Source organism: Cydia strobilella, chromosome 8, assembly GCF_947568885.1.
Source record: "Cydia strobilella chromosome 8, ilCydStro3.1, whole genome shotgun sequence".
In the NCBI taxonomy this organism is placed as follows: Eukaryota; Metazoa; Arthropoda; class Insecta; order Lepidoptera; family Tortricidae; genus Cydia; species Cydia strobilella.
This window is the reverse complement of record NC_086048.1, coordinates 10,690,326-10,834,504: the sequence shown is the minus strand read 5'-3', so window position 1 is coordinate 10,834,504 and position 144,179 is coordinate 10,690,326. Positions and strand designations below refer to the sequence as shown.

At 37.9% G+C, this 144,179-nt stretch overlaps 5 protein-coding genes and 1 non-coding gene across 7 annotated transcripts in view; 2 read left to right on the top strand and 4 right to left on the bottom strand.

Annotated features, from left to right (window-relative positions):
- Positions 1-3,872, bottom strand: part of LOC134743397 (RYamide receptor-like) — a 14,267-nt gene extending 10,395 nt beyond the window's left edge. The window contains exons 1-3 of the mRNA XM_063676786.1: positions 3,156-3,872; positions 2,461-2,659; positions 1,417-1,485 (exon numbers count right to left, since the gene is read on the bottom strand). Of these exons, the coding sequence (XP_063532856.1) occupies positions 1,417-1,485; positions 2,461-2,659; positions 3,156-3,805 (918 nt within the window). The 5' untranslated portion in view covers positions 3,806-3,872. The remainder of the gene's footprint in view (positions 1-1,416; positions 1,486-2,460; positions 2,660-3,155) is intronic.
- Positions 3,873-32,922: 29,050 nt separating this feature from the next.
- On the top strand, positions 32,923-32,995 carry Trnas-cga (transfer RNA serine (anticodon CGA)). The gene has a single exon. It is a non-coding gene; the product is annotated as a tRNA-Ser (tRNA).
- Positions 32,996-35,847: 2,852 nt separating this feature from the next.
- Positions 35,848-61,811, top strand: LOC134743608 (aldehyde dehydrogenase 1A1-like). The gene is made up of 11 exons (XM_063677171.1): positions 35,848-35,939; positions 39,681-39,785; positions 48,518-48,785; positions 49,075-49,191; positions 51,588-51,775; positions 52,108-52,210; positions 53,926-54,110; positions 54,713-54,877; positions 55,088-55,245; positions 56,977-57,051; positions 61,669-61,811. The coding sequence occupies exons 1-11, from the start codon at positions 35,913-35,915 to the stop codon at positions 61,736-61,738; spliced, it is 1,461 nt and encodes a 486-aa protein (XP_063533241.1). The 5' UTR covers positions 35,848-35,912; the 3' UTR covers positions 61,739-61,811.
- Positions 61,812-65,468: 3,657 nt separating this feature from the next.
- On the bottom strand, positions 65,469-77,761 carry LOC134743607 (aldehyde dehydrogenase 1A1-like). Of its 2 annotated transcripts, XM_063677169.1 has the most exons (11): positions 77,654-77,761; positions 74,347-74,451; positions 72,693-72,960; positions 71,700-71,816; positions 71,139-71,326; positions 70,570-70,672; positions 69,795-69,979; positions 68,227-68,391; positions 67,390-67,547; positions 66,636-66,710; positions 65,470-65,606 (listed from the first exon to the last, which is right to left on the bottom strand). In XM_063677169.1, exons 1-11 carry the CDS (start codon positions 77,741-77,743, stop codon positions 65,537-65,539), a joined length of 1,524 nt encoding a protein of 507 aa, XP_063533239.1. In that variant the 5' UTR covers positions 77,744-77,761; the 3' UTR covers positions 65,470-65,536. The 2 variants fall into 2 exon arrangements, with proteins under 2 accessions (XP_063533240.1, XP_063533239.1); XM_063677170.1 differs by lacking the exon at positions 74,347-74,451 and having other exon boundaries at positions 65,469-65,606; positions 77,654-77,705.
- An 18,613-nt stretch (positions 77,762-96,374) lies between these two features.
- On the bottom strand, positions 96,375-118,701 carry LOC134743610 (retinal dehydrogenase 2-like). Its single transcript, XM_063677173.1, has 11 exons — positions 118,675-118,701; positions 115,852-115,956; positions 114,854-115,121; positions 104,975-105,091; positions 103,774-103,961; positions 102,523-102,625; positions 99,394-99,578; positions 97,987-98,151; positions 97,621-97,778; positions 97,228-97,302; positions 96,375-96,503 (listed from the first exon to the last, which is right to left on the bottom strand). Exons 1-11 carry the CDS (start codon positions 118,699-118,701, stop codon positions 96,434-96,436), a joined length of 1,461 nt encoding a protein of 486 aa, XP_063533243.1. The 3' UTR covers positions 96,375-96,433.
- Positions 118,702-121,317: 2,616 nt separating this feature from the next.
- LOC134743609 (aldehyde dehydrogenase 1A1-like) lies at positions 121,318-143,505 on the bottom strand. Its single transcript, XM_063677172.1, has 11 exons — positions 143,394-143,505; positions 138,553-138,657; positions 135,879-136,146; positions 134,196-134,312; positions 129,678-129,865; positions 129,068-129,170; positions 128,173-128,357; positions 125,671-125,835; positions 122,013-122,170; positions 121,636-121,710; positions 121,318-121,417 (listed from the first exon to the last, which is right to left on the bottom strand). Exons 1-11 carry the CDS (start codon positions 143,418-143,420, stop codon positions 121,348-121,350), a joined length of 1,461 nt encoding a protein of 486 aa, XP_063533242.1. The 5' UTR covers positions 143,421-143,505; the 3' UTR covers positions 121,318-121,347.
- Between the last annotated feature and the right edge of the window lie 674 nt (positions 143,506-144,179).

Below are 144,179 nucleotides of genomic sequence, written 5' to 3'. Positions count from 1 at the left end.
TGAAAAATAGAATAAATGCGGGATGGATGAAATGGCGACAGGTCTCTGGAACAACTTGCGATCCACGAATGCCTCTTAAACTTAAGGGGAAAATTTACAGGACGATCGTGAGACCTGTTGTAATGTATGGATCAGAATGCTGGGCGATGAAAGTAACGGATGAAAGAAGAGTGCACGCAGCGGAAATGAGAATGTTGAGATGGATGTGTGGAGTGACGAGAAAGGATCGGATTAAAAATGAGTATATTAGGGGAAGTTTGAAAGTAGCACCAGTAACGGAGAAGATAAGAAGTAGTAGGTTAGCGTGGTATGGGCATGTGATGAGGAGGGATGAATGCCATATAGGCAAAAGAATGTTAGGGATGAATGTTGATGGACGGAGAGCGTATGGTAGACCCAAAAAGCGATGGATGGATTGTGTGAAAGAGGATATGAGAAAGAAAGGAGTGAGTGCTGAGGTGACGAAAGATAGAGGAGAATGGAAGAGAAAAACATGTTGTGCCGACCCCACATAACGTGGGATAAGGGCAGGAAGAAGAAGAAGACAAACTAGATATGGCTTGCATAACATGTGTACGTGTGTGTTTTGATTATAAAAAATCGAACCTAGGGTGCCGCCAGCAGCAGGTTAGGGCCTAAGCTGCCGGTGGTTAGGGCCGCAGAGTGACGAACCAAAGTACTATACGCGCCATGTCCAAGACTACCGCCTTCTTCACCTGAGCCTTGATCCAGCTACCTAACGAGAGTCTCTCTAGGTGTTGATCGAGACTCTTCGCTATGAGACCGTTCGCTGAAATGACTATCGGGACAATTATCGTCGAATCAACATGCTATATGGCGGTTATCTCGTGAGCTAAGTCTAGGAACTTACTTACTAGACTTGTCCTTCTCATGATGGGGATAGTGACGTAGCACGACCCGGCGATCGATCTATCAGCGCTAAAGCACTATGACAGGCTTATCGGCTACAATAGTCCTATCAGTGACCATGGGTTGATCCTAATAGAGTGTGGCACGACCATTGTTGAGAACTGGCGCAGGTGAGTGCTTGTAGTAGGTACGCCACTTTGCGATCCACAAGGCCGTATACTAGGAGAGCAAGTTGCTGGTGAATAATCCTGGCTTCGAAATTATGTCGGTGCAAGTACGGAGATAATTTGCCTTAGTGACAGCGACATGCGCGACAAATGTCAACCGTGCCGTCCTTCAGGATATATTTCCGGTAGTTATTCGTCATGAAAACTTCGTCCACAATTGCACAGGCAAAACCCTCAAGACAGAGATTAATATTATAGAACCTTAAAACGATTCGCACTGCGTTTCGCGCGACATATCTATATCAAAACTGTAATCAGCTTTCAAAATCTAAATCCTAAACTTTTTGGAATAATATGAATCGGAGTATTAAATACTTACAATAAAAACGTTGAGTGGCAACCAGGAAATCGTAAACACAGCGACCACTGTTACCATCATTTTGATCATCTGGAAAGGATAACATAATTAATATAAACGTTTCAAACCTTTTGTTATCAGACTGACTACCGTCTTTGGACGGCTATTGTTCTTCGAATGATAAGTAGACATCTAAATACAATGGAAATCTCAAACTTGATCTGAATTGGATAAACACAAATATCTCTGAAGCAAACCTATCGCAATATTGCTTGCAAGCGGCGGGAGAATTTCGGTGGCTTACCGAGTTATTTGGCACATTTTTAATCTTCCGTCGCTAAATGGGAAACCTGAATATTGTTTTAACATGTCAATCGCATATCACTGGTAGGTGAGGTAGGTAGGCAGCATAGTAGTGGTGAATTAGTATAAGTAGATAAAATTCAACGATTTACATTTTACCCTCGCTTGAACTAATGAAATCGATAAGCTCACTTTAATTGTATGTTTCGTAAATGCCTGTAAATTCGCATATAAATATGTAGTAGGAAGAGTCTTACCAAGCTAAGTTTGTCAATTGCTGCGTCAAACTTAGCGTTGTCCGAGTCTATATACAGGTTGATCAATCCAAATGGGTTAGTAGGGAGAAGTTTTTTTAAATCTTAATTCTTTCATACATAATCTTATACTTTCAGGATCAATTATACAAAGAAGTACTACACGTGATTACATAAAGAATATTGAGCAGGTTCGATTCCCGGTTATGTATGAGAGTTAAAAAAAAAGGTTGAATGTCATTCTTATTAAATCTAAAATCGACGCCATGGTTCCTAAGAACAGATTTCGCTATTTCTCATAGTTTCTGACTTCTACATACTGACCCATTTGGATTGATCAACCTGTATATATTGTTTAATTGACCACTTTTGACTATTAGTTATTTCTCGTAGACCTCACTATCAGCTTTTTGATAAAGTATTCAAAATATGAACTTTGTGTCACATCATAAATGGCCATAAAAACCCACTTGTATTTTGAACACATCGAGTATTGAGAAGAGCTTACCTTGCGCTTGGAGCGCTGCATACGCGTATCGCGCGCGCTCTGCGCCTCGCCGGGCGGGCGGCCGCCCCACACGGCGTGCGCGATGCGCGTGTACGTGCACACGAGCGCGCACAGCGGCAGCGCGAACTGCAGCCCAAGCAGAGCGCACGTGTACTGCGAACTCTGCTCCGCGCTCGCCCAAAGCTCGCCGCAGACGTCACTAAATAAATGTGTAAGTAATTAATATTAACAATTACTAAAGTCGGATCATATTTACTACACTTACCCACGATAAGGGTAGGTTTTAGGAATTATAAAAGCTTATGAGAATCTAAAGTGAAAAGCCAGTGACAAAGTTTTTGGCTGTTGTGTTGGAAACTCTTGTTAAATTTGGTAGTTAAATAGTAAAATTCAAGGAAATATATATAGGTATATTAACCTATGTTTACGGTTTAATTCACGTATTTTTTTGTCACTCGCGCGACATGTTTCCGAGAGCCTAGGTCTCCATTTAGAAGCACTTACAATGTATGAGTAGCGCTGTCACTGACAGTGACATTGTCACAGTGAGCCTAAACTAACCTAACAGTTAGTATGACTCACGACAGTTTAAATTCGATTGCATAGGTATTTTTGGAACAGACCGTTTTACATAGCTTTCTTTGTTACAGAAACAGGTTTGACTATAACACTATACAGTACAGCATTTAACTTACATTTCGCACGCTTCATGCCAAAGCGAAGGACGTTGCAAATTAGACACGATCGGTATAGGGGCAGCGGTAGCTAATGCACCGCACCACACGCCAGCTACTACAAGTTTGGCAGTGGCCTTTCCAAGCCTGGGCTTCAAAGGTCGCATGATAGCCATGTAGCGGTCGATGGAGATAGCGAGCAGCGTGTACGCGGACACGAGCACTGACACGGCCTGCGAGTAGTTCACAACCTTGCACATGACGGCGCCGAAGGGCCAGTAGCGCAAAACTAGCATCGACACGAACGAGAACGGCACACAGAACAGCGTCATTAGAATATCCCCCACCGCTAAATTCACTATAAAGTAGTTCGTCACCGTCTTCATGCGCGGCGACGTTTGTACCACGAAACACACTAGCCCGTTGCCCACGAGGGCAACCACAAACACGGCACTGTACATAAAAAGCACACACATTTGGAAAAGAGACGATCCCATGAAGTCCTCGGCCGTTGTCTCAAACATGCACACCATTCCATGATGTGCGTCAGTGTAGTTGAAGGGCATGGAGGTGTTGGGAGTGTGCGACAAGCTCCCGACGCACTCCGAGTGCTCACACGCGCCTCGAAATTCTGTTTCATTGTGAATCGTCGGCTCGCTAGTATATAGCATTCTTTGAAGACATCAGACGATCACATGTTTTTAAAATCAGCGCTGATGATCAAGGAAATCATCTGAAACAAAAGAAAACTAAATCAACTCACTATTTAACAAGACTAACTATTCGCCTACAATAACGCTATCCTAGTATTGTCGCGGTGTTTTGTTTATAATCGAGTCAAAAATCAAATCAAGAACAAACAAGAAACAAGAGGCATGAACTACTTAAAATAAACTCAATTTCTCATGAAATAAAACTATGAAAACGGATTATATCGCGTATATTGAATTTATAATACATCCCGACGTTTCGAACTCTTTACAGCGTTCGTGGTCACCCGTTGATATTTAGGTATATTTATTTTTATCGTGACCTTCCCGGATCTATCACCAGAAACCTCTTTTCCTCTCTCTTAAGTCTCTTATTTTAAGCTTGCAATAACGTGCACCTAAGATCTAAGTTTAGGTAGGTAACACAAATGAAAAGTTAGGCGGCAACACACGAAAATAATATTCAAGCACAAACCTCTATCTTTGTTTTGAGTTAATGTTAATTAACGAAGCAAAGATTCTTAATTACATTTGGGTACCTGACTTGTTTTGTTATGCAAAGTAAACGTATCTGTCCTTTTCGTCTTTAATTTATAATTTACTGGTCTTTGTAAATAAGACCGTTGTAGTTAGAAGTAAGTATAAGCAACTATAAATTAATATCAAATATAATAGAGATAATGAGACGAGTAGATTTTTTTATTAAGTATAAAACTACATTTCAAAAATATAGTTTAAATAAAAATAAAATAAAGGCGGTAAGTATTTAATTCCAAGATGCCCTTGTTTGAGCTGCTGAGGTGAAAAATCGATTTAAAATAGGTTGACTAGTTAATCCATTATGGGAAGTCAAAAATAATCCAGAATTAAATACTTACCGTCTTTATTTTTATAAATTTAAACTATATTTTTTAAATGTATTTTTATAAAATAAAACTATGAAAACGGATTATATCGCGTATATTGAATTTATAATTCATCCCGACGTTTCGAACTCTTTACAGCGTTCGTGGTCAACGGGTGACCCCCACCCGTCCCCCGTCACCCGTTGACCACGAACGCTGTAAAGAGTTCGAAACGTCGGGATGAATTATAAATTCAATATACGCGATATAATCCGTTTTCATAGTTTTATTTCATGAGTAACTATCGCGGTAACCGAAGACAATATTATGTATTTTTATACTTAATAAAAATCAACACGTCTCACTATCTCTATTGGGTACTTCGCAGCTTAAAAACAGTGAGCAAAATGCGATTTGGCTCACTGCGATGCGAGGGTCAAAATGACATTAAAGTGACCTTACATTCGAATGAGATTTTTTTAGTTCCCCGTAGGCACGTTAATCGTGTGTAACTCGACTCGAGAACGAAAACCTTGAAATATATGTAAAACTCTTCTCGGAGCAAGAAAATACACCGCTCGATAGCTGACAGGGATTAATTAACAATTAATAGCGTAGCGGTCAGACGTTATTCTTTTGATTAAGTCTCTTTGAACTAGAAGCAGTTATTTCAGTTATAAATCCTAACTGAAATAACTGCTTCTAAGCATTTTTATCCGGAAAGCGGTAAAACAAATTAATAATAATTCCTTTGATATGGGACGCGGGAACTATTTAAAGACCCATCTCCGCTGTCTTAGTTGGCCTCAATCATTTTTTTAAACACAAACAAATCGTTCCACTCGATAGTTGGTTTTTAAACGGTTATTATTACGCAAATAAAATAATTTTCCATTAAGATACATGACAGACATGATTTATGACAACTGCGATGTGTTGTGTATTTACGATTCTGAACCGCTAAACCAGATTCAGGGCACACTTGCTCCTATATTAGGTATAAATAAGCACCGCGAACCGGGAGTACTTTATGTTTAATAAATATCAAATTAAGTTTATGAAACATTTAATGTGGCTCCTGAAGAGCCCTTAATAACAATGGCGCATTTGCAATTGGAACACCAATAATTCGTCGTGTAGTCACAGAATAAATAATACTATAGTGTAGTAGAGTTTTACAGACAATAGGTACATAATGTATAATTAATTGTATACAAAATGATTATGATAGTTGGCTTGATTGATATCAGAGATAAATAAAATTATCTATAAATTCTCTCACTAATATTTGTGTTACGACCCGATACGTACCGATGCATAAATATGTTTTCGTCTAGTAAGAGCATTAGGTATGTGAAATTCTCCCATTTGCATAAAACTAATGTTTTAAAAATCAACATTATTGTAGACAGCCGTCCGTCACCGTAAGAGCCCAGAGTAAAGATTTTAGAGCAAAAATGTAAAATAGGTAGATTTAGTCATTGAAATTCTTACGTAATATCTCAATAACAAGTATGGTTTTTATTAGTACGTCTTCATATCTTGCCTTTTAATAATGAGGTCCCGAGCGTGCGTCACTGGTAATATATGAAGAGAAGGGGCAGTTTTTAAAAATTCATCTAAAAATGATGGTGGTATATTATACAAAATGATGTATAAGGACAGTTACAGCAATTGTTGTAGATTGTTTAAGTATCAAAATTACGTTGAAATTAAGCAAGAAATACTAATTATACGATAAGCAAAAAATATATCTTCTTAAAATTATTTCGACAGTCGAAAGCGACAGGGCTCTGTCAATAAAATGTCAATTTTGTTTTGAACCCGTGAATGCAGATGTGCAGAAGGAAAGGACAATATGAATTGGACAAGGTTTTATAAAAGTCCATTTTTTGTACTCTAAATTCTACGATCAAAATAAACTGCATCAAAAACTATATTTAATTACTAAGTCGTTAGATCAACATGTTTATATATTATACATATATAATTAAGTGTAATGTTGCAGTGTGAATTATGTGTCGAAACGCTTTGTTAAATAAGTGTGTACCTAACACTACGCGCTGTACTAGTGTACTTATCCAAATAAGAAGATGTTGATATTGCTGTGCGCTACATTAAGGAGCGTCCATATAAAAGAATACGCATCAAAAGCGCACGCATGTTGACTTCAGATTGATCGCCTAATTTGCGGAAGACATGCCAAGCTCGCACAAAGCACTCAACACACAGCAAACTGTCGTACGCACTCGCAGCACATTGACTAGAATAGGGCACACCTTTAGACTCGCAGCCACGTGATTCAATTGCATACCAAACACTTGTATCAGTCGAACTAATTGGTTTTGTGACAAGTTTCACTGGTGCTTCAATGCGAATGATCGGTAAGTGGCGTGAACAGCGCAGGCATCCTTGCTTAAGAGGATAATGGAGCAAAGAACTCTGAGTAAACCTTTAATACCCGATCCTGTCTATATATAGCGATATTACTAGCTCAGAACTTAGATTAGGCGATATAGCTATACATATGGTTGCACGATTACATAAAGTCGTTCGGAGATAAGGCTCCTTCGACTAAAAAATTTGACATTGCGGCCTCTTTCTGATGGATTTACATGCTGTATTTAAAGTATTATTAGTGCTGGATACTGTTCCAGTAGTTGCCGTTAAGTGCGGTAATTGACCGCGCGTTAGCGAAGGTCTCCGTTTTTGACCGAGCATTAGCAAAGGTCTCCGTTTCAGCTTGGGCAAAAATACTTTCTTATGTCCGGATATTTTTCTCTGCAGGTCGCATTTCTTAACAGATTCTCATGGAATTTTGGGAGCCGCTTCGATAGTTATATAGTTTTTTTGTCGTTTCGTTTTTTGGAAAATGTTCAAAATTACTATACGAAAATTGGCATAAAATACATAAGCGGCGCCAGTAGGGTCTATGGCGCTTAAACCATTGTGAGTTCGCTATGATAATGACTCACTGAAGTAAGTGTTTTTAATTTTTAAAATTATTAAGCTTATCGTGAGGTCTATCTACAGCTCACAAACCACTAGTTTAAAAGTTTATGTGACATTAAATGGACATCCAAAATGATCTCTATTCATATTGTATAGCCGTTTGTCAGGTTATATTTAATTTCCGCTTCCGTTTTTTTGAAAAATCAACAATTAAATACCATTTATATTTGTAGAGACTAACTGATTCTATACTAGAGATTTTTTTATACAAAGAGTAATGAAGCTACTATAACATTTCTTTATTAATAAAAACCGGCCAAGTGCGAGTCGGACTCGCGCACGAAGGGTTCCGTACCATTACGCAAAAAACGGCAAAATATCACGTTTGTTGTATAGGAGCCCCAGTTAAATATTTATTTTATTCTGTTTTTAATAGGTATTTGTTGTTATAGCGGCAACAGAAATACATCATCTGTGAAATTTTCAACTGTCTAGCTATCACGGTTCATGAGATAATCTCGCGAGTGACTACTACATAATTTTAAATAATAGTACATTATGATACAAGTGTGCGAAGTTGATCTTTACACACGAGGCGATATTGTGCGCGCGAGCTGTAAGCGAGCGCGCAATAAGAAAGCCGATGTGTGTAATGACCAATGCACACGCGTTTCATACGACGTTTTTCAACACACTTGCGAGAAAAAAAGAAACTTTCATCTTAATCAAATTTTAATAGTTAAAACAGTTAGTATTGTGTGTTTCATCTGTCATACTCGTACTGCCGGCCGGCCCTCGCTCGCCCCGGCCGGGCCGCGCACTGCGCAGGCGGTCGGGCGCGCCCGTGCCCGCCAGTCCGACCAATTAAAGAAGGCTCCCTTTCCATGCATATTATTAGCAATCAGTTAGCTTCTTAACTCAGTCGGATAATATAATGAAAAAGCACGAGTGGAATAATACACTGAAAGAGCACGCGTGTTTAATATCTAGGATTATGAGCCAAAAATCGGTGGAATAAAAACGTCGTATGAAACGCGTGTGCATTGGTCATTACACACATCGGCTTTCTTTCTTTCTTTCCTCGTCCAAAAGATATCTCTGGCCATTCAGCGAGGTAATGCCGCCAGTATTTTTGGCACATTTGGTCCGGGGGATAATCAGTGGGGGGTAATATTGTATTTGTTGTAATTTAGTTTTACTTTTTTGCATTAATTATTTTTATAGTTGAAAATTAATATTATAGAACACTAACAAAAATTTCACAAGTTCCACAGTAAGCTCAATAAGGTTGTGGTTAGGTACTTAGACAAATATATGTGGTAAAGTATGAGTACCTATGCTGTAAGGCACTTATATATTAGAATTGTATATTTTAGTCAGGTACTTATAATTATAAAGATTTGTAAACGTGAATCATTTCGACATCTTTTGCTGGGTATCAAACACAAACTATAAACAGTTTATTATATTTTAACGGTGTGTGAAAAGCAATTCTGTGCGTGTCCGTACTATAAATAGTGACGAGAACGTAAATTTACGGTCTCCGTCAATCATGTAGCATCCGTCGTCCGCAGCTACGGAATGTAATCACAGATTTCATCTGTTTGGAATAGCTGCATGAACTCTATAGTTTTAAAAGAAATTAAAAGTCATAGCAAATGAATTCATACGAAAACATTGATTAGGTATTTCGCATTTGCCTACAAAATATAACACATGAAGCAAATATTTTGACGTTACTTAAGAGAAGTCTGTGTAAATGAGTGACACGATTTTACGAGAAAATTACTGGCCCGCGTGTTTCACTGTCTCGGCAATTGTCACCTGACAATTAGCATTGTTCATTTTTTTAACCCCCCATTTTTATTTTATTTTCTGAAAATATAGGTTCATTTAAGATACCAATTTGAATGATTTAGTAATTCATGGCTCGGTTGAATATTTATAATTTATTGAAAATATGAGATACGACTTCTCGTAAATTACATGTCGTGGCTGTTGATAAAGCACAAGCAACAACAAGCATTAAAAAATATGTAGTTGTCATTGTCAATCATGAATCTAGTATAGATCTGGAATAGGCATGAGTGGTGGGGGGAACTGTCAGAACGGGATAGTCTTATGTATCTTTCAGAAGGAGTAGCAGAGAAAGCGTTATTATTGTCACTTCTACAGGATCCTACCTTCTATGTTGTCAATTGATTGTAATTGTCACCTGTCATTAACGTCATTAATGTTAGTATAACGCTTTTCTATAAATAATATCGTCGTATTATTTGAATCCCTAAATCAATAATCTCAAAATACGCTAAATTTGTGAAAGCTGATTCCACAAATCTGCCTTAAGTTATATACCTTAGTTTTATTGGATGTATATAATGTACAAATTTCTAGAGAAGGCGGAGAATGTAAAGTTATAGCAAGAATAGTGCCTGGGCGTGGGCATAGATTTAATAATAAACTATACAATTATTTTCTGGATCAACAAGAGTAGAACCTAAATCAACTTCAACTGAATGCTACTAAACAAAGCCCTCAATGTCAACCTTACGTGCAGAACATGTTGAACATATAATGTATACACTTTTTTGGGAAACAGGTTTTTCGTAAATTAATAAAAAAGTAAAAAATAAGACATGTTTTATTTTTCACAACTCTTTATTAACTTTAGTTTTGTCCGCCATGATCGTGATATCAGCAGCTTGAGCCTTGAACTGCAACTTGTAGGTACCTGGAAATTAGAAATTATCTTTTCAGTTTCATGTTGTATTTTGAATATAACTATGTATTTTTGTATGTATATGATTTATTGCTTGCAAGATGGTTATAAGTTACATATATGTATGTCTGTTTGTTGAATTTAACTTTAAATCAGTAAAACGGAGCTAGTAGCGGACAAGCTGTGTTAAACGGTTTGTCTTTAGATATTCTGGCCACATCATCACAGAAAATAAGTAGGTAATAGTGACCCGACCACCAAAATGGACTTTTAAATATTCGTAGTAAAATAATATTAATTTTATACTTACATCGACGTGATCCTCACAGCAATATTGTGTGTAACACTTGAAGTATTCCATTCCACATTTACTTCACGACAACACCGTCTTTCACGTAGGTCTTCGCGGACTATAATTTTTGTAAATCATTCCCACAAGTGGAAACAAGGTTTTTGATATATTAAGCAATCAAAATCTACTGTTTAGGTATTAAAAATTATAAATCAAATCGTAAGAAACTAGCGGTTTAACTGAAAATTTTTATTATGACAATTGATGACAATGACATCTTTGACAATTACGTGAGTGACGGATTTATTTACTATGGTTCGATAACTTTTACTATACGATGACATTATTATATTCAGCCTCGCGAGAAGGTCAAACTAAGGTCATCAGTATATTTGTTGAAATATCTTCAATCTTCGATTATTATATCGCAGCAAATGTCGGAAACTGTTTAAAAACCTAATATCTCGAAATGGTTTTCGAAATAGAACATTTAAAAAAAAATGAACAATCCTAATTAGTATTCGCTGTACATTTCTGATTCGAGGAGCAAGAGGGTTGTTACGTGCCATTGTGACTTGTAGAATAAGAGCTAGCTCCGTAATAAATGTAGGTACAGTCAATAAAACTATTTGCTTAGCACTGCACCCTTGTATAGGTATATTTTTATATGTTGTTTAGCTGATTCTACCTACCCAATTCTAATAGCAACGAAACGTTAACGTTTATTGTCATTATCCTAGTGTGTTGCTTGTAAGTTGACTCGCAATTTGCATTATATTGCTGCTAAAGTATCTACACGCACATATAGAAGAATTTCGTACAGTGACCCGCCTGTTCCTATCTCTATCGCACACGCATAATTATATTGCTGTCCCGTCCAGTGGAATGGCCGCTGGCATCACCGGCGAGGCGGCAATGTATAGTTGGTCAAGCAAATCTTGCCAGTAGAAAAAGGCGGCAAATTTAAAAAATGTAGGCGCGAAGGGTTATATAAAATATAAAATTTGAATTTCGCATCTTTTTCTACTGACAAGATTTGGTTGACCAACTATATTTATTAGTTAATTATGCGCGTACGAAATATTTCATGCTTAGAACTAACATAAAGCTTAAAGGTACCATTCCGATTCAGACTACACTAGGGTTACTAATGCAGTATTGTGGCTAGATATTGCTGTTGCCTGCATTGCTGCTGCAAATTTAAATATCCGTGTTGTGTTGATAGGAAGTGTGGACAGTATTAGGGTTAACTATCCCATAAACGGGATATTTTTTGACATTAAAAAAATATTTTTTATTTATTAGCCTATGTGTGTGTCCCACTGCTGGGCAAAGGCAGCCCCTCTCCCTTTCCAATCATCCCTGTGCTGAGCAAGATCCCGCTAATCCCGCTGTAACGTATACAAGTCGTCTCGCCATCTCTTTCTCGGCCTGCCTCTGCCACGACTACACTGGGGATGCCAGCTAGTGGCTATTCTGTCCCATCTGTCATCATGCATCCGGCAGACATGTCCAGCCCAGTCCCACTTTTGCCTGGCGGTCTTCACCCCAACTTCGACGACTAGCTTTAGAGCGAAGCTCTGTTTTTTTTTTAAACCACGTCGGTGGCAATCAAGCATACGGCCCGCCTGATGGTAAGCAGTGTTCCTCACCCTGTCAGATCTTCGGACACCCAGGATACTTCGCTCCATGCCCTTTGGCAAACCTTGAGCCGGGATTTTTGCGCCTCAGTTAGTGACCAGGTTTGGGCAATGGGCGAGTGCAATTGCGAGTTTAACCTTCATGAGTTCCTTCATGGACCAGAAGCTCCTCCAGGCGTTTTCGATCCTTCTATCAATTTCCTTGTCCTGGCGATCTGTAAAGGAGACTATCTGGCCCAGATAGCTATATACTCGTCGACATATTGCAAAATGTTACCATCCACCGTCACTTCGTGCTTCTTGCTATTGGTCATTAACTGGGTTTTGGATCTATTCATCGTCAGACCAACCTCAAGGCTCAAGGCTTAATATCCTAAATTAAGATAATGGTGCTGACTTAATGATGGAAATTACTTAATTTTGCCCATGTTTATTAGAGCCAAAGAATATAATACTTAAGCTCCCTTTACTGTTCGCTCCGGTCGCTAGCAGTAGTGTTTCTGTGATCTAGTTTCAGAGCAGAGTAGCAGCTACAAGCTGTGTGGTGTTTTTGTCTTCTGTGTACAATAACTTGCAATAGCCCATTTGTAGGTGATATATTGAAACACGAGCTTTTTTTTCTTTATTTAGGGACAATTTTGAATAGTACTCCCAGTTGTTATTAATATAACCAATTAAACAATAACGGCATTGTCGATATCAGATCTAATAGACTCATTAATGATTTTCAAGTCCAGTCACGAACGTTACCCTCAGTCACCCAAAAACTTATCTATAATAGTTATCGGAATAAGCAGATTTTATATAGTAATATAATTATTATCCTTTAAATTTTATATAAAGCTGGCGTAGTTTAGGCCATATTGAAACAGATTAAATCTAATGGCGAGAGCGAATCTATGAAAAGCCTAAAAATATCCAAATCGTTTCTTCGTTATATAATGTTCATCGACGCATATAAAGCGAAACTGGTGATCAAAACTATGAAATAGAATGTCAAAAGAAGGCCTATTTATCTACAGAAAACCTCCAAAGTAATTCGATGTCCTTCTTAACTCTTTAACTAACAAACGACATCATCCTAGCGTGAAATATGTATTTCGCTTTTCATCAAGACCCCACGTCACCTGATTAATAGCTCAACAGCTCAAGCGTGACGGACCTTAATATAAGAAAATTAATTCTCAGGCTAATGCCTGAAGGCTTTCTTTGTCCTAATAGACAGAGAACCTGTTTGTATCAGCTCAGCACTTATATTTTATGTTTGTGTAACAAACTCAAAGAGAATTTTACCATATGGTTTCATTTAATAATTATGTTTAAGTACATACTTCAATATACGAGTATTTACTCGTACGAATTATGGTGTACTGTAATAGATATAACTTTTTGTTAAAAATGGCTGAACGGATTCGGATTACAGATTGGAAGTGCGATTAAGGGGAATAGGAAGATCCAATGCAGTCTGGCCGAACACGGTATTAAATTGACTGGCGGGTGACCAGATTTGAATAGGATTTTCAATCAGTACGTCCGTATAATCCGTAGTCAAAAGCCAGTATTAAATTTTTTTTGTCAACAATACGTTATCTAGGTACCTAAACTTGATAAATGTTATCTATATTTTACGAAGCAGATTTTTAGTTCATTCAACGAACAAACAACAAATTCATTCAAGTGTTTGGAAACAAATTTTAAGGCAATCTTATACTACTCTACATATCTTATACTTGGTCTTGTTATTTTATGGCTAAAAGTGTCAATATTGGCTTGGGCAAGGAGACGTGTTCAGTTGATCTACGGATTCCTACGAATTCACTGACTTTTCGCCATCGCTAATCTGATTTATTCTAATTATACTAAATTTAATCTAATTGAGTTGAGATTTTGCTATTTACTCAAAAGTAAACAAAAAAGAAGCAATGAAAATATAAACAGCGGTAGGTGGTAGAACCTTATTTAGCGCCTCAGATAAGTCGAATGCAATACTGACAAAAATAGCCGAGGAATATTGAGAATGGAAAAACAAATCTTTTTAAATCTTTGAATCCGAGTACTTAAACGTTCTCCCTGTGCGACGCGTGCGTGCGAAACGAGCTGTGTTTAAAGTAAGGGGTGTGTGTGTTAATTCGGAGAACGATTGAATGATAAATATAATGAATTTTTATATTTTTATTTTTATTTACCCAATATAGTTGGATCGTTTCACCAATGAATTCATTCTTAATTTTGGTTACACTGTGTTCTGACGTGCCACTTTGAATGAATAATATAAAATGAAACCGTCTGATATCACCTTAAGAGTTGGGCACGGCCCAGTGAGCCCCTTTGAAGGCAGGGGAGGGGTAGAGCAGTTCATGAAACATGGTATATGGTATATGAAACATTTGTTTTCTAATTTCGTATAACTGTGTGAAGAACAAAACGACATCTTCAGTATGATTAGTTTTTGCTTTCGCATCCAAAAACACAAATTTTTTTTTAACGTAGGTACCAGTACGGCTAGGGCATAAAATGGCGATATCAAAAGCTTTTAAAATTCAGATTTAAATGTGAATATGGAACACTACACTCTGGACTGTGTCAAACCCATGTAGAACAGAGTTGGAATGAAATTTTAGCAACGCTATAACCATCACTTTTGGAGCACGCAAACCACTAAATACAAACGTAGCCTAGCTGCTGATCCATAACGACCATACGGATTCATGAGAGTAGAAGAACTCGCGTTATACCGGTTTCTGGGAGCGATAGACACGATAAAATTCATGGGAACAATAGCTCAGCACACCATATACTTTTCCAGACTACACGCAACTTACAAAATGTTTGATTCGTTGGCAACCGAAAATTGTAATTAACCAGGCAAGCACATTCAAACTTAATGGCCACTGTTAATTGTTACATGTTAATAATAATAACTACGTACCTATATTTAATCTATGGCCTTGTCCCCTTGAAACTTTCCTTTTTGTCTACGCAATTTCGTTTACGGCAATACTTTCTTTACTACTTCGTCCAACTCTCCTCGTCCGGAACTTAGCCGTGAAATTTCAAGCAAGTACATGCATCTATACAACAAATGTAATGCCTTGAACTTCACATACCACAAGTTATGTTGAATAATTATTTACAATAATATCATCACTTGCTCGAAAAGATATTATTTCATGAAGATGAAGGACAAAGGCCTATAAACTCCAGTTTGCATAATTTAACTTACTCGTTGCTTAATGGACTATTATGTACACCAGTAGTAGTTAAATCCACGTATGGGAAATAAGAAATTCGTAATTCAAAAATTTACATTGCAAGTAAGCTTCAAGGGCTCTTGTACAAGTCAATACAACACTTACAGTGACATCATAATATAGTGACATAAATAAAAATCCATAGCAACATTTATAAATGCCCTTAATTCTTTAAAAAATAGGTACAGATGTAGTGCATAATTGTTTACCATCGTATTTTCTCGGAAACGTTCGTATTTTTCATGCCACTTCAGTCAACCTCAGTACTTTTTGTACCTAGGCTGACTGAAATAGCAAGACACGTTCGTACCTTTCCGTGAAAATATTTACAAAGGAAAATAATTATGCACTACATTTGTACCTGGTCTGATTTCCTCTTCATGTTTACTTTTACCAAATAGCAAGTAATCAAGAATATACCTACATTCTAATATTTGGCTGTATATGAAACATACTGCAGTTTACCAGTCAAATTGGCAAAGATATCAAAATTAAGTAAAAATCGGTTATTCGGATTAATACAACGATTATAAGTATAACCTATAACGTTGCGGCCGTACAAAACTAAAAGTCAGACTAGAACACTAGACAGAAAATGCAAGTAAATACTGTACCTAGTACTTGTATGTATACAATAATGACAGCAAGTTATTGTGATGAAACTTTTTGAAATCAATTATTTTTTTTAAGTTGAGCAAAAATAATGTAAATGGGCGGGGGAACAGTCCTAAAATTTTAATTTGTGCTATTTGAGGAAAACTGGTGCCATACTTTGCTACAGTCGACGTCAAAGACATGTTACTAACATTTTTAGCCTTATAACAAAGGAGTCAGGTGCAAAAGTGTAAACATGTCTGTGACGTCGACGTCATTTAGTAACAAGTAGTGGGTAGACGACACTAATTGCCTTCCAATTTTAGACTGCTATCAAATGACTGGTACATAGTTATTTGGCATATGACCGACCCTGAAACTGCCGGGAGACACGTGAGTCGTGATATATCAAAGCAGCTATCGAATAAAGCTACATAATGAGTTCAACAAAGCGTTTATTATATAAACATACGATTTTAAAAAAAAATCAGAAAAGTATTGGAAATATAAATAATAATAGTAATCTTTGTAAAGAATATAAAACTTGCCACTTCAAAGGAAAATCTCCCTTGTTAGTCTGAGGGACTTACTGGGGTGATGTCTTGGGAATCATAATTTGTATTCCGGTCAACAACCTTAACTGGCTTTAGCGCCGTCCTCTTCTGATCTATTCAAACTGCCCTTTTGACGACAAAATAAGTCAATATTATTGGGAGATAATAATATATCAAACGTATGTAACTAGGCATCCGCAATTTTGCGATACCTATTTATATAACTTGATTTATCTTTGAGCCAATTAGTCTTCGTATTGAATTGCAGTTTGGGGAATAATAATAAATCAAACTTTGGAAATCACGAAACAGCTTAGTTAATTCTTTTTTGTAGCAGCTAAGCAATGTCTCTGTTTATGACCATGAACATGTAGGGTACATTATACAAGGATTTTTATTTAAAGCGTTGCTATATTTTTAAACGAACCCATAATGAAGCACAGGCCATAAGTAGGGTTTGCAATCCGGATCCGAAATGTATGAACTTATCCGGATCTGGATTCGGATCCGCAAATCTTTCCATACATTTCAGATCCGTCGTGCAAGCACTATCCATAAGACACCGGCACAAATTTATTGTACAAATGCACACTCGTAGCAAAGAATTACCTACGAACATTGTAATGATCCAATTGAAATACCCACACATTCGCAACTCCATGGATGTCCGAAAATTTTAACAAAATCGGTACGTTTTTTTGGAGAAGGTTACTAAATAATTTCAATGCCATTAGCGGAAAAAAACCTCTAAAACCCACTGTGCTTATTCAATGGTTCCAAGGTGTGAAGATTTACGCTTAACATCCTGCCGACGGCGAGTGGAAAGCGAAGTTAACTAAATAATTATTTGTAATCTGTGTTCCTATTATCTGCTCGTTTCTTTTTCTCTTCTCGTTTTTTTTTCTATTTTACGGTCTTTTTTGTTTAAGTTTATTTAAATACTTCAGAATACCTACTTCATTTTTTACTTTTCCAAGGGTTTAAGTCAGGTTCATACATAAAATATGTATTTTATGCAATGTTATAAAACTAAGGCTTTTCACACTTATCGATAATTGAAAACCAGATTTCGATAATTTGTGTCACCCGTGAGGCGTTATTTTCACTGTTATGGCGTTATTTATAAGCGTCTGCCAAATCTAACAAACTGTCGATAATCGTTTGTTCCTATCCGTCATTTTGACATTTCTGTTTGTTAAAAAGGGCGTGTGTCACTCCGAGTCGCGCGGCCTTCACCAGAATGGTGTTGTCTAAAGCAAGTAAACACTGCATCGCAGTTGGTTGCAGAAACAATTACAAAAATGCTGACTAATAAAAAAATTAATGAATGATAAGTATGTATATATAAAATCCAATCGGCAACGTTTAATCCCGTTTGCTTTAACTAAACAGGGGTTATGTTATACAGTGAGCCTTCTGTACGTAGTACTATTATTTATTCTGTGCAAAGAGACAATATTTAACCAAGGTTTGTCAGAGTTTTCTACGTTTAGTACACGATAAAACCCGGCCACGCATGAACTCGTATATATTTTTACCGAATGGACAATTGGACATACTCAAGCAGTTCTTTTATTTATTAATTGTATTTTAGTTTTTGTATTTATATAGTTTAATAACCACAAATTACTAAAAAAAGTTCTTGCTGAAAATGCACATTTATTTAAAAGATTTACCATATCATGCGTGGCCGGATTTTACCGTGTACAACCTTTATGAATAAGAGGTTTAGTGTCGTTAGTGGAGGTAAAATATTTATTTTAACTTTTTGAAAAATCAATGCTCATAATCGCGAGAATAATTATATAATCGTCTTGTTTTACGTCTTATAAAATTATAAAAATAATGGGTTACAGGAGGAACTCATTCCACTTACACTGTCACCTTCCACCTATTTCCAATGGTTTTTAAATGTACTCGTAAAACCAATTAGTTTCATTTGTATCGAATTGAGCTTACCTAAACGCCGCGGGAATTGAGATCGAGACGTGAGAGTTTGTTTGTTTGAGAAGGAGATCCGATCAGCCAGGCTAGGGTTCGCTGATAAAAGATCGAATATCTATAAGATTATGTAACTTTGTAAGTAACGGAAAAATATATTGTGGCTCAGAAAGGGTGTGCACATAAGTGGAAACGTGTTATTGAATATCCTGAGATTCCATTAAGATGTTCATTGTATGCAAGTAAAGCAATCCAACCTTTGCCCATAAAAAAAAACATATTTCTAAAATAAATTATTTATTCTAAAAATAAATTTATATGGGAACCTGAGTAGATGGGGTCAGACATTTTTATTTAGGTACTAGTTAACATTACGATACCTACAGAAATTTAAAATCCTTAATGGTTTGATTCTTATTTTATGCTGACCGATACATTTCCCATCTAATATTTATTTAAAAAGACCATTTTACCAGAGTCGGTTAAGTAACTTTAAACTTTAAATTCTTCTGAAAATGCTAGGAAGTCAATTATTGGAGGGTTTAAATGCTTGCTATCCAGAGGGGCAATGTGGCCAGCCTTCTGGGCACCCTATTTTCTTATTTATATATAAGTTTTTAATTTAAGAGTTTTATAATGACATTACCCACTTGTGTATCGTGAATAAAATAAATGAATTTTTGAAGTATGATATTTCTCAGTTTAGCCGAAAATTTAACGTGTCAGTCCAAAAGCGACTTAGTAGCATTTTAGAAGTACATACTTAGCTAACAAAAGAGTAGCGTCAGGTTACATTCTGATTGCAGCATTCGCTGATAATCTTTCGTATAGGTATTAGGTTGATTCAAAGGGCTGGCGTGTGATAAGTACTGACTGTAGCTGACATTGCCTTAAATAATATATGTATAGAAACTCATATACATATATACAATACAAATTATTGACCTTAAAACATATTAAAACGTAGAAACTTGATGAAAAATATAATTATGTGGATTATGGACACAGGGACACATTATTATTCCAACATTTTTATATAGTATATATAGGACATGACATGACATGGTATGGATGACATGGTATCGATCTCAGTGATCATTATAGTACCTATAGGTACTATAATGATTGTTGAGATCGATACCTATATATCCATACTTAATATTATAAATGCGAAAGTGTGTCTGTCTGTCTGTCTTTCGTCTGTCTGTTACCTCTTCACGCTTAAACCGCTGAAGGGATTTAGTTTGAATTTGGCATAGAGATAGTTTGAGTCCCGGGGAAGGGCATAGGATAGTTTTTATGTCAGAAGTCATCCCTAAAGAGGGTGAAAAGGGGGGTGGAATTGAGAAAATTAATGAATTAGCTGTAAATTGGTGTAAGCAATTAAGCATATTATGCTCAAAATAATTGCAATTAGATTTTATCCAGGCGCTATACTTACTCTAACTGCTGGAACTAATTCCACGGAGACGAAGTAGCAGGAAAAAGCTAGTATAATACCTATAATATTAGGATATTACAGACACCTTAAACTAAAATTCATAAGAAAAACATGAGTTGCCGTGCTTTAAATATATTCTAGGTTAAGTTTCATAAATAGGAGTTCTTGATTGTGGAAATAAAAAAACAATCAACTAGATAAAACAAAATTGTGTGGGTATCTAGTTTTACTAGGTGTAAATTCACTTAACTAAAGAAAGCATTGCTTATTTTCTACTACTATGTTTGTTCAGATACATTTTGTTAAATAGTACCTAAAAGTTGCACCCACAGCGAGTGCCAAGTAACTTCAATAATGCACGTCCACTCTGTGCACTCATGAGGCAACGCAAAAGGCATCTGAAGAGTTTTAAACCAAACTCGTAGAAACTTACTATACGTACTCACCAGATCTCCTATTTCATTACATTACGGTAGATACACCATCCTTATTGCACTCAGTACTGTTGGCCTAGTAGTCAGGCATCCGATTTACAAACTAGATGCCGTTCAAATCACGGCTCATACCAATGAGTTTCTAGGAACTTATGTACGAAGGAAACATGGCGGGAAAAGCGGACTAATCCTAATAAATACTAGTTTCTGGGCGCTTTGTGCTTGCGCCAACTCTTGGAATTATGTAGACAAAAAGCCGATTTTTATTTGGTTGTTGAATATTTTTTCGTTTGATTTGGATTTATTTTGGTTGGTTTAAAGAGCTAGTTCTGGGCAGAATAAATATGAAATCAAAACTTGTCCCGAAAAATAATTCGGAGGAAGATATTTTAGGACATACAGTGAAATGGCGCTTATATATTGTACAAAAGAAATTATTATATTTTAAAGAAATCTATAGAAAACAATTCGACAACATAATAATAACCGGGCCAAAAGCAAATAAGCGGAGAAGCGATGAAGAGGATACCAATCTAGCAACAAAAAAAACACGTTTACTTAAATTGTTATCAGCACGATATTCGACAAAATTTCTATAATTTTTGAAGGGGTTTTACTGACAAAGAAAGTAGGTACACTCTTATTATAAATGAAATTAATTTTAATTGGAAGGAATTAACTAAATATTAACCATTTTTATTAAATATCTGATTTTGTATGAGAGACGAATCAGCTCTAGTTGTATTGTATGTAATCTGTGGTTCAACTACCGAGCGGGGAAAATGAGAAACTCATTGGCAATCTACAACTGGCGGTAATGACTACTCATTGGAAATGTAACAGAATTAACTTTAACAAAAAAAATGTTTCTTTTTTGTTTCGTCAAAAAAAATATGTTTCTTGTATTTCTTTGTTGCTTATTGCGAACACCTGGGTACGTTAAATGTATTTTTATTTACTAGTAGTTCGCATATTTAGTATTTACTAGTAACTCGCGCCAAAATTAAGCTAGTCTTTTGATATAAGTGAGTGGATTCATATAAAGCTATAAAATTATCGACGCGATTGAACAATCTGGGGGCACGGCAGTGCCCCCGCCAAGACGAGTCAAGCGAAGCACAAAGGCAATATACCTACCTTTTCTCAAAGCGCTTCTTCATTTTTTGACCCCTCATAACTTGGGTTTGGCTTATAGGAAAACAAAATTCTCGGAATATGATGTTAATAATGGACTTGTTAAACATAGAAAGTTATATAGCTCACTACTACTTATACTACTATACTTTAGACTTCATTGATATATGTACATATAAAAAAAACGATTTCGTCACTGACTCACTCACTCAGTCACTCACCGATGATCATCAAAACTCTTAAGGTACTTCTGCTGAGATGAAATTTGGTATGTAAGCTAGTATTAGTACACCAACAAAAAACAACTTGAAATTTTACCCCAACCCCTTAAACTAGGGGATGAAAGTTTGTATGAGACTTCCGCAATTTTTTTATGCTAGAGGTCTGAAAATGCATTATAGGGATACCTTGTTATAAATAATAAAATACCTTTTTCAAGACTTTTAGTAAATCACTCCTCAGTCCTCACCCTTTAAATTAAGGAATGCAAGATTGCCATAAGCAACTTACAAAAAGTTTCATGTAAAATGATGCCAAGACGAAACCATAAACCTCGCACTGTCAAAAAGTTATCAGATCTCACGTAGAGCCAAGATTATAACTATACGAGTCCTATTAACTTCATGTTTGATATGCAACACAATACGCCCAGTTTCCCGCGTACAAACCACCAATGACCAAACGATCAAATGGTACACCTACCCTACCTATGTCCAGTCATCAAAATTATTAGCTTAGCCCCTGCATATGTATATGCCTCACTCCTGCATATAATAAAATATATATTTGTATGCAGGAGTGCTAAGTTAATAGTTTTGCTGCCTGTACCTACGCTATAGCCACACATACTTTCTTGCAAATGAGTTTACCAGTAAAGCAAGACCGTTCATTAAATCGTTTTTGGGCCGTCTAGCTCCATAATCCCTTGATCGATCCTGTTCATGTTAGAACTTAAATATAATACCCTCCCCCGCGATTCTACCTAATATAATAAAGCTTGTGAAAAATTAAGCCGATAAACCTTTTTAATAATTAATACTTGCAGTGATTTTGTTATAAACGCATTTGAAGTAGTAAAATTCGATTTAAAAAACCGGCCAAGTGCGAGTCGGACTCGCACACGAAGGGTTCCGTACCATTACGCAAAAAAGCGACAAAAAAATCACTTATGTTGTACGGGAGCCCCCCACTTAAATATTTATTTTATTCTGTTTTTTGCCGTTTTTGCGTAATGGTATGGAACCCTTTGTGCGCGAGTTCGACTCGCACTTGGCCGGTTTTTTTACTATTTGTTGTTATAGCGGCAACAGAATACTTCTTCTTCTTTTGGTGCCATGCCCATCTAATGGGCGTCGGCGGTCACCATGGCATTCAGCTTTCTGGTGTTTGCTAATCTCTTGAGGGTGGCTGCGCCTTTTGTAAGTGTCCAGTCCTTAATGTTATCTATCCATTTATATATATCTAGGTCTACCTAGAAATACATCATCTGTGAAAATTTCAACTGTCTAGCTATCACGGTTCATTAAATACAGCCTGGTGACAGACGGACGGACGAACGGACGGACGGACAGCAAGGTCTTAGTAATAGGGTCCCGTTTTTACCCTTTGGGTACGGAACCCTAAATACCGTCTGCTCTACTATTTTAATAACTACGGGTAAATAGAAACTAAGAACTCAATTACCCACCCAACAGATTAAAGGATGACTCACGTTAGACCGGGACGTGTCCGGGCCGGAGCTTCCGGCGCTTCGTTTTCTATGGAATTCTAATTTCAACGGTAAGAAGTTTAAATTTTGAACAGGATTTGTTATTGGTGTATATCTGTGAATAGAATTCCTATACACTTATACAGTAAGGGCTGATAAACTCGTACCTATACCTAATATATACTTGTTTAGCGCTACTCACCATTTCGAATATTGATTGTCACTACCGGTATCTGATTCCCTGTTTCCATTCAATAGCCTTATATTCTATTCAGTTCATTCTTCCTTCTACCTCAATAATTTATTTTGGTACCTACATTTATGTTCCAAAACAAGGGTTTTTCTCAAAAACAGCTCATAGTACGGGTATTTATGAAAATTAAGCTGTATTTTTTTCTCTTCTTGTTTTTTGAGTTTTTTTTAATAAATAACAAATTTAAAATGTAAAATTATTAAAAAAATTAACGTTAATTTCCTCTTATTACCTTTTTAAGTCCTTTCCACTTTGATTTAAGGTTAGAAAGGGCTATAAATTTAAATTGTAAATGGTAACCTGAAACCCTTGAACAATTATCTTCTCGGAAAGATTTGCTGCCCAAAGATTCATTGATTTTGGTGTGTTAAGTAAAGTCTGAGACAAATTCGTGCTGTAAAGTCTGAGACAAATTCGTGCTTCGAATTTGGCACCTAATGTAGTTTTTGGGACCTTTTGTAATTTTTCAATATAATTTTTCAAATTTATCAATGAATTTAAGAATAAATTAGACAAGCTCAAGGCAAGTTCTACTAAATACTAAAAACTTGGTTAAGATGACTTTATTAGTTATTGCAAATGCCTGCCTGCTGCTTTACAAATAATAATAAATATTTTTTGCAATTGATTGTACTCACACTTGACCGTGTACCAACTCGAATAATGGACGTAATAGTTTTTTATACGTAACGTAATATATATTTCGTATATATTAAATATTATAATATTATATCCGAGGGCCTATCGCGAAATCGAAAATCGAAATTTCTTGCATATTCGAGCGATAGAGAGACAGATAACGAAATTTCGCGGTAGAACCTCTGATTTATTCCAATGAAACGCATAAAGAAGGATTTATAAGTTCATTCAAGAGCCCAGAGAGCGGTACTAAAGGTAGCTACTTCCCGCCCATTTTTATACCCTACTGACCTCCTTTATAAATCATGGGAAGTACTAACTGTTCGTCAATTATATATATTAAGCACAACACTAAAGCAGCACGCCAGAATTCCTTTCAACCCTGAATACAGAAACAAAAGGCGCAAAGATATAATAGGTATTCAAACCGTTCAAAGGAAACACGTATTTTCATCTAGATTTTTTGTCTTCTTGGGCCCATTTTTGTACAACAGGTTAAATGTAAAACTAGACCTATACCCACTTAGCTATGCTTGTTGTAAGAATACTCTACGACGCGCCCTTCAAAATATGACGTACGATGATACAGAGAACCTACTAATAGTCGTAACATGATTGTGTACTTTGAAATTTAATACTTAAGACCCATTTTGTTAAGGCGATAAGACTTCTATTGTGTAAGTACTACTATTAATTTATAATTAAGTGAATAATTAAAAATTGATTAATTTTGTCCTTCGCTGCCTGAAACACAGGAACTCCTAGTTCAGGCATTCGTAAACCACTTTCCTCTACTAACAACTCTTAGTCTTTAAGATGAACCTCTGTACAATACTTTTTTCAATAAATTATTTGTATTTGTTTGTATTTGTATTCTACCTATTACTCCTAGTGGCAATAAGTGTCCCACAAAATACAGTGCCACTGAAGACAAATCCTGGTCATTTTTTGCGTTTAAAAACTTTAATATGCCTTCTTCCAATAATTTATTTATTTAATCGTATGGCTTATAATAACCTGGTCGCATATATAGTAATTAATTGCTTATTGAGTAGGTACTATAATTTAACATCTAGCTTCTTCACCCTTTTTTGCTTACTAAATTTAAAACAATGTATAAATTTCTGCTTTATCTGCACAAATAATTATTTTAGAGAAATTCTGCAAGATACGCATAATTATACAAGGGTACCTAGCCAAGCTTGCTAAAAACTTAATGGGATAGGGCTAGAAGAATATGAATACGTTTAGGAAAGTATGACATTGTTGCAAGTAACTTGATCACTTTGATAAATTTTGCAAAAAATATCATACAAGAAGCGCGTCAAAATACCTCATACAATTTTATATAGAGACATGTATTCCGTAATTACTTCCTAGTGTGGGTACAGTCATGTTATTTTTGCCAGTTGACTGGACTTATTTTTTGAAGGAAACCGGAGTACATTGTCTGACTTTATTCACCTCAATATTTGCCATTATTCATTTGGCTACATTAAATGACAGAACTGAATCCATTCATATTCAAAAAATATTTTTTTACTTAAATTTAGAAGGCAATTTATTACAATACTCGTACCACTAATCTACCTCTTTATTCAACAAAGTATTGATTATTTTTGCGGTGAACTACCGGATAATTTCCACTTTACGTAATCTTAAATAATGTTTAGCCATTATTTTGAAAGTTGGTCCTTATCCCTCCTCCTCCTTGGCAGATATTTACGACAACACTTTTATCTGCTAGGCAGATGCAAATATGCAGAATCCGCTCGCTGGACATTTTCTCACCCATTTGAGTGAGATCCGCGATGATGATCCGCGAAAAATTCTTATATTTACTGAATTATAGCCATTTTTCAAAAGTTTCCTCTAAAAAGAAAATGTTTCAAAGATTCCCAATTCCTCAGGGGTTCGATATCTATGTAACATACGTACATTTTAAACTTAATAGTTTTTTTTTAATTCATTTATTCATATAATACAGTTACACATATACTATAAATGCGCCAAACTGGAGTAACCAGTTTGTTGGCGCGCCGCGCTCAACTCTTACTTAATTAAATATTTACATTTGTGACTTATTCTATTGTTAGTAGAAGAGATGGAAAAGAAAGCATGCATTTATTTATGTTAGAATAATTTTACATTTTATATAAGTATGTTGTTAATATATTTTGTTTTGTTTTTTTATTTCATTATTGATTTCATAATAAACTTAGTCCAGATCTAAATATCGAGTAGGGACATAGTCAATGAAGACATAGAACGTTGGTGCGTGACCTAGCGGTGCGGCGGCGTACGACTTTCAAACCGAAAGGTTGCGGGTTCGAAGCCCGGCTTGCGTACCAATGAGAGTCCTGGAACTTTTGCACGAATTACAAATCATTACATATTTATCAATCGCATTTGGTGAGTCAGATTCAGATACAGATTTTTATTGGTAAAAAGAATACTATTTTTTACACGTCATATTTCTACATGATTTAAGATTAAACCTAAATGTACGGCAGATATAATTAAATACAATTTCAATGTGTCAGTTATTTGTAAGTACATGTCAAGTATATAATCAGATAGTAATGTTATAAATTGATTTAGAATTACAAAGTATCGTCGATTCAATTAAATTACAATTACAAACAAAAATGCATGCAACAACAGTCGGACTCGCGCAAGAAGGGTTCCGTACCGTACCGTATTCGTGTATAATATTTTTGTAAAAATAGTAATTACTTTGTTATGTAACAGTAGTACCTAATTATCAAAAAAAAGTCATACAGTTAAAAGTCCAACAGTAATTCAGGCACTTAATTATCTTTTCTGTTACTAAAAGTTAGGTAAATTGGTAAAATAGACATCGGATTGTTTCTGGCTCTAATAAAAATTATTAACTACTAGTAATTATCTCCAGATCTATTCTTAACTTTCAGCAACAAGAGCCAATTTTGTTTTTGTGTCTGAATGACGCACAATTTTATAACAATGGGAAAAAATATTGTTTCAAAACCAGAAAATAATAAAGTGTGTATTAACAGCAAAGTTCAAACTTACCTTATTTCTCTTAAGCTGCTAAGCACAACATTATTGACACCAAAGCCACTTTAAAAGTTAGATTAGGAGTAGCTGTATTTAAATATAATAGCTTCGTAACTTTTTCGCAACCGCAAAACTAATTTAAAGTTAGTGTAAGTTTATCGTCACTATTTAAAGAGCTTCGTAATGTTATGTGTAGTGTTTTTTAAGTTTTGTTTACTGCGGCCGGTCCGGATCCCGCGTTTTGACGGAGAGCGGGCCGCGTGTTAAATGCGAGAATTGGCGGGCGCCTGTTCGCGCATGCTCGTGTACTGCTCGACACAGCTGCACTTCAATGTCTACAGTTTCTCCTGTTTTCTTATAAAAGAAAACTGCTAGTAATCTGGATAGTCAAAACCGAGATCAGCAATACATCTCCACTCGTTAAATTTACGTTTGTGCGTTTAACACTGAATCCGCCACCGGTCGTCCATATCCAGGAGTGAAAATTACCCCGGACATGTTTGACAGTTCTTTTTGCAAGATAGCTTCCACCAGAAAAATACATGACGGCTGTTCTGAATACCAGTGTGTAAGCTTATTTTTGTAACTTCCTCTTTCTCGATATCAAGCGAACTCTTTTAGGATGTAACTGTGAAAAACGACATTGCTCTATTGCGTATATGGGAAAGGTTGCCAACAAGAAATATGCGATAGGATAATCCTAGTTTGTACTGATAATTATTATCTTCTATGTTTACTTTTTAGGTCTGTTTTGGTAAACTGATAACTAGGTTCATAAGCTATTTATGATGTTGACTAAAGTTTGCTTGGCTACTAGAAGCAGTATTCAGATTTTGCAATTTGTAAAAGTTTTGATAGTGTTATGATAAGACCTTGTCACGACTGATACGACTCGCAATTAATGCATCTCGCGCGCACCATTAAGTGCGAACAAGTAACCTTATGACACAATTTGCATTACATATTGCTAACACTTAAAGCGCGGGCGTATATCAACATCAAAACCACAACTGATTTAAAATTTTGAATACCTACCACTCCCGCTAATATACGCAGATTGTATGTACAGTCGAGTTCATAAACATGTAAACATTTCTTCACCTTAATCCATTGCAATAAGATAAAATAATGTATACATATTTATGAACTGGGCTGTACCTAATTAGGGTGTAATCATAAATTGAGCGATGAGCACGAGGAGCACTAATATTTGTTCTAGTTCCAGAGTTGTAGACCTTAATCAATTTGTTTAAGCATTTAGAAGTTAAGTTAATGTATTGCTTTGCATTTTTATAATTTTGTTAAATAAATTGATTTATTAGAATATGATTCAGATTTTTTATTTTATACCACGTCGGTGGCAATCAAGCATACGGCCCGCCTGATGGTAAGCAGTTACCGTAGCCTATGGACGCCTGCAACACCGGAGATATTACACGCGCGTTGCCGACCCTTTAAAAACCTGTACACTCCTTTTTTGAAGAACCCCATACTGTAGCCCCTCGGGATAACCTCGGCAGGGAGCTCATTCCACAGCCGAAGCTTACGCGGGAGGAAATTCCTCTTAAACCGCACAGTACGCGAGCATTTAGGTGCTAGGGTATGAGGATGAACACCCTGCCGATGGCGAGCGGTGCGATGATAGAAAGCGGCCGTTGGCATCATGTCAAACAGTTCTTCAGAGCACAGCCCATTGTACAAGCGGTAGAACACGCATAAGGAGGCGAAGTCTCTCCTTAAACTTAAAGGTTCAATACCGCTTGTGAGTTTGGGATCGTCGACGATTCGTACAGCGCGCCTTTGGACTGAGTCGAAGGGTCCAAGCTGGCATCCAGGTGCTCCTGCCCAAAGGTGACAGCAGTACTCCATATGGGGTCTGGCTTGCGATATATATAGCAGCAGTCTTTGCCCCGGAGTAAAGTATCGCCGTGCTTTATTGAGCACACCGAGTTTTTTGGATGCCAGATCAGCCTTCCCTTCCAGGTGGCTACGGAATTGGACGTCACTGGAGACGTCGACACCGAGGATCCAAATACTCCCTGACATGTTAAGGGCTGTGCCTTCGAACTGTGGGACCACAGTAAATGGGGTTTTCTTAGCGGTGAACGCGCAAACTTGCGCTTGGCAGAATATCTGCCAAGTTAAACCAGTTTGACAGCACTGGGTTCCCTCGAATGCGGCTGACCCAATGTCCCGGAATATAATACGAAAACTCTTTTTATAATACAAAACGGGGTCTTTTGATAGAAAATTGCAAAAGTAAATGTCCATAGCCAAGAACTGGAATTATTCTTCATTTAGGTAATTAAGTCATTAATTGTGTGTTACGGCAATACCTAAAGCGCAAATAAACTGGCGGCGGCCCGTGACCTTCAACCTGGCCCGCGCCTAGCGACCCGCGCGCTCAGCCCCGGCTGCGATGCACCTACCACGCGTACCATGACGTCACACACATGTCATCGCGTCATATCACCAGCAGCCAATGAGAGGCATACATCAGAGATCAGCAGCCAATGGTGTAACGGCTCGTCATCCCTTCGCACACCAATGAAGACAGAGGATGACACGTGTGACAGTTTAAAAAATAGCATACAAAAAAATTGTGTGTAGCAAACTTAGCAAAACTAATAGCTTGGCACCCTTGGCTTGGCATATTTGTATGCAGACGTGTTAAGCTATTGGTTTTGCTGACTGTACATATATTGTAACTACCTAAATAAAAAAGCTTTTAATGTAATATGTTTTTAAATATATAGGTAGTTGTTGTTAGGCAATACACCTTTAGAAATTCCCTGCAAGACTTTAAGCAGTGCCTTATAAATAAAACGGTTTTTCGGCCCTGCACAAATTAAAGCGTATGATGACTGTATTTTGTAATTCGGAAATGTAACGAAAACTATAGAATAGTTCGCCCCGAACGAACTGTGAAGTTGGTATTCGTTCAATTCAAAAAAGTACAATAACATTTAACTTATTCTATTTCGACCACACACACGTGTATAATTATAGAGCGGATTATTAGATGAGTTACTTGCAAAAAATCGTACGTAAATATGTAGTTAAGAAATGTTATTAATCTTAAGTTTAAAAGTAATTAATTGATTCCATTGTGTTACTAAAATTAACTATATAGCTTGTATGATATTGTTTTGTATTTTATTAATTTCGTTAACCTATAAGCTTAACGGTAACGCCAATACACATGCATGTATTTAACTTATTAAAGTAAAAGCTAGTTATTTTTTGTAACACAATGTCAGCGCGTATAGACATAGACATACGTTGCTGGAGCTGATGGCCAGGATTTGCGCTGATGTGGATGGCAGGTTGATGAAATGACGAAGGAAGCAGGTTCTTCGAATTAACTACATTTAATTCGGGATTTTACATTGTTTTTAGGGTTCCGTACCCAAAGGGGAAAAACGGGACCCTATTACTAAGACTCCGCTGTCCGTCTGTCCGTCCGTCTGTCCGTCTGTCCGTCTGTCTGTTTGTCACCAGGCTGTATCTCATGAACCGTGTCAGCTAGACAGTTGAAATTTTCACAGATGATGTATTCTATTGCCGCTATAACAACAAATACTAAAAACAGAATAATATAAATATTTAAATGGGGCTCCCATACAACAAACGTGATTTTTTTGCTGTTTTTTTCCGTAATGGTACGGAACCCTTCGTGCGCGAATCAGACTCGCACTTGGCCGGTTTCTTACTTAATTAAATTAATATAAAAATGAGCAAAACTGAAGTAGGTAGGCTATGTTGTCGTTAGTTGAGATATCAACTGTAAATAGTATCAGCAAAATATGCCTTTGAAGTTAGAAAGATTTTAGAAAGTATAATGAAAAGTTGCATTTCCGTTTCCTATTTGATATTTTCGGGAATGATCAACATCCATTCCATTTGGTTTATATGTGAATACGTTATACGGAACGTGCCACGAATAAACTGTTTCCTATGACTTACATTTAGGTTTTAGTGCCGTGTGAACCAAACAGTCGGTAAATGTGAAATCTTATTTCGTAATCGTTTGCTTTTAGGGTAGGTACTACCTAATGATCGGCACTGTAGTCATTGACACCCATTTATAGGAGCCCTATAGTCAACTAGAAACCCTTATTGTTACAGTCACGCATTGTAAGTATGTCCATGTTTCTGTCCATTACCGTTTAGCTCAGTCATCGTTAGTGCTTAACAGGGTCCAAATTAGCATGGGTAGGTATTTCCTACTTAATAGTTTTTAAAATTTAAATTTTAATTAAATTAAATATCATTTATTATCAGGCAACTAATATATTACCTTACAAACTAACATACATACAACATACATACAATAATAAAAATCTTACAAGCTAAACATTATTTCGGCAACACGGCTTTTTTCAGTTGTGTCGCATGTTCCGGTGTAGGCAGATTCCCACGGAACCGCCGAAACACCACACCCTTCGGCCAGAAGTCCGCGCCCGCGATGGGGTCCAGCAGCTGCCGCGGCACGCGCACCACGAACAAGCTGAAGTGCACGTCATTACGTAGCGATGGCATATAGGCGATCGAAGCTGGAACGCTTTCAGCTCGTAACGTGCAGCAGCCACATGAGAGCACCCTCTCGTAGCTCTCACTAGCTAGTAGGTACAAATCCAATCGCCGTGGCCGACACCAGCCAAGACAGGATGATGATGATGATGTTGATGAAGAAACTAAGTGCTTTCAATATTAAACTTCGTTGATTTAAATTTAACAACAAATACTAAAAAGTACGGAACCCTCGATGCGCGAGTCCGACTCGCACTTGGCCGGTTTTTTAGATTATATATCAATTGTTGGAATGAATTACGTATGTTTAAAAATTGTCTAATCTCTATTGTCATATTGATTTGTTTTTGATACTCAATATAATAAGAAAACAAAATCAATGACGTAAATTTTACCTAAATAATAATTATACTTAATTAAAATCGAGGCTATAAACGTGAAGGTTCACTGCTGAGTGTGAACCAAATTTAGGGAGCCATAAATTTTAATTGGCCTTGTTTGAGGTAAATGATATGAGCAGTAAACTGTTAACAGGAGAGGACGAAAACGAAACCTCAGGGAGGGTAAAAGGGTCACACGCACACGAGGAAGTATCCATGTTTCCCTTTTGATCACATAGGTTACTGTTTCTAAGACGCTTGGTGTAAGAAAATTGTTAATTAAATATGTAGATTAAATTTTAAACCGTTCGCGTTTTAAGCTGCTAGTGGACCTTTGAGGAGATATACACTTTTTGATAATACCTACATGTGCTTCGCAGATTAGGTAGGTAAGGTTCAAATATTCTTAGATTTAGACCATTGTCTTCTTCTTACTCACAAATTATTAGGTATATATATATTATAGTAATTAATAGTGAAATTCTACATACAATGTTGTATAAGTATACATAATTAAAAAAACACAAATCAAAATATTTAATAAAATAATTTGATTTGTTCCCAAACTTGTTCATAGATGGCAGCACCAGTCTCTCTCGCTACAACGTAAATCCGTAAGGAGTTCGTTTAGGAGGTGCAAGCGCGCACTGCTTGCCCTTAGAGCTGGTCAAAGACGCCTAGTCTTACTAAGATGGCATATAGTCGAGAAATTCGGACGGGCACCGCCGTGGCGGGGTGGCCTAGGGGTTCATGGCGTTAGCCGCGACAGCTAAAGACGCCGGTTCGAATCCGGCCTTCACCACTGGAGGGCTTCGTCACTTTTTCTTTAATATATGACATCTATTACAGTTTTTAATTGACCGAAGCGTAGCGGAGGTCTACGGTTTGACTTGCGCATTTTGCTTTTGTATGTCCGGATGTTCTCCTCTACAGGTCGCAATTCTCAACCGATTCTCGTGAAATTTTGTGACCAAATTCTATGACTAAATAGATTTTTTTTGTCGATCCGGTTTTTTAAAAAATTTCAAAATGGCGGAGTCGTGATAGCTCGCGCCTAATCAAATAGTCGTATCGATACCATAATAGTAATTTCTTTTTGAGATATGTTTACAGATTAAATTTCGAAAAATTCAGAAAGTTTGTATTGCTGGCTTTGGCGGCTATTGGTTTGGTATTTAATTTTTACTCGAGAATGAGTAGCTGAATTTCGTCAGCTTAGGTAAGCACTATCATGGTGTGTTTTGCAAACATTCGCTTTTTTCGTTTGCACCGGGTGGTCCCTGGTTCGATCCCCAGTAATTGTATGCTGCTACATAACTTTTTGTATTTTGTTTTTTACATTTAAAGTTAAATTTCGTATTGTTTTTTTTTATTTGTTTTTTATTTTTCTATTTTGAAGTTAATTGATCAAGCGCGGGCTTAGCGTATTCGTTTCATTTTTACAAGCTTTTATTTAACTAGCCCTAAAAATATGTTTTATTTTTGTTATTTTAATTTTCTAAAGTGTTTTGAACGGCGGAGGCATACATTTAGTTAGCTTTAAGTGGTTCTCTCCTTTTTCCGAATTTAATAAAATTTTATTTACAGTTTTTCTTATAAAATACGTAGATTTCTTGCACCATAAACTTTGAGGTTTATGTAGTATAGATTCGTTTGTCTGAGCGGGTTTATGGAGCCAATTATTCAATTGAAAAATTCAATAAAAAATTGAGAAAATATTACTCAACGGCCGTTTGTGTGAGTGACCTTTACACTATACATGTCAAACAAGTTGTTTAATAATAACTAACAAAGATGTCACTTTAACACAGGTGACCTAACTAAGTAGTACCTAATTTGTTCGACAGGTGGTGACATCGTCAGGTCTAAACGGGCCGATTTTTAGGGTTCCGTACCCAAGGGTAAAAACGAGACCCTATTACTAAGACTCCTCTGTCCGTCTGTCTGTCACCAGGCTGTATCTAATGAACCCAAATTTTCACAAATAATGTATTTCTGTTGCAGATGCCGCTATAACAACAAATACTAAAACATACGGAACCCTCAGTGGGCGAGTCCGACCCGCACTTGTGTGCGGTTTTGAGTTTCGTGCGCTTGATTTCGTGTGGCTCCCCTCGACATATCTCCACTACTAAGCATTTCAATAATTTTAGAAATTCAAAAATCAGCCAGGTATACAGGTTGGTTTGGGCAAGTTTGGGTCAGTGAGGGCAGCTACCAGATCCCGTGCTGCTACGCGAAAATGGTCTTAGAAAACCTTCCCTCAATTTCAAATTAATGAATTTTGGGGTTTACAGATTTTGGAAAAAACATAGGTACCTACAGGATGCGAGAAAAAGGTCATTTTTGACAAACTTTTTTGACGTGAAACGTAAGGTGCACGTCTTTAAAAACCCGTAGAGGGGCTCGGATCGAAAACCGATATTAACGAAAAAGTGTTATGGCGCGGTGGCGGTATATCATGAATGGTTTTGATATCAGTGTATCAACGAAAGTAGCCATTACTCGGAACTGCATGTGCTGCTGACATATATGGCGCTGATTCTGCCCTAGAAACGACGCATTCGGAGCTAAAATTACCCCTATTTGCAGTGTTTATTTAATAATTACTCATCAGTCCATTAACCGATTTCGATACAATTGAGTTCATTTGATAGATCTTTTTGAAATATTATAAAATTAAAATACGCGGTATTATAAAAAGCTGGAAGCGAAGCGCGCTTTTTATACATGGCTCCCGGGGCGCCTTTTATATTGTAAAGATTACATGCAGGGCGCCTGTGGCGCCCTTTACACTGTAAGGTCGCGCGAAACCCGACATTCAAGCGTGCGAAGTGCGCTCTTTCACACCGGCTTCACACTGTAGGGTCGGACGAAGCCCGACATTCAAACGCGCGAAGCGCGCTTTTACACACAGGCTTTGCACTGTAGGGTCGAGCGAAGCCCGACAATCAAAAGCGCGCCTTACGTAAAGGGCGCCTGCGGCGCCTTTTACGTCTACTACTACTACATACTACACAAGTAAATGGTGATGGATAGGCAATACTTACTAATGTTTTTTTTTTAATTTTATTAATATTGGCCGCTTAGTAGTTTCCGAGTGAAGTGCCTTTTTGAACGATAAGGGTAGTAGGGGTAGTAGGTTTCCTACCTTAATTTTATTTTGTCATTCTAGCTTTTGAACCACCAAAAACCTTAAAAAATATTAGTCTAATTTCAATGTTCGACCGCCATTCGCTCTAATGTGCATCGCCCGCATAGTTTAAGCTTCTCCATCACAGCAATCTTAGGTTCAGTAAACTACTTACGTTTGAATGAGTGCTCCGTAGTTATAGCTGGTACTCTAAGGCCGCGGTCTGGCCGCATGCGACCGGCGGCGCGGCAGGTGCGGGCGGTAGTCGCCGCTCGCCGCCGCTGTCGTCCAAAATAGATTCATTCAAGTCTATACATTTTCATCGAGTAGCTTGGTGCCGGGCGGCGCGAGCGGTGAATCGCGCAACTCGATCAAAATGTATAGACATGAATGAATCTGTTTTGAACGACAGCGGCAGCGGTAGCGATTGCCGCTCGCCGCCCCGCTCGCCGCGACGCCCCGCTCGCCGCGCCGCCCGGTCGCGTGCGTCCAGTCCGCGGCCTAATGATTCGCTTGCATGAGTGCTGCCGTTAAAGTATTTGCTGTCAAGATACCGGCGCGTGCGCGTGTTTTTCTTGTTTTGAAGATGGCACCGGAAATTAAATATACTAAGGTCAGTCCATTTTATTAAGGTATTTTTTTAAACCCGAAACATAATTAATAACCAAATAATAATAAAATGTAACCTAAAATTAAAACTATTTAACTACCTAAATTTTGTATATACATAGTTATAGTTGGTCAAGCAAATCTTATCAGTAGAAAAAGGCGGCAAATTTAAAAAAATGTAGGCGCAAAAGGATATCTTCCCATAGAAAATTTGAATTTCGCGCCTTTATCTACGGACAAGATTTGCTTGATCAACTATATAATACTTAGTAACCTTAAAGGTTAGTTCACTTTTTTATGTTTCATTTCATTATTATTTTTATTTATATGCACATAAGGATTGGAACTGGTATTCTGGTATTACTGGTATTCCATGAATGAGTTTAAAAAGTGATATATACAGGGTAACCTTAGCCATTGGACAAACCCTGAAATCCCACGTAGGGTTACTTCTTAGGAATGCTCTAACGATAATATTTTTTTAATTAAAACAAAAAATTAAAAAATAAATTTCCAAACAAAAATTAATTCCAATGATCGACAACAAAAAGAAACATACTGTATTAATCATTGACAGTGTTTTGACACCTTGTTCGAAAGTGCGGCAATGATGACATTTGTCAAAAGTCAGAATCTTATTAATATCATAAATAAAAAAGATAATCAATAAGGTCGAAGAAGGTTTCATACTATTTATTACCTCAGGAGCTATTAACACATACAGGTTGCTTCAAACTAAAAAAATCGTAATTTGTTAATTTCTTCGTAACTGCTACACCCATTGTACACACTTGGTATACTAATTCTAAATACCCTAATGCATATGTACATTTCGGCTTTGTCCAATGGCTAAGGACAGCCTGTATATTGTAGGTATGTATGTAGCAACATGATTGTCTAATTTTTATGTAGACGATGACTATTAAATATCTAATTAGGTATCAGTGATCGGAATAGACAGAGTATAAATACCTAAACTTATTAGAACAGTCATGAATTGAAAAACGAGTATGAAGACGCGGGGAAAATTATCAAGATAAGTAAAGCTTACCTTTACTAGTTTTTTGACTGCAGTCTGATCTTAGGTTACTTAGGGAATCAGTACTTGGTAATTCTGTACTTTACAATGGTTGACCTATTTACCTTAAAAAAAACAACCTTATTCGAATACAAATAAGTTCAAATTTGGAACGGGATTTTTCACATATTTAAGTCATTTAGTAAATTTGCTCGTGGAATTTATACGTGCATAGAGTTACTAAATCGTAGATAGCTAGATAAATTAATTTAATGTTTATTTAATAGTGTTAATGATTTGATTTCTAATTTTGACTATGACTGACAGTTCACTATATCTGATTAGTCAAATTACTGTCAAGTAAACCTGGATAAGGGTTGTGTGATGGACAGATAGGAACCTTATACATATTACAAATGAATGGTCATTTATACAATGTGCTACTGTAAAAGGCGTTTTACCTAGTTAAAACGAATTTTATGTAACACCCCAGTGAAAACCCATTTTCACGAGTAAAACTAGTTTTCCAAAACGCATTTTCACTAGTTGTAACTCGGATTTTTCAAAACTAGTTGTCGCAAAAGTACATTGGTAAAAATTAGTTTTGAATTATCGGGAAAACGCATTTTCACTAAGTGAAACTAGTTTTCACGGTAGGTATTCTGCCAGAGTTCTGGCGAGAATTTGATGTCCCAAAATTAATACTTTTATCATTTTGGCCTGACGTTTTGAACGTCACATTACGTTCGCGGCTACAGGCAAATTCAAATCGTAAACGTACCTAAATGTCTCAAGCCTTACCTCCTAGATAAAATGTATTTTTTCTTAATGCTACTTTCATATACCTCTTATTAAAAAATTCGGTAAAAGGGTATTTGTAAGAAACGAACCTAAGGGACAGAAACTGACTTTCCATTTTGAGTCGCGTCCAATTTACAAGTTTCAAATACTATGTTAATAATTGTCATAGGCTGTTATCATAACATGGGGTTTTATACCTACTTACTGTTTTTGACGTATTTAGTTTTTCACGTACGAAGTTGTCATTTGTCATGTTTATTGTCAACTTTGACGTATATTACATTGTTGTTATTTTGGTGTTTGGTAAATAAAGATGTAAAGAGTGTGCTTCGTATATATATTATCTTTATGATTACATAAACCAAATGGACCGTTAATAACAAGATTTTTATCAATGTGAGTTGGTGGTGTGAATGAGGGTGAAAAATCAGGCAAGTGGCAACCAGTCTACAAAGCCCTAAGCAAAGCAACACTGGATAACAATCCAAGGTAACTAAGGGACTATACCGACCCGCCCCGGCTTCGCACGGGTTACACTAAACCTTGAGAAATTATACACCTAAACCTTCCTCAAGAAACACTCACAAACGTATTGAAATGAAAACTGCATGAAAATCCGTTCAGTAGTCTTTGAGTTTATCGCGAACATAAGTATATACACAGAAACAGACAGACGCGGCGGGACTTTGTTTTAAGTATAACGTGTAGTGATTATAGGAGTAAACGGCAGTGGTAAGTTATAATCATAGGTGTCTAGAATAATGCTGTCACTGTATTGGTATCGCTTGATTAGAAGATTTTTTTTGTACCTTAATAGCTCTATTAAACCCAATACGTCGTAATACTCGTAATTACCCAGTCGTCCACTATCGTCTTAAAACCTGTTCGAAATAACTTTCAGCAATGATAAAAGCTTTATAGCTAATAAGGCCCTGCATTTCATAGTGTTTGATATGCCTAAAATTTAATCCGTCATAACGATGCGTACGATAGTAGATGGATTTACCTACGCACGGGACACTTGCTACCGCAGTTATGACTGCGGGCGTTGCCAATTTATTTATTAAGGTACAATAGCCAATATGCCAAAAACGGAACCTTTATAGTTTCATCATGTCCGTCGGTACCAGTGTGATAACCGTCTTACTTACAGTTTTGTTTATGTATATGTACATGTTTATGCAAATGCTAAAATCTTGCCAATTCTGATTTAGTAACAGGTAAATCACGTAAAATATTTAGTTTTCAACTCAGCATAAGCAACGCTTTACTTTCCCAAGCTGTTACCGAGAATTTACAAATTAAATTCGTAACTGTTACTAAAAGTTATATACTTAAGTAGCGTTTACATTGAAACTTTACATTTAAAGAAAACTTACCTAATGTCAGCCATAATGTTGTAATGCCATTTTAAAGCCTTTGAAGATGGCAGTCCTGACTTAAAACTTGATAAGAGCATATGTAAGTTATATTTTTCGCCAGACTAGCACGTAAAGGCTCTCTTTGTAAGGTGCGTTGGGGTAAGATTGAATGAGTTTTTCATGAGGGGTGGGATGAAAAGTCGCCCGTAATGATTCGGCATACGGATGATTAGCATACCCCTCATGAAAAACCCATTCAATTTTACCCCAACGCACCTTACTTTAAAAACTGATAACTAAAGTTGCATTTTATCTACATGTGTGGCAAAGTAATCTGATGCATATTTTGAGATGTTTTGCTCATGTTAGCTGATAAAATTGACTTTTAAGTGATTTTTCAAAAAAAAATTATGTCACAAACCCACAAGTTTTGCTGAATTGTATAATAGGTTACGAAGTAAAAGATCACCTATTAGCTACACCGTAGAGTTCCCGACAAGAGCACGGCGGCGCTCTGCCCAAACAGTTTACTGATAACTATAAAATTCTTCAATTTTATTTCCAGATTTTTATCAACAACGAGTGGGTAAACTCCCAAAGCGGCAAGAGGTTTGACACGTTCAATCCTCACGATGGCTCTATCATAGCAAGTGTTGCCGAGGGTGACAAGGTACTTATCTATCAACTCCACCTGTCCACTGATGAATATAGGCTTGCCCCACCAATCGCCACAAAGCTCGGTCCTGCGTAGCAGGCGTTCGGCTCCCAGCCACTCTTACAAGGTAAACAGAGTAGTATTTACCTAATTAAAACCTCGGAAAACAAGCATCTAGCAAACGAAGGGTGGAAAATTGTTATTCCGACTTAGTTAAAAACTTACATGTAGCCAGGGAAGCAAATAGCGTCTCTCGTGTTGAAATTAGGTTGAGTGAGCTGATCGATCTGAGCCACTGTTCCCGCCTTGACCCTATCTACGAGCGTATTTGAGAAACTTTCTTAGCCTTTTGAGATTAGATATGAAAATTTCGCAGGTAACATAACTACTATTTATTCTAATTTTAACCTAAAACAGGCTAGTAAATTGATTCAGAAATGCCTGATTTTACGTAAATAATTACCTGCTAACTATGAACAATATTTTATTTTTAATAAGTAGGTATTCTAAAGATAAATTTGTCATGCCCTGGTGCCTGAATAGAATTTCGTTAATAGGTACAAAGATTTAAATTCAAATCCGTCTAGCAATTTTCTGAATAATTTGTATATTTAACATCAAAGAAATGATAATGATTATTTTATTATGAAATAATCTGAGACGCGTGTATCAGCTTGCCCTTTGGTTTGTTGCAAGTACTATCCTCTACTATTTAGCAACAGTGACGATGACTCGGATAACGGCGGAATTCGGATATAGCAATATCAAATGTAAAGTAGTAACCTAAACCTCTTAGCGCCACTTGCACCATTCCACTAACCCGGGGTAACGGGTTAAACCTGGAGTTACCATGGTTACCAGTACAATTTGACACTGAGGTAACGGTTTAACCGCTTAACCTCGGGTTAGTGGGATGGTGCAAGTGGCCCTTAGTAAGTATAAAGGCATAAGTATGTATTACCAGGGGCATATTTCTCGTACGTTGTTAGACTGATAAGATTAGTCCATAAGCTAATATTTTTTACAAGATTACAAGTTTGCGTTTCTCGAAGCCACACTTGTAAATTATTAGTTACTAGTCACCAACCAATAAATATTAGCTAATAGCAACACGATTAAATACAGTTTTGTTTCACAAAAGAGTACGCTAATAATTACGCTTGTAAATAACACGCGTAAAGCTACTAAGCACAAAAGGCTTGTAAAAACTATTAGCTAAATTTATTGGAAACAAATTTTCGAAAGTGTACTCAGATTCTGAGAGTTTAGACGATGAAATAATAATTATTCGCCACCGGAGGGTTTTCCTTCCGAGGGTTCCGAGGAATAACTACGAAATACCTCGTTCAAGGGGCCTTTGAATTGAAAGAAAGGTTCCGCTTGTTTTAGCCATCGCGCCTGTTTTAGAACGACTTACAGAGAGAAATCAAGTTTTGTCGTCCGAGTATACATACGTATACATTAAATTGGATGGGCACTGGAACCCAATACCACAGCAACAATACGCGGGAAGTTTTTTTTCAATTGGCCAAATGGCAAGCGTGGTGGTGCATTAAGCCAAACTACATCAATAATATTATTAGTCCGCTACTATTAGTTACAAGTCTAGTAAAATTATTTGAGAAACAGAAAATATTTATACTTGTAATTTTTACACTACTTAGTAACTAATAACTAATAGACTCATAAACTAATAGTTACGAGAAATAGGCCCCAGAAAGTGCGAGGATTACGGTTAAAAACTAAGTTTTTCAACAGTAACTTGTTAGCATGTTCTAGCTATATATTATTATCACTTACTGAAACGTTCCTCACTAATTTGGTTATGGATATGATGGCTCAGGCAACGCAGTTTGGGGTGGAGTTCATTTGGCCGTCCATAATTCTTATATAATATACCTATACCTATATCCGTTGCATAACATATTGACGGACTCGTGGACGATATGGAATCTATTGTAGCTATTTTAAAATACAAATGGCGGTTACTATGCTGCGTAGTACCTTACTACGCACGTAACGTGTATCTCCCACCCAATTATAGAGACGAACAGTATTGTAAATTCTAACGTAACGGTCAAGAATGACACAGGCTTATATTAGCTAATAATACCCCATATTATATTAAGCCCAAGAACCCATCGAACCCAATAACTTAACCAAATCGTATAGAACCCTAAACCTTATTTTTCATCTATTGTTCCTTTATTGTTCTTATTGTTCCCTGACTTGCACTTATAATAATTTTCCATAAAAAGTGATGTATCATCTAGAAAGCGGTGGGACCTGCCATGAGCTGTAGGTATATAGAAATCCAAGAAATAGTCAAGGACTATTACTACAAGTACGGAAAAAATGCTAACTTTATCCGGATGAGATATCATATTTTCAATTTTATATATACCGAGATTTCACTCAAAAATATGACAAAAATTAAAAAAGGAAACCCAAAAAAAACCTGTTTATTAAAAGAATAATTTAATTTAAAAAAAAAACCGCTACGTAAGTGTTAAGTGTACGTGTTATATATATAATAGTTATTGCAACACAAACTAATCTCGGTCATGCGGCTTGAATGCATTTGCAGATGCAATTTGTTTATAAATTGAATAAATAGGTTCCTAGAACTCCTCATACTGCTATTACGTCTATTACTATGTGGGAAACGACACAAACCTAGGACTACAGTGAGTTTATTGCCTTCAACATTATGTAATGGTATACCATCTGGACTTTGAATATTATTAGTAACAAATTTTAGGACTAACAATAATGATGACCTGCAAAAATCGGAACTGCTATTTATATTGTTAAATTTTATGACTATTGACAATATGACTAATAAAGATTATGATGGAAAATTTTATGGACTGAAAAAATCGGAACTAAAAAGTTATGGGAACCAATAGAGACCCCTACAGTACCTACACATTACCTGTCACTTACCACTACTGTACCAAGAAAATATATGTATATAAAAAACCATACAACCAAATTGAGAACCTCCTTCTTTTGAGATATGGAAGTCGGTTAATAAAAGTAAGCTTAAGCTAAAGCAAAGGTCTTATTTTATTTTATAGGTATCTGGGATAAATTTTATATCGCAAATAGACTCAATATACAATTGGGTAAAATCTTCAAGGGTAAAATACGCTATTCTGAAGTAGCATCTCACTAGGTGTTATAATAAAGAAAAATATACCGCATTCGCATAACTGCAGATAATACAAACCTGTCAAGTGGGTCGTTCTCTAAGAAGTAAGTAAAATCCCACCAAAAACATTTCATGTAAAGTGTTGCCAAGACTAGGCGCATAAAGCTTTTATACTCAAAAGCTATCAGATCCCGTAGTAGGTACCCAGACTTTTACTCTGTAAGTCCTAACTTTATTAGCTCTAACTGTATAAAGCCAACATCTTGGTCAAACGCAGTACGGCTTGGCCGTTTCGTTGCAGTCACATAAACACTCACTCGGTGGACTTGTTGTACAAAGTAGTTACACAAGTCTTTGAAATTCTGAGTGTCATTAAGGGATTGTCCAATTTGTCCATTTGACAGCAACGAAACGGCCAAGCCGTACTGTACGTTTGACCAAGATGTTGGCTTTATACAGTTAGAGCTAATAAAGTTAGGACTTACAGAGTAAAAGTCTTGGTACCTACTACGGGATCTGATAGCTTTTGAGTGTAAAAGCTTTATGCGCCTAGTCTTGGCAACACTTTAGATGAAATGTTTTTGGTGGGATTTCATTCATTTTTGTAAGAATTGATATACCAGCTAGAAATGACTTATTCGTTTATAGAATCTACGATAATACTGGATCATATATAAGCAGGCATAATTCTAAAATATTTAACCATTAGATTTTATAAAAGTTACGTATTGCTAGCGCCATCTATGTAGAGCCTATATAAATTATAAGTCAGGAATTTTATATTAAAAAAATTAAAATTAAAATTCATTTATTTCAAGCTGCAAGGCTCATAATTAGTTTTTACACATGTCATAAAAATAATAAAAACAAATATAAAATTAAAATTGAAATCGAAAAATTGGTACCTATTAATAAAACAATAAAATAAATTTAAAGCATACTTAGGTCCCTATCCTATCCCAGTCTTAATTACATGCCTGTCACAGCAGTGCATGATGTAAGGACAGTCCACTCTGTCCGCGATCATCGCTAGGACTGTGTTGGGGCTGGCTCGCACCCGCTGGACCAAGGACGCGGCGCGCAGTCGCATAGTGGTATGAAAACACGCCGTGTGCGCTGCCGCGAACATTCCCGAGGCGCTGCAGTAGCGAGGCAGCCCCATCACTGCCCGGAACGCGTTGTTGTATTGGACGCGAAGTGCATTGTATGCTTTCTGCGTGAAGTTAGCCCACAGGCTGCACGTGTACAGCGACGTGCAGTAGGCTTTGAACAGCGTCAACTTCACGTCGCTGGAACACCGAGCAAACCTGCGCGCCAACATGTTAGCCCTTACACACAATGCCCTTCGCTCCCGTTAAATGTCAACGTTATCTTTCAGGTCAGCAGTAACGATATGCCCTAAATATTTAAAACTCTTTACTCTTTCTAGTGGTGTTCCATACAGAGTTACATCAGGTACATGCAATGGTCGATTACTGCCGGCCTCAAAGACCATATATTGGCTTTTAGCCACATTATATTTCAAGCCATGGCTCACAGCGTACTCCTCACAAATTCTCAACAACCGTCTGAGACCACAAACCGACGCGCTCAGCAGCACCATGTCGTCCGCGTAGCTAAGGTTATTCACACACACGCCATCCACATGACAACCGACATGCTGACTGCTGAGCTCGCCGATTAGCGCGTCCATGTATAGATTGAACAGTGCGGGAGAAGTCAACCCCCCCTGCCTCACCCCGCACCCCAACCCATACTCCTCCGATGTTGCTCCTGCCCACCTGACCCTATTGACCTGGTGTCCGTACCAATATTTAAATATATTAATTAATTCCCTGGGCATGTTTATGTTCTCCATTTTTTCCCATAGTACTTTGTAGGACACGAGGTCAAAGGCTTTGGAGAGGTCCAGAAAGCAGGCATACACCGGGGTCAGACTATCGGTATAGTATCTGACTGTATGCTTAAGACACAGTATTGCACTATCTGTGGACAGTCGAGGACGAAAACCAAACTGATTATCGTGCAGTTTCAAATATTTCTCTAAACTACTGTGTATTAAGCATACAATCAAACACTTTTGCAATAATCGTCGCTAAAGAAATTGGCCTATAGTTAGTTTGATCCGTTAGGTCTCCAGTTTTATTTTTAACTACAGGTACGACTATCGTTTTTAACATAACAGTAGGCATATAGGAATGACCCAGACAAAGGTTATAAAACATAGCTAAGACTCTTGCGATATGTTGACCGGCATGCAGGAGGTGCTCGATACTCAGACCGTCATGGCCCGGAGATTTACCTCGCGAGATAGATTTAATTGCCTGTGCGACTGCCTTAGCTGTGAATCTTATCCCCCCCACCAAGCCGGTCAGAGCATCGGGCGCCGTCCTCCCTGCACCCAGAGGAGATTGCACACGAAAATGATCTTTAAAGGCATCAGCAATGCTTTTGGGGTCACTCACCCCGCCAACACTCACAGGAAGTCCCGGACGAGCGTTCATCTTTTTTGTATCACGCCAAAAACCCCGGAAGTTGCCCTTAGAATGCTTCTCAGCGAGAGTATCCATTTTTAACTGCTCTTCGTGATTTTGACACCACTTTAACCGAGATTTGAATACTTTTCGACTGAGACACATCTCCTCGTACATTATACCACTCCGGGGTCTTCCGCATGACACCCATTCGAGAAACCTCGCCCTGGCCACCCTATGAGCCCCGACGACGTGTTTATTCCACCCCAATACGCGTTTACCCCTTGCTCCCCTCGCTCTACTACCCCTACCACATACTGCTGCCTCACTTAATGCTTTTACAATATTACTATATAAGTTGTCAATAATACGCCTATGAGCCACGCTATCGCAATATCTATCTGCACAGTTTGTGAAATTTTGGTCGAAGTCTATACGCCCCAGTCTAGAATGAGCCTCCCTCTTATATAATTCAATTCAATTTATGTATTATAAATTGTAAGTTTATAGAAATTTTAAAGCATTATTATCATAATCGGAATTGTTTTTAATGACCTAAGCGTTAGTTAAGGTCTCCGATTCAGCTCACTCAACCGATTTTAGTGAATTTTGTGTGGGTACGTACGTGCTATCGCAGTGCTGTTGGAAAACCGCGGCTTTGTAGTGCGACGATTCGAGTTTGATCCCCAGACATGTATTTTTTAAGTTAAAATTTGAATTTAGCGAGTGCAAAGTGCGAGCTAAGCGTAGGTATTCGTTACAGTTGGGCAAAAATATTTTCTAGTCTCCGGCTGTTCTTCTGTATAAGTCTTAAATATTGTGAGCAGAATTTATTTAAAAAATATTAAAATAGCTCACTTATCACACGCGAGTCAAGAGGTAAAGAAACCGGTATATAAATGAGCTCTCCGAATATGCATACATTGTTACGGATCTTACGGTCGCGTTACTCTGGTATTTCGAGATCTCTACACGCATGCGAGTTTCTAAATCGTTGTGGGAACTGTTTGATGGTACTGTGACATCCGAAAACAAAAAGTCGTATGTGCCTGCAAACTTCTTATTATGATATGACTACATATATTCACCTTTTACTGAATACTGCACAAATAAATTGTGCAGCATATACGGCAAATTTAATTTAATTAACAATATTTTGTTACGTGAGAATACTAGTCACATGAACGTCGTCAGTCGAGTATGTAACGTACTTTATAAAACAACTGATCATAGTCTGCTCACAAAATACACATAATGTTCCAAAATGGCTGTCACATATGGACAGATAGACGGAAGATCGGACGGACAGACGGACTAAACAAAACTGTAAGGATTCCGTTTTTGCCATTTTGGCTACTGAAGGCCGAATGCCCGGAACGTATGTCAGGTACACGCTACCCGCAACGTCTCCAAGTATCTTCATGGCGAACGGTTTGGCCGAAGGTCCGCGAAGATATTAAGGTCAGAAGTGACTAAGAGAGGCGCGCTTCTGTAGTGTTCAAACACAAAACTTTAGTACCTACAAGTGTATGCATGCATGGTTCTTGCGACTTCCACAAACACCTACTTGCGAAGTGCTCGCCATCGGCCTTCGCGTTCAAACAATTTAACTGCTAATCAAGTTCGGTAAAATAATTTTAGTATCAATACAGTTTTTTTTTTTGTAATAGGCTACACTTATTTAGGCTTTGTTCGCGAGGTTGTACAGCTCACAGAACCTCCCTTGTGCTTAAAGTTCATCATCTTCCTCGCGTTACCCCGGCATTTTTAGCCACGCCACGGCTCATACTTACCTAATCTAGATAGATTAAGTTTCTCAATTCTATGATATAATAATTAAAATAATTAAGGTGACATCTACCGAAACTCTTGTGTACTTGCAGAAGTACTCTATGAGCTTAGTTTAGCTATGTCATTATATGTAATAGTTCATTACAAATCCGTAGTGTCATAGTGTGGCACTGCACTTAGCTATCTACATGTATGTAGATACGATCACTTTTTTCAACCAGCCTTCTGTTAACATTAAGCCGGGCCGGGGTTTGAACCCGCGACCTCCGGATTGAAAGTCGCACGCTCTTACCGCTAGGCCACCAGCGCTTGTGTTTGAAGTAAGGTTTTGAAAAGTTTACGACAAGAAACAGTGCCAATATAGAGGGCGCTATTTGGCTGGTTTACGTGAACCTGGTTCAAATCGGTACTTCGAAAACTTTTTGGTTTTTTTACTGTTGTTATTGTATTAGCGTTCCGATCACTGCTACCACACAAAATTTCACGATTCTAGGACTTCAGGAATCAATGTTTTCAGGATTAGAGTTATTTTTAGGTACCCCCATTTGAAGGGGTTGCAGGGCGAAAGTTACAGATTTCTGGTCACCATATGTGTCTGCATACAGACCCTACATGCCAAATTTCAGCCTTCTAAGACTTCAGGAAGTAGTCTGTATTTTCTATGACGCGAATTTCATGTGTTTCGGACTGTGAAAATTAAGGTACTATAAAATTTTAAGTATAATAGGTAGCTTAATAAAACTTGGTGTTTTTGATAAGTCTACTGAGCACATGGTATACAAAAAATTACAGCTCTCTAGCATTGTCCAAGACGAAGCTACGAGAGTTCGAAAATGCGGCGATACGTGCCGAGAAAAGATATGCACTGCCTTTTGCCCTTTGTCTCGTCTTGGCGGGGGCACGGCCGTGCCCCCAGATATTGTAAAAAATATGGGATATTATGGAAACTTATTTCTTATGTTAAATTATTTCACTCTGTCTCTCAACCGGATTTTTAAGACACTGAATTATAATTGTCTTAAAACCTTAACTGTCGTATTGTATTATTAGGTGAAGTACTTTAAGACTATTATAATGCATCATATGTGGTTGTACTTAATTAAATTAAATCTTACCTTTCTGACTTTTATGTACAGTGGCCATCAGATATATCGGAGCGGCCAAGGTTCTTAAAAATATCTGAACATGTACTTTAACAACTTGACAATAGAGGCTTAATTTGCTTAGATATTTGTGAACACCTTTGCCGCTCCGATATATCTGATGGCGACTGTACTGCTCATTCAAAATATTATTGAAATATTTGACCGGGAACTTTTTCTTTACAGGCTGACATCGACTTAGCCGTGAGCGCCGCTAAGGCTGCCTTCCACCGCAATTCAGAATGGCGGCTCCTGGACGCCTCGGCTCGCGGTCAAATACTCTGCAAGTTCGCGGACCTAGTAGAGCGTGACGCACTTTACCTTGCTCAGTTAGAGTCGTACAACAATGGCATGCTGATCACCTTCGCCCTGTGGGCTATCAAGGGAAGCGGAAAGTTCATCCGCTATATCGCTAGTTTGGCTGATAAAATTCAGGGAGACACCATCCCCGCTGGTACGTTATACAGATTAGCAAGAACCTTCTAGGTACTGTTCGTTTATGTACCTATTGCTACTTATCTTTGTTCGTGACTGTAAAATTAGCGGCAGCTTCGGTTTAGTGCGATAAAAACAGATACCTTATCTATAGGGATTTTATTGCTCTATACAGTTTGTACCTTTTTGCGGGGCCAGCGGCTAGAACATGTTCAAAAGCAAGGGACCTGATGTTATATTAATTGTTCACACTAACTTAACAGGGCCTTTTTTTCTAATGCTTCTATTAAAATCGAAATATTTTGCAGATGGCGACGTCTTTGCGTATACATTGAGGCAACCAGTGGGCGTTTGCGGACTGATTCTACCTTGGAACGTGCCTGTGCTTATGTTCATTAACAAAGTCGTGACCGCCTTAGCTGCAGGCAAGTTTCTTATCTGAAAGTTCTAATCATTGACTATAAAAATCTAAACAGAGCGAGGCGATTATAGTTTCAGCCAAGTTTCAGCTGCACTTTGAAGGAAGTTACAAAATATGTACCTACCTATCAATGACACGACTAAAGACTTGCATTCGAATTGCGATTAAACGTTCTAATCACCACAGCAATTGGTATAGTATCTCTGAAGAGGAGTAATGTAATGCTGATAATAATGCCATCTCTGGGTTATGCTGGATATATATTCCTCAGCCGTGGTGCCCTGCTGAGCTAAAAAGCGGTATCTCAATTGAAGATTGCATGCAAATAAGTACCTTAAATTTGAATCATAACGTTCCATTTCCAGTTCATTCGTTTTTGAGATACCGCCTTTAGCATAAGGAGGGCTGAGTGTGGCTAGATATCATTCTTGTGTGTAGATAGTAGAAAACAAAATATACCAAAACAAATATTTAAGCAGGTAACTTAATCGTATTTAATTAAATCTAGAAGAATATATTTTAATAAAAAATGTTTTGATAGTGTTACTAACCTTACGTTGCAAATGAACTAGGAAACAAAATAAATTTGAAACGTAAAAGTAGTTTTTTTAATATGTAGTGCAAACACCGTACAATGACAGACTGACGTATTTAGACGAATAAAAAAACCAAATGACGTTTGGTTTGGCGGGAAATTTTGAAATTATTTCTAAGTTGTTTTTTAATATAAATTCCGTTTAAACATATTTTTGGTCAGATTTATGTTAAGATATTAACAAACAGCGTTTCTTTATATCACAACCAACCTTGTAAGTTGTGTTGAGTTGTGCTCTTACTCATTCAACCAAACCAACGCAGGCAAGATGAAAAGCAATGCCGGCCGGGCCGCGCCGAATCTGTGTACCTTCTTGTATGTACATCGGTATAAGGGCAAGGTAAGTAAATTTTCGAGTTTATAATATATATATACCTCCTGAACATTTATTTATTATTTCATCTTTATCAAAAGCTTTGATAGAGGCTTCGGGTAAAGCATATTTATGAAATGTTGGCGATGGAACATGGAACATTGTAACATTTCAAATAACAGCCGTTGAACTAGCACCATTCTTAGTGCCCGTAAGGCCCGTCATACACGTTGCTCTGATTATCATAATTAAGATACTATTTTCCGTGCCTAGGTCTTAATCTGATAAATCAACTACAACCTGCCAAAATTAGAAAGACATACATCTACTGATAAAATCCAACCACAATACGTTACCTTTGTCGACATTTTACATGAATAATATCCCGATTCACTGATTTCTTGTTACCTAACATTAAATGTGACAATAGCACACCCTTAAAATGCATGCTCAACACTTGTCCTGTTTCGCTGTAAAATAACCTTTTTATACTTTTGATAACATCTTAACTGTTAATATATTTTCAGGTATTAAAAAGCTTTCAGAATAAAGTTGCGACACGGCAGGTATCGTGCTTTTCTTCGATAAGTTTTTCGATGTTGTCAATGGCAATTTCAGTGAACCTAAAAAAGGAAAATCTACCTAATCTAATGCGCTGTAACACCCAGATCACCGCACCACAAATTGTGGATAAAAAGCTTGAATGTTCTCAAAACTATGAAATATGCGACAAAAATGGATCTAAATTAAATCAAAAAAAGTTGGATCAAACTATTGAAGCTTTCCAAGTTATTTTGGGATCAAGAAGAAGAAATGAATTAGGTTGCCTCTAATTATTGTTTAAAACATAGTCAGGAAATAAATTGTTACATACTTGCTGTTAAGTTATTTTCACGGAAGTGCGCTTAAAGCGTCGCTGTATTTGCATGTGTCTTAGTTACTTGGAATGGAACGTATGTAAATAAGTAGGTACTTATAAATAATATATTGTACTTGATTCAACATAAGTTTTCATTTATTTATTCTGAAAAACTGATTTATGTAGTTTTCTAAGCAAATGGAAATTGGTACGACAAAGATTACTACATAAATCAGTTTCCAATATTAAAGTTGTTACATGTAGGTAAAGAACCCATAAGTACGTGTGTGTGTGTGTGTGTGTGTACATGTGTGCGTGTTTACTGCATATACAGTCTCATTAGTTGAGAGCAGGACCGCTAGGGGCAGCACTAGTAGAGACGTGAACGTGAAATGTCCGAGAGTTTCTTATCTATTACAGTAATAACATATACTAATCTATGACGACAACGTCAGCAATGCAATTGATCAAGGAAATTGACACTATCGTCGCCCATTTCTCGCTGCTACTCTAACAGCAACACAGCAGCAGTGCAGCACTAACTTTACTAAGTATATGGGTTTACAATGAGACAGTACATTTACACATGTTTTAGTGTCCCGTAATACCTAGGTATATTATTTTGCATTTAAGGTTGTACGGTAGTCGTGAAGCCGGCTGAGCAGACGCCTCTAACGGCCTTGGCGTTGGCTGTTCTGCTTAAAGAAGCTGGTGTGCCCCCAGGCGTCGTCAATGTAGTCAACGGATATGGCCCCACTGCCGGAGCCGCACTCGCACAAAATCCAGACGTCGCTAAAATCTCTTTTACTGGATCGGTTGAGGTAACAACCTTACAAGCTTGAACATGGTGCTTGAGTAGGCTTAGCAAACGCTTCTGATGCCTTGGCGTTGGCTGGCTGCTATTAAAATGTTGCTAGGTTGTTCGGTGAACAATGAAAAGCATCGAGAAATCTTCTAAGCCAACCTCATTATTAACTTTACCTTTGAAATCTTTAATGTGGTTATTTTTGTAAGTTTCAACCCTATCTCTATTTGTACCTATTTTTGTCTTCCTAATACAACGTAGTTCAACAAAACTCGGGTTGTTCTAAAACCGCCCAAGGAACTTGGTCAAGCTCTTGGCCAATCACTGATCCCTCAACTTGTTACGCAGGTTGGCAAGCTGATTCAAACGGCAGCCGGAGCTAACAATCTAAAGCGGGTTACTCTGGAGCTCGGTGGAAAGAGCCCGCTCGTCATAATGGCCGATGCGGATTGTGCGTATTTATTTTTTACCTCACTACGGGAGGTATAAATATCATATATTTAACAATCTATGTATGCACATGGATACGTAACATGTTTTATATTCTAATGTCTATGGACATCACATGCGCGTTGCCTGCGCTTTAAAAAGACTAGCCATACAAATACTCGTATACCTATTTAATAAAGTTTATAGGAAAAATATTCACAATCACAGCGTCAGAAAAATCGACACCGCATCGAAATGTTTCAATTGTGAAACTTGATACAACAAAATTCATTAGCTTCTCGGAAATAATATATGAAAACTCGCTTAATTTAACCAGATTTTACACCGATTTTAAAATTACTTTATTTATTCATATTTTAGTCATATTTACATATTAGTTTTCTATTCGTTACTTTGTTGCAAACCATTATATCTAATTATTTAATTTTATACTTACCTAATAATTAATGAACCTTAGCATTAATAGAAGCAAGTAATTAGATCCTATCAGTAATTAATAGGACTGCAAAATATAAATATAAATAGACTGCGATTTTATTTCACATAATTATTTCTAATTAAATAAACGATTTCGTTGAGGGTTTTTGGTTTCTTGGCCTTTTTTATTTTTCGAGAAACGAGAATTCTAAATTTATTTTCTCAGTCTATTATAATTTCTATCAGTATTTAAACTTAGTTTAGCAATCAAGTATTTGTTTGGTATTGTTCATAAATCATAATTTTCAATAGAGTTTTTTTTCTCGTCTTCAAACCAGGAACAGAAGTTTATTCATTTTTGCTTTAATTTCTAAACTATGTATTTCAAAATAGTACAGTGATTAACTATTTATACTATTTTTTACTTTATAAACGGTATTTGAAATTTCTACCTATTATATAGAATACATTGACCAAACAAAGAACCTAACAAGTTTAACTAATGTACTGACTCTCACTTGACTGGTGGTCGTTTTCATCCAGCCTGGTTAGGTTAGATTTTCCGTGGTACGAGTATTTCAGCAACCCTTAAGCAACAAAATTGTGGATATTTATTGACAAATTGTAGTTAAAGTTAGACCAAGCTAAGTTGGCACTGGCAGCGATTTTGATAGCACAGACGGTGCAAGTGTTATTTAAACGTCATAATTATGACGTTTAAAATAACACTTGACAGCTATATCATCTACATATTGTATTGAGATGACAGCTGTTACCGTACCCAACCTATGTAAAAAAGACTAGGTATAGCTATTAAATACTATATATATGTATATGTTTTTTTTATCTTGATACATAAAGTATACATATTTAATACTTTATGTATCAAGATAAAAAAATAGCCAATTGACCAATACGTCAAAAATTAGGCAAATATTAAATAAATAAAAAAACAATAAAAGGTCGGTGCTGTATGTATGTATAGAATAGAACTGAATACCTAATAATATACTAGTATAAGTGTTTTGAATGATTCACGGTTAGGTTCACTAGACTTATATTGACCGGGATATAGACCGTGACAATAAAACAGGTATTAATCACGGTCTATATTCCGGTCAATATAAGTTTAAGAATATACAATTGTTAATCTCGTTAATTTGCACGTAATATTTCAGATTTGTATGGAACTTCGCCTCGTTAGCTTGTAATACGGTTCGGATAGTATTTCCAAGAGGTTTTAAATATCACCTACAACAAAATGTATGAGTTACTAAATAAACAATTCTGAAATTATAGTGGACTTAGCGGTGCGCACTGCCGCGTTTGGTGTTTTTGGCAATCAGGGCCAGATGTGTATCGCCGCCTCGCGTCTGTACGTCCAGTCTTCCATCTACGATAAGTTCGTCGAAAAGGCAGTCGAGTTCGCGAATAACATTAAGATCGGACATCCTGCTGAACAAACCACACAACATGGACCACAGGTGATATATAAGCTATTAATGCGCTCCCTGCGGCGTTTTCAGAATCTAAATAAGTCAAAAACTTTCGTCTTTCGTGAAAAATATAATAGCGAAATGGGTACATTTTAGTAAAGTAGAAGGTTTGAACATACGTGCATATAAGTAAGAGTATAGCGTGGTATAGCTAGAAAATGATTGCATGCCCTTGCCCATTATTAAATGATGTCCGCAGGAAAGACGTATAGCACCAACCCATACTAAAAGATTTTTGACCCAAAATCAATTTGGTTGTATTACTAGACCTCAATTACCTTAAATATTTTAAGTGTTCTTAAAAAAATATTTGATGTTTGAAACCCCTAAACGTTTTCAATAATAGGGTTGGCCGGTCGAAATAATTAGCAGATAGCGCCAGCATAGCTTGCCCTGTGAATCCCTAGAATTGTGTCAAATTTTTGTTTTTTTAATACCCTGGATGCCAGCCCTTTAAGCTAAATCTCATAGAAAAAGGGGCAAGCTATGATGGCGCCATCTCTGCAAACCTTTGACAGTTGCCTACCGCATTTTGAAATTATTTTAATAAATTTTGACGTCATATCGCTTTTGGTTTGTTATACCAACAGATTGACGAGGAGATGATGAATAAAGTTCTTCGTTACATTGAAAAGGGCCAACAAGAGGGAGCAAAACTTTTGATCGGTGGTCAACGGATTGGAAACCAAGGTTTCTACATTCAGCCTGCCGTATTCAGTAACGTCACTGATGATATGACGATCGCAACAGAAGAGGTTTTTTTTAAATTATATCTTATTTTCTTACCTTATCCATTATTGTATTAATGATTTTATCAGAATATGTAACGAAACTGTTTAATGTAACGAATGTCATATACTACTTCCCATAAAGTAAGGACTTAATCTAAAAATAAGTATAAGATATTTTTTTGGTAAACGTTACTTTTTTCATTGCTGCCATCAGTAAAAAAAACCTTCTTGTAGATCTTCGGCCCTGTACAGAGCATCCTAAAGTTCGATACGCTAGAAGAGGTGATCGAACGCGCCAACAACACCAGTTACGGGCTCGCTGCCGGCATCTTCACCACCAGCGTTACCAACGCTCTGCAGTTCAGTAAACATGTCGAAGCCGGAGTCGTTTGGTAAGCTTATCTTTATTTTTAGGGTTCCGTACCCAAAGGGTAAAAACGGGACCCGATTACTAAGACTCCGCTGTCCGTCCGTCTGTCCGTCTGTCCAGACGGACAGACGGACATGAGTGCCAGACAGCCTGGTGAAAGACAGACAGACGACTGTCTTTCACCAGGCTGTATCTCATGAACCGTGATAGCTAGACAGTTAAAATTTTCACAGATGATGTATATCTGTTGCCGCTATAACAACAAATACTAAATAGTACGGAACCCTCGGTGAGCGAGTCCGACTCGCACTTGGCCAGTTTTTATGTAGGTATAATGTTACCGTAAAAATAAAAACTCGTTATTAGTGAAAACGCGTTTTACCTAGTTAAAACTTGTTTTCCGTATCGCCTTGGTGAAAACGCGTTTTAGACTGTATAATAGCCCAAGCCCGCTCGCGCATGAGAGAACAATTTTTTTTTTTTTTAGGTGTCTATAAGTAGGGGATAGTGCTGCCCGGTAAGCAAAATTTGCCTGTGTTGGGCAACACCGCTCTTCCTTAATTAACAGATTGTTACACGAAACATTTTTTTTAAGTACTAGTTTAAGTAATATAACATGTATACAATTAAAATTATATATAACATTTGTTTATAGAACTAAGTGAATAACTGGGTTGTTAGACATGCAGTAATAAAAAAGGAATTAAAGGAATTAAAAAAGGAGTAAAGGAGCCAGTAATGTATTTTGTTGTTTGTATTTTTATGTCAATGTAAATTTTATTTGTGTGTCGTTGGCGTACGTGTCGCCATTATTTTTTAGACTAAGCCAGGTCCCCACAGAAAACCAGCGCCACGGTTTGCCGCGGCACTATGCTGAGTGGGGATCCTTTTTGGCGTCCAAATGTTTTTTTGTCTGCATGCTTTTCTTTTTTATGTACTATGTTGTGGCGTCAAATAAATGTATTTTCTTTCTTTATTTATTTTCTTAATTTTGTGTGTGTGCGTGTGTGAGAGTGTGTGTGTGTGTGTGTGTTTGTGTGCGTGTGTGTGTGTGTGTGTGTGTGTGTGTGTGTGTGTGTGCGTGTGCGTGTGCGCGTGTGTGTGTGTGTGTGTGAGTGTGTGTGTGTGTGTGAGTGTGTGAGCGTTTGTGTGCGTATGTATGTATGTATTTAGTAAGTTGATGTACGAATCTCTAGTAACATATAGTATTTTGTATTTTATTTTTGTAAGTCTTCTATTTCCTCGTAGCTTTTTGATTTTAACCATTTTGTAATTGTTGATTTACAATCGTAGTAAAGTTTTGGTATTTATTAATAATTTATTATTAAATGAGCCTTGCTTGGTGCTACATCAAACAACATAGAGCTATATTGGTTATTTAGTTTACTGTATGTTCATTGTTCTGTACCTATTTAAGCTCGGCATGTTTGCCAAAGAGGCACATGAAATGAAGCCTACCTGCGCTTTCTGTTATCTAATGGCTCTGAGACTTCTGTAATTGTGCTTTTTATACATAGAAAAACATGAATCGACAATAAATAATCATATAATTATCGAAAACACGAGAATCAGTTGAGTAATGAAGACATGTAAAAGAAAACACCCGGTATCCGGACAGACATATACGAAAACAATTCTGTCCAAACTGAAACGGAGTCCTTCGCCTCGTTACGTCAATAAATGTTAAAATTCACCGAGGGTGAATCTGAATAATTTCCTTTATAAAAAACATATATTTTTTTCATTAATACAGGGTTAACCACTATCTGTCATACAACCCGCAATCTCCGTTTGGCGGCTTCAAAGATTCTGGAATCGGTCGCGAAAAGTAAGTCTTGAACTTTATATTATTTCAATCATTTTCATACTGAAATAGTAGTTAAGTAAATGTTAAAACTCTTAACTAACATTGCATAAACTTTATGTCTTTGTTATTACAAAGACACCTCGTTAACCTAATTAGTTTAACGAAATGTGGACGATGGTGTCTGCTTTATATAATACATGTTATTAAAAAGTGCGTTGGTGGCCTAGTGGTAAGAGCGTGCGACTTTCAATCCGGAGGTCGCGGGTTCAAACCCCGGCTACAAATGAGTTTTTCGGAACTTATACACGAAATATCATTTGATATTTACTAGTTGCTTTTCGGTGAAGGAAAACATCGTGAGAAACCGGAAATCCCAAAAAGGCCTAGTTTCCCCTCTGGGTTGTAAGGTCAGATGGCAGTCGCTTTCGTAAAAACTAGTACCTACGCCAATTCTCTGGATTAGTTGCCAAGCGGACCCCAGGCTCCTATGAGCCGTGGCAAAAAGCCGGGATAACGCGAGGAAGATGAGATTTATCAAAGTGACTGATGATCTACATTTATTGAAATTGAAATATTTATTGCAGACCGTGGTCCATAGTGCGTTAGTATAGGTACAATTAATATTTACATGTAAAATAGGTATTGAAATTATGGATAGTTATTACATAGGACACAAAACAAAACAAAACAATTACAAAAAATTAATAAAATTACACAACACAAAATTACATTCTAGACTGGATAGGCGCTCTAACATGAAGCTCCATCCAGTGCTTCTGAAAAGGACAGTCTAGCCTATTGGTCACTACGGTCAGGATGCCATTGGTACTGCCACGAACACGCTGCGCCAGGGATGCGACTCGCTTACGTATAATCGCGTGAAACCCATCTGTACGCGTTTCTGCAAACATACCCGACGCACTGCAGTGTCGCGGCAGCGATACGATTAACATCCTGAACCCATTATAATATTGAACTCTTATAGTGTTCAATGTGCTCTGCGTATACTTCACCCACAGGCTGCACGTGTGGAAGCTTTGGCAGTATGCCTTAAAAAGGCCTGCCTTTTATATGTCTTCCAACAGGCGTATTTAGATATTAAAAAATATTAAAGTAGTACCAATGCATGCAATGTCAGAGCACCGATATCTATATTATATTGGTATCATAATTTTAAAATTTGAATACGCCCCATCGGCTTCCTTTATCTAATTTAATTGTGACAATTCGAAATCATAAACGAACGAGAAATGAAGGAGCCGTGGAGACCTGGCTAAACTAATTTTCTTTAAGGTAATTTTTTTTATAGGCCTCCCTTTTTTACGACAAACATTTTTGTATGCGGAACAACGTTACCTGTGATCTGTGATGTTAGCGTCAAAATAAAATAAAAATCGACAAAATTTCACATTTTCAGTGTTCTTTTTTATTACTCAAATCATAATTTTGATAATTATATAGGTAGAAAAAACGCGAAGGTTAATGATATTTTATTTATATACACGATATTCTTACTATTCATTAAAACAATCTATTTTGATAGTTACTTGGATCCAAGGGGCGTAAGGGGCGTAAGTATGTAAGAAACGTCAGCATTAAGTATCAGCAGTGTGACGTCACATGATGTGTTTTATTTATTATAACCCTTAAACCATTTGACATTCCTTTCTAGTCATTCCATTTCGAACCGTAATTCTTATAGTAGAGATGCGTTTTTGTTTTAAGTATGACGGCAAGTATGTTGCCGCTACGGACTAATAAAGGGTTAAGAAACCGACCAAGTGCGAGACGGACTCACGCACGAAGGGTTCCGTACCATTACGCAAAAAACGGCAAAAAAAACACGTTTGTTGTATGGGAAACGCACTTATATATTTATTTTATTCTGTTTTAGTACCTATTTGTTGTTATAGCGGCAACAGAAATACATCATCTGTGAAAATTTCAACTGTCTATATAGCTATCACGGTTCATGAGATACAGCCTGGTAACAGACGGCCAGACAGACAGACGGACAGACAACGGAGTCTTAGTAATAGGGTCCCGTTTTTACCCTTTGGGTACGGAACTCTAAAAACGCTAAACTTATTTAAAAAGATTGTTTCGTCATGTCATTGTCATTGCACGCACTTTATTTTCTGATGTCCTGAAAAAGTACTAAAATTCAGATTTAACGTAAAACTCACAGAGAATCTAATGTAGTTTTATTACTTTAGCAGCTTTACGTTCAGTATCAACCATTTATTTTTTATATGGGATTAAAGTAGAAACTACCGTGTGCGTAGGGTAGACCAAGGAGAGTTGACACAAATTTTACTTTTTGGGTTATAACTGTTGTATTCAATTAGAAGCTAGATTTACGAAGTCCATATCATCTGATAGCAAATTTCATAATCATTTACCACCCAAAACAGTAGCACCAATACTTGGAACTATTCAAAAACCTTTGTTTTTCGCATCAATCCGATCTGTTTCAACTAATACCGAGGTAACATGAAACAAGTACTGAGGTAAGTTGAGGCACATATAATTTATGAATTTAAACAATAAATAGCAAACTAGTTTCAGTAAAACATTTTCACCGGTAACCGACAACTCGATTTAAAATTTTAGTCAAGAAACTTACTTTTAGCAATATTTTAGCTCTATAGTTCTTTTTTTTTTAGCATTAGAAAGGTTTTTTTTATTAAAAATCACTTTTGAAAAATAAGTCACAGCAAATACACACATAACACATTAATATTATTATTATTCATAAGTAATATAAGATATTTTTTTTAAACCGTTTTACTATATTTGTCAATAAAAAAACACGTCAAGATTGTTTACCTTTTTTCTAATGATAAAAAAAAACTAACTATAACCGCTGTAATGCCTCAACAGCTTATCTGAGGTCTAAACCATGTATGATGAAGGTTAGAATGGAAAATGAAGCATTTCTTTCTTGGGAGTCATGCTTCTAGCGTATAGTCTGCGAGATATGGACGCTGTGTCAACTTTGTGTTAACCTACCTCTGTCTCCCCTACTCGTGCCTCGCCAGGCGGAGAAAATGACGCGAGCTGTTGGGTAAAAGTACGTATGTGGAGTAATTTTTCGCATCAAGGAAAATTGAATTATATTCAACTAGCGACCCGCCCCGGCTTCGCACGAAACCTTTACAAATTATACATATAAACCTTCCACTTCAATCACTCTATCTATTAAAAAAACTGCATCAAAATCCGTTGTGTAATTTTAAAGATCTAAGCATACATAGGGACAGACATACAGACAGCGGAAAGTGACTTTGTTTTATACTTTGTAGTGATAAAAATTCAAGCTTTTACTTAGTATAACGAATATTTATTAATATCTGCTTACTAATTCAAGAATGTTTTCATTGTTTACAAATTATAACTATTGGTTGATTGCCTATTGCATCAAAACCTGACTAAATAAAATCCAGAGGCCGTGAGTTCAAGTCTCACCCAAGGCAGTAATTTTTCCACTTTTAAATTTATTCTAAGCTTAATAGCATCGATCGCAGACGTTTCTGCTTGTTAAAAATTAATTTAGAATGGGTAGCACATCGTAACTGGTGAATTTCCAATATGACTTGGAACTCCGGTGGCCGTTTAAGAAGTGTAACGCTCTTACGGTAGATGTCGCTAGGGTCCCCTAGACCCATATAGTGGGAAGATTTGCTGACTATGGATGAGGTCTTGGTGGCTCAGTTGGCAGAGCGCTGGAGTATCGATCCAGAGGCCGTGAGTTCAAGTCTCACCCAAGGCAGTAATTTTTCCACTTTTAAATTTATTCTAAGCTTAATAGAATCGATCGCAGACGTTTCTGATTGTTAAAAAATAATTTAAATAAAATGTTTTGCCAGGATTTAGCCGAAACAAGATTTCAGTAATTTCTTTTATTCTTCCCTTAATGATGTTCAAAGACAGGTTAAATTACATATGCAGAGGAATATGTAAAGTACCTACCTATTTGAGTAAGAGGAAAAATGTGATTGTGTATATGTTCTTCATACTAGACGCGTGCCCATTTTGAAATTTGGTTTTCATGCTTATTTTCTGGACTTTTTTATTTGCTAGCTATTCAAAACTATACCTAAGTGCTCTAAGGCAAATTAGAATTGTATTCCCTGTGTAGTACAGTAAGTAGTCTACAACTTAGGTACCTATCACAAAATTGCATCTTCATGCTCGACTTATTAATTTTCATCCACTTGGCAGTAGCAATATATGGGAGTAACATACCAACTTCACATTCTTATTTTACGTAAACAAAAGCCAGTCTCTTTTATAAAATGAGCAATTCATCATCCGCATCCAGCTCGGCGCCATGGAGACCCTATAATTCATCATCCGCATCCAGCTCGGCGCCATGGAGACCCTATATGTTGTCCCGTGGGATTATCCCGTGAAGCATAGCGTAGCGTAGCAAAAGCGCAGAATCGGACCAAGATAACTCTGCAATCTGCATGGCATTTGCAATACCAAAGTGTGGTGATGTCATCATTAATGTCAAATCCTATGAAGTATGATGTTTGTAATGACACCCCCTTACTTTATTCTGTTCAAATTGGTGCAACGTTAGCTTATACGGACTCTACCATAAACCACATGCCACTTTTTTTCTCATTTCAGTGGAATGGATTGCGTCAACTCCTATCTGGAGGTTAAGACGGTGAATATGGCTCTGCCGAAAAAGTTCTAGAATTCGACTAAATCAGCCCTGCCTGCATGGTGCTACATCAAACAAGATCGAGTGATATTTTATTTACTATGTTCATTGTTTATTATTTTAAACCATTGTAGTTTTGTGTTTATATTTTTCAAATATTATTATTGTTTACAATAAATATTTAAATCCTAAATATCTATACCTATTCATTTTAAAACAGAAATAAAAACTGTAAATATGTTACTGAAAAACCCGTTTTTAGTGAAAACGCATTTTCCGTAGTGAAAACTAGATTTTCGAGACGCCTTGGTGGAACGCGTTTTCGCAAAGTCTCGGTGAAAACTAGTTTTCACTGATCATTCAATTTTTTTCTGTTAAAACTTACTAGTGAAAACTAGTTTCTACGGTATTCTGCCAGAGTCAAAAGGTAGGTAAGACGACGAGTGCTACTATTGACGACGACGAGTAGTACTTACATCATGTTTTCCAAGTGTATGTAAGTACTTACGCTTCCTAAGCAATTTTGTGCGAATTATGGCTTTTGCTTTAGTGGAGCAAAGCTCCATTCCATTCTGTTTCGTGAAGTCAACCCCAATCATTTGCATGGCATCTCCATTGAATGGGCATACTTCATGCATAGAAATGGGATAGTCCCTCACTCGGTCCTTATTTCCTCATTTGGTTTATGATAACGTATTGCATGCACGGATCTAACATTTGTTTCGAATGGTGGGTGTGCGCGAATACCATAATATAAACATCTATAGATATGAACAAACATTACCATAACGTTCTAATAACTTTTTTTACACAAGTGTACCTTTCTTCATTCATTTCTTTCTGATGAGTCAATTGACAAACTGGCGTATGTCGAAATTTTAATAATTTATAAAAGTAGATTTCTCTATAGGTAGGTTTTTTAAAAATAAAAGGCTTATGAAAATACCTGCCCACTATCAGCCGAAACATAATCGTCTACTACCAGCTGACTTTCTTCTTTCTGATCTTAATCTGGTAAATCGGAAAGAAAATACTTTTTTAAGTGTTTGTGTTACTTTTCTCAACCCACACGAAGAACAGTTGCGGACGTTCATAAGGCATCAAAATACATACATCTACTTTGACCACTAAGTATATGACTTCTCGTCAGGAAGGAGTGAACATGGAAATGTAGCATTTTGCAGGTATTCAGTTATTCAGCTTATTCAGGTATTCAGCTCTAAAAAGTAGATAAAATGTGCTAGCTCCACAATTAATAACTACTATAATATAGTATATAATTGCCTTTGTGCATCCAGCGATAGAATACACCTAACCTAGCCGCTTAAATTACCTATTTGTAAAATATTATTCACGCACGAGTCACGACTTTGTTACTATCAGTATAACAGATCCCATCAAAAACATTACATGTAAAAAGATGCAAGTCTCGCAACGCAGTTCTTCTACTACAAAAAAGTTTTAAGATATAATGTGAATCCAAGTCGGTTATTTTAATCAGTGCCAGGGGGTGTTAAAACCGTAAAAATATTAGATACCTTTATTTTTTTAATACTTATAATGACTTGGCAATCACACACAATGCTCAATCAAGGAGACTTGTAGAAATTGACATTTTTTAAATGTATTTTTACTTTTTTATTTGCGTGGAAACAAATAAGTAAATAAATATATAAATGGAAGATAAGTACATGATGTATGGCAGCCTTCTTTAGGTGACATTTTTAAAACTGAAAAAAAAAAGTTGCCATGATTGGACCGGTCCGATGATAGGACATACATGCGGTCCATTGATAGCAACTAGGTATCAAATAACAAAAAAATAAAAATAACGAAAATAACTGGCTAGAAAAGATTATTATAAATTTAATGATTAATAGATTTCTAACCATCATACGTCAATACACTCAAACAAATGCAAATATAATGACACTTATTTGCGTTTCTCTTTCGCGTAATTATTACATCGCCAACGCTCGAAACACACTTGCTTTACATCACTCGTCGCCGAGAAGCGCGACGCGGCTGAGGAAGCGGTGGGACCGCTTGGATCGCTCAAGAACACTTTGTAAAGTGTGTTTTTTTAAAGGTATTACAAATACAAAATGAAATAAAACACGTAAAAATAATTTTATTATCATGGTATTCGTTTTATTTCAAAGATATATTCTTATGCCATTAGGTCTTAAACATGATTTCGGGCATATGGGCGTCACAGCTGGCTCGAATGAAGCGTAATCGGAAAGTCAAATTTTCGACCACTTTTTCGAGCATCTGGGGCCATATATTGGCAATAACGCGGCGAATGTTGGCTTCCAAGTGGTCCAACGTCAGTGGTTTATCTGCGTAGACCTGTGACTTTACATATCCCCAAAGAAAGTAATCCATAGGTGTGAGATCACACGATCGTGAAGGCCAGTTCACAGGGCCATTACGGGAAATTATGCGCTCATCGAATGTTTCCCGCAATAAATTGATGGTGGCGTGCGCTGTTGCACAATTTGCAAGGGTTGTGATGAAGTAAGTCTATGAATTGTGAAAATGGCAAAGCGTACTGACTTCAAATATACCGCCAACTGTCAAATTGACAATCACTACAAACAGTGTTGCCAATTTAAAAACCAAACCTCTAAAAAAACACCCGTTACTTGTCTATCTCTGTCTAGCATGCGTAGGTTTTAAAATATTTAGATGGTCCATTTCAAGCGCCGGTCCAATGATAACAACCTTCCCCTAATCGTTTGTCTTAATCTGTCATTTTGATTTGTATTTGTAAGCAAGTCGTAAAACATAAATTACATAATTTATTGAGGCTTGTAAAGTTTTATGAGTGAAGGGGTAAATCTGCTTACTTTGCTATTCGGAATTCATCCAGGGAAAATGCCTTGTATTTTTTTTTTACTTAGACATATTGTTGTTAACAAGCTTTGCGTTTGTGTATAAAGATAATAAGAGTGTAACAACTAGTTTTAATGACATTTTGAAAAAGAAAAGGAAGAAAAAAATCCTAAAAATTATTTGTCAACGTACTTAATATGTTTGGGCCAACCTGTAAAGTACCACTTCTTACGTGTTTGAGACACGAAATTTTCTGGTGAAGCTGCAATATTTATTCCTGGAATTCATTTTATACACGTTGTACTTAATTCATGTCTATAGTACACCACACATACGACTTACGGCAGGGCACAGTTAGATTTAAATATACAATATTGATATATTAATCGCAGTGCATTCCCTTCACACAAACATAAATAATATGAGCGCAAGCGGGAGACAGATATTAATATGAAATCAATGTCACATTTTAAAAATCTTTATTTACCCCTAGTAAGCTAATTGGAGATCTGGAGATTAAAGGAAAGCGTTGCAGTGAGCGGAGATTGTTTTACCTAGGAACTGGATTTTACTTCTTGAGTAATAGGAGATTAAGCTCTGTCAGCCGTAAATTGAATTAAGTTTTTAAACCTTAGCGGTGGCAAACGAGCTTACGCCCCGCTAATGTCTAGCAGTCACCGTAGCCTATAGATGCTTGCATCTCCAATGGTTCGCGATACGCACTTACCTCTTATCCAATGGTACCTATTCAACGTGTTGTTAGGTTAAGTGACTGAGACAGGTCCTTCACCACCAAGATAAAAATTCAAACCTGCAAAAAGGGTTGCCAACGGAACTTAAATAAAATCTTAGAGGATAATAAGTAGATATCTGTAATTGTATATAAATCCAGTTTATCATACAATCAATACAATTTTAATAACAAATAATTAATACAAAACACAGATTGGGTTGTTGTTGCTCCTTAGTAGCTGACTCCGCTTCTTTGCGTTGTTAAAACTTCTTTGGTAAGCTGATGGCAATGGCTTTTACTTCCAAATAAGGGTCGACGCAATTTAATCCACTGAAATTAAATTGTACGTTAAACATAAAAATCATCATCTTCCTCGCGTTGTCCCGGCAACTTGCCACGGCTAATGGGAGCCTGGGGTCCTCTTGGCAACTAATCCCAAGAATTGGCGTAGGAACTAGTTTTTACGAAAGCGACCGCCATCTGACCTTCCAACCCAGAGGGTAAACTAGGCCTTATTGGGATCAGCCCGGTTTCCTCACGATGTTTTCCTTCAACGAAAAGCGACTGGTAAATATCAAATGATATTTCATAGGTTCAAATGGGACTGGGCCGGCCACGTCTTTCGTATGCATCCCGATACACCTATCGGCCCACCGGCTGACGTAGGTAGCCACCAAGTGGATGCCGACGAAGAAGCGTGGGCGGGGCAGGCCCAGGCGGAGATAGCGACACGACTTTGACGCCTTTCTTAACAACTGGCCGGAAGAAGCACTAAATAGCTAAAAAGCTGAGAAAAAAAAATCATAGGTACATAAACAAGTTTAGGAACAAATCAAATTATTTTATTAAATATATTGATTTGTGTTTTTTAAGTAAGCACTCATCTTCCTCGCGTTGTCCCGGCATTTTGCCACGGCTCATGGGAGCCTGGGGTCCGCTTGGCAACTAATCCCAAGAATTGGCGTAGGCACTAGTTTTTACAAAAGCGACTGCCAAATGACCATCCAACCCAGAGGGTTTAAGTAGTCACACTACTATATATAAATTAAAAACTGTATTAGATGTCATATACCTATTAAAGAAAAAGTGACTAAGCCCTCCAGTGGTGAAGGTCGGGTCACTTTTTTTTAATATATGACATCTATTACAGTTCATAGGTACATAAGTTCCGAAAAACTCATTGGTACGAGCCGGTGTTTGAACCCGCGACCTCCGAATTGCAAGTCGCACGCTCTTACCGCTAGACCACGCTTATGTTATGTTAAACATGAAAATAAAAGAAAAAAATCAAAATCTTACATTTAGCACTTCTGCGGTTGTGATGAAAGAGCAAAACATACTGAAAGGAACTGCACTTACCCCTCACGACCGACACCGGAGTCCTTGTACCCGCCAAACGGCGATTGTTGACCCGTCATCCCGTAGCCATTTACCCTGAAAAGTGAGCCATTTTAGTACCATTTACAATTAGGTATATCGAAGGCCAAACCCGACGACACGAACGGCAGGGCAGGAAACATTTCGAATTGTCCTTGTGCTTCTTATAGGAATGTTCTTTTAAAAGGTTTATATATATAACAACATTCTTGCATATTTTAATGGTTACGTTTACCGCATGATAAAGCACTTATATAATTACTAAAAATAAAAAATCTTCATTTATTTCTTTAATTTAGTCTTAATGCAAACCCGCGACCCGCCCCGGCTTCGCACGGGTTACCCTTAACAAATTATACACTTAAACCTTCCTCAACTATCACTGTATTGACAGGTGAAAGCCGAATTAAAATCTGTTCAGTAGTTTTTGAGTTTATCGCGAACGTACAAACAAACAGACGCGGTGGGAGACTTTGTTTTATAAGCTGTATAGATATATCTATTTTTTATCCGACATTCAGACAACACTCCTATTAATTATATGGACTTTTCTCAAATATTTTGTGATTATAACGGTTCCAATGCGATATAATTACCTACATTAGTTTTACCCTATCCGACGTTTCAGCTGGGTTTCACCAGCTGTGGTTACGAATGACAGCCGTATTAATCACTAAATATGTGCACTAATTGCGAGAGTTTAAAATGTTTTAATATTTGGAAAAAAATAGCTCACCAGACATTGCCAGCTTCCACGTGCTTCGCGTACTGCAGCGCGTTATTGATGTTGGTCGTGAAGATGCCTGCAGCGAGACCGTAACTGGTGTTGTTGGCGCGGTCGATCACCTCCTCCAGCGTGTCGAACTTCAGGATGCTCTGAACAGGGCCGAATATCTACAAACAAGCTCGAGCTATATAACCTAATTACAGGTGTGCAAATTTTCATTACAATCCAACACGTAGTTTTAAAACGAGAACGAAACTCCGTTTGGTAAATTCGGCCGAGCTTGCTGCGGACTTAAGGCTGAGAGAGAGGCAATCAAAGACTTAGACATCAGAGTGGTGGTAGTGGACCTTAAGAAGGGGCGTAAAGCTAGGAAATTACAAAGGAACAGAAGATATGGCACTCCGCGCGAAATTTACGACGGAAGATTTGGCGATCGCGCGGGTTTTACTTAACGTTTTAACCTCAATAACTGAAAGTATACTTCTGTTTAAAATTTTGCTAGTCAAATCCCTCCGCTATATCTCTAGTTATTTTAAACTAAAATTATCTTATCGTATGCAGGGTAACGAAAGTAACGATATATTAATTAAATTAAATGAAAATTAGACCGTCAAATGTTTTAGTGTTTTTTTTATCGAGCCAACAAATTTTTTCATGGCATTTGTCTTTGTAAAAATATGTAAGAATTCAATATAACAACTACAATTTGGCGTTAAGTAGCTCCCTCTTAAAACAACAGGTATCTATTTATCTACGATGTAAAATAGAATTTGGGTAATCGCAATTGAGGATCTCGATTGCGTCATTGCGATTAAAGTAGAAAAGTTTAAGAATTGCAACGCGTACCTCTTCTTTGGCAATTGTCATGTCATCTTTGACGTCAGCGAAGACGGTGGGCTCGACATAAAAGCCAGATTTGCCGATACGCTTTCCGCCAGTCAACAGTTTCGCGCCATCTTTTTTACCCTTTTCGATGTAGCCGAGCACTTTCTCCAACATCTCACTGTCAATCTGGACATGAAAATATTAGGTAAATGCCTAATTAACTACTAAATAATGAACTTTTTTTAAAGGTGTGGACGTGGTGTGGACATTTTATTCCAGCGGATGATTATGTTTTATCTACAGCTACTGTATTCTTTTATTCACAACAATATGAAAAGCATCTGCTCACATATTTAATGACAATATTATGCTTATTAACTAAATAATTGAATGACTATAAAATAAGGATTTAAATTAAAATACGAATTGTCTAGAATTTCATTGGCTCAGTTAAACGGTAAAAGTTCGGTTTTAAAATGGACCCAGTAATGGGCATTCGTGATTCGCCATTAACTAATAGATTATACTTATCTGAGGGCACAGTAGTGCCCCCGCCAAGACGATTTCTCGAAGCGCTTCATCGTTATTTTTAACCCTTATAACTTACCCTTATAGGTATGGATTAATACCAGATAAACAAAATTCTCGGAATATGATGTCAATAGTTGACTTATTCGGTATAAAAAAATTCAAGTGCATTGCTCCTAGATTTTATTATTATCTAAAAAAACCGATTTCGTCACTGACTCACTCACTCACTCACTGGTGATCATCAAACCCTTTAGGGTACTTCCTGAAGTCCTAGGAAGCTGAAATTTGGTATGTAAGATAGTCTTAGTACACAAAAAACAATTTCGCAATTGTCACAATTTATTTACTATTCATTATTTTTTATTATAAAATAGTTCTTGTAGTAACGACACGGCCAAGCCACATAACAGCCGAAATCGGGGTTTTGTAGATATGAATAAAATCTAAAGTATAAGAGCCATGCAGTAATGGGCATTCTTGGCACGTCATGCACTATTGACTATACTTATCATTATTTCTGTGGCCCTAGTGAAAAAGGGTACAATTCTCGCGCAGCGCAGGTGTAAAAGGGTGTAAGTTCCACGTAACTTGCGCTAAGTTGCGCGAGACTTGTACCCTTTTTCACTAGGGCCACAGATTTATTTATACATATAGGTAACTTATTTATGTTCTGTAGCAAAAATATATAAAGTATATATTTATAGAGCGTTTCCCTGCTTATTTTTTTTTTTTGCATAGTTACACCTATTCAGAAATATTAAAATTAACTTGGCAAAAACGCCTTACAATGTCATACTACAATGCAAATGTCAGGTTAATTGCGTCGTTGTGGTGTTACTAAATTTCTAGCTGTAGACGTTAGTTAGCCACCCTCTAAATGAAAAAAGTGTGACTAAATAATCGTTAAAAACTGCTAATGCTCTATTTATATATATTTAGAACAAATTTACATTCTACTTTTTATATAGAATATACATATTTTTTGATACCTACATTAGGCACGTAAAAATATTTGTCTAATTTTGCAAGTCGTATGAACGAATATAGTAAATACCTACCTGTGGCCCTTGATCGACGGTAGTATCGGCCGGGTTTCCAACCTTCCGGTTTTTGGCAAACTCCACTGCCTTTTCAACGAACTTGTCATAGATACCAGATTGGACGTACAGACGTGACGCGGCCACGCACATCTGGCCTTGATGGCTAAACACACCGAACGCTGCCGTTGGAACCGCTACATTCACTAAAATGTTTTAAACAAATTTTAAACATGGGTACAATCAAGAATGGGTGATCAATGGGTACATGGGTGGATACAATCTAAACAGTCAAATTTTAATCCGTTTTCGATTATAAATAAAATATCAGGGACAATGTGGTTTTATGGTACCACCAAGCTAGTCTGATGAAGTGATGATAGAGACCGATAGGAACTCAGTTTTTTTTATTTTTATTGATCTCAATAATCTAGTAGTAGAGTAGTAGACGGCTGTTTATTTTTTTGTCTAAAACTTATATAATACTTAACTATAGCGGACCAAACATGCGCATTGAACTACAAATCGCATGTAAACCGAATTCTTATTCTTACTCACTCACTCACTGATGATCTTGACTTACATGCCAATTCGAGTTTTAGTAATTAGAACACATTCCAATATGATACTGATCTAATAATTAAAACTAGAATTGGCCTGTATTTTACTGTTCGAAGTGAAAACCTTCGTTGATTTTATACAGATCAGACTGCTTATGTTTTGCCGAATAACTTAAAAATAAAAGTAATAATAATAAGTAATAGTAATAATATTAGTATAATAAAAAGAAACTCACGGTCAGCATCATTCATGATTATGAGCGGGCTCTTGCCTCCAAGTTCAAGGGTAACCCGCTTCAAGTTTACTTTACCAGCAGCTTGCTGAATTAGCTTTCCAACCTGAAATTTTAAAGGCCGTAACTTGATAATGGAACAACATCTGCCCTTGAGCTATTTGGACTTGATTTTTTACAATATAGTTTACTCACAACCAATATATTACCGTTTTACTACTTTTCTTTCAATATCTTGTGTGTTACGTGTACTAGTTGTGAGTAAACTATATAAAAAAATCAAGTCAAAACAGCTCAAGGGCTAATATTGTTCCCTTATCCCGCTACGGCCTTTAGACTTACGTCACCATTTATTTTTGTGTAAACTAGTATCTTAACGGACTAACGTTAAAGCAATAATGTATAGTGGTATGCACTACTACACTACACATCGCCGAGAAATGTTGACCTTTTGGCGGAATGCCCCCTTCTCAGATACAAGATAAATAAAAGCGAATACTTAAATATCCTTGTTTTGAAGCACTGCGCATCACGGTACCTGATAAAAACGAATAAATGCGTTACCTACGTACCTCAACAGAGCCTGTGAAAGAAATTTTCGCAACGTCCGGGTGATGCGTGAGCGCAGTACCCGCTCCGGGCCCGTATCCGTTAACCACGTTCACCACGCCTGCGGGCACGCCGGCCTCCTTCAGCAGCGCCGCCAGAGCGAGCGCTGTCAACGGGGTCTGCTCTGCGGGCTTTACTACCACCGTACATCCTGAAAAATTCAAAGCGAAGTTTAAACTCAAGGCGCTCTTATCGCATAACATCGCCCCGACAGTAATGTCCAAAGAAACGGAACCCTTATAGGATCACTCGTGTCTGTCTGTCTGTCCGTCCGTCTGTCCGGCTGTCACAGCCTATTTTCTCCGAAAGTACTGGACCAATTAAGTTAAAATTTGGTATACATATGTAAGTTTGTGACCCAAAGACGGACATGTAACGTAAACAAATAATTTTAAACATGGGGGGTAAATGAGAAATTTAAAAAATAAAGTACTGTGTTACATATCAAATGAAAGAGCTCATTTAAATAGGTAGTTACGTAAACATAGAACAAACGAAAAGCAGTGTTATTGCGTTTCACATACCTGCAGCTAAAGCGGTTACGACTTTGTTGATGAACATCAGAATGGGGAAATTCCATGGCAGAATCAATCCACATACACCGACAGGCTGTTTCAAAGTGAACGTGAAATTGTCACCATCTGAAATAAACTATATAGGTAGTTATATATAAATATATGATGACATTTCATATAAATCGATACAGCAGTTTGAAGAGTAACTTATGTAAGGAATTTTTGTCATAAAATGGATTTTTTTGCCATATACCGTAGGATTTTTTTTAATTTTTAATTAGTTGTTATTATTATTTTTATACAAAAATAAATTCATTTCAAAAAATTCTGTTTGGTTTTTTTACCATCATCCTCAACATCGGCATCATCATCATCAGGTGCCCTTAAAATAAGTAAATGAGTATTTGTATACCTAGGTATTTGTAATGCCCTGTTGCGTAAACAACAGGAGTATATATATATATATATATATATATATATATATATATATATATATGTATATATATATGTATAAGTATGTTCAGGGAAAATTTAAGTTTCGAATTGTCTAAACATGCTCCTTTAATAACTACCTATATTTGAAGAGCCTTTTTATCATCAGTTGACAACAATAAAAACAATCTTAACGCATTGAAATATGTGTTTTAGCTTGCTTCACTAAATAAAAGAGCTCTAAACCTTTGAGCAACACCGGCTTTCGACACGTTGGAAGGGAGGAGCCCAAGCGATATCTTACCGTACAAATCGTCCTGCAATTTTTCAAAGATAAATCTAGCAAACCTCGATCTCTTTTTGTGTTCTGATGAGTCACAATACGCACCGCGCTAGTTGTGTGCTTGCCCAGTTGGGCATGTGCTTCGGTAGAGGGGAAATAGTGCGAATACTGACTGGCGACTCCCTTCCTGGTGTTGCTCGAAGCTAAAAACTATTTACAAAAAAAACGAGTAACTATACTCCTTTTTCTGTTTAAAATGAGTGTGTTGTTGAAATAGTTAAACATACCCAGAGGAACAGTGTCGCCTTGAATCTTATCAGCTAAACTAGCAAGATAACGGATGGACTTCACGTTTGTTTCCGAAAAGTAAAGGCCCAAGTTGACGACCATGCCATTATTATAGGACTCGAGCTCAGTGAGATACTTGGTGTCGCGTTGAACGAGGTCCGCGAACTTGTTGAGCAGTCGGCCGCGAGCCGAGGCGTCTAACAATCGCCATTCTGAGTTACGGTGGAACGCTGCCTTTGCTGCACTCACTGCCAAATCTACATCAGCCTGTAAAAAAACATTTGACACTCGCTGACTGTCCCGCCACTACTTGCTCATATAATTTTTAAGAAAAAAAAACCGACTTCAATGGGGGATGCCATTGAAAGGTTACTTATTGTTGATGGTGCACTCCAGACAATGAAATGAAAAAGACAGCACCTTTTGCCTAACTAAAAGGAGGTAAAACCACCCACGTTTCTAGTAGCATTTCGTTTCTGTAAGGGTCACAGTTCTAACCTAACCTAACCCACTTTTCTGATAGCAGTTCGGTTCTGTGAGGATCGCAGTTAAAAAAAAGTCCAGGTCCAAGTTTGGGTCTGGGTCCATAACGAAAAGAATAAATCGCCAAACGTGAACTATGTGTCGTTGAAGAGTTCCATTCTGATCATCATCAGCAGTTCCACTTCATCACATGTCACTTTTTTATGTAAATGCTGGATTTGTTGATGAAAATACAAAAATCACTATATGTATGCCTTTCACATTTGAGGAGTTCCCTCGGTTCCTTATGGATCCCATCATCAGACCTCGAGCTTGACAAAAATGTGTCTTGAAAACGTCACTTGCTTAACAAACATAAAAAAGAAGACAAATCGCCAAACTTGAACTATGCGTCGTTAAAGAGTTCCATTCTGATATTTCTGATCATCATCAGCAGCTGCACTTCATCAAATGTCACTTTTTTAAATGGAAATGCTGGATTTGTTGATGAAAATACAAAAAATCACTATATGTATGCCTTTCACATTTGAGGAGTTCCCTCAATTCCTCATGGATCCCATCATCAGAACTCGAGCTTGACAAAAATGTCTCTTGTAAACCTAACTTGCTTACCAATCATAACGAAGAGGACAAATCGCCAAACGTGAACTATGCGTTATTGAAGAGTTCCGTTCTGATCATCATCAGCAGTTCCACTTCATCAAATATCACTTTTTTAAATGTAAATGCTTGATTTGTTGATAAAAATACTAAAATCACTATATGTATGCCTTTAACATTTGAGGAGTTCCCTCGATTCCTCATGGATCCCATCATCAGAACTGCGTTTTGACAAAAACGGGACCAATCTGTATGTATATACTTACAATCAAAAAAAGAATTTTCAAAATCGGTCCAGAAATGACGGAGTTATAGAGTAACAAACATAAAAAAAAAACAACCGAATTGATAACGTCCTCCTTTTGAAATCTTGAAGTCGGTTAAAAATCGATTTTAATCGGACCTCTAAAAGGGAGAGGCGAACTTCCGAATCAACTTATTAATAGTGGATGATTACTATATCATACAGTCACATACATTATGTACATATTTAGAAGATAGATTAAAAATATATAAAAACTTAAAAATTACGTGCATTTAAGTAAAAAAACTAAAACAATTATTTTTTACCTTATCTCCTTCTGCAACCTTTGCGATGACGGAGCCATCATGAGGAGAATATGTTTTGAAGGTTTTGCCGCTTTTGGCATCTACCCACTTGTTGTTAATGAACAACTAAAATAAAGAAATAAAGTATAAACAAAATTACTGTAGGTATACAAAATACAAATATCGATATAATTATAACAGTAGATTAAGCGCGCCCCGGAGCTCTAGCCTAAATTGGAGAAATTATTGTACATGTTTTAAGAGGCCGTAGTCGATTTTAGAGCAAAAATTTTAAATTGATAGATTTAGTCGTTGAAATTATACACGTTTTGTTACATAATATCTAAATAACAAGTATTGGTTTCTATTAGCACGTCTTCTCATCTTGCCTTTTAATAATGAGGTCGCAAGCGTGCGTCACCGGTAATATATGAAAAGAAGGGGCAGTTTTTAAAAATTCATCAAAAATTTATGGTGGTAAATTATACAAATTGATGTATATGAATAGTTTCACCAAATGTTGTAGATTGTTTAAATATCAAAATTACGTTGAAATTAAGTCGATTTTCAGAGAAATTGTCACTTGTTTTGAAGTAATTTCTGGAGAAAATTGATTTCGTCTAACTTTCATTTACACTACTTCAGTCATAATAATAAAAATGTAGTCTGATAAACGTCAAGTACAGGATATGTGTAATACAAAATTACCATGTTTAGCTGTCCAAACTTTACTAAATTTACAAATAAGATATAAAATTAGTGCTTTACGCCTTTACCTAAACGTCCATCAGAAAAGCAAACATTACTAATTTAGTGAGTCTGTTTTCAACAAATTGATCTGATAAAAGGTAAGATAAATTAAGTACTTGTTATTTCAATTAGGTAACAAAAGGTGTACAATTTCACCGACAAAATCTATCAATTTTACATTTTTGCGACTAAAATCGACACCGGCCTCTTAAGTTTACAAGTATTAATTCGTTAGGACAATATTGATATACCGCAAAATACCTAATATTGTCAATTTTTATGCGCAATGTTTACAAAAGAGTCAATAAGTAGAGGCAAGATCCTGTTTAACAAATAGTTATTTACGCTATTAGTTAGTTATTTCGCACGTGTATCGTACAACGTTTTACAGCATAGTTAACGCTATCTCTACTGAGCTCGTTCACTTATCTGTACTAACAATGGCATTCTGTTAAACAAAAGCCATTATTTCTTTTGTGTGAGCGCGTGGCCTTTGTGCCTGAGGGTCACACACAATGGCCACGCGCTCAGGCACAAAGGCCACGCGCTTCGACAAAAGAAATAATGGCTTTTGTTTAACAGAATGCCATTGTTATTACAGGTAAGTGAACGAGCTCAGTAGAGATAGCGTTAACCATATGGCCCTTTAAACTGTCAACATATGCACGAAAAGTGCTCTTTTACGCACTAGTTCGAGAAAGTAGCACCATGTGTACTGTAATACTTATTTACGATACAAGTGCGGAAAAGAGGAAATTCGAAACGAGTGGCGATAAATTAAAACACGACCGCAAGGAGTGTTTTAATTCGACACGAGTTGCGAATTACCTATTCGCACGTGTATCGTACAACGTTTTACTATACATATGGCCCTTTAAACTTTCAACATATGCACGAAAAGTGCTCTTTTACGCACTTATCATATTTTTTTGTTTCGTTCTTTTCTTAGTTATATATCTATTGAAAATCAAAGTTACACGGAAATAAAAATACTTATTAATTTTTAACAGAAAGAAAATAGGTACAATACAGCCGAACGTACGTGCCAAGTCTTATTAGGTTTAAGAGGAAAGGAGACGGCCGCTTCTCCATACAAACGTAATCCTCATTTTCCTGTCTGGATATTGACACTATGGAACATATTACTACATAATTTGATTTATATTAACCATAGCTATGCCCCTACGTTTTGACTTTTTTAGATTTTTGCTTGGTGTAATAATTAAATTATGCTCCTAAGTTTTGTAATAATTAAATTATTCGAAAAAAATACAAACGTAGAGGCTGTGGTTGATATACAACAAATTATGTCAAAATAATTTCAATAATGTTACTATCCAAAGAGGAAAATGATGACTACGTTTGTATAAAAAGGCGATTTCGCAGGGGCCCTCTACTTTCGTCTTATAACTGCCGAACGTCTTATAACGGGCGAAGTATAATAGATTAGGCGTTTAAAATTTGTTTACACTGCGCACCTCAGAGCTCGATCCGACCGCAATTCACAATGATGATCGTTTTCCATGTTTGTGCCAGTCAAACAGTGGCCTTGACAAGGCGGTAATCATGTTCATTCGTCATGATTATTCAATTTTAGAAAGAAAATCTAAAAATAACGTTCCGATAATGTTTACCCGCTGAGCTTTAGGTACATTTTCAAATAATAACTAAAGTATTTTTTATCTACGTTCTCTTGCAAGGTGTTTGAGAAGTGCGTATGAGAAAAGTTGCTGCGTGTTTATAAAATGCCTAGAGTATTCAATAATCAATATATTCCTATTATTCCATTGGGTCATCTTTGTGATTTTTTTATTATTATTTTTACAAAAGCACACAACTATAGTAATAAAATAAAATTATTCGTTTTGTTACCTTTAGAAAACCGAAAAAATCGTAGCAAATGCTTCAGGATAAGCAGTTATCAATTTTTTTAAATAAATAACATGACACTGTGCAGTCGTATCTGCAAAATGTCCTAGCCATTCGGGCACTTTTTTCTAAATCTTCAGAAGAAGTCTTTTTACTGACAAAATTTTTACGACAGACAAAAGATAGACACCGAAGTGATATACCGTTTTTCAATTTTGGCACATATTACTAAAAATAAATTGATTATTCATATTCATATTCATATTTATTTACGACCAGTCTGGCCTAGTGGGTAGTGACCCTGCCTGTGAAGCCGATGGTCCTGGGTTCGAATCCCGGTAAGGGCATTTATTTGTGTGATGAGCACAGATATTTGTTCCTGAGTCTTGGGTGTTTTCTATGTATTTATGTATTTGTATATTATATATATCGTTGTCTAAGTACCCACAACACAAGCCTTCTTGAGCTTACTGTGGGACTTAGTCAATCTGTGTAAGAATGTCCTATATTTATTTATTTATTTATTTATTTATTTATTATTTATTGCATCCATGGTACACAGGTGTTACATATATAATAGTTTCACATGGGCCCTGGTAGGGCAAGGCAATTATCTTAAATCTAAAGATTAATTTATATATGTACAATATATTTGACAGTGTCTTATTTAACTTTTAATAATTTAATAGTTGTATTAAGCCAAACCTACCTTGGTGTATTTAATTTCGGGAGCCATGGTTTCACAGTGCACGAACACACTTACTAGCAGCTGTATGTAGCGGTACTGACAAAAATGCATAAAACAGCCAAATTATATCAGCCGCATCCAACATGTCATGTTGATAACTATCAATATAACGCGTAGATGTAGATAAAAAACTGAATGTATATTTCTATTTATAAAGCGCACGCGAGTCGAACACGTTGGTAAACCAGTGTACATGTCGCAGGCAAATTGTAAGAATCCGCCGTTTACAAACGGCGTCGTCAATTTACAAAAGTTTTCACGTTTGTAAAATGACGACGCCGCTTGTAAAATGCCGAAGGCAAATTGTACAAACGTCTGCATTTTGTAAAATACCTTATGACATTGACAGCGCTGTTTGTAATTTTGCCGCGGCATTTTGGTCCAATTAGTTCTTTAATTTACCACGCGTATCTCTTTCTCTCTCTCTCTCTCTCTCTCTCTCTCTCTGTGACCTTGAGATTTTGGTGGCCGTGGTGTGGTATAAAAGTTAATATAAATTTATAAAACAGCAAACCATGGTCACCCTCAGAAATCCATCACGTTTACGTTGACACTATTGAGCGCACTAAGTAACAATTTGCCTTCGGCAATTCGAAAATATTTGTGACTTTGTAATGGCGCGCACAGCCGCGCATTACAACACCACGCCGCCGCCACGTGACAGACAGCGGAGCTACCTATCGAGCCGCGGCAACCGATCGAGTGCCAGCCCGCTCGCCCCACCCGTCGCGCGCCGGGCCGAGCGTATAAAAGCGGCGCGCGCCCATACAACAGCGTCAGTTGGGCTCACCGCCTTCCGCAGTGAGGACAGCTGATCTCCTGGTCGAGCCGGCGTGTTTTCAGACGCGTAGGCACCCGGTTCCCCTCCCCCCCCCGATTCGCATATCCTTCCCGTCTCGCCATCCCCTTCACTCTTAGGGGATACCGTTCCCGAATCCGCGAATAGCTTAGGGTCCGCGCCACACCGTTGCGATAATTAGAATCACCCCCGCGTCGTACCTAGCTTAGGATACCTAGACCTAAGCAATCTTGATTTATAATAGACCGGCATAAAAGCCCGCCGATCTATACTACAGCATTAAACCTGTGTTTCTTTGTCTCACTCTGCACCCTCTCTCTCCTCTGAGCTAACTAGGAAACCCTTGCTCCCGTCTGGAACAAGGGAGGTGTATGAGGCCGCGCCCGCCCCGGCGAACGTGACCCCATCACAACTTGACGACGCTGTTTGTAAACGGCAGATTCTTACAATTTGCCTGCGACATAAATATGACCACGATGTCCTTAATATTGTATAGTTATACTTAAGTACATAGGTACACTTTTAATCCGCTCAACGGTTATGATAAAGGCAAAATTCTTGAATGGGAACCCAAATAGTCTGTGAGTAAATAATTCAGTTAAAAGTCCAGAAAGCTCTAGCTGAAAGGTACAGAGAGAGAACCGGAGTAGTGTGATTTAAACTCCATACGCAGAAACATCATGCTACATTTCAATTTCAATTTCAATAATAAAATTGGCAAAAATATTGACAAAAGGATACATCGACAAATATCGATATGTCTTATGTTATCGATATTGCCTTCTTCGTAAGTACGTAACTTTCCGGTAAGTTACAGCCCGTCATAATAATATTTTTATTACTTATAAAAAAAAGTTCTAGGTATAATCATAATATAACTGATTCATATTGGTTCACTTGAGCGTTGGACTGTGATGTCTCTGTTTCGTTATAATTTTTTGATAACATGTTCTCTTAGCCACAGAGAAATAAATAGATAAGCTTATAAGAGTGGTCACTCCACACATAGATAAAAATAAGTGTTAGGCCAGCTTTGCCAAAACTAATTATATATTTACATTTATTTAATCGTATGGCTACAAAAACTGGTCGTTTAGTAACAAAATATTTGTGGAAATAATATAAAAAAAATTATATATATTATATTCACATTTAAGCTTAACAAGTATTAACTTTTAAGCGAGCTTTAAACTTATTAATAATACGTGTACCATACCTCAACTGATGTATGGACCACGACCAGTGAAACCTGTGTCGGAACATTGGTAAATAAAGGTAACGAAATAATTTCGCGATAGACCCGATTATAAATGTGATTTAATATGTATGGAGTGAGCATTCGAAGCTTACTTATTTATCTATGGCCGAGCCGAGTAAATCCACGATCATGATGACTGGCGTATTTATCTTAATCGTCGGCATAAATCAGCAATTCCATGTTTTTATGCAAAAATGTATGTACCACCGTTGCATGAAAGAATAGAATAAAGTGCAAAGGGGTACCTCAACAAATAAATATTATAATTATGTAATTACAACCATGATGTCGAATAATGATTACTGATTCAATTTATGATAGGCTAAAAATGTGGTTTATTGACAGCGTTTTATGACTTGATGAAATTTAATATTTGTCACGTATGTATGTGGAACTTTTAATACCTAATTTGTAAGTATGCTGATTATACTGAACTAATTGTAATTAATTTAAACTGTATAATTTAGATATTTTTATTAATTGAATTGTAACGTAGGTATGTGTACATTATTAATAAATATGATTATGGATATTATTAATCTTAATTTTTTTTATTAAAAGCGACTTCAAAAAGGATAAAATAAAATACCATTCCGTTTTTATGCGGTGCAAAGCCAAATAGTTACAATACTGGTTATAATATATACTACTTAGTTCTTTCTTTCATATCAAACTACACCAGGGATGGCATTGGATTTGACGGGGTGTTGACGCTTCTAAAATTTGGCTTGGCACAGACTTCAAACGTTATGTTAGTTGTTAAGTCAGGCGACGTATTGTAATAGTATTGTTAGCGACTTTCCAGAATATTCCGTTATTAAAAAAGTATTCTTAACGACTCGTTTTTTGACGACTTGCTTGCTTTAATATACATAAAAACTTGTATCTCCATTTCTAGATTTTTAGGCCAGTACAATGTATCTTCCAATTTGATACCCTGCATTGGCTGTCAATTGTTTAAGAAGCTTAGTTAGGAAATATAAATCTTCCTAGCATTTTCAGAAGTCTTTTAAATATAATCGTTAAATAAGCGTCCCTTCGGTGGAATTATTAAAGGCAGATTACCAAAATTACAAAATAAGTACCTTCCTATTTCGAGGACTTAGGTATTCGTGCCAGTCGATCCATGGACGAACAAGTACGAGCGATATGCATTTGCACCCGCTAATGATAACAAAATGACATCATTTTGATATAGGAATGTAAGGTGAAATTGGCCTCACTGGCCTTGACATTTTACTATGAAGTTTGTTACGAGAACGAGATCCTCGGCGACATCAATTAGCGGAGTGACGCGATTACATATATTATTGTGTCACGTGACGATATACAAGAATTGCTCGTTTAAAGGTATAAGATTTGCCTATTTCTCCAGAATCTTCCTGCCTCGCACAGCTAAACTTTGGAATGAACTATCGCCTGCGGTATTTCCGGACCGATACGATACGATACGATACGATCATTTATTGATAAAAAATATTTTTACATGTCATACGATACGACCTTCAAACCATTAAGAAAAAAGCGTACTCCGATATTAAAGGCCGGCAACGCACTTACAACCCCACTGGTGTTGCGGGAGTCCATGGGTGGCGGTAATCGCTTACCATCAGGTGATCCTATATCATAAAAAAAATACATATATACAATATACATACATACATATAACCAGGAGAGTACTGTTACTTTTTGCTAAACATAATAGACCCTTATCACCGAGCAAAGACAAAAAGGGTCAGAAAGAGAGCATCAAACCAGGGAAATCTCAATACAAAAGTTACCATATTGACATATTTATTTTCGTAAAATTGGCATTACTGTCAAAAAATGTTAACGAGATGCAATCAATTAGTGTGACTTCTCTTTCAGTTCATAATCCGTGCATGAGGATATCTGCATTTCTCCTTTGGATGGTTATGTCAGTCCATTCTGATTAATTGTAATAAAATACAACAGTTTGCTGCAGAACTATGTGTACCGTTTGACTGCAGGTCAAATGTTACCTCTTCTTTGGCTATGGTCATTTATTTTATTTATTTATATGTCATATGGTCCTTAACGTCAGCGAACACTGTAGGCTCGATATAGTACCCGGTTGTGCCGATCCGGGTCCCACCAGTCATCAATCTCGCACCCTCTTGCTTTCTCTTTTTGATATAGGCGAGAACTCTGTTCATTTACCTCACCGTCAACCTTAAGTTAAAGTAAGAAAATCGTATTAAAGGGAATTTATAAATTTACGGTGAGTTGGGTCCAGTTCGATGAAAAGTCCGACAAAAAACAATAAAAAATATTTGAGGTAAGGTCAGGTGAGCGCAACATGATGGTTGGAGATACTTAGCAAACATTCATACATCCACTTCATTGTGCCGCGTATGTGCTTCCTCTACACTAGTAGTTCAACAATATTTGTTAATGTTTGTATATTTTGACACATACTTAACAGAAAACTTAGTAATGACAGAATGTATATATTTTAGTTCCTCTTCTTTACGATTACCATGTTTGGTGAACTGTTATTATACTATAGGGGAGGTCGGATTTCGTTAAGTAAATCGTATCTACTATTATGTTAAAGCATTTTAAAAGTATTAAAATGGGTTTATACCTGCAGGCCATGATCGACGTCAGGGTCAGACAGATTGCCGATTTTAATATTCCTCGCAAACTCCACTGCCTTCTTCACAAACGTGTCATATATGCCTGACTGTACAAATGTCCTCGACGCGGCGAAACACATTTGTCCCTGGTTACCGAAGACGCCATGCGCGGCCCAATTAAGTTACCGCCAAGTTTACTAAAAGGAACAATTGCAATATTTGAAAATTTCTCTACGGGGTACCCGCTTAATGTAAAATCTACCACAAAAAAAACCAATGTATTTTTTTTTTGAATTTTTAAATACATTTTACCTACCGCACTTCGAAAATTTGGTCCCTCCATACAAAATGTTTTTTTTACGAAATTTCGTTGTGGGGCGATGAATCAGGGTGTACTAATGTGCAACTTAACATAAAATAACGCCGCTGATTTTTTTAAATTATTTTATTAATATTTTAGGGGTTCTAAGACTTCTAAGTATTGATTTAGAGGTGCGTATACTTTCCGTTTATATAAACACAAATAAAAAATATTAAAAAATCAGCAATGTTATCATAACTTAAATTGGACAAATGTGCCATTTTCAACCAAAAGGGTACTTATTGTCGCTTGTCAGTAAGGCGCTATTTCCATATACCTTCAATTAGAAATCAACCTTATCGACAAGCGACAATGTGGTACCTTTTGGTTGAAAATGGCACAAATAAAATAAGTTAAATTGAAAATATCATAAGTAAAATATCGCAAAAAATTAAAAAAAAATCATGACTCATGAAATTGCAACTGTCTTAATCAATGCCAAGTACTATTATTTATTCTGTGTCAATGCCTGTCGTCCACTTCAATTCACTAAAAATTAAATGTGGATTTGAAATGTTTGACACATTTTACCTGAGAATGGAAATAAGAGTAGGAAGGTTCGTTTTTCTGCTGTCTAATAGGAATTATTGTTTCCTTCAGCGTGGGTTTGCTGGAAGTCAATTTTAAGGCATCGATTTCATTTGATTGCAAAAGGACAAGGAACGAGAAATTTAATTAAATTTTTAGCAACTTTTACAATCTCACAATCGGAGAATTGTTTCGTGAAAATAAGTGGATATATTGAAATTTGAGTTCTGTTTACTGATGTGCCGTCGAAAAGTTCTCAATTTTTTTATTATTTAATAATTTATTTCATGATCATGGATACAAGTCCTTCAGTCGCATTCATAAACATTACATAAAACTGTGATTGACCGAAGCGTAGCGAAAGTCTACGGTTTGACTCGCGCATTTTGCTTTTGTATGTCCGGATGTTCTCCTCTACAGGTCGCAATTCACAACCGATTCTCGTGAAATTTTGTGACTAAATTCTATGACTAAATAGAATTTTTTTGTCGATCCGGTTTTTGGAAATCTTTCAAAATGGCGGAGACGTGATAGCTCGCGCCTCAACAAATAGTCGTATCGATATCATAACAGTATTTTCTTTTTAAGATATGTTTACAGATTAAATGTCGAAAAATGCAGAAATTTTGTATTGCTGGTTTTGCCGGTATTTAGATGTTTAGTTTTTACTCGAGAATGAGTAGCTGAATTTCGTCAGCTTAGGTAAGCACTGTCGTGGCGTGTTTTGCAAACATTCGCTTTTTTCGTTTGCACCGGGTGGTCCCTGGTTCGATCCCCAGTAATTGTATGCTGCTACATAACTTTGTATTTTGCTTTTTAAACTTAAATTTCGTATTGTTTTTTTTTTGTGTTGGAGGCATACGGCCCATACGGGTGGTTCTCCTTATTCCGAATTTCATACAATTGTATTTATAGTTTTTCTTTTAAAATACGTAGATTTCTTGCACCATAAACTTTGAGGTTTATGTAGTATAGATTCGTTTGTCTGAGCGGGTTTATGGAGCCAATTATTCAATAATATTATTGAAAAATTCAATAAAAAATTGAGGAAATATTACTCAACGCCTGTTTGTGTCTTTACACTATCCATGTCAAACAACATGGTGAAGTTGTTTAATAATAACAAAGATGTCACTTTAACACAGGTGACCTAACTAAGTAGTACCTACCTAATTTGCTCGATAGGTGGTGACATCGTGAGGTCGAAACGGGCCGATTTTTAGGGTTCCGTACCCAAAGAGTAAAAACGAGACCCTATTACTAAGACTCCTCTGTCCGTCTGTCTGCCACCAGGCTGTATCTAATGAACCGAAATTTTTACAAATGATGTATTTCTGTTGCCGCTATAACAACAAATACTAAAACGTACGGAACCCTCGGTGGGCGAGTCCGACCCGCACTTGTGCAGTTTTTAGTTTCTAGCGGTGGATTTCGTGTGGCTCCCTTCAACATATCTCCAATACTTTTAGAATTCAATACTTTTCAATACTTTTAGAAATTCAAAAATCAGCCAGGTATACAGGTTGGTTTGGGTCAGTGAGGGCAGCTACCAGATCCCGTGCTGCTACGCGAAAATGGTCTTAAACCTTCCCTCAATTTTAAATTAATCAAGATTGAGGTTTACAGATTTTGGAAAAAACATAGGTACCTACAGGATGCGAGAAAAGGGTCATTTTTGACAAACTTTTTTTTGACATGAAACGAAGAGAAGACGTCTTTAAAAACCCGTAGAGGGGTTCGGAAAACCGGTATTAACGAAAAAGTGTTATGGCGCGTGGCGGTATATTATGAATGATTTCGATATCAGTGTATCAACGAAAGTAGCCATTACTCAGAAGTCGGAACTGCATGTGCTGCTGACATATATGGCGCTGATTCTGCGCTAGAAACGACACATTCGGAGCTAAAATGACCCGTATTTGCAGTGTTTATTTAATAATTACTCATCAGTCCATTTCGATACAATTGAGTTCATTTGATAGATCTTTTTGAAATATTATAAAAATAAAATATGCGGTATTATAAAAAGTTGGAAAAGAGTTAAAATGTGGCATTTGCGTTTGTTTGAGGCCACCGTGTGCGAAAATAAAGGCATAAAAGCTCAAATGCGCTCTTACCTACAGGCTTTACAATATAGGGTCAGGTAAAGCCTGATATTCAGCTTCGCACGCTTTTTATACATGGCTCCTGGGGCGCCTTTTATATTGTAAAGATTACATACAGGGCGCCCGTAGCGCCCTCTACGCTGTAAGGTCGGGCGAAGCCCGACATTCAAGCGTGCGAAGCGCGCTCTTTCACACAGGCTTCACACTGTAGGGTCGAGCGAAACCCGACATTCAAAAGCGCGCCTTACGTACAGGGCGCCTGCGGCGCCTTTTTCCCTTACCTACAACCTTTTCACTGTAAGGTAGGGCAAAGCCTAACATTTAAGTCTTACATACAGGGCGCCTGCTTTACGCTATGAGGTCCCTAAGCGGCCCTATGCGGTCTTCGCAATAACTTCCACGCCACGTTTAACGTCAACCACTGCGGCTGTATCCCTGATACAGCCTATCGTTAAACACTTTTCCCATACAGTTTGTATGAAATTGAAAACTTTTATTTTTCACATGCTATTTTTTATGCCAATCGAGACCATTCCTATCCAGTATCAATAGTTGCATATTCATATTCATTCATATTCATATTTATTTATTGCATCCATGGTACACAGGTGTTACATATATAATAGTTTCACATGGGCCCTGGTAGGGCAAGGCAATTATCTTAAATCTAAAGATTAATTTATATATGTACAGTATATTTGACAGTGTCTTATTTAACTTTTAATAATTTCATAGTTGTATTATATAATATATGTATAGTTATTTCTAAAGTCAATAACTGATTTTATTTTACCAAAATTTATAAAATTAAATATACAATAATAATATACATGCTTAAAACGATTGTAAGTTTATGTCAAAAATATCGATACCTATATAATGTCAATTTCAAGCTTAAATTAAAAATTGTAAAATGAGACATGTCCAATAAATACACTAAACTACAAAAGAATTACATTTCATCTTCGAAAAAATCTTTAAGCCTATAACAACAGTTATTAATTAAAAAGTCCTTTAACTGCTTATTGAATAGCGTTTCTGATGTCTGCAATTTAATGTCGTCGCTGATTTTATTATAAATTTTGATGGCCATCATTTTTGGGCTTGATTTATGTAGCTTTAGTACAGAACTTGTCGGTGGCGCCAGGTTATTCTTAAATCTACTTTCAAAACGTCGAGGACGGTCGGCAATTTTTGGAAAGAATTCCGGGTGTTTCCTGACAAATTTGCAGATTTCTAAAATGTACATTGATGTTAATGTCAAAATTTTGTATTTAATAAAGTAGGGTCTACATTCGTCGGAGTCTGTAGTGTTGGCGAGTATTCGTATGCATTTTTTTTGAAGGACAAATAGATCATTTATGTCAGTACTGTTTCCCCATAGAATTATCCCGTAACTGAGCCATGAGGAAGCATAGGCGTAGTAGGCAGTCAAAGCGCATTGAAAGAGGGTTCAACTAATGGTAATACCTACTAAAAAGCCACAATTATTTTTAAAGCGAAATTTACAAACCTAGAATATATTATGCTGAAGCGATCAACATCAAAATCAGTGATTTGTTAAGATTTAGTAAGTATGGAAACATTTTTCTCCCGAAATGGAAATTGTATGAAAAAAGTACCTATTGTCTGTAGCTATTCTACCCTCTTAAACGTAACAGGACTGATTGGCGAGATAGAAAAATGTAATTAAAATTACACGTTTTCTCCGTAGTAAATGTAAAATTTAGTTACCTACTCAAAAACGTGACTCGCACGCCGACAGCACTAAGCTATCAATAGAAGCGTTTTTGTAGTTATCGGTAGAAGAATTCGCGACACTCTTGATAATAAGAATAACATACGTAACGTTAAAAAATAACGTAAAAATTTAAAAAAAAAAATTGGCAGTGTCAGGGTTTGAACCATGTAGGTATCTCAGCTAAATTATCTGATATTTTTTTTCAAAACAAGAGGTTACGGATGCCACGAGCACATGACAATTAATGTCTGCAAAATATTAGTGCCTTGTCAAAGTCTCAAACAAGAATTTAAATTTAATTTCTATTCTTTTTTAACAATAAACATTCACTCCGCTGCGCCCTCTAGGTTACTTTACATTACGAATCTACTGATCTTTTGGTGGTTAGTCGGCAGGACAGCCCTAGACACATCCATCTTATCTTAAGCTATGCTCGCGAGGTCTACAGCTCACAGAGCCACTAGTTTTATTAGCTCTTGTAAAGCAATAGCGACTTTACAAGAAGCACGTAAGCTCCCGGCCTATGACTCCAAAATGCTGGTTTAACTCGCTTCAAGATTAATTATGCATCCACTGCACACCACCACATTCATTAGTTTGCTGTATAATTAACTGTCGATATTACACTTTAAACAATATTAATGAGCAAAAAATAAAGGAATTAATCACGAGGCCAACCATCAAGATGACGCTCGAAACCGGAAATCCAAAAGTTCTCAAAATTGCGAAATGTGGAAACATGGAAAATTTCCGGGTACTTCTCATATTTTTGTATTGGAATCGAAATTTTCCATTTCCAATTTGAAAGCTTCCTTCCTTTCCTGTGTAATTTTCCTCGAATTTCCGATAACATTTCCACTTTTTGGAAACTTCCCGCAACTTGCACATTTGTAGTAGTGATTGATAAATCGCATGCTCCCGAGTAAGTAATTGCGAAAGTAATTATGTTCAATTTATTAGCAATTTTAAAATTTGCTAATTTTACGTAATTGCTGAATCAGGGTAATAAATTATAGGATAAAGGCATACTTACAGTCAGCATCGTTCATGATTACCAGAGGGCTTTTGCCGCCGAGTTCAAGTGTCACCCGCTTAAGATTCGCTTTTCCGGCCGCCTGCTCAATTTGCTTGCCAACCTACACATTAATTAGGTAAGTCTTTTAAAATATTTTGCTAATAGTGTGACGCGTCTTACCTACTAAACAGAAAATCTGTATTTATAATAAATTAAACTAGTCCAGTAACAAATCTAGGAAAAAATATAGGTATTTAAGGTCAATATGGGTAAATGTGACATACTTTTGTAAAAGTTTACTTAAATCAATATCATAAAGTTGGATTTCGAACTGTGCCCAAGGTACAATATGATACCGTTCAACTTTAGCTGATTAAATGTGTTTTATGTTCGTTTGATGATTTAAAGATGGTATTTAAGGTCTATAATGAAAGTAGAGTCAAGGTCACACTTCTCCAGCAAAATGAGGTAAGTGTGACTACTTTGTTAGTGCACGCTAGACAACAATTTAAACGCAATAACCACGATACTAAACGATGATAATTTATAAATTTTGATCTATACTATATACTTAGTTAGTTATCATCATTTATGATAAAATATAATACGGGGTAACTGTGACATATATGTTCCAACCTGGGGTAGAAAACCTGTTTTAATAAAAAATGCACTTTTAAGAGAAAAAAATTACGACTGAAAAAAAAAGTGAACAAAACAAAAATGACCTTCTATTTAAAGGAATAAACACACTTCATAACGCTGTGGCGCTTGTTGTCCCAGCCGGCGAGCTACGGTTATTAGACTTATTATATGAAGATGAAACATAATACATACCGGTGAGATAAAAATAAGGTAGGTAATCATTCCTGCTTCTACTACAAAAAAGTTTTGAGATGTAATAAAGTCATGTATAAGTCGGTTATTTTAGTCAGTGCCAGGGGGTGTTAAAACCGTAACAATATTTTAGATCTTTAATTTTAATACATATAATGTGTGCTACACACAAGGCTTATTTTTAAATAGAATAGGAGAATGAAATAGAATAAGTTTTTGGCTGTTAAAATCTTAGTCTTATTTTTACCCGTGTTTTATATTTACCCCACCTGACCTTAGTATGTGGCATCACATAGAGAAACCCAACATCTATTTATTTGGCTTATTACAAATATAAACTGTAATAGTGTGTGTGTGTTGTGGCGAGTTGGTCTAGGGGTGCATGGCGTGTCTCGGAGGTCTGCAAAGTTGTTCCGTTGTTCCCGTAACCCCGCCCAAAAGCGAGCGTCGGAACACCCCAGGGGTTTTAGTCCGTGCGAGTCGGACATACCCACTCGGTCTCTCCCGGGCCGGGTGGGATCCCTAACGGTTTTCCCCTGGGTTTAAAAAAAAAAAAAAAAAAGGGGTGCATGGCGTTAGCCGCGATAGCTAAAGACGCCGGTTCGAATCCGGCCTTCACCACTGGAGGGCTTCGTCACTTTTTCTTTAATATACTCGTATGACATCTGACATTTTTAGGAATGTTTTTCTTACAAACTGTAATAGTTTGTGTAAGATGCCAATCGTTCACGCTCCGTAACGAACAAAACGCAACTGTCTCTGTCGCATTAATATGCAAGAGTGATAGCGAGAGATGACTACGCTTTGCTACGGAGTATTAACGATAGGCATCTTGGTTAAACACACAGGTTCGCAATACGCACCTGCGAGTGTCCATGGGCGACGGTTATCGCTTACCATGAGGCGATTCATCTGCTCGTTTGCCTTCTATTTCATACAAGAACCTTCCTAGCTACCTACCTAAGTAGTTGGATAGTAAGCCAAGTATCCGTTGAAGTCGTTGGGTAAGTACCCAATGATACCTATTCAATAGTGTGCGACGCTGAACTCACAGTGCTTACCCCCTCAAGTCTATCATACCACGTCCCCGTCGTCCATGGCACTGCCGCCGCGGGCCATGGACGAGTCCACCCCACTTGGGTGGGCCGTACACCCTGGTAATACTGGTGGTCGGTCGGGCGTCGCACATTACATCTGCCCCGGGCCACCAGTAGCTAAGTATGAAGGCGACGTCATAACCCGCGAGGACCTAAAAACCCGAACGGGATATGACACACTCTGGAGATTCCAGTACGGCATGGCTAGTAATTTGATTTAGGTCAAATTGCTAGCTATGCTGTACGGATCTCCCAGTTCCGCTTAGGGTGTAGGTGACCTAAGCGGACTATACTCACCTACCTGCGTAAGTCCTGCGCAGTAGAGCGCCGTAAGCGGGGATGCAGGAGTCCTGGGGGCTGAGGCCTGCAGGGGGTCGGGGTTAGTTACCCCCTGTGGGCCAATACGCCCTTTTTGGTCCGAATTTCCGGCGAAACGGTAGCCCTGCAACTAGCCACTGCAGGGTATTGGACACGCGTCCCGTACGGTCGAGGTGGTACGGTCCGCTGGCAAGGTGTGGGGAGGGGCGTCCTCTGGGAGGATGCCGGGGGCTCGGCCATGCTGACGGGGCAAGGGCGCGTGGAACCACTGGGGGAGATGGGATCGTCTCCCACAGCCACGTGTCTGCAGCTCCCGATGTCGCGCATGAGTCCCACCTCAACACACCTATACCTCTTGGGTATTCCTGGTGTCCAAGTGACATCCCCAAAGGTGCGGGCTCCATGGAGGGTGGGAAGCTCGAGAGGTGAAATCACAGACAATAAAAAAATGGATACATCTAGATCCCCAAACACCCCACTACCGGAGGGAAACGGCGCAGCTCCGGCTGTACTGGAAACCTCCACCCTACACCACACACCAAAGGGAGATGGAGCTGTCTCGACAGTTCCCCCCTCCACACAACACAATACACCAGAGGGAGATGGAGCTGTCCTGACAGTTCCCCCCTCCTCAACACGTGCCTACAGGAAGGCGGAAGCAACCCTGCCTGTAGGGACACCACACAGACACAGACACAACAGACCCCGTGGCGGCGCTGGCTCGACAGTACCGCCACCCAGGGGGCAGACCGCATCGGGACGGAGAGCTGACGGGAAACCGAAGGCACGAAATCCTGTTGCGTTCGTCCCCAGACCAGTAGGCTCAGGACCACAGCGTCCTGCCCTACTGCCAACGCCGGGAACATCCACGGGTGCTGTTCCGGCAGGAGGGAAACCCCCTGTCACGGAGCAGACCCCGGCGTTGGACCCCGTTTCCGCTCAGCTGGAGGCCGGATGGACCATTCAAGTGTCCAGAAAGGCGCGGAAGAAGAAACCCGGTAAGCGGGTGGAACTCCCTGTGCCTCCGCCTCCCACTGTTACAGCTGCGGCCAAGCCGCACAAGCCTAACAGTAAGCAGCGGCGGAAACTAAGGAAGCTGCGTCAAGCGGCTCTAAACACCGCCTCAGTGCCCCCACAAGGCGCCCCTGGGAAGGGAGAGACGCGGACAACAGCTGGACCACCAGCTACAAACCGTGCCCCCACCAAGGCAAAGGGCGCGCCAGGGACCAGGGCTGAAGGAGGGAGTAACCAGGGTGCCCGGTCGTCTGCCAAGAGGGCTCGTCTGGATGAGACCATCTCTCCCAGAGGCGAGCCTAAGAAGCAGAGGACTGAAGCGCCTGGTGAAATCCTCCGCGCCGACTATGCGGAGGCTGCAAAGGCTGACCTGCTGGTGGCGGTGACCACTGCCACCTCAGGACACCTGACCCCACAGCAGTCGGACGAAGTCCAGAGGCAACTGCTAGCCCTTCTCTCGAAGGAAGCTAAGCAGCCCACCGAACGCCTTCCCGCAGGCCCGATCTTTAGGGGCAAGCCAACACTGGCTAACGGCTCCCTTAGGTTGTGGTGCGAGGACCAGGCCACACTGGCATGGCTCAAGCGCAGCGCGGCTACCATCACCCTCGATAAGGGGGAGAAGGTGGTGGTCAAGCGCCAGAGCGAGGTGCCCAAACGAGTACGCTGCGGCATCCTGTTCCCGGGTGTCTGGGAAGACTTCGGCGAAGTAGGCAGAGCCCTTCGCTACCAGAACCCGTGGGCGGAAATAGACCGCTGGCTGCTCAACCGGCGCGAGGTGCAGAGAACGGAAACGTTCGCTGTCGTCAGTGTTCCGGAAACGGCCGTGAAGCCCCTGATGGACCACGGGCGCCGGCTCGGCTTTATGCTGGGGTCGGTGTACGTGAAGTTCGAGGGGCAGCGCGGCAAGTTCACGGAGCAGCCGCCCGCCAGTAGCACTGTCACCACTGACGACAGAACCACTGCACCACCCGAGCCCATGGTCACTACCGAGGGGACGCAGGCACCTGTGGACGAAGTCCAGGTACCTGAGTCCCAAGCCCCAGCGCAGTCCGCTCCCGTCTCCGAGAAGGATGAAGAAGAACTTCTCCTTGTCTCCTCGGAGGATGAAGGGGAATGCGCGCAGGGGCTAGGTAAGCTGGCCATCGGCAAGGAGGAGGAACCGATGGAGGAGGGTGATCCCAGTAGTGGAGCTCCCTTCGCCGACTGGTAAGTTCCTCCAAGCCAACCTCCACCACAGCGAAACGGCGACGGCACAGATCCGGAAGTGGTTGGAGGTCAACACCACAGCCGTAATTCTGATCCAGGAGCCGTGGGTCAGAAGAGGCTCTGTCTGCGGGCTCCGTAACTTAGGAGGTAAGCTAACAGTCTACTCGGGTCCGGACAACCCCCGGGCCTGCATATACACAACTAATGATATACATGCGCAACCTCTAACGAGCTTCTGTTCCAGAGACCTGTGTGCCATAAGGCTGCACGGGGCGCAAGACTCCAGCCTGCAGGAAATGGTCGTAGCCTCTGTGTACATGCCGGAGGCGGACGACCCACCACCTCACGATATGACAAGGCTGGTCAACTACTGCGAAGAGGCGGGGCTCGAACTCATCGTGGCTACCGACTCAAACGCACACCACCCCCTATGGGGCATGGAGACAGGTAACGAGAGAGGTAAGAAGCTCGTCGAATACCTATTCACCACAAACCTTAACCTCCTTAACACAGGTTCACAACCGACATTCATAAACAGACGGAGCAGAACAATCATTGATCTGACCCTAGCGACCGAAGAAGCATCGAAACTCGTCTCGGACTGGCATGTATCGGAGGAGGTGTCGTGCTCAGACCACAGGTGGATTCGATTTGACATTCAGGTAAAAACACTCACAGCAGTACCAAGGCGGGACCCACGTAGGACGAATCGCGACCTCTACACCCTGCGTTTAAGCGCAGCATTGGAACAGCAGGGGGGTCCCCTCAAATTGGAAGGCACAGCGAGAATTGAAGAACAGGTAGACATCCTCACGAACACTATCCTGGATTGCTACCAACAGGCATGCCCATTATCCACCCCACCGACAGGAAGCGGAAGGAAGAACAACTGGTGGGGACCTGAGCTGGAGAGACTCAGGCGCAAGATGAGGAGGCAACTCAACAGAGCTATGAACACTGGCGCCGACGAGGACTGGGATAACTACAAGTCCACCAAGGCCGCGTACAAAAAACGTCTCAGGTACAGAAGCACAAACTCATGGCGCAAGTTCTGTACTGACATTGAGACCACCATGCAAGCTAACAGGGTAAGGAAGGTCCTCTCCACCAACTCGACTATTACCTTAGGATCCCTGCGTAAGCCAGACAACTCTCTCACCAACTCACCGGAGGAAGCAGAGCGGGTCCTGGTGCAAACACACTTCCCGGACTGCGCTATATCGCACCCAGTGAGTCTGGGGGAAGAGGAGACTACTCCGACAGAGGACGAGTGGCTACAAACACACGAGGTAATCAGCCTACAGCGCACGCAGTGGGCCATAAACAGCTTTGACTCCTTCAAGTCTTCAGGAACGGACGGGATCTTCCCTGCGCTACTCAAATGCAAGCATCTCATCTCACCCTGAAGCTGACCATCGTTCTGCGCGCCTGCCTGGCTCACAGATATGTGCCGAAAAGATGGAGAGAGGTCAAAGTGATCTTCATACCGAAACCAGGTAAAGGCGACTACTCGGATCCCAAATCGTTTAGGCCCATCAGCCTGACCTCCTTCATGCTGAAAACCTTGGAGAGGTTGTGCGACAGGTATCTGAGGGAGAGGGTGCTAAGTAATGTGCCCCTACATCCCAACCAACATGCCTACAGCCCTGGCAAATCTACAGAGTCGGCACTTCATGCAGTGGTAAGCAAAATCGAGGTGGCGATCAAAAGCAGGTCCATGTGCTTAGGAACCTTTATTGATATAGAGGGAGCTTTCGACAGGACCAGGTTCAGCAGCATAACAGCAGCACTGGTAAGGCACGGTGCGAATGCAGTTATGACCAAATGGATAAACAACATGTTGAGCCAGAGAGTCATCAAACTCGGGACAGGTGAGACACAACAGGCACTAGTGGCAAAGGGATGCCCCCAAGGCGGAGTCCTATCACCACTTCTATGGAACCTAGTGGTGAACGACCTGATCACTACACTAAACAACAATCACTACTACACGATCGGCTATGCCGACGACATAGTGATACTAACGAGCGGCAATCATTCAGGTACGGTGTGCGAGGTTACCCGCTCTGCACTAGCCATCGTGGAGCGCTGGTGCATTAACAACGAACTCACAGTCAACCCACGCAAGACGGAGCTGGTTATGTTCACCAACAAACGCAATTTGGGAAACTACCGCCTTCCCAAACTGTTCAATACAGAACTCCAACTATCTGCAGAGGTAAGGTATTTAGGGGTAATACTCGACAGCAAACTAAATTGGAGCAATCACTTAAACAGCAAAATTGACAAAGCTACAATCGCATTCTGGCAATGTCGTAGAATGGTTGGTAAAACCTGGGGACTAACTCCCAGGATAATTCTATGGCTCTACCAGGCAATCATACGACCAATAATAAGCTACGGCGCGATAGTATGGTGGCCACGCACCAAACTATCCACAGTGGAAGCTAGACTACAACGACTCCAGAGGCTGGCCTGTATGGCGGCCACGGGCTGCATGAGAACAACACCAACTGCGGCCCTGGAAGCCCTACTGGGCCTGCCGCCGCTGCACCTCTTTATACAACAGGAAGCGCTAGCTGCGGCGGTACGTCTCAAAAAATCTAATCTCTGGAGACCGCCTAGGGTGCCACACACCGAGATCCTCTACGAGGCCATAGGTAAGGAACCGCTAATTGAGGCGGTGACTGACAGGATACCCAGGCAATTCGTCTTCGACAAAAAGTACAAAATACAATTACACGAAGAACCCCATGAAGGACTCAACCCAAGGGAGCTGAGAATCTTCACGGATGGATCAAAGACAAGGTCAGGCACTGGCGCTGGGGCATTCTCAGAGGACCTAAACATACACATCTCGACACCACTTGGTGCACATAACACAGTCTTCCAGGCAGAATGTATGGGCATCATAATGGCAGCACACGCAATCGTCTCAAGGAAAGTACTGGACTACCCCATCCGCATACTCTCCGATAGTCGGTCGGTATTACAAGCCCTGCAAAGTTATACTTTGACCTCAGGGCTAATCTACGAATGCCACAAAGCTCTATCAGAGGTATGTACCACCAATAGCGTAACTCTGCAGTGGATTAAAGGACACAGCAACTCGCGAGGTAACGATGCAGCCGACATATTAGCAAGAGGAGGCTCGGAACTGAAGGTGGCAGGACCGGAGCCAATCCTACCTCTGCCATATGCCTGGCTCCGGAACATGCTGCGACACAACACCAAGGTAAAACACCAACAGTATTGGACTAACCTAGGTACCTGCAGACAGGCGAAGGAAGCCCTCCCGACGATCAACCCAGGTCTGTCACGGAGGCTGCGACTGCTGAAGAGGCCACAACTCCGGCTACTAACTGGAGCCATAACTGGCCACGCCTCACTAAACAAACACTTACTAACCATGCGTGTTACAGATAGCCCCCTTTGCAGGGCATGCATGGAGGCAGAAGAGACAGCCGCCCACGTCATACTCGAATGTCCAGGGGTGGCAGAATACCGGGCACAATACCTCGGTTCGCCGGGGTCTCTCCCAGAAGTCGTCGGCAACATCAAGGGTCTGCTAGGCTTCTTGGAGGAGTTGGGTTGGCAGGAGTAGTGCCGGCAACCCATCACGCAAAATAGGCGCATCGTAAGACGTCGAGTTGCGGAAACCTAGCCCGCGAACACCTATAACCTATATAACCTATACCTATTCAATATGTTCTAAGGTTAACTGACAGATGCAGGTTGCCTACGGAACTCAAATAAATCCAGTATATCATATAATAAACAAAAAATTTAATAACCGATATATTAACACAGAGCACAGATTGGGTTGTTGTTGCTCCTTAGTAGCTGACTCCGCTTCTCTGCGTTGTTAAAACTTCTTTGGTAAGCTGATGGCAACGGTTTTTACTTCCAAATAAGGGTCGACGCAATTTAATCCACTGAAATGAAATTGTAAAAAATTAAAATATAGGAAACAATTGAAGGCATGTTTACAAAAACAACATAACTAACATTTTTTGCGGATTTGAGTTTTGGTATCATAGCATTCGGCTAAGCAGGATCTACACGTAGAGCAAAAGATAGTGTCCAAAAATGACCCCAATTGTCCAAAATCAGTCCCCAAACATATACCTATATAATATAGTAAGATAAATCTGTACCCCTCTGATAGAACACAAAACATAATTTCTATAGAAACTTGTTTTATTTTCTTACAAAAAGAACATAACTATCGAAATTATACAAAAACAGCATAAGCGACGAACTTGTTTTTAAATTTTTTTCCAAAAATACTGGTCTTTGAAATGTGTATATCGTATATTTCGGAACTATTGGCAGTGGCCAAGTGGTAAGTGTACTAAAATCACCTATACAATGTTTATGTCCAATAACTAATATATAAGAAGACATTTAGTTTTTTTCGTTTCCTGTTAATTCATGTCTAGTGTAGTTATGTTGCTTTTATAAACATGCCTTCAATTGAAAATTTTGGCACTTCTACGGTTGAGATAAAAGAGCAAAACTAAGGCTTGACTTGCACATCGATTAGTGTTAAGTGCGAGTTCATATATTTGCTACTAAACGCAAGAAGCAAAAGTATGAACTCGCACTTAATACTAATCAATGTGTAAATCGGCCCATAGTGAAAGGAACTGCACTTACCCCTCACGACCTAAACCTGAGTCCTTGTAACCGCCAAACGGCGATTGAGGACTCATCATCAAGTAGTCATTCACCCTGAAAAGAGGGCCCTTTTAGAACCATTTACAGTTATATCAAAGGCAAAACCCGACGACACGAACGACAGGAAACATTTCGAATTTTCCTTGTGCTTTTTATAGGTATCTATGTTCTTTTAATTTAAAAGGTTTAGATAACAACATTCTTGCATATTTTTAATGGTTATGTTTAAAGCATGTAATTATTTCTACCACTAGTTAAAATAATTTTCTTTTGTTTTTTAATCTTAGTTTTAATGCAAATCTATTAACTTTTATCCGACATTAAGAAAACATACTCCTATGTTAACATGTTCTGAAATAAATAGGAACTCACCAGACAGTGCCAGCTTCAACGTGCTTCGCGTACTGCAGCGCGTTATTGATGTTGGTCGTGAAGATGCCTGCAGCGAGACCGTAACTGGTGTTGTTGGAGCGGTCGATCACCTCCTCCAGCGTGTCGAACTTCAGGATGCTCTGAACAGGGCCGAATATCTACATACAAACAAAGTGGTTAAGATTCTGTCCATAGATCGTAATATGGTTTCAGGGAACCGTTGGCGGATGACTTCGCAAAGTCAATCATGGGGAAGGTCCATAAGCTTTAGGGTAGAGTTATAGGGTAATCGCTTTCAATAATCTATATATCGTTATTGAGGTTATAGTACTTATAGTAGAAAAGGTTAAGAATTTCAACGCTTACCTCTTCTTTGGCAATTGTCATGTCATCTTTGACGTCGGCGAAGACGGTGGGCTCGACATAAAAGCCAGATGTGCCGATACGTTTCCCGCCAGTCATAAGTTTCGCGCCCTCTTTTTTGCCCTTTTCGATATAGCCGAGCACTTTGTTCAACATCTCACCGTCAACCTGGATATGAAAATATTGGGTAATTACTTAATTGACAACTAAGTAACTAAGTACTTTTCATTTCAGCGGATTATTATTTTTTATCTACAGCTAACCTACTGTATTGTTTTATTTCCAACGATATGAAAAACATCTGCCCACATATTTAATGACAATATGTGAAGCTCTCAACCAAAAACTACGACGATAAAATAAGGATTTAATTTAAAATACGACTTGTCTAGAGTTTCGTTGGCTCAGTTAAACGGTAAACGCTTTTTAGGGTTCCGTACCCAAAGGGTAGAAACGGGACCCTATTACTAAGACTCCACTGTCCGTCTGTCCGTCACCAGGCTGTTTCTCGTGAAATCTGATAGCTAGACAGGTGAAATTTTCACAGATGATGTACGAGTATTTATATATGTTGCCGCTATAACAACAAATACTAAAAACAGAACAAAATAAATATTTAAGTGGGGCTCCCATACATCAAATGTGATTTTTTTGCCGTTTTCTGCGTAGTGGTACGGAACTCTTCGTGCGCTATTTGGACTCGCACTTAGCCGGGTTTTTTACTAACTTAGGGGATTAATACAAACTTGCAACCTGTTTTAACTCCCACAGGAAATAAATTTCTAAAAAACGCTGAGATCACTATTCTTGTTTTCTACTATTGTGTTTTTGACGACATTTCAAGTAGGTACACTCTTTACAAAAACTTTTTCCCGATGCAAACTTACTTCATGCCAAGTTAATTTTACTTTCAAAACCCTGATCCTACATAATCTTTCTGGTTTAGCCCAATGCTCGACTGGTAGAGAATGCATTACAGCATTATGTCCGCCACTTGACTATCATGTATTGTGGAATAAAGATTATAAATAATTAAATAAATAAACTTTCAACCCATTTTTTCACCAACTTAGGGAATGAATTTTCAAAAATGGTGAAATCAGTTTTCCTATATTTACTTTTACCAAGTTTCATGTTCCTGGCTTAAAAGAAAACTTGTACCACATATAAACTTTTTAACCCCCTTAAGGGTTGAACTATCAGGAATGTTGAGATAACTCTTTTTGTAATTTTTTATTATGCCTTTATACAAAGATTCAATTACAGCGTCAAACTACAGTGAAAATGTGAGTTACTTATAGAGTTATATAGAGTATAAAATATGTTATTAGATACCTACATACCTACTACATAAGGCATGTTAAAATAAATATAAATTTTGTAAGTCGTATAAAAGAATATAATAAATACCTGTGGCCCTTGATCAACGGTAGTATCGGCCGGGTTTCCAACCTTCCGGTTTTTGGCAAACTCCACTGCCTTTTCAACAAACATGTCATAGATACCAGATTGGACATACAGGCGTGACGCGGCCACGCAAGCCTGGCCTTGATTGGCAAACACACCGTACGCTGCCGTTGGAACCGCTACATTCACTAAAATGTTTTTAAACAAATTGTGTCGCTTAACATCAAATTCGGGTAAATCCTTTCGACCCTCTCAGCAAATATCTACCCTATTACCTTTTCTTAATACCAAAATCGCATAATCTTACAGATGGATTTACCCGAGTTTGAAGTTAAAGCGATTCAATTTTAAACATGGGTTATAATACAATCTAAAAAGTCAAATGTGAATCCGTTTTCAATGTCCTGTTGAGTTTAACATTATCTATAAAATATCAGTGACAATATAGTGTTATGGTACCACCAAGCGATTCTGATGATAGAAACCGATAGAAACTCAGTTTTTTTAATTTAAATGTATTGATCTCAATAATCCAGGACCTAGTAGAGTAGTAGACGGCTTTTTAAATTTTTGTCTGAAACTTATAATACTAGTGGCTCTGTGAGCTGTAGACCTCGCGAGCATAGCTTAAGATGGATGTGTCTAGGAAGGTTTAAATAAGAGGGTAGAATAGCTATAGACAATAGGTACATTTTTCATACAATTTCCATTTCGGGAGAAAACGGTTTCGACTAACTAAATCTTAACAAATCACTTTGATTTTGATGTTGATCGCTTCAGCATAATATTTTCTAGGTTTATAAATTTCGCTTTAAAAATTATTGTGGCTTTTTAGTAGGTACATTACCATTAGTTGAACCCTATGCAACTATTGATACTGGATAGGAATGGAATCGATTGGCATAAAAAATAGCATGTGAAAATAAAAGTTTTCATTTCATACAAATTGTATGGGAAAAGTTTTCCTCGATTTGTGGCTTTCCTAGGCGAAGTTTTTTATGGTCCCATACAAGCTTTTGATCGTGGATAGGAATGGGATCGATAGGCATCAAAAAAACATGGGAAAAGGCTATAAGGGACACAGCCGCAATGGTTGACGTGAAACGTGGCGTGGAAAAGTTATTGCGAAGACCGCATAGGGCCGCTTAGGGACCTCATAGCGTAAAGCAGGCGCCCTGTATGTAAGACTTGAATGTTGAGCTTTGCCCTACCCTACAGTGAAAAGCTTGTAGGTAAGAGAAAAAGGGCGCCGCGGACATTGGTCAAAAATGATCTTTTTCTTGCATCCTGTAAGTACCTATGTTTTTTCCAAAATCGGTAAACCCCAATCTTCATTAATTTGAAATTGAGGGAAGGTTTTCTAAGACCATTTTCACGTAGCAGCACGGGATCTGGTAGTTGCCCTCACTGACCCAAACCACCCTGTATACCTGGCTGATTTTTGAATTTCTAAAAGTATTGAAATGCTTAGTAGTGGAGATATATTGAAGGGAGCCACACGAAATCAAGCTATAAACTCTAAAAACCGACCAAGTGCGGGTCGGACTCGCCCACGGAGGTTTCCGTACGTTTTAGTATTTGTTGTTATAGCGGCAACAGAAATACATCATTTATGAAAATTTCAACTGTCTAATAGCTATCACGGTTCATTAGACACAGCCTGGTGACATGCAGACGGAGAGACGGACAGAGGAGTCTTAGTAAGTAATAGGGTCCTGTTTTTACCCTTTGGATAAGGAACCATACAAATCGGCCCGTTTCGACCTCACGATGTCACCACATATCGAGCAAATTAGGCACTACTTAGCTAGGTCACCTGTGTTAAAGTGACATCTTTGTTAGTTATTATTAAACTTAACCATCTTCACCATCCATTCGTACTTCACCATCTTGTTTAACATGGATGATCACTCAAATGGACAGGCGTTGGGCAAAATTTTCTCAATTTTTATTGAATTTTTCAATAATATTATTGAATAATTGGTTCCATAAACCCGCTCAGACAAACGAATCTATACTACCTAAACCTCAAAGTTTGTAGTGCAAAAAATCTACGTACTTTAAGAGAAATACTGTAAATAAAATTATATGAAATTCGGAATAAGGAGAACCACTTAAATCTAAATAAATGTATGGCTCCGCGTTTAAGAACACTATAAAATTAAAAAAAAAAAAAAACATATGTTTTAGGTCTAGTTAAATAAAAGCTTGTAAAAATTAAACGAATACGCTTAGCCCGCGCTTGATCAATCAATAATATTATTTTAATTTTTTGAAAATAGAAAAATATAAAATAAATAAATAAACAATACGAAATTTAAGTAAAAAAAAAAATATACAAAAAGTTATGCAACATCATACAATTACCGAGGATAGAACCAGGGACCACCCGTTGCAAACGAAAAAAGCGACTGTTTGCAAAACACGCCACGCTAGTTCTTATACAAGCTGACGAAATATGGCTACTCTTTCTCGAGTAAAAACTAAACATCTAAATACCGCCAAAACCAGCAATAAAAAATTTCTGCATTTTTTGCCGTTTAATCTGTAAACATATCTCTAAAAGAATATACTGTTATGATATCGATACGACTATTTGTTTGGGCGCGAGCTAACACGACTCCGCCATTTTGAAAAAATTCCAAAAACCGGGTCGACAAAAAAATTCTATTTAATCATAGAATTTGGTCCCAAAATTTCACGAGAATCGGTTGAGAATTGCGACCTGTAGAGGAGAACATCCGGACATACAAAAGCAAAATGCGCGAGTCAAACCGTAGACCTTCGCTACGCTTCGGTCAAAAAGCAAAATGCGCGAGTCAAACCGTAGACCTTCGCTACGCTTCGGTCAACTACGTACGTACGTACTCAATACGTTCAATAACCAAAGATGCGCAATGAACATCGCAAGTAAATAGAATTGTTAATAAATTGAATGGTGAAAAATCACCTTCACTTCGTGGGCGCCAACGAGAAAATGCAGTGACACACAGGCCAATTCGAGTTTTGAAACTAGAATTGGCCTGTTATTCACTGTTCGAAGTGAAAACCTTCGCTGATCTTATACAGATCAGACTGCTTATGTTCTGCCAAATAACTTAAAAATAAAAGTAAAAATCAAAAGAAACTCACGGTCAGCATCATTCATGATTATGAGCGGGCTCTTGCCTCCAAGTTCAAGGGTAACCCGCTTCAAGTTTACTTTACCAGCAGCTTGCTGAATTAGCTTTCCAACCTGAAATTTTAAAGGCCGTAACTGGATAAGGGAACAACATCTGCCCTTGAGCTATTTGGACTTGATTTTTAGGGTTCCGTACCAAAAAGGTAAGGTGTCTGTCTGTCTGTCACATTGCTAAATATCTCGAGAACTACTGAAGCTATCGATTTGAAATTTGGAATAGTTATGAACAACACTAACCCAAACACATTGGAAGTGTTTTTATTTTTATTTTATTTTTATTAATTATGAAAAATGACCAATATAAAGTAGGGGCAAATTTTCAAAGTCTATTTACTAGGTCGAGTGGGATATCATTTGAAAGAGCTCGAATTGGACATAACAAAACAATTTTTTATTTGTTTTTCATAGAAATAAAATTATGAAGGAAAGTTTACAAAAATGCCATTGTCACCCCTCCCCCCCCGCCCCTTATGGAAAAATATAATCACACCTCTATCTTGAAAACTTTTTTTAATCATCATAAAACATTTTCTAATTTAATTTGCAATTTAAGCCCATTTGCGGGTGTGTAGTGTCATAAAAGTTGAGCTGCGTGTCGAGAATGACACCCAAGTTACATATAGACTCGACACGAGTTATGGGATCAGAGGGCCTACCGCGTATCACGTTCGACGTGTTGCCTGTCTGTTGCACTTGTAAATTCGTACGTAAGTGTAATAGGCAGGCAACACTTCGAACGTGGTTCGTGGTAGGCCCTCTGGACCTAGCAGGTATTGAGCGAATATGGGACTATAGGCACGGCTAAAAGTCATCACGGAGCACTTTGATGAAGGCGGTCAATATCCTCCTGCAAAGACGCACAGTCGGACAATTGCTGCACTCCATAAATAATGAGCTTTAGGTCGTCAGCATACCTAAGTATAGCAGCTAAGTCGGTTATGATTTAGCCAAATAGAAACGCACCTAAAATCGAACCCTGACTAATTCCGGAACGTGTGTGGTAGGGTTTCGATACGAAGCATCCATGCTACACGTATACTGTTGTCAATCCCGCAGATAACTGGCTAACAACCGGAGCAGCTTCGGCGAGAAGTCAACGCTACATAGCTTGCTCAACATTATGTTATCTTAATTATCCTTGTTTTGAAGCACTGAGCGTCACGGCACCTGACAAAAAATGAGTAAATTCGTTATCTACGTACCTCAACAGAGCCTGTGAAAGAAATTTTCGCAACGTCCGGGTGATGCGTGAGCGCAGTACCCGCTCCGGGCCCGTATCCGTTAACCACGTTCACCACGCCTGCGGGCACGCCAGCCTCCTTCAGCAGCGCCGCCAGAGCGAGCGCTGTCAACGGGGTCTGCTCTGCAGGCTTTATTACCACCGTACATCCTGAAAAAATCAAATCGGATTTGATGGGTGAACGTTCAAAATTAGACTAAAAGCGATCAAGGCTCTCTTATCGCATAACATCGGCTCGACAGTCCAACATAGCATTTGGCTCGTAATGTACCTATTACTAGTGGCTCTGTGAGCTGGAGATAGGGATTGCAATCCGGTCCGGTGGATTCGTCAATACGGTATAAAATCACCGGATCCGGAACGGATCCGAAAAAACAAATAAGCTCTTTAGATGAGATAAAGGCGACGGAAAGAAGGTGTGAGTCGAACAGAGCAAAGAAGGTATGTTTACTTTTATTTTAGTAAGTATTAATTTTAATTTATTTGTAGTTTTAGTTTATTTAAGTAAGTTTATTTATATGTTATTTAAGTTAAGAACGAATGAAAATGTTATAATAGATTTAGTAAGAAAATAATATATTTATTATGATGTTATCCTAATATCAATGTGAACTCACAATGGTCCTAATAAGCGCCATTGGCGCTGAAGTCCTTTGTGCCAATTTCCGCAATTTAAATAAATTCTAAAAAATTGGATGAATAAAAAAATTCTTGACAAACAGACAGATGGACGGACGGACGGACGGATGGACAGATAGACAGATGGACTGATGGACGGACTGACGGACGGACGGATAGACGGACAGACGGACGGACAACAAAGTAATCCATAAATAAGGGTTCCGTTTTCCCTGTTGAGGTACGGAACCCTAAAAAGGAAAAAAATATTAACATTTAAATAGGTACAGTTACGTAAACATAGAACAAACGAAAAACCGGCCAAGTGCGAGTCGGACTCGCGCACCGAGGGATACTTTTTAGTATCTGTTGTTATAGCGGCAACAGAAATACATCATCTGTGAAAATTTCTACTGTCTAGCTATGACGGTTCATGAAATATAGCCTGGTGACAGACAGACGGACAGCGGAGTCTTAGTAATAGGGTCCCGTTTTTACCCTTTGGGTACGGAACCCTAAAAACAGTGTTATTGAGTTTCACATACCTGCAGCTAAAGCGGTTACGACTTTATTGATGAACATCAGAATGGGGACATTCCATGGCAGAATCAATCCACATACACCGATAGGCTGTTTCAAAGTGAACGTGAAATTGTCACCATCTGAAATAAACTATATAGGTAGTTATATATAAATATATGATGACATTTCATATAAATCGATACAGCAGTTTGAAGATTAACTTATGTAAGGAATTTTTCAATCTGAAATAAACAGCATAATTAAATATAGGTAAGTATGACAACTATATAAAAGCGCCGATGGCATTAAGCTATGTTTCATAGAAATCGGTGGGTACGAGCTGATACTCTTCGGTATCAGCTCGTTTCCATAATGATGTAAGGCATTTTAATTTTTAGAGTTCCGAACCTTATAAGGAAAAAACGGAACCCTTTATAAGATCACTCGTACTCGTACAGTGCTCTACCATATTCTGATATATACCATATATTAGCCATTAGGGGGGATTTATTTCTAAGCTTAATAGCATCGTTCGCAGACGTTTCTGCTTGATACAAAATTAAAATGTCAACTATCTAGCTATCACGGTTCATGAGATACAGCCGTGACAGACGGACGGACAGACAGACGGACAGACAGACGGACATGCAGACGGACAGACAGACGGATATATAGATGGACAGACGGACAGTGGATTCTTAGTAATAGGGTCCCGTTTTCCCTTAGGGTATGGAACCCTAAAAAAGAACATTTAATTTTGTAATTAATGAAAGAGATTACAACTCACAAAAGTGTACGAGAGTTGGTCAAAAAGTTGTTAGCTACTCACAATGATTTTAATAACAAAACTTCCGTAAGGCACTGACATATTAAGACGATAGTCGCTGATGTGTCCTTGAGCGTCTCAGCGTCTCTGTACCCGCACCCCGCTCACTGCGATCGTACGTGAATTTACCATAACGAGGTTCAAAGAATAAGCTACAGTCCAGAGGCGCGCGGTTGGCGCTATACTCGTATTTGTGTATCTTTTGCAGATATTTTGTCGTTTGAGTATGAGTAGATCATGCGTTTAGTGGAGGTCGTAAATTATAATAAAAATATATTCCCTTACGCATTCTTCGCAAGCCTCAATTAGTTAATTTGTGTTTTATCTGTTTCTTACAAATAAATACCTAAGTCAATTCGACTGATTAAAATTTATAGCTAGAGCTTGGTATGTACTAAATTGAGGCGTACAGTGTGTTTATTTTATAGTCATTTTTTATCCGTAATAAATAAATATAAATGCCATTTAATAGTTAACTTATAAAATTAAGTACCTAGTCTACCTACATATAAAATTTTGGGAATTGTTACCTACCTATTAGTGTTAAACTAGTATTATTATTCGAAGTTCGAAGTTTTCTCAAACATTACGTGGGAATATTATTATTATATTACAAGCGCACCACAACTAAATCAGCGCTCTGCAGTTTTTTTATTTTTTGGCCACAATAATTCCGATATAGTGGTTAACGGCTATGTATGATGAACCCCCGTGGACGACAGCTGCCGCTCCGTTGGTGGGTTGAGGAATGGCAGCCAGCGAAACACGCAAAAAAAATATTGTCATCGCCTCCCGATTGATACTTTGTCAGATGATAGTTTAGATGCTAATGTGAATAAAAAAAATGGTCAGCCCGTTGTATCTCGGTGGATCGTCAGCTGGTCACATGAACATGTAAAAAATATATTTTCAGTCATCGCATCCCATTTCATTATACTTTGTCAGATGGTAGTTTAGAAGTTAGATGAAATTGTTAATAAATCAAATCGTCGCTCGGTTGTATCGCGGTGAAAAAACCGTCAGCTGTTAAAACATTATTGTTAATTTAAAAATAATATTAATTGATTTATTTAATTTAACTAGCCGTTAAGTAGAAATAACCAAAGTTAGCCGCAAAATGGCCCGTTTTATTATTTTTATTTAGGTATCCTTGCCTCCCGCTTGAACCACATATGAGATAACACCCTTGTAACTTAGCCCTAATTAAGGGAATTTATCAACTTGCAGCGCCATCTATCGCGTCACTCAAGTACTAATGTCGCCCGGTTGCTAGCGCGCGGCTGCTTTCTCGTCAGTACGCTTTTGTAACTCAGCCGAGCAACACGTTTACAAAGCAAGTTTAAAGAAGATCGAGAAATTTCAAATCGTGAAAATGTTTTGAATACCTTCGACTTAGTGACATTCCGCTCGGTGCCCATGGCCCAACGACGAGACGCAGTGACCTTCCTATAGGCACCGTCATAAAAAATACACGGGTAAGTACTTATGCCTCATGGCGTCGTCCTGTGGGACGTGGAAGAATTTTGAATACCTCCGACTTCGTGAAATTCCGCTCGGTGCCCATGGCCCAGCGACGAGACGCAGTGACCTTACTACAGGCACCGTCACATAAAGTACACGGGCACATGCCTCATGGTTTCGTCCTCTGGGACGACAAGCGTCGTCCCGTGAGACGACATGGCGTCGTCCCGTGAGACGACATGACGTCGCCCCGTGAGACGACATGGCGTCGTCCCGTGAGACGACATGACGTCGCCCCGTGAGACGACAAGCGTCGTCCCGTAAGACGACATGGCATCCCTGACATTCATCATTCCGATGACATTCCGCTCGGTGCCCGTGGCCCAGCGACGAGACGCAGTGACCTTACTACAGGCACCGTCATAAAAAGTACACTGGTACTTATGCCTCTGGGACGACAAGCGTCGTCCCGTGAGACGACACGGCGTCGTCCCGTGAGACGACACGGCGTCGTCCCGTGAGACGACACGGCGTCGTCCCGTGAGAACACGGCGTCGTCCCGTGAGACGACACGGCGTCGTCCCGTGAGACGACACGGCGTCGTCCCGTGAGACGACACGGCGTCGTCCCGTGAGACGACACGGCGTCGACCCGTGAGACGACAAAGCGTCGTCCCGTGAGACGACATGGCGTCGTCCCGTGAGACGACAAAGCGTCGTCCCGTGAGACGACTTGGCATCCCTGTGGAACGCCAAGCGTCGTCCGGTAAAACGACAAGGCGTCGTCCTGATGAGTTACGTCATCCTGTGGAAAGATATCGCGTCATCCCGTGGTATCGTCCCGTGAGAATATATTGCGTCGCCCCGTAGAACTACATTGCGTTGTTCGATAAGACGACATTTTGTCGTATCGTGAGACCCTAATGTGTCGTCCTATGAGACGGCATCGTATCGTCCTCTGAAATGACAATGAAATGACGTTGTCTTGTTAGACAAACAACCGTTGTCTCATGGTATACCATTAAAACGGTGGCGGACGTCTTATTGGTCGCATTATTGTCCGATGTCTGCTTGGTCGGACTCATTTTTTTTTTTTTTAAAGATCTGCACCTGATCTGAGGTCCTGATATTACCCATGTGCGACCCGGTTAGTCTACGTCATCGATCGAATTTTGTGTCACCTTTTAGGACGATGAGCAGCTGAACTTCTATTGGCGGGTGTGGCGCGACATTGATAACGAAACGCAGTTACAGTAAATCTTGGTTGTGTACAAATGTTGGTCTTGGTCGATAATAAACAAGGAATTGTTTGCCGTGATCGAACCTAAAAAACTAACCTACCTATACACATTCTGAGGATCGTAACTGTATAACCAACTGCAAAATGGCAGTTAAGAAACTGTGCAGAGGGAAAAGCACAGAGTGAAAAACCTTGCGTTATACTTTGCCCAACTAGATCCTTTACCAAAACGAGAGAGGGGGAGGCAAGGAAAATCGACATCAGTTTTAAAGAAGAAAAGAAGATTAAAACTCCCTCCACTGAATAGGAATATCAATACACGTAAAACACAATTTCGTTTACGACTGTCATATTATGAAATATATGAGTGAAAAATCATCGCACTTAATCCCTCTTTTGAATGACTAGTCAGGTTTTGATAGTCTTTTTGGGGATACTAAAGCATCTCCTGTATCCTCTTCTAATGTTGACTATAGTCTATAGCTACAAAATAGCGGCCTGTCACAAAGAGAAACCTTTGCGCTAGTCCAGAAATTATCTATATTTCAAAACGTCTACTAAGTAGCTGTCGCACAGAGACCACAGAACTAAGAGTAACACGTAGAAAACATACCTTCTATCACATTCCGTTCAAAAGGCCGAACTAACAAAAGCATTTATAATGCTCTATTCACATCAATCAAGTAGAAACTTGTAAACTCAGCTTCAAATGCTGTAAGTAACGAGCTCCACTTTGGAAGATTATCTTAGCAGCGGGTTTTAAATCATAATACGTTGACCGCAAACGTTCTAGTTCCATTTCAAAGAGTTCCATTACTATTAATATAACTATCGGAAACGGAATGGTATTTGTAGGAGGTGCTTTCACAGAATGACTAAAAGGACTACAATACTAATTTAATATGGCCTTCCGCATTGTCACCCATGATTGATCAATAGGAGTGGAAACATCGGTTTCGTTAGTGGTAGATGTTATAGGTCTGACGAAGCTTCCCTTTGTGTAAATAAAGAAAGAATAAGGGAAGCCGACTAAGGGAATAAACCGTCGAACCAACAGCCATGGTCCATGGCTTTGTATCTAAATGAACTTGGAAGTCTTTAACTCAAACGACTACACATGATAAAACAATAAAACTCGTTAATTGCTCCGAGGGTTTGTTTGATTTTCCAATAAGACAAATAAATGAAATCACTTCAAAATCTTTGAAACCATGTGGACTGCGGGGCAAGCCATTATATGTACATACAAAGGTACAACGTACGCAAACGTACATACAAGAGTAATATTTAGAAAATATTTGCAGGCAGTCACCGATAGCAGATACCTGATTCGAAAAGAGCACGGATCGGAAATACAAACCCTTCTTTCGATATCTAGTTGAGATGTTTCCCTTCCTACGAAGTAGTCACATGCTTTTACAAAAGAACTATAACATACGGCGTTTTAGGCCAAAGGCACCCAAGTTCAAGATAATATGTAATATTCTTAGAGGAATACCAGAAAGAGAACATCCTTAAAAATACGAGTCAACTAGGTCAAATCCCAAATAGATACCAGTGCACGGAATCAGAGGCTTGATAATAACGTTAGAACGCTCATCAAAGGATCGCGCAAGATCTAAGCTGAATATGATACTAGTAGTGTCTCAAGACTACAATATGCTCGCCGGTTAAATAGAGTGCAATGTACTCTAAAAAGCAACACTAGTTCTGTTATCATTGCCAGATCTAAGTACTACAAGCTTAACTGAAAGGTAGAAGTCCAGGGCTTACAGCAGTCCAAGGCTTACAGCATACTGTTGTAACAGGTCTCGTATGGCACGTACTCGTAATTGTAAACATCATCGTCGATGCAATCAAGTAATGTTGTAGGTTTGTAGTACCCTACAAAATCATCGTGTCTTGGTTATAGGGCAGACGCGCTGCTAATCGAATTACAGCATTACTTGTGAAGACAACTACAATTCATATATTTATATATTCATGATACATTCATTAAATATAGTAAATATGAGATTTCTAGATATATATCAGCTTTACGTCAACGAAGTGACAAATAATATGTCGCAGAAAGGCCTAGATCATCAAATAATTGTCTATTTGGGGGCATCATGATGACAGATTAGTACTAGGGTTCCTTCAAGATAATAAAAACAGTCTAAATTCAACTGATATACAAAGTTCAGTGGTTTTATTTGTGAGTATATGTCAAACTGATTACAGTAGCAGTAAATAAATATTTATAGCACTATACCCTGCCTGATGGCACAATTGCATGAAAGTCAATAAACAACATACAACGTCCTTGCATTGCTAAATTTGAAAAAAGAGATCTCTTATCAAAATTAATATTTGGTAATGAATGCATCTACACGTGTCAAGGGTCAATAGGAACTGTGCCACGGCACCACACGCGCGACGGCGCTAGCGCAGCATTTGAGATTAGATTACGTTATCAAGCTCGACCCGTGGACATAAACAAATAATACTGTAATGTAATGTAATTTGTCTGTCTCACGAAAGTTTCGCAATTGGTTTTAATAGGTTGCACTACAATTTAAAGTGGATATTTTCACTTCGTCTATTCTTATTCAAAGAGTCTTCCGTGGTCAGCCAAGAGGTGTTTACGCTCTTATTAGAAGATCGTATGTATAGTTACGAAAGCAATAAAAAACTCACGAAGTGTGCTAAGACTAACAATAAACTATTGTACAATCCACTACCAACGCGCGAACCATAAAATCTTCATTTTGGGAATCAATTCGCCACCAGAAAGAGTGAACGTTAAACAACCTAAAATGCCAAACCTAAAGATTATAGGTGAACTCATTTGAATGATTCAATGACTAAAATATCTTCTAAAATATTCTACTTGGTAGACGTATCTTCAGTAAACGCACAGTATCATGGAGAGATGCCATCCACAACAACTGGAGTTGTCAGCATCACTTTAAATTTACAATCATCAACACCATACGATTGTCACCTGCGTGTCGGTACTCAGTAATTCTGTTCATTCGCCATTCGTTACATTCGCTTGCATGACTGACAAGTATATAATATAAGCTCAGTTGAAGCGGTACCAGCCTAATGGCATGATTTCAGTTATCTGTGGATAGTAAATTTAGCAGCATAATTGACACTTAAAATAAATAGGAGCCTACCATTTCATATAAGAATTATTAACTATTCATAGCAACATTAATATGGTTGTTTTAAAGCAACCCTCACCTAAAACCAATCAATAAGGATGTATTATCGGCTCAGTTGAAACTACTACTAGCTTAAAGTTGTTACTAGATATTAAAGTGCTAAATCGTGAAATGATGTATTTTCTTCTTCATTTTCTGACGCTACTTTCAGGCAGAGCAGTACTCGATTCGAAATACAATTCAATTATTTCCGCAAATAAACACATTATGTAGGTATACATATAATTTTCAACACATTTACGGAATTTGTTGTCATTATGTAGTGGGCTATGTACAAATGAAGCCGGTATAGTAAATAACTATTAATGTCTAAAAATACAAACATTTGGTTATTCGTGCATATTAAAATACATATTACATTACATCTGACCTATACTTACCAATTTACATTTAATTGATAGAAAATACTTTAAATCAGAGAGGACCCAGGGTTTTTCCAATTAGTTACGAATTGAAACAGATTTTTGGATGGATCAGCAGTTCTATATTTCATTGTGTTAAGCAGTAGACAAGTAGTATTCTTTTTTTTTTGTAAAATAATAATTATCATTACATTATACAACATAACCTATTTATCATTTTCACCTAGTGAGGTGGGGTTTGATATAAAACTCACTTGATGGGGTTCACTTTGCAAGCATCACAGCTCGCGTAGCCTCAGATGTGATTCAGCATACTTACATAGACGCAATGAATAACTTTAGTTATGTTGCCAGTCGGTGCTAACGATTGTCGTATCTATCGATAATTACAAATGAGGAAATTCTAGTCATTAAGGTTTGACGCAAACAATCTTTTGGTATATCAATACGGAATATATTTAAAGCCCATATTCTTATTATGTGATTTTTGCATAAATATTATAACTATCAGTCACAGGTCACAGTACGCCCGGGCCAGCGCCGGCAGAGGTTTAAACACGTCTCATATGTGGTTCAAGCGGGAGGCAAGGATACCTAAATAGAACCGTTTTTCCCCCGAAGGGTAAAAAACGGATATTTAGGTTCCTGCCGAAGCTTGAACCACGCCTAAGGGCCTTGCCGGCTTATACATATGGTACTGACGAGAAAGCAGCCGCGCGCTAGCAACCGGGCGACATTAGTACTTGAGTGACGCGATAGATGGCGCTGCAAGTTGATAAATTCCCTTAATTAGGGCTGAGTTACAAGGGTGTTATCTCATATGTGGTTCAAGCTTCGGCAGGAACCTAAATATCCGTTTTTACCCTTCGGGGGAAAAACGGTTCTATTACGGTGAAACTATAAATTTCAAGAAAAAAATTAAATGTTATAATTGTTGAACAATAAAGATTCATTTTTTTTTTCATAATTTTTTTGTTTACCCATTTAGAAGAAATATGCTTTAGAATAGAAGAAAAGTTTATTTGTGCAAAAAAGGGTATAAATTGTTGTTACATAATATTGTTTCCAGTCATTGATTTACCATAATACATGGCGTACAAATATTCTCAAATTACTAACTAATATTAAACCTCCATTAAAATAAAATGTCACATTGAAAAATAATAAAAGTAAGTAAATAATAAAATCATAAATTGTAAATATAATTTAAGATTACAATTTGTCTAATATGAAAATAAACAATCATTATAGAGCATTATAAATGTATCAATAGTTAAACAATGTAAAATCTATAACCTATAATTTACATAATGTCAAAAATTCATCAATTGAATAATAACATTGTCTTCGGTTACCGCGATAGTTACTCATGAAATAAAACTATGGAAACGGATTATATCGCGTATATTGAATTTATAATACATCCCGACGTTTCGAACCCTTTACAGCGTTCGTGGTCAACGGGTGACTGAGGAAAAATTACAAAGTGCAAAAATACCCACATACTAAAATAATGAACAATCATAGACTACAAACTTTAAGGCTGGTTGTACATGCAAAATCGGTTCATAAGGCTAGTTATACACTACAATTACTTTCAAGTAAAGATATATATATATATATACGCGATAAAAACTACGCCGGCTCCAACCCTACACCACGGACCCGAGAAGATTTAATTCCCTCCTAATTGTAGGATGTTGGACATTCTGAGTATAATATGTTTTGAAAAGATGTGTCCCGCCGAGTTTGTTGCCGGTCCCATATTGGGATACCCTCCTACAATTTAGGGGGGAATTAAATCTTCTCGGGTCCGTGGTGTAGGGTTGGACCCGGCGTAGTTTTTATCGCGTATATATATATATATGTCTTTACTTGAAAGTCGCGAAACTGTCAGCAGTGACTACCGCCGACTGGCGGTCATTTTGTTTCTCTATGTTACTTACAGAGGCGGTGGCTACGTTGTCATGTGCGCTCGCGGACGACTTATTACCGGCAGGAGTATCGGCGACAAGCGCCGGCTGGCGCAGCTCGACCGAGTTATTAAGGTTCGTGGTTCCGTCGCCTACAATCAATTTTTTGTCGAACCGTTAAGCAGATATATACTCTAGAAAGTAAGAGTTTACGGCCAACAATAGCGACTAGCGCCTGAAGTATATTATAAAATGAGCGCTCGCGTTGGTCGCCCGACGCGACGCAGACTCAGCGCAACGCGAGCGCTCATTGAAAATGCTACTCGTTATGGAGCGAAACATGTCGAGCAATCATCGACTTTATAAACGTGGGTGACCCGCTTTAATATATTTAATACCCACAATGATGTAAATAATATTGCAATCGCATGAGTAAATCCAGAGCAGCCACACAACTTTCAGACCAACCTTGTACGGTTGCAAATCATAAAAAAATATTTGTTCGATCCTCCGAAATTAGTTTTATTTAGGCATACCACGCCGGTGACTCCGCATTACATTAAACTACTAGGAAACATCGAATATATATCAACTTCGTGTAAAACGCTTCCCAAGTGTACATATATAAGTATGTTCAGACAAAATTTAAGTTTCGAATTGTCTAAACATGTTCCTTTAAAAACTATTTAGCTATAATTTAAAAGTATTTTATCATCAGTTTAAGACAAAAATAAAAACAACCATAAGACTGTGCGCATTGAAATAATAACATATGTTTTAGCGTGCTTCAATAAACAAAAGAACTCTAAAAACTATTTTAAAAAATCGAGGAAGGAAACTCCCTTTTCTGGTTAAAAGTGAGTCCATTGTTGAAATAGTTAATACATACCTAGAGGAACAGTGTCGCCTTGAATCTTGTCAGCTAAACTAGCAAAATAACGCATGAACTGCACGCCTCTTTCCGTCGTGTAAAGAGCCATGTTCACGACCAAGCCATTATTATAGGACTCGAGCTCGGCGAGATACTTGGTGTCGCGTTGTACGAGGTCCGCGAACTTGTCGAGCAGTCGGCCGCGACCCGAGGCGTCTAACAATCGCCATTCGGAGTTACGGTGAAACGCTGCCTTTGCTGCACTCACTGCCAAATCTACATCAGCCTGTAAAAAATTTGACACTCGCTGACTGTTTTTCTTTGCACATCATTTATCCACTGTATAAAATCGATTCTAACCGGGCCTCTAAAAGGGAGAAGCGAACTTCCGAACCAACTTATTAATATACAGGTTGGCAAAAAATAAGTGCATTCCCGTTGCCAGGGAGGTTTTGGGATTATACTGATCAACTTTTACTATGGGACCAACCACGATATTGCAAAAAAAAAGTTTTCCCGCCTATAGAAAATGGACCCGCCAAAATGTATGAATCAGCCACATTTTTTTTCGCGATTTCTGGGTTAGTCCCATAGTAAAAGTTGCTCAGTATAATTCCAAAACCTCCCTGGCAACGGGAATGCACTTATTTTTTAGCCACCGTGTATAGTGGATGCTTACCGTAACCTCATACATTCACATGTGTACAGTCAGTATCAAAAGTAAGTAACATAATATCAGACTATGCGTCAAACGTAAATACCATTCTGTTATGGTTTAACAAAAAGAGATATATAGAACTAGTCTCTATTATATAGAACAATTTAAACTGTTGCAGATACTTTTGAACGCAAACTATCAAGATATATCTCTATTTGTACTGTACATAGTTAGATGATAGATTATTAAATGAAAATAATATTTTTTAACATTGTTACTATTGCAAGCCAGGTAGGTACATAAATATATGCAACTTAAAAATTACGTGCACGTAATAAAAAAATAACATTTTTTTTACCTTATCTGCTTCTGCAACCTGTGCGATGACGGAGCCATCATGAGGAGAATATGTGTCGAAGGTTTTGCCGCTTTTGGCATCTACCCACTCGTTGTTAATGAACAACTAAAATTAAGAAATAAATTATAATCAAAATTACTGTAGGTATTTATACAAAATACAAATTATAACAGTAGATTAAGCGCGCCCCAAAGCTATCCTAAATTGGAGAAATTAATGTACAAGTTTTAAGTTTAGAAGGGTTAAATAATTCGTTAGGACAATACTGACAGACCGCAAAATACCTAATATTGACTATTTTTATATGCGCAATGTTTACAAAAAATCAATTAGTAGAGACAAGATCCCGTTTAACAAAAAGTACTTTATCTTGTTCTTTTGTTTCGTTATTGTCTTAGTTCTATTTCTATTGATAATGAATATAACACGTTTTTTTTTATGTTGAAAAACCGTTCTTAATAAGTTGTCTGAGTGGAACGGAACGCCTGTCAAAGAAGAGGCGTATTTTCTTACTGCAAGAATGTTTTAAGTTTCTAAAGGCAACATTCGATATTGTTTTTATAAATATACGATACACAAATAACGCAAATGACGATATTTAGGTAATAATAGTACAATATTTTAATATTTACAATTGTTTCTGTCTTATAGAACATGCATTTGAAAAAAAAACTTGCATTGAAGTGGGTTTAATAATAATAACAACATCTATTCTAGTCAAATAAAAGCTAGAAAAACACCTCTTCATAATGTCAATGTCAATGATGTCACAGAATTAATAATATAAAAGTTTCGAATTCCATTCCTTACTTGTTGCTTTTCTTATTTTTTCGCAACTGTATTAAAAAACGTCGTTCGGTACATGTGCGGATATGTCATTCTTCACTCGTCCCGAGTCTCCGCACTAGCATCGTACTATTACTTATAGGTATATATAAATGTACTATTACATAATTTGATGTATACATAACTTTGGGAACAAATCAAATTATTTTATGAAATAGGTATTTTGATTTGTGTTTTTTTTAAGTAGTCACACTACTATTACCTATATATAAATTATAAACTGAAATAGATGTCATATATTAAAGAAAACGTGACGAAGCCCTCCAGTGGTGACGGCCGGATCCGGCCTTCACCACTGGAGGGCTTCATTATTTTTTTGTTTAATATAATGACATCTATTTCAGTTTATAATTTGATATATATTAACCAATTACCTACGTTTTGCCTTTTTTCGATGTTTTGCTTCTCGATTTAGGAGCGAAAATCAGACTTCATACACATTTTTAAATGCTCCTAAGTTTTATAGTAATTAAATTATTTAAAAAAAAATCAAACGTAGGGGTATAATGGATGACTCACGTTAGACCGGGCCGTGTCCGGGCCGGAGCTTCCGGCGCTTAGTTTTCTATGGAAAGCATCACGTGATCACCTGTCATGTCATAGAAAAGTAAGCGCCGGAAGCTCCGGCCCGGACACGGCGCGGTCTAACGTGAGTCATCCTTAACTGTGGTTGATATACAACAAATTGTGTCAGAATATTTTCAATAATGTTAATATCCAGAGAGGAAAATTATAACTACGTTTGTATGAAAAGGCGATTTCGCGTGGGCCCTCCACTTTCGTCTTATAACTGCCGCTTTAATCTGAAACGGGCGAAGTATAACAGATTAGAGACTCAAAATTTGTTTTAACTGCCTCACCTCAGACTCGATCCGACCGTAATTTACAATGATCATCGTTTTCCTTTTTGGTGCCAGTCAAACAATGGCCTTGATAACGCGGTAATCATATTCGTCATGATTAGGTATTCTATTTTAGAAAGGAAATCTAACGATAACGTTCCGATAATTTTTACCCGCTGAGTTTTAGGTACATTTTAAAATGAGTATGAAACGATTTCAAACAACTTAGCTGAATTAAGGTTTAAGGTGAAAGCTTAGGGTGATTTCGGCATTGGTCCCATAATAAAAGTTGCTCGGTATGACCTATAAAGCCACTACGCAGAGTTTGAACGGTGGTTAAAATTTCACCCTGTATATATGTGCATATCCAGTTGTACATCAGCAGAGATCTAAGAAAGTTTATGGTTTAATATGCATCCTGGTGACGACACTTGCGTTCGTGGCTGTATAGTCCTATGCGAGAGGTGTATGATCCCCCAGCCATTATTAGTGACAACCTGTTTTTGACTTTATTTTAGTACTTCAGTATCTAAATTATCCACAAAAAAATCATGAACGTAACTTACGTAACGTATTGTTTCACGGCAGGTTGAGTAATTCATTGGTTTCATATGGGAAATTGAATTAGTTTTACTGTGAATTTTATAGGAATTTTATAGGTGTTTAGATCAATTAAAAGCTTATTAAGTCTTCTTTTAATTGAATATTAAGAAAATTATATGTTATCGCTTTACATTTTAATTAAAAATAATGTTCTACTAAAACTCAGTAATTATTCGATTGGGTCAATTTTGTGATTTTTTTTTGTTATTATTTTTACTATAAAAGCACACAACTATAGCAATATTTTTTGAAAATAAATAACATGACACAGTGCCCTCGTATCTGCAACATGTCCCAGCAATTCAGGGCACCTTTTCTAAAATCGAAATCATGTGAATGGCTAGAAGGAAAGAAAAGTGCCACTTTGATCCCTCCTAGCAGGGAAGAAAAAGTCCTTTTCCAAACAGGTGATGTCAAAAGTATTTTTACTGACAATTTTTTTCTGACAGACAAAAGATAGACACCGCAGTGATTTTTTGTTTGTAAATTTTGGCGCATATTACTAAAAATAAATTGATTATGCTAAACCTACCTTGGTGTATTTAATTTCGGGAGCCATGGTTGGTTTTACAGTGCACTTGATAGCTCTGCTGTATGTAGCGGTACTAACAAAAATTCCCAAAACAACCAAATTATATCAGCGGCATCCAACATGTCATGTTGATAACTATCAATATAACGCGCAGATATAAAAACAGGCCAAGTGTGAGTCGGACTCGCGTTCCAAGGGTTCCCGTACATTACACAATTTTAACAATGTATTTTTTTATGTGAAACGTGAGTGAAATGTCCTTAAAAACCCATAGGGGTCGGATCAAAACTAAGTAATTAAATCCGACTCGCGCTTGACTGCGCATTTCTGATAGGTTTTCCTGTCATCTATAAGTAAAGAACTATTTTGTGTATTTTTTTCCAGATTTTAGGCTAAATAGTTTCGAAGATAACCCCTTATTGGGGTGGAAATGTTTTGACTATTTTCTTAAATAACTTCTAAACTATTTATTTTACATTTACAAAAAAAAAAATTGAGATTCTCACAATGAGCTCTTTCATTTGATATGTAACACGATGTAGTTTGAAAAACGTTATTTTTTAATTTTCTAATTTACCCCCCAAAAGTGGCCCGCTCATTTAAAATTAGTTTGTTTACGTTACATATCCGTCTTTGGGTCACAAACTTACATGTATTTACCAAATTTCAATTTAATTGGTCCAGTAGTTTCGGAGACAGACGGACCGACAGACAGACAGACGCACGAGTGATCCTATAAGGGTTCCGTTTTTTTTTTACTTTTGAGGTACGAAACCCTGAAAATAAATCAAAGTCGTTTTACACATTTTGTTACGAGTATATAAACATTTATTTTATTCAAACTGAACATGCCAGTTCTTGAGAGAACTTACGACTAAAATAAGTATAAGTTTTAAAGGGCCACTTGCACCATTCACTAACCCGGGGTTAACCGGTTAAACCTGGAGTTACCATGGTTACCAGTACAATTTGACACTGGGTTAACGGTTTAACCGGTGAACGCCGGGTTAGTAGGATAGTGCAAGTGGCGCTAATGGCTCCTCTACATTCTGATTCTATCAGTTCTGCGAACACCTAGTATACTGCGCTCCATCGCTCACTGGCAAACCTTGAGTTTGGACTTTAACGCCTCAGATAATGACCATGTTTGAGCACCATAGGTTAGGATAGGCAGGATACACATGTCGATGAGTTTGCGCTTGAGACACAGGGGAAGGTCACCCTTCAATAGCGCCTTCATGGACCAGAAGCTCTTTCAGGCGTTGTCAATACGTCTATTGACCTCTATGGTTTGCCTGTTTTCGAAGGAGGCTATCGGGCCCAAGTAAATGTACTCATCAACATACTGTATATCCTGCCCATCTACCGTGACCCTGTGTTTTGCTCCATTGGTCATCAACTGAGTTTTCGCTCTGTTCATTGTGAGTCCAGCCTCAAGGCTCGCTGTGCTGAGATCTTGTAGCATGTGTTGTAGTTGAGATGCCGTGTGGGAGAAAAGGACAATGTCTTCGGCAAAACGCAGGTTAGCTAACCGTTTATTACCGACTACAATGCCCAATAGATAGATATTAAAGGTAAAAATAAATTAATTTCAAAATGAATTTAGCAGGTTTAGGGTCGGTTGCACCGGTTGCACGCTAAGGTTATTGTATGGAAAGTTTCATAGTAAACTGCCGCGGCGCGCCGGGTGACGTTTTTCAGTCTGGCAAGTGCGGATGGTGCATTGTTTTCTATCAGAAAAGGGTCTGTGATGGACACACATGAAGCCACAAATTTTCTCGTGAATATACGTTACAAGCTGTAATATAGCACAGTTTATGGAATTCATTTTATGTGGATAAAATGCAACTCTCTCATCAGTTTTTGAATAATCAAGAGAGACTTTACCAGCTGGTGTGGTGAAAATTTTTAATTAGTTGATAAGCTGATTGGATCTGGAGATTAAACGAATACCTGGCAGTGAGCGGAAATTGTTTTACCTAGAAAGACATCCTATTCGGTTGGTATTTTCCTTTATTTGTTAAGTTGAAAAGCAATTTAGGCACTGGATTTTACTTCTTAAGTAATAGGAGATTAAGCTCTGTCAGCCGCAAATTGATTTTTTTTAAATATCAGCGGTGGTAAGCGAGCTTATATACACCTAATGTCTAGCAATAACCGTAGCCTATAGATGCTTGCATCTCCTGGGTACGCAGCCAAGATGCCAATCGTTCACGCTCCGTAACGAACAAAACGCAACTGTCTCTGTCGCATTAATATGCAAGAGTGATAGCGAGAGATGACTACGCTTCGCTACGGAGTATTAACGATAGGCATCTTGGTTAAACACACAGGTTCGCAATACGCACCTGCGAGTGTCCATGGGCGACGGTTATCGCTTACCATGAGGCGATTCATCTACTCGTTTGCCTTCTATATCATACAAGAACCTTCCTAGCTACCTACCTAAGTAGTTGGATAGTAAGCCAAGTATCAGTTGAAGTCGTTGGGTAAGTACCCAATGATACCTATTCAATATATTGTAAGGTTAACTGACAGATGCAGGTTACCTACGGAACTCAAATAAATCCAGTATACCATATAATAAACAATTTTTTTAATAACCAATCTATTAACACAAAACACAGACGGTTGTTGTTGCTCCTTAGTTGCTGACTCCGCTTCTCTGCGTTGTTAAAACTTCTTTGGTAAGTTGATGGCAACGGTTTTTACTTCCAAATAAGGGTCGACGCAATTTAATCCACTGAAATGAAATTGTAAAAAATTAAAATAAAGGAAACAATTTAAAATCTTGACACTTCTATAGTTGAGATAATAGAGCAAAACTAAGGCTTGATTGTCATTGATTAGTGTTAGGTGCGAGTTCATACATTTGCTACTTGTGTTTAGTAGCAAATGTATGAAGTCGCACAACACTAATCAATGTGTAAATCGGCCCATAGTGAAAGGAACTGCACTTACCCCTCACGACCTAAACCTGAGTCCTTGTAACCGCCAAACGGCGATTGTGGACCCATCACCAAGTAGTCATTCACCCTGAAAAGTGAGCCATTTTAGAACCATTTACAATTATATCAAAGGCAAAACCCGACGACACTTCGAACTATCCTTGTCGACTGTCGAATGGTCCTTGTGCTCTTTATAGGAATGTTCTTTTAAAAGTTTTAGATAAAACATTCTTGCATGTTTAAAGCATGTATTTTTTTCTACCACTAGTTACCCAAAATAATTTTCTTTTGTTTCCTTGACTTAGTTTTAATGAAAATCTATTAACTTTTATCCGACATTAAGAAAACTCACTCCTATGTTATCATGTTATGAAATAAATAGGAACTCACCAGACAATCCCAGCTTCCACGTGCTTCGCGTACTGCAGCGCGTTATTGAGGTTGGTCGTGAAGATGCCTGCAGCGAGACCGTAACTGGTGTTGTTGGCGCGGTTGATCACCTCCTCCAGCGTGTCGAACTTCAGGATGCTCTGAACAGGGCCGAATATCTACAAACAAACAAAGTGGTTAAGATTCTGTCCATAGATCGTAATATGGTTTCAGGGAACCGTTGGCAGATGACTTCCCATAGTCAATCACGGGGAAGGTCCTTAAGCTTTAGGGTAGAGTTTTAGGGTTTAGTGGTACATAGTTTAGAAACATACTACTTATGCCCGCTGTACCGATTTAGTTGAAATTTGGTATAGAGATATTTCGAGTCCCGAGACAGGACATAAGATAGTTTTTATCTCAAAAACCATCCAACCAACCAGTGCGACAGGTCTTGACGGAATTTCTAATCGCCTCGTAAAAAAAGTTCAAAGGTACATAGTAGCTCCTCTCACCCACGTGTTTAACCTAAGCCTCTCATCTGGGGTCTTTCCGAAAGTTTGGAAAACTGCAGCAGTTTGCCCGATATACAAAAGTGGCGATAGGAGTTCCCCGGTCAACTATAGGCCTATTTCTCTTTTAAGTACATTTTCAAAGTTGCTTGAAAAGATTGTCAATCAACAGCTGGTCAACTATTTGGAGAAAAATTGTATCATTTCTAATAACCAGTTTGGTTTCCGTAGAGGCAAATCTACCGAAGACGCCGTTACCCTTCTGACTAATACCGTTGCTAACTATCTGGACAAGGGTCTAAAAAGCATTGGGGTCTTCCTAGACTTAGCCAAAGCTTTCGACACAGTGTCTATTCCCATTTTGTTAACGAAGCTTGAAGGTTCGGGAATTAGGGGTCTTGGACTTGAGTGGTTTCGCAGCTACCTCACAAATAGAAGGCAGTGCGTAAAACTGGGTACAGCCACAAGCGACCAATTGGGGTTATCCTTTGGAGTTCCGCAGGGGAGCATTCTGGGTCCCACATTGTTTTTAATATACTTGAACGATCTAGCCTCAATAGAAATGCAACACGCTGACATGATCAATTACGCTGACGACACAGTGATTATTTTTCACGGGTCGACTTGGGGCGAGGTCTTTCAAATAGCTCAACAGGGCCTGCTTCGAACCGCGAAATGGCTGAGCTGCAACCTCCTTAGCCTAAACTGTGCCAAAACGAACTACGTGTGTTTCTTTAAAACCAGCGCATCGAGTCCACCAAGTGACACTAGTTTAGTACTTCACACCTGCAATAATCCTGCCGCCATTGCCCTTCGTCCTGATTGTACCAACTGCCACTCTATTTCACGCGTAGAAGCCTTAAAATACTTAGGCGTAGTAATTGACGAAAAACTATGTTTCAAACAACATATTGTCGCTACGTCAAAAAGAGTTCGGAAGCTCATATACAAGATGAAACTGCTGAGAGATGTAGCCGATAGTGAAACCTTAAAACTAGTGTATTTTGCCCTTTGTCAGTCGGTTCTAACATATTGTATCTTGGCGTGGGGGGGCTCAGCATCCTCATCATTGATAGATTTGGAGCGTGCGCAGCGCTCAGTACTTAAGGTTATGCTCAAAAAGTCACCACTTTTCTCAACGGACAGTCTTTTCAGGGAGGCCTGCTTACTTAGTGTTAGAAAACTCTTTTTGGTAAAAATTGTCACCAGGGCCCACCGAAAGGTCTCGCTCTCGGTTGGACCGGTTGAATCCAACAGGCTCAGAAATCGTTGTTTTAGGATGCCATTAATGCCCACAAAGACTAGTTTCTGTAGACGTTTCAGTTCCTACCTAAAACCGTTCCTTTACAACAAGTTCTGCAAGATAGTTGACCTCCAAAAAATGACTGAAAGGGAAGTAAAAATTGTCGTGACTAGAGCATGCTTGGACTGGAACTATCACGAGACTGAACGTTTCTTAAGAAACATTTATATTTGACACTCCCATCCTCTCCTCCTTCTTCTCCCATCCTCCCTCTTCTTTTACACCCTTATATACAAACACACCCACACACACGCTCTCTCACACATACTCACTCACCGACTTTAATTTGTAAATTTATTAGTCGTCTCTTCTTTTCCTTTTCCTTTTCCTTTTATAGTAGTATAGTTTTGTAGTTTTAATTATTCAAATTTAAATAAAATAGGTGTAATATTCTTTAATGTCAACTGCATTCTAGGACCCCAAGTCACAGGCATAGCCTAGTTTGGGATCCACTGTATCCATGTGTCTGAAAATTGTTCTCTATTGTCAATAAAAATTATTCTTATTCTTATTCTTATCCTTTAAAGGTGTGAAATAGGGCGTGGGGAGAATTCAACTTCTTCGACGAAACTGAATTCCTGAGATTCATACTGCCTAAGCTTGAAGTCATGTTTGGTATCATTTTCAACTAAATCAAACATGTAGACCATTCCAAATTTCATTTAAATCGGTTCAGCGGTTATTGATTCCCCATACAAACTTCCACCCCACTTTTCGCACTCAAAAGATTATTCTGGTAAAAACATAAAAATTATCCTATGTCCTGTCCCAAGACTCATAAACTATCTCTATACCAAATTTCAACGAAATAGGTTTAGCGGTTTAAGCGTGAGTAGGAGGTTAATATATATTTTTTTGTTTTTACTACGGAATGGTGTAGTGATTGCAATCCAGTCCGGCACATTCGGTAGTCCAGCCGCATCCGCCACTTTGTAGGAGCTACCGGATCCGGCTAAAATCACGGATCCTGACCGGATCCGGGTATTAAAAGAAGCCTACACACAGCACGCGGTATGCGTTTTAGGTGAGGTAGGGTGGAAGGTATGAGTTAAACAGAACAGAATAAAATAAGAAGATATTAATATGATGATGTTTGAGAACAGAAGAGGATCTCCTTTTTCGTGTTGGTGACATGATACGACGATTTTTTAGGCTAAAGAGGTTAATGTTATGTTATAGTGTTGTGATGAGAGAACAAAACTAAACAAAATATAGGAATGGCAGGGTTAAATAATTAGCGGCACTCCACCGACTAGAATTAGGCTCATAAATGTGTAAATGAATATTCTCGGATAAAAAATGAAAGCAAGATAATATTGGAGCGCATTTCATATAAATCTTCTTTTGTTACCAGAATAGATGTCATCATTACAAAGAACCCAATCAAAGAACAGTTACGAATACTTGTCCTTTCAAGGAGTTCCAATTCCTACCCCCTATACCATCAGGCTTTAGAATTTATAATGGTTAACGAAAATTTGTTTTACCGTAATAACTTTTTAACATAATAGTTTTACCCTTTATTTCTCATATTACGCAAAAAACTAAAAATATATGTCATTTATTAACTTTAATATCCTTATACCAACCGATTATGGTCAAAATCCGGCCGGATTGAAAACCAGTCCCGTTTACAATCCATATTTCCGAGATATAATTGAAAAACAGAAAAATGGAACCTTCAAACACCCCTCTCCCCCGACTCAAGGGCTACGGCTGGGGACTTTTGATATATTCACCTAACTAGTCCAAACAAAGTTACCAAGTCAAAAATTGTGTTCCAAGCATTTCCCTCTATAACTTTTTTTGAGCATTTATTTCCTGGCCTATTATAGTAGAAAAGTTTAAGAATTTGAACGCTTACCTCTTCTTTGACAATTGTCATGTCATCTTTGACGTCAGCGAAGACGGTGGGCTCGATATAAAAGCCAGATGTGCCGATACGTTTCCCGCCAGTCATAAGTTTCGCGCCCTCTTTTTTGCCCTTTTCGATATAGCCGAGCACTTTGTCCAACATCTCGCCGTCAACCTGGATATGAAAATATTGGGTAAATACTTAATTGACAATTAAGTAACTATAAATTTTTCATTTCAGTGTTTTTTTTTTATCTACAGCTAGGTAGCCTACTGTATTTTTTCAAAACAATATGAAGCAACCTTTGGCCCACATATTTGATGACAATATTATGTGAAATTCTTAACCAAAAACTGACGATAAAAATAAGGATTCAATTTAAAATACGTCTTGTCTAGAGTTTCGTTGGCTGAGTTAAACGGTAACAGTTCAGTGTTGAAATTCCAGTAGTTAATGGACATGGCATAAACCTACCTCCAGGGGATGAATTATAAAAAACGCTGAAATTAGTTATCTTGTATTTTAATAAAATATACTTGAACCTCATACAAATTGTCAACCCCTTTTTTCCCCTTTAGGGGATGAATTTTTAAAAACGCTGAAATTATTTTTGTTTTATTCTAATAATATGCCTTTAAACAAAGATTCAAGTTCCGCACTCAATTTATTTTATTTTATTTGTATTTTTTTGTTTACAAGGGGATAGAATTTTATATATGTGGTCCAATTTTTTTATAAGCTAGTAACTTAAAACTTGGTAAAAGGGTTTTATAATAAAATAGACGAAAACTGATATCACTTTTGAAAATACATTCATTTGAAAAGTTAGTAAAAAAGGGTTGAAACTTTGCATGGAGAACGAAAGTTTTTGTAAATAATAGTGAACTATAAATGTCGTAAAAAGATAATAATAGAAATCAAGAAACTGTTTTTTTGAAATAAATGGCTTTCATTCACAGTTTGTATTAACCCCCTAAATTAGTGAAAAAAGGGTTGAAAGTTTGCTTCGGAAGCGAATTTTTTTTTAAATAGTGGTCTTGATAATATTCTAAGGGGGTTGAGAGGGATTATATTGAGAACATTTTTTTTTTAGTTAAGGGCTTGTAACTTCGTAAGTTGTGCCAGACAAATCTCATGCGTTGTATAACTTCTATAAGAATTAACAAATGATTAACCGTCCCTACTGCTATCTTTTCTGCATAATGTTCTATGCTCATGTAAAATATATAACCACCAACATGCAAATTCACGCGTATGTACGAAGATGCGGGCAACAGCTAGTTAATACATATAGGTAAGTTTATGTTCTGTAGCAAAAATAAATTATAGTAACGTCACCAATTATGGAACATTTAAGAGAAAAATGTTTACCACTTTATGCGTTAAAAGTTGAATGTGCTAGTCGTCCTGTATGTTTTTCATGTATTTAATTATATACTGCAATTGTTTTGAAAATTATTAACAAATTAAAACCTGTGTTTTTGTTCCAGTCATGGGATGTATGGCGCCTTATACTAATAAAACTTAAGCATCTCCATGGCTCTTGTTTATGGCACAATGTTGCCAGTGTCTAAAAACTGATGATAGATACTTATTTTACAGGATTTGTCTATACCATCCCATTACTGGTGCCAGTCCCATCATAGGGGTGGTTACTATAAGTACCTATGTAGGACGTTTCTGTACTTTTTTCGCATACGGTTTTGCAGAAAGATAAACTTGACAACACCGACTTACAACGTCAAACTACAGTGAAAATGTGAGTTATACAAGGTGGCTAAATAATAAGTGCATTCCCATTGCCAGGGAGGTTTCGGATCTATCTTTTATATTTAATCTTATTATTATTATTTTTTATTGCAAATGTTTTGTATGTTTTAATTATGCATCAATGTTATCTGGATTAAATGATTTTATTATTATTATTAAACTGAGCAACTTTTACTATAGAAACCAACCAATCGCGGAAAAAAAATTCACCCTCCCCTAGAAAATGGACCGGCCAAAATGTATGAAACAGCCAAAAAAATTTTCGCGATTTCGGGGTTGGTCCCATAGTAAAAGTTGGTCAGTATAACCACAAAAACCTCCCTGGCGACGGGAATGCACTTATTTTGTAGCCACCGTGTATAGAATAAAAGTTTTACGTACGTACGTACATACTATATATACATAAAGCATGTAAAAATAAATCCCATCAAAAACATTACATGTGAAGAGATGCAAGTCTCGCAGCTCAATTCTTCTACTAAAAAAAAGTTTTGAGATGTAATGTGAAACCAAGTCGGTTATTTTAGTCAGTGCCAGGGTACGTTAAAATAAAACCGATATTATAATCTTAAATTTTAAATTTTAATAGGTACGTATAATGACTTGGCCATGGCCTGAATGGCTTCGAGAAGTTCGAGAAAAGGATGGTACGTCCGGGCCTCTTTTTTGCTCGACTTGGCGGGTATATAAAGGTAAGTAAATCTAAATTATGTAAGTCGTATAAAAGAATATAATAAATACCTGTGGCCCTTGATCTACGGTAGTATCGGCCGGGTTTCCAACCTTCTTGTTTTTGGCAAACTCCACTGCCTTTTCAACGAACTTGTCATAGATACCAGATTGGACATACAGGCGTGACGCGGCCACGCAAATCTGGCCTTGATGGCCAAACACACCGTACGCTGCCGTTGGAACCGCTACATTCACTAAAATGTTTTAAAACAAATCTTAAACATGGGTTTTAATAAATACAATCTAAAAAGTCAAATTTGAATCGTTTTCGATGTCTTGTTGAGTTTAACGTTATCTATAAAATATCAGTGACAAAATAGTGTTATGGTATACCACCAATCTAGTTTGATGATAGAGACCCATAAGAACTCAGCTTTTTTTTAATTAAAATGTATTGATCTCAATAATCCAGAAGTACATACAGTAGTAGACGGCTTTTTATAAGTTTTGTCTGAAACTTAACAATGAAAAATAATATTGGCTTTATAACCAGTATCGATTATCATGCACAGAATATTCATTAATCCTCCATAATAATCCCTTGGCCTTATTACCTTCATTAACCAAACATGCGCATTGAACTACAGACAAGTAAACAGAATTGTTAATAAATCTACTTAATGGTGAAAACTCGCGAATAACTTACCTTAACTTAGTGAAGGTAAGTTCGTGGTTGCCAACTAGTACGAGAAAATGCTGTGACTTACAGGCCAATTCGAGTTCTAGTTATTCGATCTCATTCCAATATGATACTCATATGATACTGATCTAATAACTAAAACTACTAGAATTGGCCTGTTTATCACTGTTCAAAGTGAAAACCTTCGTTGATCTTATACAGATCAGACTGCTTATGTTTTGCCGAATAAATTAAAAATAAAAGTAATAATAAAAAGAAACTCACGGTCAGCATCATTCATGATTATGAGCGGGCTCTTGCCTCCAAGTTCAAGGGTGACCCGCTTCAAGTTTACTTTACCAGCAGCTTGCTGAATTAGCTTTCCAACCTGAAATTTTAAAGGCTTAAGTGCTGAGTAAACTATATGAAACAAATCAATTCAAAATAGCTCAAGGGCAGATGTTGTTCCCTTATCCAGCTGGCCTTTTGATTTACGTAACCATTTTTTTTGTATACCATGGACAATACCAGAAGCAATAATGTACTATACATGATTGCTTCTGGTATTACACTACACCAAGTCACTACAAGTCACTTCGCCGAGAAAAGTTGACCTTTTGGTGGAATGCCCCAATATGCCCCATATAGGTATGCTTCTCAGATACAAGATGAATAAAAGCGAATACCTATCCTTGTTTTGAAGCACTGCGCGTTTAAATACGGGGTTTTTAGTTTTTTTTTTATACCATGTCGGTGGCAATCAAGCATACGGCCCGCCTGATGGTAAGCAGTTAACGTAGCCTATGGACGCCTGCAACACCGGAGATATTACACACGCGTTGCCGACCCTTTAGATCGCGGCACCTGATAAAAAATGAGTAAATGCGTTACGTACCTCAGCAGAGCCTGTGAAAGAAATTTTCGCAACGTCCGGGTGATGCGTGAGCGCAGTACCCGCTCCGGGCCCGTAGCCGTTGACCACGTTCACCACGCCTGCGGGCACGCCGGCCTCCTTCAGCAGCGCCGCCAGAGCGAGCGCTGTCAACGGGGTCTGCTCTGCGGGCTTTATTACCACCGTACACCCTGAAAAATTCAAATGGGATTTGTACCGTCACATGGACGTAAGGTGAAAAATTGATTCACTATTAATTATTTTTTAATAAGTATATAAATAATAGTTCTAGTAGTAACGAAACGGCCAAGCCACATAATTTGACTAAGGTGTAGAGTTTGTGCAGTTAGGGCTTGTAGAGTTAGAAGCTTGGCTCTACAAGAGATCTGATAAATTTTTGACAGTGCGAGTCTTATGATTTCGTCTTGGCAACATTTTACATAAATATGTTATTGGTGGGATTTCATTTCTTTTTGTAAGTTGCTTAATGACAATCTTCTATCCCCTAATTTAAAGGGTTGGGGGTAATTTACTATTAAAAATCCTGAAATATGTATCTGGAGGCATCTTTTACACAATCTGCTTTTTACTGATTCCTCATACAAACTTCAACCCCCTTTTTCCACCTAACGCCCTTTACCACCCCCTTAAGGCGTAATTTTGGTGTGAAAACTATTATATATCCTTCCCCATTACAAAAACTATCTACATACCAAATTTCAACTAAATCGGTTCAGCGGTTATTAATTCCCCACCCAAAATTCCACCCCCCTTTTCACCCCCTTAGGGGCTAAAAATTTCAAGTTTTTAAATTTTTCTGTTGTTTGTGTACTAAGACTATCTTACATACCAAATTTTAGCTTCCTAGTATTTCAGGAAGTACCCTTAAGGTTTTGATAATCATCAGTGAGTGAGTGAGTGCAGAAATCGGGTTTTTTTTAGATATGAATAAAATCCAGAGTATAAGAGCTTTCTAATTGAACATTTTCATGCTTAATAAGTTACTAATGATATCATATCCCGAGAATTTTGTTTATCTGGTATAATTCAAACCCATGAGGGTTCAAAAAAACGACGAAGCGCTTCGAGAAAGGGTAGGTAGTGCCCCTTGCGCTTCAATTTGCTCGTCTTAGCGGGGGCACTGCCGTGCCCCCAGGTATTTATTATGACCAGGCATCGTAAACTGCGAGCGAAATCCATTGAAGTACTAGGGTTGTTACTTAGTCAACTCAAGTCAAAGTACGTCATTTCAATGGATTTCGCTCGCAGTTTACGATGCCTGATTATGACGATGAATGAGAACAGAAGAGGTAATATGTCGGTAGCACTGGCAATGACACAAATACGATAATAGTAGAAAAAAATTAAGGAAGAAGATGCGGTGGAAGGTATTTGTGTTTTATGTTAAAGAGAAGGTTAATGTTTGGTCCTAATGTTGTGAGAGGAGTTCAAAACTAAACAAAGAGGCTGAATTAAATCGGCGGTACTCCGCCGGATAGAGTTGGGAGTTGGGCTTATAAATATGTGTATGAATATATGATCTTTAGTTTACTCTGATTAGAATATAATATGTTTAAAATGTAATAAAATTTCGATTCTATTCTAAGAGACAATATTTTGACTGAGTTCCATTAAATTTTTTCTACCTTCATTTCCTAGTACATTTTTAAAATCATCAACGGCTTCAGATACCATGCATGGTAAAAAAAATACAGCCAATTTAAGTTTTTCATACAAAAGTTGTTTTGCTCTATTTTGTTTGTTTTATTAACTGGAGCTATATAAACTAATTACAGACCTAGATATACCTCATGTCATTGTATGTGCAAAGTTACATTACAATCCAACACGTAGTTTAAAAATGAGAACAAAACTCCGTTTGTACGGGAAGGTGAAATTCGGCCGAGCTTGCCGGGGATAAAATAGATGTCAGCGTTAAGATGTTGTGTAAAAAACTTGTCATATCAAGGAGCTCCAATTCCGTGAGGATTTGGAAAGTAAACAAATTTATAATTATATACGTAGGGTGCGTTGTGTTAAGATTGAACGGGTTTTTCATGAGGGATAAGACATAAAATCGTCCATATGTCGAAGCATTACGGGCGACTTTTCATCTTATCCCGCATGAAAAACCCGTTCAATCTTACCCCAACACACCCTACGTAAATTTGTGAACGGTTAAATATGATAAATGACCTAGATATCAATTTTTGTCTTCACAGTGAGATTGATATTGTAACGCTTTTTACTGCTAAGTTTTATTTTATTGTAGATAACTAATAAAAATAGTTATTTGTGCAACAAGAGAGGAAAGTTGGTTTTTCTTGCAAGTGTTTATTTCGAGTCCCGAGAAAGCGAAAGATTCTATAATTGAATCACGAGCGAAGCGAGTGATTCTAAGGTAGAATCTTGAGCGTAGCGAGGGACTCAAAAACACGAGATGTAAAATAACTTTGCTCTCGTGTTGCACACATAATTTTTCACCTCAGTAGTGAGAACATATTAAAGGTTAAATATATTTCGAATTACACAGAATAAACAGAAAAAAAAGTATTATAATATGTACGATACGATACGAGACCGGACCGGACCTTACCGTACCGTACCATACCATAAAAAAAATGTAATAAAAGTATGAAGTTCATGGCCTTCACTAAATTAAAAAGCTACATTGTTTCACTCCCTGGAGTGAGGAAAGTCGAACTTTCCTCACTCCAGGGAGTGACGAAAGTAGGCTTGTTCGAGCTGCTGAGGTGAAAAAGTTATTTAATAATACAGTTGCTCAAAAAGTGCTACTTTTCGTGGCTGTTTAGCGTGCGGAAAGTTGGTTTTCGCGAACTAGTGCTTTTTACTTATCCAATTTTTTAAAAATTTTACTTGTTCCAATTCATGACTACTTATTGATAAGTGTTAATATTAGTTTGCTTTAAACGTCGTAATCAACATAAAAACCTACTGTTAATGTAAGAATACGAAAAATATGCATATTTCATATTTTATTACTTACCTCTTCATCATTATAAGTATTATAACACGTTTATTTTTTAATGTTGAAAAACCGTTCTTAATAAGTTGTCTGAATGGAAAGGAACGCCTGTCAAAGAAGAGGCGTATTTTCTTACTGCAAGAATGTTTTAAGTTTCCAAAGGCAACATTCGATATTGTTTTTATAAATTTACGATACACAAATAATCGTAAATAACAATATTTAGGTAATAATAGTACAATGTTTTAATATTTACAATTGTTTCTGTCTTATAGAACATGCATTTGAAAAAAAAACTTTCATTGAAGTGGGTTCAATAATAATAACAAAATCTATTCTAGTCGAATAAAAGCTAGAAAAACACCTCTTAATAATGTCAATGTCAATGATGTTAGTGTCACAGAATTAAATATATAAAAGTTTTGAATTCATTCGAATTCCATTCCTTACTTGTTGCTTTTCTTATTTTTTCGCAACTGTATTAAAAAACGTCGTTCGATACACGTGCGGATATGTCATTCTTCACTCGTCCCGAGTCTATACGATATCTCGGTACTCGTGAAGTAATGACATACTTTCCGCACTAGCATCGAAATGTACTATTTTGACTTCAAATTAATGGTTTAGTAATACACTTGAAAAATTATCCTTTATTTGTCATATTACGAGACAAAACTTTGAAAAATATCAATGTGAACTCAGAATGGTATTAATAAGCGCCATTGGCGCTGAAGTCCGTTGTGCCAATTTCCGCAATTTGAATAAAAGCTAAAAACTGTTATTTGTGTGTATTTATTCATAGAATCTGGTCATAAAATTTCACGAGAATCGGTTAAGAATTGCGATCTGTAGAAGAGAGCGCCTTAAGGCCACTAAATAGGTACAGTCTATAAGTACGAGTACCCACCAACTAAATACAGTGAGTTCGAATCCCACGTTAGCCTAGCCAGTTGATAAATGTTAATTTTTTCATTGTGATTGACAATTTATAGATTATAATGTGGTACGTCCCATAATAACAAAATCGGACAAGTGCGAGTCGGTCTCGCCCACCGAGGGTTCCGTACAAATTTAAATATTTTTTTATTTTATTTGCTCATTTTTTTACAAATTTATAGTTTTGAGATAGGTTCCCTGTACTTGTAGTTTAAGACGATATAACTTGCCTTTCATAGTACTAGATCAACAGGAAGTACTATAATGTCGAAATATACCTACGTATTTTGCGGCATAAACGGCCGTATCTTTTTTTTACGTTAACGTTACGTTACGTTAGATGTTTGATTTTTTCACAGCTTGAAGAGGCTGTAGACATAATAAAGAATAAGGTTTTAATTTCAACTCGATAAATGCACCCGTTTCCGAGATAACGGATCTTGACAGATAGACTGACAGACAGACGGGCAGATGGACGGACAGACGGACGGACAACAAAGTGATCCTATAAATAAGGGAAGGGAAGGGTTTTCCCTGTTGAGAGGTACAGTTACGTAAACATAGAACAAACGAACAACAGTATTATTGAGTTCACATACCTGCAGCTAAAGCGGTTACGACTTTGTTGATGAACATCAGAATGGGGAAATTCCATGGCAGAATCAATCCACATACACCGATAGGCTGTTTCAAAGTGAACGTGAAATTGTCACCATCTGAAATAAACAGCATAATTATATATAGGTATGACAACTATATAAAAGCGCCGATGGCATTAAGCTATGTTTCATAGAAATCGGTGGAGCAGTTTGAAGAGATATTTTAATTTTCAATTTAATAGTTATTATTATTTTTATACAAAAATTAATTCATTTCACAAATTTCTGTTTGCTTTAGGTGCCTTTAAAATAAGTAAATGAAACATATGTAAATAGGTACCTACATGTAAGTGTGTGAGATGCCCTGTTGCATTTAATGCGCAAGAATAAGAAAACAACATTTGATTTTGTAATTAATGAAAGAGATTACAACTCACAAAAGTCTACGAGAGGTAATTGGTCTGAAAGTTTTAAGCTACTCACAATAATGTAAATAATATTGCAATTGCATGAGTAGATACAGATTCCAGAGCAGCTAACAACTTTTAGACCAACCTTACAGCAAATTATAAAATAGTTATTTGTTATACAAGGGTGCAAAGTTGTATTTTACCCGCGAGTGTGGAATTGAAACATGAGAAGTAAAATACATTTGCACCCGTGTGTAACACAAAACTTTTCCCCTCACTATAGCGAGGAAAGTGCAACATCCACAGGCGTTAGATCATCTTCATCACTGGAATCACTAATTTTTTTACGATATTATAACAGAAAACACTAGAAATTCTGATTTTTACGTGAGTTGGTGAGAAGAACAGTAAAAATTTTGTTGACAATGTTGACATTTCTGTTCTGACGTATGAAATGTCAACGATGCGTTTTGAAATTGCATCGACTCAACTTGTGCGTTCAGAATTATATTTAACATCATTATAAAAAATCTAACGTTTCTTATGGAATTTTAAGGTTTATAACTTAAAATTATTAAATAAAGCTAAATTTGGTATTTTTTATTAGATTCTCAAACCATTTATTTAATGATAAATAATATCGAACGAACCATTATTATGAGCGTTTTACGTTTTGTTATCTGTCAAGCTACTTAAACACGCTCCATCCAAGGTCAAATTACTTTCCCCACTAGTGGATAAAATGCGTTTTTCCCCGCTTGTTTTAAAGGATAATAGACGGCTTTCCGAGCTAGTGAGGGGAAAAATAATTTGTTCGATCCCGAAATTAGTTTCTGTAGGGGTACCAAGCCGGTGACTCCGCATTATATTAAACTAATAGGAAACATCTAGTATGAAAAATGTAAATGAAAATGAAAAAATGTTTATTGGTTCCTTACAAGTAGTTTACAGCATGGGATGGGACATCTAGTATATAGATCAAATTCATGTAAAACGCTTCCCAAGAGTACGTATAAGTATGTTCAGACAAAATTTCGAATTGTCTAAACATGTTCCTCCTATATTTAAAAAGCATTTAATCATCATGAAAAGCAGTTTTTGACAAAAATAAAAACAATTATCAGTGCACATTGGAATAATAATAATATTTGTTTTAGCTTGCTTCAATAAACAAAAGAGCTCTATATAAAAACTATTTAAAAAAATCTAGTAAGGAAACTCCTTTCTCAGGTTAAGATGAGTCCGTTCCGTTGTTGAAATAGTTAATACATACCCAGAGGAATAGTGTCGCCTTGAATCTTATCAGCTAAACTAGCAAGATAACGAATGGACTTCACGCCATTTTCCGTCGTGAAAAGAGCCATGTTGACGACCATGCCATTATTATACGACTCGAGCTCGGCGAGATACTTGAAGTCGCGTTGTACGAGGTCCGCGAACTTGTCGAGCAGTCGGCCGCGAGCCGAGGCGTCTAACAATCGCCATTCTGAGTTACGGTGGAACGCTGCCTTTGCTGCACTCACTGCCAAATCTACATCAGCCTGTAAAAAACATTTGACACTCGCTGACTGTTCTTCTTTGCACATCATTTATCATAAATGCCTACAGCGAGAAACAAGTTGCAAATTGCACAGCGCTCACACGCGCGCGTTCGAATTTACTTCATTTTAGGTAAAACATCTAGCCGAATATTCGGCAATGGCTGCGCCGAATATTCGGTATTCGGTATTCGGCCAAGCCATTATTCGTTGCATCTCTAGTAAAAACATAAAATTTTATATATTCGCGATTCATGTCAACATCCCTATTAAACTGTTGCAGAACGAAAACTGTAAAGATACTATTTGGAAAAGTAATCTAGGGTGGCAGATATTAGTACATTATGATACAAGTGTGCTAAGTTGGTCATTACACACGAGGCGATATTGTGCGCGCGAGCTGTAAGCGAGCGCGCAATAAGAAAGCCGATGTGTGTAATGACCAATGCACACGCGTTTCATACGACGTTTTTCAACACACTTGCGAGAAAAAAAAGAAACTCGTATTAATTAAATTTTAATAGTTAAAACAGTTAGTATTGTGTGTTGCATCTGTCATACTGCCGACCGCCCCTCGCCCCGGCCGCGGGCGGCGCGGCGGGCGGGCCGGCCGGGCGCGCCGGTGCCCGCCAGTCTGACCAATTAAAGAAGGCTCCCTTTCCATGCATATTATTAGCAATCATTCAATGTGGTTTCAGGCCTAACAGAGGGACGGTGGATGCCATATTTGTTGTAAAACAAATACAAGAGAAATGTGCAGAGCAAAACCGCCCTCTGTTCATGTGTTTTGTAGATCTCGAAAAGGCTTTCGACCGAGTCCCACGCTTGGCTCTCTGGTTAATTCTAGAGAAAATTGGCTGTCTATCAAAGCTAGTAAACCTAATAAAGCAGTTCCACGTCAATATGAGAGCCAAGGTACAGCATAACAGCGAATTTTCCGACTCATTCTTAGTTACTAGTGGTGTTAAGCAGGGCTGCGTTATGGCTCCCACTTTGTTCTCTCTGTATTTCTCGGCGGTGATGAGGGACGCGCTTAGCCGAAGCAACGAACCAATTTATCTGAATGTACGGTCAGACATGGGGGTGTTTAATATTTCACGCTTCAAAGCAAAACAAAAAGTCCGTCAGGTTTCCGTTGTGGAGGTCCTCAATGCCGATGATGTGTGCCTGATGGCCAACAGCTTAAATGCACTTCAAGGCTCCATGGAATCTTTAAGTGACTCGTGCGACAGATTTGGCCTGGTGATAAGCGTCAGTAAGACTCAAGTTCTGAAGCAACCAGCCAGAGGCACCAACGCTGATAATACTCCGATTGTCTTGGGTAATTCAGCATTGAAAGACGTTACAATCTTCAAATACCTGGGTAGCCAAATCCGAAGCGATAATCGCCTTGCCTCAGAGATTCCATCACGCATAGCAAAGCTGCAGCCACATTTGGAAAATTAAACCAACGCGTTTGGAAGTCGCACGATCTAAAACTCCAAACCAAGCTTTCTGTGTACAAGGCCATGGTGCTTCCAATACTTACGTACGCTTCAGAGTCTTGGTGCCTGTACAAGGGAGAAATCAGAAAGCTTGACACTTTCCACATGCGTTGTTTACGCAGCATACTTAAAATTAAATGGCAAGATCGTGTGACTAACACGGAGGTATTACGTCGAGCCAATATGTCCGGTATGGAGGCCATTCTAATAAAAAGCCAACTAAGATAGAGTGGCCACGTCTGTCGCATGGATGACTGTAGACTCCCTAAATCCGTTTTCTATTCGGAACACAAGGATGGGAAACGTAGCCACGGGGGGCAGTTTCTGCGGTATAAAGACGTTCTCAAGCGCCATCTCAAAGTTTGCGACATCCCATCTGAGCGCTGGGAGGAGCTTGCGGTTAAGAGACCGGAATGGCGCAATAAGGTAAGAGAAGGTGTAGCTACTTTCGAAGAAGCTCGACTTGAACACCTGGAACAAAAGCGCCTTCAACGGAAGTCTCGACCTAAGCCGTCCTACGCATATACTTATAATGAACAAGGGAAGCTTTATTGTACACAGTGCGACCGGATATTTAAAACAAAGTTCGGTTTTGCGAGCCATATACGTCCTCATCAGAGGAGTTTGTAAAGGTCGCCGTTGTCGGACACGACATGGACGACTATATATATATATATTAGCAATCAGTTACCTTCTTAACTCAGTCGGATAATATAATGAAAAAGCACGAGTGGAATAATATACTGAAAGAGCACGCGTGTTTAAGGATTATGAGCCAAAAATCGGTGGAATAAAAACGTCGTTTTGAGCAAGTGTGTTGAAAAATACTTTTAGCCCGTTGTTGTTTCATACTGTACCACTGATGTTGACTATACATAGCTAAATGATAGATTACATATTAAATAATAAAGTATTTATTTTTTACCTTATCTCCTTCGGCAACCTTTGCGATGACGGAGCCATCATGAGGAGAATATGTGTCGAAGGTTTTGCCGCTTTTGGCATCTACCCACTCGTTGTTGATGAACAACTAAAATAAAGAAAAGTTTACACAAAATTACAGTAAATACTTATACAAAATACGAATATCAATCTACAGGGTTGGGCAGATTATACTTAAATATAGCGAACTTTTTTTAACTATATTATTTTTGATTAATCGAGAATGTATGCGTCTATGATTTCTAGACGTGACTTTGATATATATTGTTTTTTATATTATTTTGAACATGGACGCGAATCGCCTACTCGTTGTAAATGTATACATATACAAGCAAAAATTCCGACCGTGCGAGATATTTAAGAAGCTAAACCATTAAGATATTAATGTAAGGTTTATATCTCGGACCATTAAGCGATTTAAAGAAAACAGGATCTTGAAGAATCTGGCCAAAACCTGGTCGAAAACCATCAGTTCGTGTTCGTGTCAAAAAAAAATCGATCGTGGACGTATTTGGCGAAAACTAGCCCAAGGTAAACTCAAGCCCAAGGTAAGGTAAACTCGCTAAAAATATGAAAATATCCCAACAATCAATGAATCGTATACTACGACATGATCTTGGATTGAAGGCCTACAAAAAACAAAAAATACTTGGAAGAGCAAATGCCCAAAAAAAATCTAGCCAAGAATGGCCTGCATCTTCACCAGACTTGAGCCCGTTGGACTTTTCTATATGGGGATATGTATCCAAGAAGAATAAGAAGTATGTAGAAGTATAGAAGAGCATGTGCTCAGCAGGATTGGGAGCACGCATGGAATGAATTTAAATTCATTCAAGCATCGGTTGGTCAAGATATGGGACGATATAACAGATGAGGTAGTGTGTGACGCTTGCAGCTCATTGTGTGGTAGAATCCGTAAAGCTATACAGGGAGAGCGTTTTGAGCTAATAGCTAGCCATACACGCACGGATTTGCCCGTCGGATCTGCCTGAAAGATATGTCTGGCGGACACATCCGTCAATGTGTGGCGAGAAATAGACACAGATTTGTCCGCCGGATGCCGGTACGCTGCCCATCTGTGACGGGCAAATCCGTGCGTATATGGCTAGCTATTGAATTAATTTTGTAAATAGGTATAGACTTATAGAGTATGTTTAAAATAAAAAAAGCCGGCCAAGTGCGAGTCCGACTCGCGTTCCAAGGGTTCCGTACATTACACAATTTTTAACAATATGTATTTTTAGTGTTCCGTCCAAAACTTTGTTTTGACAAACGGATTACGGAACATTTATTTTATGTGAAACGTGAGTTACGTGAGTGAAATGTCTTTAAAAACCCGTAGGGGCTAGGATCAAAACTAAGTAATTAAGTCCGACTCACGCTTGACTGCAGATTTCTAATAAGTTTTCCTGTCATCTATAGGTAAAGAACTATTTTGTGTATTTTTTTCAAAATTTTAGACCCAGTAGTTTCGGAGATAAAGAGGGGATTGGAATTTTTTTTGCTATTTTCTTAAATAACTTCTAAACTATTTATTTTAAAATAAGAAAAAAATATATATTTGAGATTCTCGAAATGAGCTCTTTTATTTGATATGTAAAACGATATAGTTTGAAAAACTTCATTTTTGTATTTTCTCAGTTACCCCCCAAAAGTAGCCCCCATGTTTAAAATTCATTTGTTTTCGGGTCACAAACTTACATATGTGTACCAAATTTCAACTTAATTGGTCCAGTAGTTTTGGAGAAAATAGGCTGTGACAGATGAACAGACAGATAGACGCACGAGTGATCCTGTAAGGGTTCCGTTTTTTCCTTTTGAGGTACGGAACCCTACCAAGTATAGTATTGAAATTTGAAGTTTTGTTTTAATTGTATGGCTATTTTAAACTAGGACACTTAATCTGCCCAACCCTGTACTTACGATATGACAGTAGATTAAGCGCGCCCTGAAGATAGCCCAAATTGGAGAATTTAAATAAAAATAAATAAATAAAATTTGTAGGCACATAATTTAAGTTTACAAGGGTTTTGCTAAAACCATACTAATAGATCGCAATATAATATTAATCAATGAGAAATTTTTGTAAAACAGGTATTCAATAAGTAGAAACAAAATATTATACAATTTTTACGAGTAGTAAGTTTTAATACGAGTATTTAGATAAGAAAATTTTGCTTTGCGTAGATAGGTAGGTAAGTACCTACATTAGATTACAATTTTTTTTTTATATATTGGTAGAAATATGACAATGGCCAGAATGTTACGGGGCGGGTACCTATACGCGGCAGAAAGTTTAACCAGTTTTTTTAGGTAGGGTAAACTTCCCAGTTCCGTACTTATTGTATTGTTCTTTATAAACTTCCTGTTTAACAGAAAGTACTTTTTCTTGTTACTTTGCTTCATCTTCATTCTATTCTCAATTCTTCTTCTGTACAGTCGCCATCAGACATATCGGAGCGGCCAAGGTATTGTTTAATATCTGAATAAAGCCTTTATTATTAAGACTGCACTGCACTTTAAGTGCATGTTCAGATATTTTTGAGCACCTTAGCAGCTCCGATATATTAAATGGCGACTATATGTAACAACACCATTTTATAATTCTACCCTCTTGGTTTCACACACACGACACAAAGTCAGTGGTCGAAAGTTTCAAGCCAGAAATTGCGAACACATTACCTAACCTTAGTGTAGTAAATTTAGGAAACGTCTGGCAGTAAAATTAAATGATGTACCACCTCATTTGAAAGGCCTTCAACTTAGAATAAAACTAAGCTAGGTATCTAGTTCCCTTAGAGTCGAATAGTTTTATTATTGCAAGATTAGACTTAAATATATTGACCTTTTGTATAGTTTTTACACCCACCCGCTATCTTCACTCTGCCGTGAATAAGATGACCGTGAACCGACCGTACCCGTGATAACCGTGAATCATTCAACTCTTATTGCAAGATTTTCATGAATGATGTACCTAGATGTGTTTTGCCTCCACTGACGACTTCGTCCGTGTACTTCCGTGTAGTTCTACATTTTATAGAGAAAGAGAATATATGTGCCAACTTAATTTGGGGTCTGCTGTCTTCGAAACGTACTTATCGTCACTACTTTAAAAAAATCTCGTATCTCGTACTGCAACTCAGTTGAAAGGCGTTAACTATGTATGCATCCCGTATCTATACCACATTTTTCTTTTGATTGACAGAACAAGTTATACGAGGAATTTTAGGGTTCCGTACCTTAAAAGGAAAAAACTAGGGTTCCGTACCTTAAAAGGAAAAAACGGAACCCTTATAGGATCACTTGTGCGTCTGTCTGTCGGTCTATCTGTCTGTCCGTCTGTCACAGCCTATTTTTTTTTAAGTAGTACCGTTATATCATTATCTAGTACCTATAAAACAGGTGTGCATACTGTCTAGTTTAGTTCAGTTACAGCATGTTACAGTGTGGTGAGTCTGGTTTGTATGGGAGAAGGTAAACATATATGTATGTAAAGCCTGACCAGAAATATATGATCACGCGCCATGTTGCGGAAGTTCACTGGAACTAATATTTTCATACTATACTGAACTGTCACCATATACATGAAAATAATATTACTGGTCATGCTTTAGGTATTTAATTAATTGCGTTTGTGTTCAATTTACTGACACACTGTTAAATTGTTACTACAAACATTAAACCTACATCAACATCAAGCCTCTAGTAGCAATATTAGTAGATTGTGCCACAAGGAAGCAAAATAACGTAATAACGTAATTATCCTGAGCATAGTGAGAATTCAAATGTTTACTTCCAAGGTGGAAATAATTTTGCTGCCATATGACACATACTGCTTACGTCAGCTATAAAAAAATAACAAATTAGTTTGCCAGTTTACATATTATCTCGATCAAGTAACATATAACTTCTGACCTTAAAGATGAGAGACATCGAGAGGGAGCGCAAAGCATTGCCTGTACGGGCTAATATGATCGCCCGCAGGTTTAAACATTGTTCCGCTGCGGTCAAGGTCACCCTGTTTAGGGCCTATTGTACAGCCTTCTATACCAGCAGCTTGTGGTGTGAAATTATACCCAGAAACAGTACAATGCTCTGCGATTCCAATATAATGATGCGTTCAGTGCTGATGGGGTTGCCCCGATTCTGCAGTGCGTCAGGGATGTTCGCGAAAGCCCGGGTAGACTGCTTCTATGCCACCATGCGCAAGCGCTGCGCATCCCTGGTGCGCCGGGATAGGGGCAGCTCCAACAGCATCCTGACAATGATTTCAAGCAGGTTTGACTGCGCATATGTGAACCACTGTTGCATGGCCCAGCATAATAACAATGTTATATATCACATCTATTATTAATTGGTGTATTTGTACAAATTGTGTAATGTTAATCGGACTAAAGTGTAAATAATAGATAGTAATAATTTGTATTTTATTTGTAATTGAATTTTTATTTTATTATATTTGTACTTAATTGTAATTTTTATTTGCAATTTGATGTGTTATGTTACTAGGGATTTTGTCTGAAATAAATGTTTTTTATTTTTATTTTTTTGTAAGGAAATTATTATGTTTCAAAATATTATTTAGGCTAAACCAATAGTATGCAAAAAAATGTGTCCTAGAACAGAAAAGTGCCACTTTGATCCCTCCTAGAAGGGCAGAAAAGTGCCGCTTTGATCCCCCCTAGCCTAGCAGGGAAGAATAAGCCCTTTTCCTTATATTATGTGAAAAGTTTTTATACTGACAAAAGACAGTCAGCGAAGTGATGTTCTGTTTTTCAATTTTGGCACATATTACGAAAAATAAATTGATTAAGCCAAACCTACCTTGGTGTATTTAATTGCGGGAGCCATGGTTTCACAGGGCACGCACACACTTAAGATAGCTGTAGCGGTACTGACAAAAATGCTCAAAACAACCAAATTATATCAGCCACTTCCAACACGTCACGTTGATAACTATCAAAATAACACGTAGATGTAAAAAAAAACTACGCAACCTTGAATGTATATCTCTATTTATAAAGCGCACGCGAGTCAAACACATTGGTAAACCAATGTAAATATGACCAAGATGTCCATGATATTGTATAGATAACTATATATAGTTAAGTATAAACTTACATGCACTTTTTATCCGCTCAACGGTAACGATAAAGACAAATTTCTGGAATGGGTGAGCACCTGGCTTTTACTCCCAAATGGTCTGTGCTGTGAGTAATTGAGTATGTGGCTCTAAAAGTCTGGAAAGCGCTACCTGTTTTCTAAGAGTAGGTGCTCCAACAATAATTTATTTAGTTACGATATTTATTCAGTTGTTCATTCTCGTAGCTACTACTATTGTTCATACTTTTCCCGATATAAATGAAAATTCATCAAGCGGAAGAAGTTTCATTTCTGTATTACATTTTCTGTGTATTTTTAACTGTATGGTGCACTATAAAAAATATTTATTATTATTACTCGTATGTTTCACGTTGATGCCCCCAGGTTGGAAGGTCCGGCGGGTACATAGACAGATGCGGAGTAGTGTGATTTAAACTCCATACGTAGAAATATCATGCTACATTACTTTCAAAACTTTTATATGTAGGTATTTTCCTAACATTCAAA

What these genes read in the sequence shown, in the direction of transcription:
- LOC134743608 (XM_063677171.1), top strand. Translation starts at nt 35,913, where the DNA reads ATGGCACCGGAAATTAAATATACTAAG. An exon ending in GGGAGACACCATCCCCGCTG is followed by an intron (nt 48,786 to 49,074) that starts GTACGTTATACA and finishes AATATTTTGCAG; the next exon opens with ATGGCGACGTCTTTGCGTAT. An exon ending in CCACACAACATGGACCACAG is followed by an intron (nt 54,111 to 54,712) that starts GTGATATATAAG and finishes TTATACCAACAG; the next exon opens with ATTGACGAGGAGATGATGAA.
- LOC134743607 (XM_063677169.1), bottom strand. Translation starts at nt 77,743, where the DNA reads ATGCATTTTTGTCAGTACCGCTACATACAGCTGCTAGTAAGTGTGTTC. An exon ending in GTGGAAGCTGGCAATGTCTG is followed by an intron (nt 66,711 to 67,389) that starts GTGAGCTATTTT and finishes CTCACTTTTCAG; the next exon opens with GGTAAATGGCTACGGGATGA. An exon ending in TCCGGTGTCGGTCGTGAGGG is followed by an intron (nt 65,607 to 66,635) that starts GTAAGTGCAGTT and finishes ATTTAATTTCAG; the next exon opens with TGGATTAAATTGCGTCGACC.
- LOC134743610 (XM_063677173.1), bottom strand. Translation starts at nt 118,701, where the DNA reads ATGGCTCCCGAAATTAAATACACCAAG. An exon ending in CGTAACCGCTTTAGCTGCAG is followed by an intron (nt 103,962 to 104,974) that starts GTATGTGAAACT and finishes TGATTTTTTCAG; the next exon opens with GATGTACGGTGGTAATAAAG. An exon ending in TGACAATTGCCAAAGAAGAG is followed by an intron (nt 97,779 to 97,986) that starts GTAAGCGTTGAA and finishes GTTTGTATGTAG; the next exon opens with ATATTCGGCCCTGTTCAGAG.
- LOC134743609 (XM_063677172.1), bottom strand. Translation starts at nt 143,420, where the DNA reads ATGGCTCCCGCAATTAAATACACCAAG. An exon ending in AGGCGACACTATTCCTCTGG is followed by an intron (nt 134,313 to 135,878) that starts GTATGTATTAAC and finishes TGTTTATTTCAG; the next exon opens with ATGGTGACAATTTCACGTTC. An exon ending in TGACAATTGTCAAAGAAGAG is followed by an intron (nt 122,171 to 125,670) that starts GTAAGCGTTCAA and finishes GTTTGTTTGTAG; the next exon opens with ATATTCGGCCCTGTTCAGAG.